The sequence below is a fragment of the Castor canadensis genome, chromosome 9 (genome assembly GCF_047511655.1).
Source record: "Castor canadensis chromosome 9, mCasCan1.hap1v2, whole genome shotgun sequence".
In the NCBI taxonomy this organism is placed as follows: Eukaryota; Metazoa; Chordata; class Mammalia; order Rodentia; family Castoridae; genus Castor; species Castor canadensis.
Genome location: NC_133394.1, coordinates 42,441,860 through 42,563,755, shown reverse-complemented (window position 1 = coordinate 42,563,755; position 121,896 = coordinate 42,441,860). Strand labels below are relative to the sequence as shown.

The 121,896-nt window shown below is 37.6% G+C and overlaps 1 protein-coding gene across 3 annotated transcripts; it reads right to left on the bottom strand.

Moving 5' to 3' along the window:
- Nucleotides 1-712: 712 nt before the first annotated feature.
- On the bottom strand, nucleotides 713-72,032 carry Sec24b (SEC24 homolog B, COPII coat complex component). Of its 3 annotated transcripts, XM_020177137.2 has the most exons (24): nucleotides 71,746-72,032; nucleotides 62,396-63,136; nucleotides 56,516-56,671; nucleotides 47,134-47,238; nucleotides 38,578-38,658; nucleotides 35,760-35,986; nucleotides 27,692-27,876; nucleotides 25,313-25,415; nucleotides 23,272-23,398; nucleotides 22,579-22,688; nucleotides 20,846-20,958; nucleotides 17,039-17,157; nucleotides 16,671-16,726; nucleotides 16,254-16,460; nucleotides 13,439-13,562; nucleotides 12,878-13,036; nucleotides 11,444-11,617; nucleotides 10,543-10,653; nucleotides 8,289-8,464; nucleotides 7,520-7,657; nucleotides 6,653-6,757; nucleotides 5,743-5,835; nucleotides 2,270-2,373; nucleotides 713-1,596 (listed from the first exon to the last, which is right to left on the bottom strand). In XM_020177137.2, the coding sequence occupies exons 1-24, from the start codon at nucleotides 71,870-71,872 to the stop codon at nucleotides 1,482-1,484; spliced, it is 3,756 nt and encodes a 1,251-aa protein (XP_020032726.2). In that variant the 5' UTR covers nucleotides 71,873-72,032; the 3' UTR covers nucleotides 713-1,481. The 3 variants fall into 3 exon arrangements, with proteins under 3 accessions (XP_020032726.2, XP_020032728.2, XP_020032731.2); XM_020177139.2 differs by lacking the exon at nucleotides 47,134-47,238 and having other exon boundaries at nucleotides 71,746-72,031; XM_020177142.2 differs by lacking the exons at nucleotides 47,134-47,238; nucleotides 56,516-56,671 and having other exon boundaries at nucleotides 71,746-72,031.
- Nucleotides 72,033-121,896: the final 49,864 nt, after the last annotated feature.

The following is a 121,896-nucleotide window of genomic DNA, read 5'->3' as shown; positions in this document are numbered from 1 at the left end:
CAGTGACAAATATAGTCCTGGGGGTAGAGGGCAGGGATGGGAGTAGGTGGTAGGTAGGGAGAAAATTTGGCTTTTATTGTCAGCTCTGTCACTAATTGGTAATAATGTCATTTAGGGTGAGTCATTTAACCTCTCATTTCCATCAAGGAATGTGAGAGAGTTCTTTTATTTTTATCTAAAGAAAAGAGATTCCAAAGTGCAAAACCAGTAAAAACCACCACCCACCAACAGCCTTTCTTCTTCTGAAGTTCAACAGGGATTTTCAGTGTGCAAAAAATAAAATTTCACTCCAGAATTTAAAGGATCATTAACAGATTTTATAACAAGTTGTTTGTGAGACTTTTGATCAGAATAAAGTCATTCTCAAAGTTCAAGATTTTAATCTTAAAGTTAATTAAAAAGGATAGTCACATATATTAACAAAATGTCCACATTACGAGTATACAGAAAAAATGCTTAATTTAAGAGAAAGACAATTTAAGATTATACTTAGTACTTAAATGTATTTTGAAAATAGTATCATTTGTTTATAGACTAGAAACAGAGTATCTGATAATGTACACAAAACTAATGAAAATTTATTGATCACATATATTCCTAATTGAAATGCAGTATCATTGTATTTCCCCCAAGAAGTAAATTCAAAATAGCCTGTATTTAAAAAAAAATACCACCAACTCCCCAAAAACAACAAAAAAATCACCAAACCAACTGTCAAGCAAAATACTTTAATTAGTAGGCTGATCATAAATAAATCCACATAAAAGATTTAACAGAAGTACAAAGAGTTTTATGTTTCTTTTGTGGACTCAATTCATAATATGCATTAGTCAACCTCATTCTCTAACTGTGACAAAAAAAGAGTTGTCATCCAACAGTATAGCACAGTTTAAGCAATTCATATATTGTAGTTACATTTTTTACATTTTCTTTACAAATGTAACACTTATATACATTATATATATATTCTCTATAGTTCATGTACTGAAACAGTATTGTCTTTACAGGGAAAATGAATTCACTGAATGAATACGAATCATTCCTTGTTAAAAAGTAATTCATATAAACAAGTAACACGGTACCACTGCCTTTTGGCATCTCTTGTCAGAGTTCAAGTCCAGAAATTTTATATTAAGAAAAAAAAATTATCTAATTTTACATTATGACATGTCATTCCACACAGCTACATAAATTTGCCGGCTTGCAATGAAGAGAGCACTGTATTGCTGCACTACTGGAAATGTGTAGAAACCAACTCAAATACACCTGGTGAAATAGCATCGTCATTACCACTAAAGGAGGCTGAAGAAAATCTGTCACATTCTTTCTTTCCCTCTACCTGCTGCAAAAACTTTAGAGTGCTGTGCATTGTGTCTTGTAACAGCAAATGCCTCCACATCAAATATCCTATGTGCTTCTCTGAAAGATTATGCTTTACCTAGGTTATGCATCTTTTTCTTCTTATTCAATTTTAGTCTACTTCACTTACAAATTTGCTGCTGAACATGAAGCAAAAATTCATAGTAAGAGAATGCAGCTTCTGTCCGGTCTTCAATTAAATGCTGAAAAAATTCTGCTTTGGCAGGACTCTCATCTCTGAAAGAGAGATAAAGGCATTTGTCTAGAGATATGTATTGTGAAGAATAACTAGTAATACATATTTAGGAACACATGATTTAATGTAAAATATTACATTAACTATTACATTATTATTTAATGTATTATTCAGGAATACATACATTATTTAGGAAAATAAAGCACAGGGATTATGAGCCAAGTAATAACATTCTACTCTAGAATATATTTTTTAAATTAATTTATTAGCATATTATAGTTGTACTGGGGGTGATACATGGTAATAGTTACAAAAATGTTTATAATGCATCTTAAGTTATACTCACCCCCTCATCATTCTCTTTATCCCTCCTCTCCCTCCTCTTAGAAGTTTCAAAAGGTGTCATTGTTCCATTTTCATACATGAATACATAGTACTTCTACCATATTTGTCCTCCTCTACCCTTTCCTTATGCCCCCACACACACTGGTACCAACCCCTGGACAGAACTTATTTTACTGTCCTTTTTTTTTTTTTTTAAAGACATTTTTTATTTGTTTATGATGGCTATATAGGGAGTTTCATTGTGACACTTCCATGTATACATGCATTATACTATGTTTGCATTATTTAATGTCTGCTTTGATGACTAGCAATGACACACAGTTTGTACAAGAAAAGACAATTGCATAATGAAGTCACAGAAGTACTTACTTTACCACGTGAAGAACTGGGCTTAATGGTCTGCTGTCTCTAAGCCAGGTTATAAAGGATCTTGCTCTTTCTGATGAAAGTGTGTCTAGCTCTGGAAGATGTGTCTGGAGAAACAGAATTAAGAAATTATTTCTTTTCTCATAGCCTATAGCAGGATTAGAACTAAATCATGCTTCCCAGTACCACTAATCAATTGTTTATACTCTGTCCCCAGTCCCAATAGCAGCAACCACACAAGTGAAATTTAAATTAGTGGCAAATCTGTTTATATTTTTCTGGATAAGTAAAAAAAATTCTGAATACTATATTTTTCTAGACAACATAATAAAATATATGCAATGACTGGTATGCCACTAGTACTATGCTATACTTTTATGTTTCTTCTAAAGGCAGTATTCAAATGAAGGAAGCAACCACTAAGTTTCAAATTCAATAATTGTATCCTATACCTTACTTAAAAAACAAGCATTTGGGAGAACTTCATGTTTAATCCACCCCCCTTTTTTTGGTGAGACTAGGGTTTGAACTCAGGGCTTCACACTTGCAAAGCAGGTTCTCTATCACTTGAGCCAGTCTATTTTGCTCTGGTTATTTGGAGATGAGGGTTTTATGAACTATTTGCCCACTCTGGCCTTGAACAACAATTCTTCTGATCACAGCCTCTCAAGAAGCTTGGATTACAGGGTTAGCCTCCAGCACCCAGCTTCCTGTTCAATTAATAAAATTTGAAGGCATGGAATTTTAAGGAGCAGGGTGGATATATAAATGTATTTAAAAACTATATGCATGATTATGTTAAAAACACTTGAAAGTCTATTTATATATATACGGTAATGGTAAGATTTTTCTTTCTCAAAGCCAACTTAACAGTAAACTAATTCAAAGGTTGTACTATACTAACAAAATTTAAATAGAAAGTTTGGATTAATTATAATTTATTTCAGTATCTAAAAAGTAAAAAAATACATTTTGATATGAATTGTTCAGTTATTTCCTAAGTACACAGAGCTACTGTTTATATACACATGCATACACAAACACATTTTTGAAAATACAAATGGAATCACACTATGGACCATATTCTCTCTTTAGGCTGTATTCTTTCTAATAAACAATAAGATATCATTTACTTAATGCTATAAGAATATGTATGTATATATACATGTTCCTATGAATATATCCATGGCATATGTATTTAGGATTTTAATTTTACAGATATTGTCAAATGGCTCTTCAAAAAAGTTTAAGAATTTTTGCCAATCTGGTAAATGAAAGAAATGCTCTACTATTATTTTACTTTGTTTTTCTTAATTGTGAGTAAAGTTAACATTGTTTCATTTGGTCACTACTATGTTTTTTCTCAAGGAATTGCTTGTTAACCCTTTACTCATTTTTCTTTCTTCTTTTTGGCAGTACTGGGGCTTGAACTCAGGGCCTCCCACTTGCTAGGCAGGTGCTCCTACTGCTTGAGCCATTCTACCAGTCCTCTTTCTTCTCTTGAGGGGCAAGCGGAGGAGACTCTTTCTTAAGATTTGTAAGAGAACTTTTTATACTGGAGGAGTTAGCTTTTTTTTTTTGGTGGTACTGGGGTTTGAACTCAGGGTCTACATCTTGAGCCACACCACCAACCCCCCCCCTTCACTTTTATTGTGATGGGTTTTTTTGAGATAGGGTCTCTTGAACTAATTGCATGGGCTGACTTTGAAATGTGCTCCTCCTGATCTCTGCCTCCTGAGTAGCTTGGATTACAGGTGTGACCCATCAGCACATGGCACCTTTTTTATCTTATGAGTTACAAATAATCTTACAATTTTTATTTGTCTTTATGTAGTTATTACCAAATACAAATATCTTCTATTTATGCTCTCAGATTTATTAATCTTTTAGATAACTGGCTTATAAAGTCTTTACTCATGTTAATGTTATTTAAAAAAAAAAAATCAACTGTCTGCCTGCCTCGCAAGTGCAAGGCACTGAGTTCAAGCCCAGAACCAACAACAAAATAATGACGATGACGATAATAACAGTAATAGTTTCTTCTAGTAACCTGCATCGTTTTTTTGGTGGGGACAATTCTAGGGTTTGACTCAGGGCCTAGAACTTGCTAGGTAGACGCTCTACCACTTGAACCACGCCTCTACACCTTTTTGCCTTTAGTTATTTTTTGGACAGAGCTTTAGGCTTTTTGCCCAGGACAAACAGTGATCCTCCTAACCTCCACTTACTCTGTAGCCAGGATTACAGAAGTGCATCACAACAAGTGGCCTCTTTTTTTAAAATGTCTAAATGTTTACTCCATTTGAAAGGTGTTTTGTAAGAGAAATAAGGTAAATATTCAGCCTCGTTTCTTCCCTCAGGGGTAATCAGCGGTTCCAAGATTATTTTTCTAATATTCTATTTTTCCCACAGTGATATCAACCATAATTTTCACCACATTCTGTTTTGCAGGAATTGAATCTATTTCTGAACTCAAACCTGTTCCACTATTTTATTATGCCAGTATCATAGGTGCATAAATAACTATACCTTTAGGATAAGGATTACTAATTATTCAGGAGAATTTTTCATATACCTTTCCCTTTTGCTGACATTATTCTTCCTTTTCAAATGTTTCCTTAAGATTCTCATTTGCTGAATCTTAAGAGATAAACTTCAGGATTAAATTGTCAAAGTGGAAAAAACAAACAAACAACAGATTTTGATATGGATTACACTGATTTAGTATTGATTTCAGGGAAAAGGACATATTTACAACATCCAAGAATAAAGTGGGCCTTTCTTTTCAATTAATTAAATATACAGAAGTGCTTTCAGAATCACATTTCTTTGGTATTGGTTAACACATGTTCAATAAAGACCTAATGAAAAAATTATGTTTATCATCAACAAGATAATTTACATAAAAGTTGAAGCTGCTGGGAAAGAGTTTGGCAATTCCTCAGCAGGTGAAACGTGAAGGTTGCCACATGACCTAGTAATTTCCCTCTGAGGGGGAATTACTCTCCAAGAGAGCTGAACACAGGTTCACCCCAAAACGTGCACATGAAAGCTTCTACTAGCATTACTCGCAAATTTCCCCAGACAGAAACAACCAAGATGCCCAATGATGGACTATTTTTCAGTCAGAAAGAATAAAGTACTAATACAAGTCACATGTAAATCAACCTTGAAAATGTCACGGAAACCGAAAGAAACTAAGCACAAAAGTCCACATTCTCAGTAATTTCACTCTGCACATCCAGAAGGGTCAAATTCATAGGCAAAACATACATCAGTGTTTGCCAAGGGAGAAAGGGAGGGGAGAACTGGAAGATAAAAGGTTTCTTTTTAGGGGGATAACAGAAATGTTTTTAAATTAGATTGTGCTGATGGATGTAAGACATCTGAACACTGCACACTTTAATTAATAAACTTAAATTTTTTATGTCGATGAAATTACTAAAAACAAATTAGGTTGCGTAAAACCCACTGACCATTTTCTGTGGTATTGATGCAAAATTAGGATAGCCAAGCACATCCTCTATGAAGTTGTTGTCACAGCCTTTTCCAATCCAAATGTAAAAAACCTATAATAAAATATTACAAGTCCATTAATAATGGAGCTTTATATTTTAGTAAAATATTAAAAAACATTAAATATAATGGTTAAGAAAACCCATTATAGTTAATTCACTCAAAATTATGCAGAATTATCTCAAATACAGTGGGAATAAATCTAAAAGTCAGATGGAAACCTGTAACTGGTACATTGGGAACCCACATCAAAGAATCTAGAATGGTTTACATCTTCTTTGCTTAAATTTTAAGGCTTCTCATAAAATATATTTTACTTCTTTTTCACTACGTCCCCAATAGATGTGTAAATGCTAGAATTAGGACAACTGGCTCATTGTATTTCCCATCTATTATTTCAATTACTCTTTCTATATTTCAACATATGGGTTTTTCCCTCTTCTGTGGCTCTCCAAACCCTTTTCCTACTCACAGATACCACTGAGGCTATTTCAACAATTCTGACACCTTTATCATCACATGGCTTCTGAACTCCTAACCATTAATGAGATTTCTGATAATGAATATAAGTTGAACTCTTAAAGTCACTTGAATTTTAGAATTCCTATGGTAAAATTCTTAAAGATAGGAATTCATCTTCTCTTTATCAGGTATGCATAATCCATGATAATAAAATTAGTTAACCTATGGAAATAACGTCCAGCTAGAAACATGCAAAGTGAATGGACCTACTGTGCTGTAACAAGTTACTGCCTCTCAGCCCCTTATCCCCCCTCGCTGCCTGCTCGGTGATGACAGAGCCAGACCCTGCAAGTGTTTTCCCTCCAGCCAGCTGAAACAGTGAGCAGTTTTGTGAGGAGAGGAGCTTACAGAGCCACAGTCCATAAGGAAAGCACCTTCTCTTGTCAGCTTCTCTGCAGACAATTTTTGAAGGGGTGGCTGAGGTACCACCCTGTCATTAACATGTATCGCACCCTGAAAAAAGAAGGTACAATGTTTAAGGAGGCTGACATTACTATCGATACAGTCTGGGAATTAGTGGCCACAAACTCTTCATGAAATATTAAAATATGACACTGAGAATTTTATAGAATACAAAACATATCGATTAAATATTACCACTTTGGCTGTACAATGAACATAGTCAAGTATACTCAAAATTTTAAGGTAAAAACATAAGTATGTAAAATGATCTGTCCCATTTACTGCCCTTTTGGGGTCAGAATATATTAAAAATATGACTGCCAATTCTCCTACACAGCAAGCTACTTTTTTACATTCTCTACTAATATGCCATGCTTGTAATTAACACTAATTTCCAAAGAATACAGTTTTAAAATAAGGAAGAAAAAAGATACATGTTTGCATATTAAAACTATTGCTGGATACCAAATTCAGTTTACTAAATTAGTGATATTATAATCTGATCAGAAACTGCCAATACCTATAAAAAATAAAAACAGAAATCACTCTATATCTTAGCTTTGTAATAAATATTATAACAAAACCCATGAGTTAAGTTACTTCCCACATGAAACTATTTTTGAAAACTCCATAGCCTCTGATTGGCAATATCTGAGTCTTAACATCTAATTGGATCCTTGTCTTTATTTGATGTACTATTATCATAGGGGGAAAAAGAATGGTAGAATGTTGATAATACATTATCTTAGGTGTAAAATTGTGAGACTCAAATATATTCAAATTTAATAATTTCAAATGCACTAAAATGCATACCTCATCTGTCAATCTGTCTATTCTGTATAAGTTGGGATGAATCATTTTCATTAGATGAACAAGTGGCTGAGACTTTATCTGACACATGGCATATACACGATCATCCAGGCGTGTGCTTGTGCCCGTTCTAAATGCTTTCTATAAGGAGAAAGATAACATGTTTCCAAGTAAAACATAAATATAGTGAGCAACTATTAAATATATACCATCAATCATGGAAAAAGAATGTCTTCAAATCAGACAGACCTGGATTCAATTATTCGGTTAATAGGTATGTAGCAAGTTGTGCTATATTGTTATGATAAGAAAAACAGAAAATAATACTCCCCTCTCTAGGCTGTTGTAAGGATTGAATGAGATGCCATATATTATGGTACCTGAGACAATGGAAAGATAAGTATTAGATCCTTTCCTTAGTCTCTTTTTAGAAGCACATATGAAGACTGAGCAAGAGGCATGGCTCAAGTGATAGTGCCCAGCAAGCATGAGGCCTTGAGTTCAAACCCTCAGTGGGGGAAAAAAGTGGCTATGACCACATCATTTCAAATTGCTCACAACATATGAAGAAAAGAGAGCCTATGTTTCATAAGTCATAATATGTTTGTACATCTTCATTTCCCACTTATTTTTTTCCTATTCTTTAGAAGTCGTGGAATGCTGAAGTGCTTAATTCTCTAGTTAAGTATTTAGAAAAACCTCAATTTCATTTCTTCACATATGTATGAGATTAAAAAATACCTTCATTAAGTATAATAACAAATAGAGCTACCTGTTTGAGAAGGGCCAAAATATAGAGAGGGAACAACTTGAGTGAGCTGGGCGCTATCAAAGCAGAGTGCTGTAAGTTTGAGACCGTGGAGCCATACGCGGATAGCGAGTCCACCACAGCATTCACCAAGGCATCTCTCGCATCTGATAGACTTGAGGAGACTGATCGATCCACCGCTAGGAAGCAACCCAAATGAAAAGGTACTTAACTACCAGAGTCCAATGAGCACTCTGATTACACACACACACACACACACACACACACACACACACACACGTATGTATGTATTATTTACGAACAAACAAAACGCATTGCATCTGCTCCCTCATTTTATTTTTTTATTATCATATTATTGTACTGGGGGTACATTGTTACATTTACAAAAGTTCTTACAGTTATGTATTTCGTTGAATTCATTCCCTCCATCATTCTTGTTCCCTCATTTTAAATGTATACTCATTACCCACTTTTTCTTAAGTACATCTGGTAATCAGAACAAGTCTAAATTTTTTAGGACATTTTTTCTTTTAATCTCTTTAAGTCTTTAAAAACACTTGGCCACTATTGATGTTAGAGGATGTATATTACCTATCTACTTCTGAGAAAGCCCTGGAGATGTTTTCAGTACTTAAATGGAAGTCATGTGTAAAGAATAGTTTTGTTCTGTACAACCAATGTAAACTGCACAATCTAAGTTATCTCTTGTGATCCTCTAAAATCCTCTCTTTACAAGATTCTAGGTCAAAATATTAAAAAACGGCAAACTGAACATGAGTTTTCATACAGATATTTAAGAGCAAATACCACTGTGAAACTTATTTTTCTTCAAGAACATATTTTATCAAAATAGATATAACCTATAAATATCCCCACACATTAAAAATAAAATCAAACTGAAAAACAATCAGCCATGGTATTAATAATTCAAAATCTATATATAAAATGATAGTTTACACATTGAGATACTTGGGCTGGGGGCATAGCAAATGGTGCGGTGCCTGCATAAGCACGCACAAAGGCCTGACACTGCAAGGAAAAAGAAAAAAAATAAAAGAAGTCCTTTAGTAAATGCCATTATAATTTTGCTTCAAACCCCCAAGCTTATGTGAGAAGTAGCAAGGCTCACTGCATGTCTAAACTTATCAATAAAGAAAATTTGTTAAAAACAAAACACTCAGTATTGTATTAATTCCTGAAAGGATTTTAAAACTTGCACACAGTAGAATTTATTTTTCTGAGTACAGTTCTATGGTGGTTCTATGTTAGATGCATAGTCATGTAATCACTACCACAATCAAGACACAATCCATTACCCCAAAATACCATCTTGTACCTTTTTGTAGGATCCCTAGTAACATCCTCTCTCTGCACCCAGTCCTGGCAACCACTGTATTATTTTCCCTTTTCCTGAATGTCATATGAATGGAACCATATTGAGTCTAGCTGTTTTCACTTAATATAATGCCTGCAGAGGTCATCCATGTCTGCTTAAGTGCTGTAGCTCATTCCTTGTCATTGTTGAGTTGTAGCTCATTATGGGGATGTATCAGTTGTTCATATGTTTATCTGAAGGCCATTTAGGTTTTTACCCGTTTTTAGTGATCGTGAATCCCCCAACAGATTGTTAAAGTAAAAATTAATAAGAAATGTAAGTCCAGAATGGCCTTTGCTAGCCTCTCACTAGGCCCATGAAGGCTGCAAAAGTTAAATACCAAGCATTTCTTGGTATTTCCCAATTAAACAGAGTAGTAACACTTAAAATATGTCAGAGCAAAACCACTGTATACAATTGTAGGTTTTAAATTGTTTTAAGAAGTACATAGCAGGGAGAGGAAATAAAGGAGAGTGATGGAGGGGGTGAATTCAATTATGATATACTGCACAAAGTTTTGTAAATATCATAATGTATCCCCAGCACAATAATAAAAAAATAAAGAAAGAAGTACATTATTTCTAAGGAAACTCCCGACCAAGAAGTAATTCAAAAAAGAGGAGAGAAAAATGGTAACCATTACATGATATATCTACTTATTAAATGTCATGTTGTACTTCATTAATACATATATATATAACAGAATAAAACTGGAAAAACCTCAAAGAAATATAAGTCTAATACAAGTCTAACTTATCTTGCAATACATGAAAATGCACATACGTTTTTTAAATGAGGGATTTCAAGGCTTAAAAAAATAGCCCCAGTTTCAGCTGCTAGGACAGAAAACTGTAATTTGCCCGCTCCTTCACTTTTACTCACCCATGTTTGCCAGAAGGCAGATGGCAGCTTGCACATCCACTCCTGCATATACATCTGCTAGTGAGCTAACCACGGGCAAACAAAGTGTATGCACTCTAATTCTCCGCTCACCTAGACAAAATGGTGCATAAATGTCATTGTAACATACATTAGATTACACAAGAAATACAGCAAACAGGCCACCATTTTATTTAAATTACTGCTTTGGCTAGATTAAATCATCAACAGGATTTTCAAATGTAAAGCAAAGTTTTACAATTAACATGCTTTAAATTTCTTTGTGTTTTTTTGTATTGGATACTAGGGATAGAACCCAGAGTCTCATGCATGCTAGGCAAGCACTGTACCACTGAATTACATATCCAGCCTAATTAACATGCTTTAAAGAGAATTAAAGGGCTGGTGGAGTGGCTCAGGTGGGAAAGCACCTGCCTTGAAAACACACACACACAAAAAAATTACTACTGTAGATTATAAATACTGACTACATTTTATATATAGTTGAACATTAAATTCTAGTTTTTATTTTAATGTCACTCATTGTAAATTATACCAATCACAGTAAATTATCAGAAAACCCAGACTGTCAAATAAGAAATGAAGGTCTTAACTGCTATAGTTTTTTATTTTAAAGTGCAAGAAATAATGGAAGGAATGGATTTCAACGATTTATCATGAATTGCTTACCAGAAACATATGATCCTAGGAATACAAGTTTTCCACAAATTAAAAAAAAAAAAGTGTATTATTTAAAGATTCAAAAGTTAGAGTTAAAAAAGAAAATAACAGAACATACATTTGATTAACTAATGCAGGTTCCAGTTTTCCCAACTCCACTAAAGAGGACATGAAAAGAAGGGAGAATTCTTGCTGCAGACTATTTCATTTCTGTTAACATTACCTTTGCTTGACGTATATAACAGGGCTGTTTGAAAGCACACTAAGGATGTATCTGTCAAACTTTCTTCAATTGACAACTGCACTGCAAATCCAGCATCAGGATTAATGTTGGCAAGAGACAACAAATCAGTGGAACGGACAAAGAAGTTTCCATGAAAAGTGTGCATTGAAAGACCTAAGAAAGAGAAAACTTGGTATAAAAGATAAAGTAACAGCACTATCTTTACCTCAAGTAAAACCACATGTAAGTCAAGAAGCCTCTGATTTTGAATTAACTAGGGAGAGTAAGGTTACAGTGTAGGCAGAATTTCTAAAATACTAATTCAAAAAAATCAATGCAGGTTATATAAAAGGGAGACCACACACTTAATTGTATTGACACCTAATCTTATTAGTATTTTCTCATATGTGATTTGAACTCAGACATATACCTAATGTACAAAATTAAGTAACTGAGGATTACTGTATAACTCATCTTCAATTTAAAATAAGGGATCAGAATCCCTCCAGCAAACATTCATATTAATCTAAGGAAATACAAATTAAATGATTGTAAACATAAAATCCTAATTTGGCAATGTGCATATTCCTTCCCAATTCTTCTACTGGTCTTTTTCAAATCATTTCCAATATGAGCTTTCAATTAGGTTCTTCCTAAATAAACCAAAACATTATTTTATCCACTTATTTAATTTTAAAAATTGGGCAACAAGAATGTAAGTTAGTGTACAATATAGATAACTAATACTTGTGTTTATAGCAGCACTATTCACAATAGTCAAGCTATGGAATCAGTCTAGGTGCTTATCAACCGATGAATAGATAAAGAAAATGTGGTACATATACACAATGGAGTAGTATTTAGCCTGTGTCATCTGCAGGAATAGGCTGGAAATGGAGATTGTCATATTGTGCAAAACAAGCCAGACTAAGAAAGACAAGTGTCACATATTCTCCCTCATATGCAGGATCTAGATTTAAAACACAAATTTTATGACATGAGTGTAAAATACAGACTGTTTGAGGGTGGGGAGGGGGCAGAAAGGAGAAGATAAAGTGGGGGTAAATACCATCAAAGTACTTCATATGCAGGTATGAAAGTAGAATAATGAATCTTACTAAAAACTGTTTAAAAAGAGGGGAAGGGGGATGAGAAAGATTAACAGATGGGTGAATCTGATCAAAATACATTATGCACATGTATACAAATATCACAATGAAACCCCTCTGTACAATTAATACATGCTAACAAGAAACTAGGTAATGATGATTCAGTAACTATGTATACTTGTATACTTAAACAGAACACTGCTAACTGGATCAAACAGAAAGTCTCCTATGACAAATAGTCATTGTCAAAGGCAGCCCACATGTGAAAGCTAACTGATTTTGATACTAGAATATAACATAACATATACTTTTTACAAGTACATACCTTTAGTACATCTTATTCTCATAACTGCTTCAAATCCAATTTTTCTTGTGAGATATCGTTTTAGGTCTTTTTGTAGCTTTTCTGCTTGTGACGGATTGTGAGTACAGTGGAATGATGGATAATAATAAATGCACCCTGCAGAATACTTGGACATACAAGCTTCAGAAAGAAACACAAAAAGGATTAGCTATAGAAGCAATAACATTCTACTTGTCTAGGAGTAGCACAGATTCCACATCATGAAGAAACCAGAATTATAATGAGAAAGCCCAAGACAAATAATAATGTATACATATGAGAACACGGAAACATTTATAAAATATAACATACAAATAAAGTTTTTGTTGAGCAGAATAGTAAAGGAATCACGCTATATAAACAAAACACTAGTGGCATTTTATACTTGTACATGAATTTATAAAGTTAATCTTCAAGATATTAATCAGCTAACTTACATGCCTCCCCTCCCCCAAGTATTGAGAAGGCTTACTGAAGACTTCAAATTTAATTATATACTAAAAATGTATATATAAGCACATAAACATAATGACATCTTCTTACCTAGAGAAGCAAGATCAGAATACTGTGAACTTAAAAGGAATAAATCCACTGCAGTTTGCTGTCCTGAGCAATCTAAAGCAAGTTTCTTATAAAAATCAGTTGCAGGTCCAAGGTGTTGTACTACCTAAGGCAACAAACCAGAGAGTAAAAGCCAGAAACTTTTAATTATGCACATATTCCCACATTTCTCTTATAATAGGATATCCTCTGCTCCACTATCAGACTAAGGAGTTTTGGCACAGATTTCCTATAAAATAGCAGCAAGTATTTATAAAAAATCACTTTTGTGTCACCACTGCTTGAGAAGTTTTATATAAATCAAATAATTCAATTCTCACAACACATATCCCATGGAATTTATTATTATTAGCATTATTATTATGGTGCTGGGGATCAAACTGAGGACACTGCACAAGCTAGGCAGGTACTCTACCACTGAGCTACATTCCCAGCCTTTGTTACCTATCTCTTATAACTGAGAAAACTGAGGCAAAAACTGATGAAGTAACTTGTTCAAGATTCCACAGTTATTGAGTGGTGGATGCTGGAATAGAAATTCAAGAATCTAGCTCCAGAGTAAGGGCTGTTAAGTGTTACTGTATACCATTACACAACATGAGAGTAAAAGATTAAGAAGGTTTAAGTAATTGAATCCCAGAAGCTAAAATATATAGGTTAACTGTAGCGAGCTTTCTCTCGCTCCCTGGTTATTACTGAACCTAACTGGGCCTAACTGGGGGTGACGAGAGATGCAAAAAGGACACAGGATAGACAGACAGACAGAAAGTTGGGGTCAGGTGTGTTGGGCACTTGGGTGGAGACGTGTAACGGCCTCATTTGCTTCTTATCTCTATTAATAATCTCTTCTCTTTACTCTGCTTCTTTTCTCTAAGACCTTACTCCTTTACAATTCTGTAAAACCTTGCTTCACTATTCTTTAAAACCTCCTTCCTTAGACTCGCTCCGTCCCATGTTTTCTCTTAGCTTTTCTTTACCTTAATCGCTCTTAAAGTCTTTGCCCTCAGACTTGCACTATCCCATGTTCTCTCTAGCTTAGCTTTTCTAAAGCCTATGTATAAAGTTCTCAGTGCAGACTTGCACTGTCCCATGTTCTCTCTTTAGTTTTAGCAATTCCCCTTCAGCAACTCTTTTCCCTTCAGCAATTCTCCCTTCAGCCAAACCCTGCCCCCATCAAAAAGCCTCCCTTCATCCAAATACCTCCCATCATCAAAAACCCTCCCTTCATCCAAAAGCCTTTCTTCACCCAAAAAAAGCTTTGCTTCCTCCTTCAGAGAGTCTTTTACACCCAGCAGTAAACAAGGAGGTAGAGCAACATTTCTCAGGGAGGGGGTGTGACATAACAAGAGAAACCTGCTTTAAACAACTTAGGAAAAGCAGCTGAACTGCAGCTCGCCTTCTCGCTCTGTTCTGTAGCTGGGGCTGTGCCAAATTTCAGCCTACAGATTATGTGACATAAACATTTTAGGAAAAGCAGCTGCTCTGCATCTTATGTCCTCACTGGCTTCTCCTACTCCACTCTCCAAAGTTAACTAGAGTATTCTCACATTTCCTGGAAGATGAATACTTTTTAGCATTTCAGGGATCTCAGAAGGCAAGTTTAAAAAAACAATATATAGGAAGGATGGAGGTATGGCTCAAGTGATTGAGCATCTGCCTAGCAAACATGAAGCCCTGAACTCAAACCCCAATACTGCACCCCAAAATAAATAAAATAAAAACATAGCATATACAAATGATGCCCAATTATGCTTCTTTGTATGTGTTTGTATAGGTAAATGCTAATATCTTGATAGTGTGATTATTTTTTTTTTTTTTTTGCAGTACTGGGGCTTGCACTCAAGGCCTACACCTTGAGTCACCCCACCAGCCCTTTTTTGTGAAGCGTTTTTCCAAGATAGGGTCTTGTGGAATTATTTGCCCAGGCTGGCTTCGAACCACTATCCTTCTGATCTCTGCCTCCTGAGTGGCTAGGATTACAGGCATGAACCACTGATGCCCAGCAATAAAATGATTATTGATGTCATATTCTCTACATTTCAGGTTTTGTACAATGATTAGTATTTCGTTTATAATTAAAAAGTTCATTAGCATGAGCATGTTAAATTAGAATAGCTTAGATTTAATAAATTTCCACTTGTATAATAGAAAAGAACACTGGAGTCAGGAAAACAAGCTATACCCAGCCTTCTGGTAAGTATTTAACCTTTGGCAACTCATTTAATCTGTTTCCTCATTTGTAAAATGAAAGGATTAGACTAAATGACTTTTAGATTTTCATGGCTTACAAAGTAATAAAAAGAACACACTGCCACATAAAAAATAAAAAAGATAATGTAAGTTAATCTCTCTTCCTAGGTTTTAAAAAAGAATTTTTTAAATTGGTTGTTGCCTTTTTAATTAAAAAAATTTTTGATGGTATTGGAGTTTGAACTGGCAGGGCTTTGCAAGGCAGGCGCTCTACTCGTGACTCACGCCTCTAGCCCTTTTTGCTCTGGTTAGTTTGGAGAATGAGTTTCACTATTTAAGTTTCTCACCATTGCTGGGATGATAGGCAATGCCACCATACCCAGCTATTTTCAGTTGAAATGGCTCTTGCAAACTTTTTCTGTCCTGCTGGTCTCATATTGAGATCCTCCCCATCTCAACCTCCCAAGTAGGTGGGATCACAGGCCTGAGCCATAAGCACCCAGCATTATTCTTATTATTATTGAAAAAGTAATAAAAAATGATAATGAACAAATAATCAGTGGTAAAAATACCACTGGACATGACAGAGAAAGTAAACATAAAGTACCTTTGTACTTGATCTTTGATTAGGATCTTCTCTGGACTGCAGAAGTCCTGCACCCAAGGAAGGTAACTGCGTCTGGAATACAGACACCCGGCCACCTGTTGGAGACATTAACTTAAACGCCGCCTGAAGCGCAGGACCCAGGGCACTGTGCGTCTCTCTTGTACTGGTGAACATGTTTGGTAAGGCATCCAGTAAGTCTTTTATAAGCTGGGAAAACAAGATTGAAAGCTGAGTCATTGAGCAGACAAGATAGTATTCTTCTTTAACACATTCCAGAATGTTCCGTGTGTCACTGCATCTCTGGGGCCTATAATCTGAGGACTCAATAGCTATATCAAGTAAACAAGTGTTAATAACTAGTAAGCAGATGAAATTACAGAAACACTTTGGTATTTTGAGAAAATAAATCAATCTTACCTCTTTACTTTCAAATAGATTCACAAGTAAACTATCCGGTGTAGGTAGAAAAACATCTACAGGGAAAACATACGTTTTAATCAACAAATCAATTCAAGAGAATATAATAAGTAGGAAAATTTTAGATCTTATTAGATCATACATATAGTATGTATTATAACATTGCCTTATTAAATATATACTCTACATATTATACATACATGTGTACTATACATGCAGGTGTAAAACTCAGAATCAAGTGCTTCCAATAAAATAATTATTTTAAAACAAACGCTAAAGCACAGAAATTATGCTCACAGCGTGTGACCAAATGTATTGCAGCTCCATTCCAGAGTGTGAGTTAGACTTTAATCCTCCTCAGTGCTTACCATCTATATCAGACACAATCAACATCTGAGGCTGGGACAATCCTTCTTGCAAATTGTAGAAATGAACAGTACTATCAAATGTCATGAATCCTATTCTTGTTCGTGAATCTCCAGGAAGCCTAAAGATAAAAATGGCAATTTTAAATTCAAAGTAACATATTTCAGGAAAGAATGAAAGTATACACATATACTTTACAGAAAAATTATCTCTTATCTAAACCAATATACAACATAGGCAAGTGAGGATGAAATAATTCATTTTCAAATGAAACCACTTGTATATTTAGAATTCATACACTGAAAATTGAACTATATCAGTATTCAAATAATAAACCGTGGCAAGAATTGAGGGGGTAAGAAAAATAGAGGGGTAAATATCAAAATACATTATATATATGCATAGAAATGTTATGAAGAAACCCCTACTATGTACAGTTTAATATACTCCAATGAAAAAGGAACTGAAAAATAAACCAAAACAAAAAATGAAATTATTTAAAAAAGTTAAAGATTTCTTGTGAAACATACTCTTTTAGGTAAAAAAATGCTCATAATTTTAGTTCCAGTATTATAACAGTAGATCCTTTTTAAGCCTTCTAAGGGCAGATTGATGAATACTTTTCAAAGATTGGCTATAATGAAAGTCCCATTTTAATATGTAAAATTTTAAAAACACATTTATGAACATTGAAACATTTGTCTATAACCAATCTTTAAAAATTTCTTAGAACAGCTTTCTTTCTTTTTAAAAAATTTTTTTTGGCAGTACTGGGGTTTGAACTCAGAGCCTTGCACTTGCTAGAAAACCCTCTACCAGGTGAGTCATGTACTCAGTCCTAGAACTCAGTTTTCAAAGTCAAGGCCACAGTATAAAAAAGAAATTACCAGCCAGGCACTGGTAGCTCACTTGTAATCCTAGCTACTTTGGAGATGAGATAAGAAGGACTGTGGTTCCAGGCAAACTAGGCAAAAAAGTTTGAGACCTCATCTCAATGAAAAAAAGCTGGGCATGGTGGCACACACTTGTCATCACAGCAATGAGAGGAAGTGTAAAATAGGAGGATCACAGTCCAGGCCAGTCTGGGCAAAAAAGTGAGACCCTATCTCCAGAACAACCAGAGCAAAAAGGACTGAGGATATGACTCAAGTGGTACAGCATCTGCCTGCTAAGTTTGAGGCCCTGAGTTCAAACCCCAAAACAACCAATAAAAAAAAAAATCATTTCATTGCCTGTCAAGCTTTCCATATTAATATCTTACACAAGTATATTTCAAAATACCACGTTAACTTTAGTTATGTAGTTTCATTGTTTTACAAGATGCCAAACTAGAATGTGCATCAAAGCAAGAAGCATTATTACTAATAAGGATGATCTCATCAGGCTGCTCAAATGCAGTGCATGAAGTAAGTGAAAAGCATTTCAGAGAACATAATATGAGTTTTCAGTTTACTAATACTGGTCACAGTTTATGATGCTTCTACAGACTAATCTCCACCTCTTTGATCACTGTATATGAGGGTCATCAGTTAGGAGTAGATCAAACTATCCTGAATTGAGGTGGAACTGCTTCAGCATCAAACTTTCCTTTCTCAGTGGTCTCCAGAGCCCTTTCCAAAACTTATTATATTGTCGCTATGCTATCACCTTTATGAATTTTGTTTTTACTTCCTAATGCTTCTATTTTTTGCTGTAATCAAATACAATTATTTTTCATGACTATTTCCAATTTCCAATTTTATCCTTTTGTCTTTGCAATCTCTTCAATTTATAAATAGTCACTCATCTTTGTCTGCATAGCTTCGATCTGGGGTCGTAGCCTCCTACCATTCTATCTAATGGTATCATCAGAGGACTGATGCAACAGGGGGATGGAATGGGTGCTTGTTCTGTCCACTCCAGGAACACATCTGGTATTACAGCCCCTCTGGGAGCATTATAGGACCTCCAGTATTAAAGCTGAGTTCAGGAAGACCGTGGTTTGAGGATAGCCCAGGCATAGTCTGACAGACCCTGGATCCAAAATAATCAGAGCAAAATGAACTGGAGACATAGCTCAAGCAGTAGAGCACCTGCTTTGTGGGTGTGAAGCCCTGAGTTCAAACCTCAATCCCACCAAAAAAAAAAAAAAAAGAGAGAGAGAAAGAGATTAGAAATGTGGACTTCTATTGCCGTATTTCTGAAGTGAACACTTATAACTAAGTAAGAGAAAATACTTTAAAGATAAAAACTGAATTATTAACAAATATGAAAAGCAAATCTTTCAGTATCTCTGGATTTTTAGAAACTTAACATCTTAATATTACCAGCTTCATTTATAAGCCAGCACTCGTATGGATTGTCAAGCTCAAAATCCTGCTCAAGAAGATGGGGGAGAAGCCTTTGGAATCACCCATAGTCCTTGATGAGACACAGCATTTTTAAATAACCACGCCACTCCTCTATAGGGTCATGTCTCTTGTTGATATTGGACAACTTTACGGCAATTTCGAAGGATCATTTTTAAAGCTAGTTGAGAAAGTCCTTCATGATTAACACTCATAGAAACACAGGAATGAAGAGCCAGAATAAGCCACCCATCTTACCCTCTTCTTCTATTCCACAGCACAGCTCACTGCCACTGTGCCATTACGCACAGCTCAGTTTAATTTTCTTTTCTTTTCTTGGCAATACTTAGGTTTGAACTTGGGGCCTTGTGCTTGCTAGGCAGGTGCTTTACCACTTGAGCCACACCTCCAGCCCTTTTTGCTTTAGTCATTTTTCAGATAGAGCCCTGTGCTTTATTGCCTTGGAGCTGACATCAGATCATGATCCTCCTATTTATACCTCCTGTGTGGCTGGGATTACAGATATGACTGCCACACCAGGCTTGTTTGTTAAGACGGAATTTCACTAACTTTTTGCCAGGGCTGACACTGAACCATGATGTTCCTGATCTTTGCCCTTTGCCTGGCTCAGAGCTTAGGTTCTGACTTTCTAAAATATTTAGCACAAAATCAGTTCCTTTCTTCCCTTTCTTCAACTCATTCTCTCACTGTACAATTAAAAGCAGCTTAAAAAAAAACAAAACCCTTGCTTGGGCATAAATTATAGCTAGACTTCTCTTCTACATTTTTAAAACTTGTTCTTTATTTAAATCAACATAAAACTATATGTATCTATAGTGTACAACATGATGTTTTGAAATGTATATACACACATATAATATGCATATTGTGGAATGACTAAATCTAGCTAATAAACAATGTAAGTTTCTGTAATTAGAACATCTCAAATCTACTTAGTATTTGTCAAGAATACAATATATTAACTATTGTCACTATTTTGTACAAGACCTCTAGAATGTACTCAGCCTGCCTATCTAAAATTTTGTATTCTTTGACAAACACCTCCCTATCCACCCCGTTCCTCATTACCCCATGTAGTATTTATCTTTCAGTTCCTCGCTTATGTCACTTAACACAATCTTCTTCAGATTCAGCCATCTTTGAGAACAGTCTCCAGATTCCTGATACCCAGACCAACGCAAGCATGTCTGGGCCCCAGGGCTTGAGCTAAGTCAGAGGGATGATCAGACCAGACCTAAATTCCTTACTAAATGTTAAAACTTTTATGATTTTATGAATCAAATACTAAGTCATTAAATCATAACAACTCAAGTAACAGGATCCTTATTCTATGGTAAAAAGTTTATAGATAAGTATTTCCAAATTTAACAAAAACCCCTAAGTCCATAAATTGCCTAAACACTTCACATTTATATATATTTATATACATAAATATACTATGAGTAAAAAAAAAATTCTTACTTGTCTAAGTTTTCTAACAGTGACTGGCACAAAATTGTCAAATATCCAGCTTCCACTGCGTTGTGAGACACATCTAAGACAAACAAGTAAACTGCAGGTTGAGGAGGACGAAGCTGAAAGGAATAAAAATAATGTGACTCATTTAGCAGGGGTGATTTATTCTTTTTATAAACTATTACAACTGGCTATTTGTTGGGTATATTGTACCAGAAATACACAAACAGATTGCTCTTTTATAAGCTTATATGCTAAAGAAAATGGCATTCCTTTCTTTGTTTTTCTTGCAAAGTTTGTTGTGGTTAAGCACAATAAGGCAGCTGGAATAGTTAAGAAGATGCATTAAATATTTTCCAGGTAAAGAATGTTGGCTAAGATATCTTTTAAAGAAAAAGCAGGGGGCTAGAGTGGCTTAAGCACTACAAGCACCTGCTTAGCAAGCGTGAAGCCCTGAGTTCAAACTCCAGTGCCGCCAAAAAAAAAAAAAAAAAAGAAAGTTTACTGTAAAGAAAAAGCAGTCTGCTTTATTATTTAATACTAAACTGTCTAAATACTCAGGTGTACTTTCCACATTCCTAAAAATATTTAATTTTAAAATTTTAGTTTCTTTTTATCTTTTTACAATTTTTTTTTTCGTTTATTCATATGTGCATACAATATTTGGGTCATTTCTCCCCCCTACCCCCCACCCCCTTCCCTCTCCCCACCCCACCCCCTCGCTTCCAGGCAGAAACTGCTTTGTCCTTATCGCTAATTTTGTTGAAGACAGAGTATAAACAATAGTAAGAAGGACAAAGCATTTTTGCTAGTTGAGATAAGGATAGCTGTACAGGAAGATTCCCAGCACTGCTTTCATGTACATATGTGTTACATTTTAAGTTGATTCTTCTCGAACTGACCTTTTGAAAAAGTCCTTTTTGGTTAGAGATATTACTGGCATATTTGTGGGTGAAACTCCAGGGTAGGTGAGGGGAAAGGGAAAAGAGTAGACTGGGGAAATAAATTAAATATATTTCAAAAATGCTGATTTATGTTGAAGCTCGGGAATGGGTAAAGGAGCATTTATTATGTCATTTTCTCTTCTTTGGAGTATGCGTGAAAATTCCTGTCATGGAAAATAATAAAAATATATATGTAGTCTTTTTTGGGGGGTGGGGAGTGGGGGGGGCTGTGGATCAAACCCAGGCCCTCAAACATGTCAGGAAAAGCATTCTTCCTCTGAGCTACACCCTCAGCCCATAAAATAAGTCATAAAGGTAAGAAGTTGAGAGTAAGTGATCAAGAGAAAGTTTACTATAGTTAATATGGAAATAGACATGGCAAATGTAGTTCAACATAGGCCAAATTAAGACACAAGAGACCATAAAAACTACAAAATAAAAGATGGGCCAAGCACCAGGAGGTGACTTCACATCAGTTGTTCCTGTCCACCTTCCTCTAGTAGCAGCACTTTGCATTTTTGCAGACCACCAAGATTAGATGGACACAGAAGAAAAACAATTATACGTATACTAAAAATCAGAAAATATAACAAAGAATATAAGCAGAACATAAGTCAAAGATCTTTTTCTTCATTTTATTTTTTTGTGACACAGTACCATTATGTAGTCCAGGCTGGACTTGCACTTTCAATTCTGCTGTCTCTGCCTCAACATGTGGGTAAGAATTCACTTAACAGAAAACTACAATGACAAATACCATTGTTTCCCAGGACTAATTTAGCACTGAATAATTACCATGTAATCTGAGGAAGCAATGAACTCCACAGTTGAATTCTGAACTTCTGGTCGTTTATGAGGCTCTCCATAAGATCGTGTAAGGGGGTTATACATAAATTCTTCAGGAACTAGGTAAGAGGTAGGAGTTCCGAACAAATTTAGTAACATAAATACAATTAAACAGCTTTGTCATCAATATTTATGAGGTTTACCAACAGTCTGAATATTTAACAATAAAAACAAATCCCTTAACCTTCTTTAAAACTCAAAACAGAAGGATAAAAAACTCATTTTCTGAAATCATGTGGGAAAACCAGGACACAGGTAGCCTTGCTTCTTAGATTTCTGTCCTATTTATTAAATCACATGACACAGAAAAAAATTCAAAGAAACACAAATCTGAAAGAAATTATAATAAAGAGACCCAAGACACAGACTGAGTCTACATAAACATACACAAACGGAAAACAGTCTTACATATGAAGTGCAAGAGTTCACCTGAGTGACCATCCCTGTTTCTTTTATGAATATTCTTTTACTTTGTCCTCACTGTCACTTTCCTCATTGCTAAAATGAAGGTCTGTATTCTCTCCATTGAAAATGGCATGAAAGTTGTTTTTAAAGCAACAAGGAGAGAAACTGAGTAATGACAAAGGTGTAAGGAAACATGGAAAACAACATTAACACTTATTTTAAGGGTCTGGAGCTCACCATCATTAACTCTGTAGCACAAGTTACACTTCCATCTGCGCTGATCAATGAAGGACACGAAAGGGTTGATATATGTTCGACAAGATCGGCACCTCACAATGGTATTTGATGTTATCACTGGTAATTGCTGGGAAAGAAAATAAATACGTTGTAACAATAAAAGGAATCTCAGGGAAAAACAGAAAAGAAACCATAGATGTATTTCCGTGTGGTTTTATATCGAAACGTACTAATTAAATCCAGTGAAGTGCTGAGCAACACAAGCAGCTATCAAGTTTTCTTCCTCTTTTGTCACAAAGTTTAAGACAACACAACAAAGTCACATAAAATCTAAGAAAAGTCACTAGCTGACAAGAAAGCATGGTTGGCCAAGAAAATAAGGTAAGCTAGAGTTCATCAACTAGACTCAAGAGACAACAGTGAGAGCGACCCATACAGCACAGAAGAATGCCTTGTCTGTGCTGACTGTACCAGGTACTAGGCTATCAGGTGCTGACAGACAACAATAGCAGTCCCCATGGGATCTGAGTCAAACACAATGTGCCTTTGAAAAAATACATCTCTATTCAAGGTAGAAAAAAAATTTAAGTATGAAAAAAGATTAAGAGGTCATATATTATTCTATATCTTTGAATTAGCCAGTTACCATTTTAGTGTACTTCTTTTTAGTTTTAAAAATTCTACACATTAACATTATCTTTGGGTTTAATTTTATCCACATATGCTATTTTTATTACACAAGGAACTACATCAGGAAATGTAATTAACTAAAAATGAAAAAATACAAATTTCCTCAGGATTCTATTCCTCATGGGAAAAGATGGTGGGGTGATTTCACCAATGTACAATATAATCCTATTTGGAATTGAAACAATGAATCCCCCCCATACAAGGAATATACCTTAAAAAAAAAATATATAAGGTCTGGCAGTGTGGCTCAAGTGGCAGAACGCGTGCCTAGCAAGCGTAAGGTCCTGAGCTCAAACTCCAGTACAGCAAAAAAAAAAAAAAAATCTAATTCCAGAGTGCATCTGTTTGCAGTGCATATATTTCCAGAAGGTATCATTTATGGAATCTGTAGAAAAACTCTCACCTATAGATACAGAACAGTAACTGTCTTAATTAAAGTTAAAGGTTGTTATTGTATTACAGGTGACTAAACAGTATCTACTGAAGGAATATATGGTACTTATAGCATATTATAATTATTTTATTTTCTATTCCCTTTGATCCTTTCAATATACATCCCAGTAGGGGAAGTAAACTCTATTAGGAAGCTTAATGACCTCTGTGTCTTAGCATCTCACATGAGAGCTTGGCAATAAATATTTTTGGATGACTGAGAACGAAAGCTGTAGCAACAGGAGGGGTAGAAAACAAAAGTAGTAAAAAAGTATGAGAAAGGAAAGCAACTTATGGAGCATGAATAAAACTGTTTTTCTGAAATTAAAAAAAAAGTAGTTTAAATACAACATATCTACAAGAAATGCCCGAAGGATGTGTAAAAATCTAGCAAACTAGGTATTAAACCAAATAAATAATATACAATTTAAGAATGTTTTAATTCAACAGTCTTGAATTCAGACTTTCTCTACTGTTACAAAGGTTATTTAACTTGGAACAATCGGACAATTTTCCCTGCATCATTGTTTAATAAAGGACTCCTAAAGTTTATACATCTGCTAGGGTTGTTCCAACTGCTAATCTTCCAAAAGGAGCCTCAGACGTTATCACTTATAGAAAACTTCTGCTACTGTATCCAGATCTTACTAATTACATGTATTAATTATCCTGCATATAATTGTTTTTACATTTTAATCATCTTGTACTACCAGTGCATAAGTCAGGGCCTACTACCAGATGCTCAGAAAATGTTTGCTGACTTGAATTTCACAGAAATGCTTAGGTTCCAAATAAAACAAGATGAACTTTTTTGATCATCAGCACCGCAAAAAATAAATAAAAGAAAAAAATTCTAGAAGACATAAAACCTTGCACATAAGCACATCAGTACCCAAAATATTTTAAAATGTTACTTTACCGTTAGGTCTCTAAAGGGATGTAACAACAATCCTAAAGGAAGCTTAGCTTTATTCAGTAAAGCCTGTGTCTGTGGAATATTTGTCAAAGTACATCGAAACGAACTGCAAAAAAACACAAACACAGAATACATTAGCTATCAGAATAAATACACTGAGTTAGAACAATTAAGAACATCTGACAAGTGAAAATCATTTTGGCATGTTATTGTAACTTTAAGCAGGAAGGTCCTAATTACTTGCATCAGGCATACATGTAAGAGATGTCAAAAGACCTAAATCAAGGACTCCATGATTTTGTGATGGAAAAGTACAACACACTCAGGAAAAACAATGACTCCATTATGAGTAGCCTGTGGGACATGAACCGCAGGCAGTAGAACACATGAGTGACAGGCATACTTCTTTTGCCTCTAATCATGCTGCTCCTGCCTTCCTGCCCCCTTTTTACCCACTGAGCTCCCAGTCTTCACACAGGACTCATCAAAAAAGTCATCCCTTTTTGGAAGCCTCCTCACCTCCTGACTCCCCACATCACAAGGAATACTTATCTCTCTGAGCTCTGAGGTATGTTTATGCTTCTGTGCTATACATCAGTCTGATTTGCTTTGGTCAGCTGAGTACCTTGTCTGCCTGTTCCCTTGAGGACAGAGATCATCTTGTTCCTGAGTCTTCCTAACACGGTTTCTCTCATAGTGAGCGCTCACAACTTATGAAGTTGTAAGTTAAGGTCAAAGGAGAAAGAATCAATAAAGGAGAAGGTAAAGCACTAACAAGCAGAAGCACTGGGAATGAAGAAAGATGTTTTCAGAGGCAGGGTTAACCTATGTCTCTTAAAGGGGCATAGGGGATCTATTTACTCCAGGCTGAGTGCTGTTCTCTCACTTCATTCAGATGTCTACTCAAATGCTAATTCCTTGGAAAAACCTGTACAGACTCAACCAAAAATAGTCACCCTCTACTCTCATTCCCTACTCCAATTTACTTTTCTTCACAGTAATACTCTGACACTGTATTATATACCTGAGTGCTGGGATTACAGACATGTCCTTTCCTTAGTTACTGATGGGTGGGTGTTGATGGTAGTGTGGTGGAAGAAGGGAAATGCTCAAAGAAGTTTCACTTCCTACATTCTGTATTTGCACTCCATTTAAGATTTTGATCAAAAAGGAGGCGTTTTCAGGTTTCCCTCCAAAAGATAGATCCAAAAGCTGGAAGCCTTAAGAAAACATTGACTCTAAAGAAGAGTACTAATTTTCCTAATGCAAGGAAGAAGATCATGTTCCGAGAATCAGAGTTTACTTTGTGAGAAAAAGAAACTCCAAGAGGACAAGGTCTAACAGAAAGCATGTGAGCACAGAGGTATAACTTATTCTTAGGACAGAAAGGTACTGAGTGCATAAGAGCATAAGAGCAAAGAACACCTCTGTGAGATAAGTACAGAACTGCACCAGGGCTTGGCGGCACCAGATGCAGTCTGACAGATATGTGTCTCTAGCAGGTGAGAAAATTCTCAAAAGTCTAAATTCAGGCTGGATGTACAACTTGGGGGTTAATGAAGTTCACATTCTATACTCAGTGGGGAAAGAAAATCCAGAGAAACTATCTAAACCTATTCTTGGGTTTATGTAAGTGCTGTTTGTCTTTTTTTAAGCAACACCTAAGGAAGGTAATAAACAACAGGCATCTAATCTTACTTAAAAGATTTAAGAAGTTAGTATTGGTAAAAAGGTGAGGAAAAAGATATTTTAAAAATGAAAAATTATAGTTAGGTCTGGGTTCTTAAAACCCTTCATTCAAAGAGAAATAATCTCTTTAGCATTAGGTGATAGAGGAATGGAACAGGGTTGGGATGAAGATGGGAAGAGAGACAGATAATCTAAACTGAATATTACAGCTACTTGTATACAAACTGAAATAGAAACATCTACATAAACAAAAGCTCCAATAGAAATTAATCCATATTATTTTACCTTTTTGTTTGTTTGTTTTTAGTGGGACTGGGGTTTGAACTCAGGGCTTCACACTTGCAAAGCAGGTGCTCTACTGCTTGAGTCATGCCTCCAGTCCATTTTACACTGGTTATTTTGTGAGACAGGGTCTCACAAACTATTTGCCTGAGCTGGCCTTGAACTGAGATCCTCCTGATCTCAGCCTCCAAAGTAGCTAGAATTCCAGGTGTAAACCAGGCTTTTTTTTTTTTTTTGGTGGGCGGTAGGTCATGATAGTGGGGTGTGAACTCAGGGCATTCATGCTTGCTACGCAGATGCTCTACCACTTGAGCCATTCTACTAGCCCACTTTCACTATTTTTGAAATACATACAATATTTTCATCAAAGTACATTACTTAAGAAAGATTCCAAAATAACTGAATACCTACTCTGGGCTACAGTTTAACTTTTTGAGTTCTAAATTCAAGTTAGGTACAGGAGCCCAAACCGGAGTCATGGGTAAAATATTCCTCTCCTGAGTGAGGTTGACAGGTCTCAGGCTTTCCGGTTGGGGAGAACTCTGAAGACTCAATCCTCCTAGACTGGAAGATAGCTGGTTCACACCAGAGTATTGCTGAAAGGGAAATTCAAAATAAGTCAAAACAAAATCTCAATAACAAATGTGAATACAATTTTCTATACTAGATAGAGAATTTCAATATAAAGTAAAATCAGTATAGTAAGAACATTTAAATTTTGCTTAGTAACACAGCAGTCAACTTAAAAGCATACTTGAAAAACCAGCAAAAATACTGAATAAATTTACATCTTATTAGTAAGGTTAAATCTAACAACAAAATGTCAGCAACAATACTGTTTATCATCAAGAACATGGTTTCCTTGAATATATATAGTTCATACTCCAAAGGCAGGATAAGTGCTTAATTACTTTCAAATTTTATCAGCTATCAATTTCCAGACTAATGACTTGATGCCTAAGAAACGCATAGTGATGTTCAGTGAATTTTGCTTTACTTATTTTTTTGGTTCCCTAGGTTATACTTTACTATAACTATGCATTCATGGATTTTTCTTTTTTAAACTGAACAGGTTTAATGAATTACTACCACTACTTATTTGATGTTGAAACATTCAATCGTTGCCTGGTAAGAGTCCATTCAAGGTGACCCCTGTGCAATTTAATTTTGTTATTTACTTGTTTATTGTGCAGTGCTAGGGATTGAACCCAAGGCCTGGGGCATGCTAGCTAAGCAAGTGCTCTACTCCTGAGCTACAACCCCAGCTCCCAGTGACTTTATAATGTGACCCTATTTGGCCTTTCTGGCATGGCATTTTGTACCCTTCTTCCCCTAGAACTAGAACCAGTAATTTATCCAAGAAGGAATTTTTGCTCCTTTTAAATAAAGATGGTATCTAGAAACCAAAATCTTTGGTGATAAGGGTGCTCATTGCTAGTGTGCTGTTACTACTTTCTGGCTTTTAGAATAGGTAGAAATACAACACATACACTGAATGAAAGGAAAAAATGAGTTAGTACTGATTTTCCAATTAGCACAAGGACAATAGTTTTACTTGGATGCTACACCTGCATCTCTCTTGTCATTTGCTGAGTATTTCGACTCTAATGGTAACAGCCTGATAACTGTCCTTCAGTACCCATAGTGGATTAGACCTCGTGGATCTGCAGATGCTCCAATTCCATGTACGGAATGGGACATTTGTACATCACTTACACAGATCCTCCTATATACTTTAAATCATCTATAGATTACTTATAGAACTTAATACAATAAAATGCTATGTACGTAGTTATGCTGTATCATTCAGGGAATAATGACAAGAAAAAAAGTCCATATATGTTCAGTATAAATGCAATTTTTTCCTTAAGTATTTTCAACCCATGGATGGGTGCATTTGTTTTATTCTATAATATATTTCATTTCAAATAACACCCCTAACTATAAATGTAAAATTATGAAATTAAATGCATGGTTTTTGTAGTTCTTTTTTTGTCTTTAGATACATGCCCCCAAGAGGTAAAAAGTACTGGGTTTTAAGTCAGCTAGAACAATATTTTGTCAGTATCAGAATGTACCAAGAAACAGATTCATTTGTTTTGTTCTTAATCTTTAAGGATTGCTCTTTATCTTTTTGGTTTAATATTTTTTTGTTTAAACATAGCATTTATGTTAATTTTAATGTTAAAACTTTTCAATAAAGTATATTCAGAGATATTTTACTTCACTTTTGACCTATGGTTAACTATTTTATTAGTCTTTCATTTATAATAATTTCATGAAAATCACTATTTTTCCACTCATTCTGAAATAAAGAATTCAGGTTATGGTCATCTGGAATAGATGATAAAGCCACTAGGTAAAAACTTAAAGAGAAAATTTAAGACAAACTGATCAGGAGTTCACCACATGAACCATTCATCAATGAACTGCTCATCAATGAGACAATCTCATCACTCATCAGTGAGACAATCAGCTATCATTATGAGATACACATCACCAGAATAGATCATAATTTGGCCTATGTAAATAAACACATGAAGTAATAAACCTGAATATAACCAAGCCATGAGATTTAATTTCCAATCTATAGAAATCGAAACTATTATTTAATTGCAAGTTAAATAACACAAGGAAGCCATGAACCACATTCAGAATGTGAGACATTCTGTACGATAATAGGCCCAGTTTTACCATTCGATCAAAGGTTTGAAAAAAAAAAGAAAGGAGTGAAGGTTTTTCTTTTTTTTGGCAGCACTGGGGTTTGAACTCAGGGCCTCACACTTGCTAGGGAGATGTTCTACCACTTAAGCCACCTTGCCAGCCCTTTTTTGTGGTAGGTTTTTTTGAGATAGGGTCTCAAGAACTATTTGCCTGGGGCTGGCTTCAAACTACAATCCTCCTGATCTCTGCCTCCTGAGTAGTTAGGAGTAGGCATGAGCAACTGGTACCTGGCTAGTGAAGGTTTGTTTTACATTGAGAATTATGATACATAAATATAATTAGTAAGTAATTCTTGGATACTCATTTGTATAAACCGAGTATAAAAAGACATTTCTAAAATAATTGGGGAAATCTGGACATGCACAGTTTTTAATGACACTTGGCAATTATTGGTTTTGTTGGCTATGATATGGTGATATTTTGGTTTTGTGTTTCAAGAAATGTCCCTGACCCTAATTAGCTTCAAAATCCTCAGCAACAAAAGGAAGTGGGGAGATAGATGATGAAACAAGCATAGCAAAATGTTGACGGTAATTGAAGCTGATGAGATCAAGGAAAAAACAACCAGATAATAAAAAGTTTTCCTGCCTCGTAAGTATGAAGCCCTGAGTTCAAACCCCAGTACCACCACCAAAAAATAAAAAAATAAGAAAATTAAAAGTTTTCAGTAGAACTCTAAAGGAAGAAGGGAAAATGATCACATGGGTCAATCACATGAAATGGAAAACCCCAAAACAAATGCAAGTTGATAAAAATTTGGGATATTCGATTAGGGACAAAAGATAAGATTACCTAATAAGTGACAATGAACTAAAGCCTAACCATTTGATATTTCCTATAAATAAAATTTAGATGGATTAAAGATGCAAAACTGAAATCATCAAAGAACTAAAAAGAAATATATGGAATATTTTCTTAATTTAAGGTTGACAATACTTATTAAAGGACACGAGGGTAAGAAGAAACTATAACATGACTATACAAAATTTAAACATTTTTCCAGGCTTGTGGAGTGGCACAAGCAGTAAGAGTGTCTGCCTAGCAAGCATGAGGTCCTGAGTTCAAACCTCAGTGCCACCAATAAAAAAAAGTTTAAACATTTCTCCAAAGAATACCATTAAAATTAAATGTCAAGATGGTAAAAAAAATTATCATAAATATTAGAAAAAGGTTTACCCTTATTACAGATTATAGAGAACAATGATAGAAGAATATGAGCAGGAATTTCAGTAAAAGAACACAATGAGTAATGATTATAAAAAAAATCTCTGCTTATACAAAATAATTCTTGCATGCTTGCTTCAGCAGCACATATACACATGTAATATAATCTGGGTGTACTTAGTTATATAGAGAAGTGGGCAGTCATATACGCTTCCACTTGGTAAGTTACTTCTCCACAACTGATCACCAACCACTGATCAACTTGACTTCTGGGTTACTATTGGGCATTTTAACTTAATATGGTCAACCTGATTCCTATCCCTACTCCTCCCTTTAACCTCCACCCATCGTTGTACCAAAAAACTAGGAGTCGTTCTATATGTATTCCTTTCTCTCATCCACCACATCCAATCCATCAGCATGTCAACTCAGCCTTTCTACCCACCTTCCACTACCACTGCTGAAACCACCTCATTATGAGGCACAACCATCTACTTCCTATATTATGGAAAAGTTTCTGTTTGTCTCCCTGCTTCTATTTTTCTTTTCAATTTTCTTTTTTTGGCAGTACTGTAGTTTGGACTGAGGGCCTTGCCCTTCGTAGACAGGCACTCTACCACTTGAGCCACACCCTCAGCCCTTCCCTAATTGTACTTTCAAACATTCGAATATGTAATCAATTCTTCACATAGCATCCAAAATAATTCTCTAAAATGTAACTTAGATGACATCCCATTATATTACATCTCCAATGTCTGCTCCTTGCACTTGGGGTAAGATGAAAGCTTCTCTATGGTCCTTCTCTAGCTCTCTGATCTAATTTAACCCTACTACCTTTCCCACTGCTAACCGAGTTTCAGTCACACTGTCACTTTATCCCTGGAACACATCAAACTTCCTCTTTGCTCCTTAAGTCCTTGGTCTTAAGGATTTTTCCATGCCAGTCTTGTTTTGTCTTTCAGATCTTAACTGAAGCATAACTTTTATAATGAGGGCTTCTCTGATCACTTACTCCATATTTCTACCCCACAAGTTTTTTCAATTGTCTTATTTATTCTACTTTTAACTATTTGGATTATCTCAGAAATGTACTGTCACCTTGGCCTTGCTTGCCTGGAACAGTGCTGCCACGTAGCAAGAACTCAATAAATGTTCATTAAGTATAGACAAATTCTAATATTATTAAATTAGGTGCTCTATTACTAATTCTATTTACAGAAATGTCACCTAAGGAAATAATGAAAAAAATGAGCAAAGGGGAGTGAGTGTGTGTGTGTGTGTATATGTGTGTGTGTGTATGCTCATGCTTTTTTTGGCATTAATTTATGCCCACAAACTGGAAGAATGGTTGACTATAAGACATATAGCTGTCAAAATAATGAACATACAGCAATACAGAAAGGTTTCTTCTTATACTGTTAATGAAATTAAAAATTACCAAAGCAATATCCATATTTAAACTTATTTTGTTTAAATAAGTCACCTGGATGATTGGTTTCCATACTGGCTTTTCCTTCAAGATGCAAAGCAAGGACAGACTCCAAAGTATTGCTGTTTATTTCTTGACAGAAGGAATACTGGTTGATACTTCCAGCCTTTAATTTATCTATATTTTCTATAATTATCATGCACCAAGGCTTCTTTAAGCTACATAACATTAGTGTCAGGTTTTCCACATATTTAGTAAAAATATGTTTCTACTTTTAATTTTTGTTCTTACATATCTACATTTTTTTTGACTTTCAATCTTTTTTTGTTGTTTTTATGGTACTGAGGTTTGAACTCAGGGCCTCATGCTTGCAAGGCAAGGACTCTACCACATGAGCTACTCCACCAGCCCTACTTTCAATCTTGAAAAAGAAATCTGAAATTTTTTTTTTCCTTCTTCAAAGACCAACTTTTGGTGCTTCCCACTACTTAAATAATATCAAATTAAATCGCTACAAAGAAAGCCCTTATATTTCAGAACAATCCACCAACGTTGAACAACATACAATGTTTAAAGCATTTCAACAGTTTTACAGAAGGCTGCTTAAAGTTAAGGTACGATATCTTTATCCTTCTAACTAGTACTTCAAAAATCAATTGCCTCTTCAAAAATCAGTTTGATATTGTTAATCTTAGATGAAAAGCAACAATCTCTCTAAACACATAGGTAAAAATAAACATGCAGGTCCTAGCAGTCTGCTTAAATCATAGCTCTTCTACTAGCCCTGAAACAGTAGTGTCCAAAAGCTATTTTAAATTCAGACTGTACAAAAATAAAACACTGTTTTGTAATTTCCTTTGGAGGGATAGATTATCTAGATTTGACTTTCTATTGCAAAATCCCCACTAGTTAAGGAGAGAAAAAGAGTGCTTAGTTTTGAATTGCAAGGTATTTGCAGCATCAGAGCCAGGCCTGGTCTTTGAAAGGTGATTTGACTTTTATGACTCAATTTCCTCACTTCCAAAATGAAAGGAAGGTGACTATTCAACTTTAAAAAAAGGTCAAAATTTCAAGTTTTGAAAAGAACATGAAGTAACTGGAACTCACGCTGCTAATGAGGCTTAAATTAGAATATTGGCTCTGGAAAACGTTCAGCAGTAACTACTAAGGTTGAATAGAAAATCTACTCCTAATTTGCCCCAAACTGCAAATTTACCCCCAATGCCCATCAATAATAAAATAAACTGGTATGCTCAAAGAATGGAGTGCTATGCAACACTACCTACTATAAGTACAATGCTGAACAAAACAATCTAGACACAGCAGTACATATGGTATACAGAAAGTTTAACAAATAGGCAAAACTAATCTGTGATATTATTAGTTAAGACAGTGGCTACTCCTTTTTTTTTTTGTGTGCTACTGGAGTTTGAACTCAGGGCTTGGCACTTGCTAGGCAGGTGCTCTAGCACTTGAGTCACACCCCCACCAAGACAGTGGTTACTCTTGTTTGGAGAATTAATGACTAAAAGAGGCCTCAGAGATGCTTCTGGTTGTTGGTTAAGTGAGCGTGCTCAGGGCTGGTGAAGTAGCTCAAGTGGTAAAGTGCTTGCCTAGCAAATATGAGGCCCTGAGTTCGAACCCCAGCACTACCAAAACAAACAAAAAAAAAGTGAGTGTGCTCAATCTGTACAAATTCATCAAAATGTCTGCTGATGTGGGTACTTTTACATGATCTAGATTAGATTTCAATAAAAAGTTTTAAAAGTTAAAGGTGAGAGTGGTCCTTTAACAGCCTACTTTCTCAATGCTTTGGCTTTCTGATACTCATTTCACCTGTGATTAATAAGCCAAGTTACTTTCAGTCTATCTCTTTTATCCAAACTCTTGTAGTCCCTGTACTATACCTTGGATAAAAAGTACTGTGATCAAAAATTAGATTAAAAATTTTGACATATTAAACATTAATTTTTAATTTTTATTCAAAAGATAATCTCTTTAAACTCTTCTGAAGCTTTGAGAGCTGGGAGTGGAGGCTCATTCCTGTAAACCAAGATACTCAGGTGGACATCAGGAGGAATGCAGTTCAAGGCCAGTATGGGCAAAAAATGTTATCAAGACTCCATCTCAACAAACATCTGTGATTACAGATGGTAATCACAGTTGGGCAGGCAACATAGGTAGGAGGATCACAGTCCAACACCAGCCCAGACAAAATCTGAAAAACAATCTAAAGCAAGAAGGGCTGTGGCTGTGGCTCAAGTGATAAAGTACTTGGCTAGCAAGCACAAAGCCCTAAATTCAAACCTCCATCAAGAAAAGGGGGGAAAAAGAAAAGGTTTCACAGCCATATGTCTGTTTTTCAAGTACTCAACTCTACCACAGACAACAACATAAAAGAATGAGCACATAGTTGTAGCTGCGTTCTATAAAGTATTATTTACAAAATAGGCAGTGGGTCAGAGTTGGCCAAAGAGCCACAGTTTGCTAGGTGTTGTCCTAAGTCATTAAAGAACACCATTTATTACTGCTAATTTTTTTTTCCTTGTTTGACACTTCCAAGTATCAATCTTGGAACTTTTTCTGTTTTTCTCTAATCTTCATTCTTAAATTTAGCACAGAACGAAATTTCTATTAAGGACAGTTTAAGTAGAAACACTTTTACTATTTCAATCATTTCCCTGTTATTTATTTTCCTCTCAATAAATAAAAATGTGAAACATTTACTGTTCTGTGTAAGATTAAACTGATTTGATCTTTAAGAGGTGGCTTCAGAAAAAGTCGCATCGGAATGGCCCTGGCAACAGCTGGCAAGCACTTTCACACACATGGAGGCTCTCACCAGGTCACGTTTGTGTCACAGGAGAGCTCTTCAAGTGAAGAACAGGGACTGAAATAAATCCTAGCCACATCTGACTGTGTCATCATCTGAGAATGCCAGCTTAGCTATACAGAATTTTTGAAAATTTAGCATTTAATTTCCTGATTATAAAATTAGTTTTAGTGCACTGCACATTGAAAAGTAAAGATACAATGAAGAGAATAATCACAGATAATCTCTTGATCTAGATTTAACCTCTAAAAATTTGTTCACTAGGAATTTGTTAGAATTGGTTTTACAATTTTCAGAAATACCATGTCTTCACATGACAGAACACATACTTGAGGATACTGCTGGAATCCAGAATACGCCGGGCTACTGGGATGTGTTCCAGAATTGAGTGGTGCTGCTGCATTCTGATAACCAGGCTGAAGAGTGGGATACCCATAGCCAAAAGGCTTAGCCATTTTTGATGGCTGAGAAGCAGTGGCAGGAGCTGGAGCTGGAGCAGGATCAGGTTCAGAGGCAGGATCAGGAGCAGGACTGCTTGCTGATGAAGAATGCATATCTAACAAGGGAAAACATGTTGTTTACAACCAAAACTCAGGATGCTATAAAGACTTGACTACTGGGAAAGTGATAACCTTTGCATATCCCTTTTCTTTTCAAAAATTTTACTATGACAAATTTTGAATATACACATAGTGAAGAGAATAAAATAATGAACCCACAAGTCCAATACCCAGTTCAATAATTATCACTACTTTGCTAGTCATTTTACTATTGTTCCATGTTGTGAATCATTTTATCAACAAATTCTTTAGGTGGTACTTGTAACAAAGAGCTAATATAGTAGGGTTTTTTGTTTGTTTTTTAATTCTCTCAAGACTGGGGCTAAGAAGCAGAAAACAAAGTAAAGCAGTAAGAAGAGTATCAAAGCTGACATGTAGGGCACGTCTGTGATCCTAGCACTAAGGAGACAGAGGCAGGAAGATCATGAGTTGGAGGATGGGCTAAACAGGGGGTTCCAGGCCATCCTGGGCCTCACAGCAAAGCCCTGTCTTAAAAGTCCAGAGTCTACATTACTCTTTTCTCTAATTTGACTGACCTGATCCTACCAACTATGTAAAAAGTCCATGTAAGGACTAGCACACTTCCAAAAGTCAACCTGTAAGTCTGTATTAGTTTCACAATGTGAGTAGAGTATGAAAGATAATGTCTAGAATAGTATCCAGCTCCCAGAACAATATCTAGTATATAACAGAGGCCAAATTAAATTTAATGAATAAATGCTTTTTTTTCATTTAAATTTAAAACTAAAACTAAAATTTTACTAAAACTATGAAAAATAACTGCGGAAAATTTATACATCATATATAAGAACAACAACAAAAAGGAACTATAAAAATTACTGTACAACCATTATCATCAACATTTTGATATACAGCCAACTCCATAACATATAATCATTTTTTCATGTAAAATGATATTCTTCACCATTAATAAGACTTTGAAATATGTTCTGAAAAATTTCTGACTTAATAAACTCTGTGTGTATGGTTTTTTTTTTTAAAGTTTCCTCAGGAATCTCATCATTCTACTGAATCTATTGATCCTAATTTTGAAGACACATTTCTAGACATTCTGCTATCACCTTTGTGCTGGTAACACAAAGATCAGCTTGCTGGCTCCCAGACTTCTTATAAGGATAAGAGCTTTAATGCAGTCCACAGTTCTTAGATTTCCTGCTTGCCCCTTATGGTGATGGGAATATAGGTAGAAGGATCTTTTAACATAATAACAGTCAGCAAATAAGAAATAAAAAATTATAGTCATAAATAAGGAGATCTAAATAGTCTCTCCTTCTTTAGGAAAGGATAGCATTTCACACATTTGTATAATCCTAAAATCTATCCTAGTACCAGACACATAATGGACCTTCAATTCATTCACTATACTGCTTCAGATGTTTACTAATTTCCTTAATTTAGTGTAGCATGAATAGCAAGAAAACTTGCCAAAGGTCACTGACCCACTGTCAAAGGACAGTTCATTATAAGATTAAAATCTGTTGACTAAATACAGAAAAACAAATCAATGTCTGACTCTAAAGCCATGAACTTTTCACTACACCACAAAAGACATTTCAGATTAATTCAGAGCTTGTGAAATGTGAAATAGTTTTATTCATCTTTTTAGTGAATGAAATAATTCTCCTGTAATAGTTTAATAATAGTGATTGCTTCTGAAATGGTTTATAACTTCTTTTACACACACATGCACATATACACCCACTTGTTCCTAGGGAAAAAATGATTAACCACAAAAGGCTCAGTAGGTTATTCAAGTATCCTTCATGAGAGAATTTTGCAGAGAATCGAGAGGATTAAGGTTCTCTATTGATTCATAGTTTGGTAACAGCAGGTAGTGTGTGGTTAAGTAAGTAGAGCATATTTCAACATCAGTGAAGCTTCATTCTACATTTATTATCAAAGTGATAAAAAACAAAGATAAGGACAAAACTATTTGTTCTGTAGGTCCTTAAGTTTGAAACCATTGGGGGTAGTATTAAGTGATTGTTAAACTGTCAGTGCTGAGACAGGAGAATAAGGAAAATCACAGTGTAAGATACTGTGAAATGACTATTAATTAAAAGAGTTTACTGATTTTTCTTTTACTACTCTTCAATAACTAAAGTTATTTCCAGATACAGTTAAAAGTGATGCCTCCAAAATCTACTCCAAGTGGCTATTTACCTAGTAGAGGCACCGAGGAGCCATAGGGGGAGTAAAGAATCAAAGATGCTTTACAGTCAGAGACTAGGTGGAAGGAATTTAAGGACATAAGCATAAGAACAAGAGTTATTTTTTTAAAGGGGAAAGAAAAAAGTTATTCACTATTAAGTGTTTTTTAAAAAGAGGGAAAAGACTAAAAATTTAATAAAAATAAATTTCTTCCCAGAAACAATATTCACAATTGTCATGACAATTAGCACTAATAAATTAAGGCTGAGAAAGGGACAGTCAGAAAACTGCCCCTTTTTTCTGTTAAAAAAAAGTCTGCTAATTACATTGCTTTTTATTGCCAATTATGTTGTTTTGAAAGCAATTGACGGTCAGTAACTTTTAAAGTGAACATGGTCAAATACAAAACAGTTACCTGGATAGCTGCCTCCTTCCAGGGCATCGTAACTGTTGGGCAAAGGTGAAGCACTGCTTGTGGTAGAAGAGCTGTCAACACCTACAAGGAGAACCCAAACACCTAAGTTTAAAACGGCAGTGTAACTTAGAACAGTCAGTGGCAAATCTGAAAAAGATGTTTGGGCTGAACTCGAGAAATTCCTAACTCTAGTAAAAAGTTAAAATGATTGATGCTTAAAACATTAAAACAAACCCACATGGATTTGTTAATAAGAGTAGTGGATGAAAATGGGGATGATGAGTACAATATAATTCAATCAAACATATGTAACTTAGAGAATAGAACTATAAAAAGATTCAGACAAACATAAATTTTAGGTTGATAGAAGTGGTAATACAGTGAAACCTGAAAGATCACAACACCAAGTCTCAAGATATTAAACAACTTGTACAAGGAATTTAAGATAATTACATTGTAATGACTGATAACACAGTACAGCTGCTTAAACATTCATAACAAAGGATTTTGGCTTGGGCTCTTCCTAGCATATTACTAGGCTTTTCTGTGCCTCAGTTTATTCATCTGCACAGTACAGGTTAAATAACACCTGATATATTCAATAAGGGAAGATAAATGAAAGACACAGTAATATAAGTATCAGAGTATGGAAATTGTTATTATTTCTATTTATTCAAAACCTGTAAGATTAGGAGAAAAGCTAAGTGGCAATTTATGATGAAATCTGGACACATACCAACACATATTTCATTAGGAACCTCTAATTACCCCAGGTGGATATGCTAGAGTATATACTGATCTATAAAACAGAAAATGCATATGACCTCTCCCATGAAAAAAGAATAAGATCTATTTCAAAGTGACAAAAATTTCTTAGTACAGAGACTATCTCTGGCTCTTTAACATCAGTATTACAATCAGGGTTTAAATCACATTTTAGGTTGATTTTAAACTGTGATGTGAAAAGAATGGGTAAGCATAACTATCTTTCAGTGGATAGCCATGAGAATTAGGTGTATTAACAAAGAGTTTAATAGATATAGTTATTTGTGTAGGAAGCTTTTATTCTCAGCAAAGAACATGGTTTGAAGGCATAAGACCACAAGCACATCAGATCCTGTCACTTACATGCTACACAATATTGGATAAACTGCAGTCATCAATATTGTCTTCTGCAAAAGGAGAATGTTTTTCTTAATACCCTGTGTTCTTTTTAATGTTCTTCTGAGGCTTAAATGAGATAGTGGATATGAATCCACTTATAAAGTATGAGGGCTATGAAAACAAGTAATGGTTCAAAGACACTAACATTTAATAAGCACCTTTAGAAAGTAATGACTCTTCTTTTTTGTTCTTTACATAAATTTACAAATAAAGCAAAATGCTCATGTAGAGGACCAAGTCTTGCAGTGTCAGCCATGGTGTCACATGTCTATAGTCCCAGTACTCAGAGGCAGAAAGATCATGAGTTTGAGGGCAGCTTGGACTACATAGTGAAACCCTTTCTCAAAAAAAGCTCTGAACTGGAAAGAGACAGGGATGCCCACTTTCTCCACTCCTATTCAATAAAGTTTTGGAATTCCTAGCCAGAGCAATAAGACAAGAGCAAGAAATTAAAGGGATTCAAACAGGGGAGAAAGAAGTCAAACTATCCCTATTTGCAGATGACATGATCCTATACCTACAAGACCCTAAAAACTCTACCAAAAAACTCTTTCAAAAAACTGTTAGAAATCATAAACTCCTTTGGCAATGTAGCAGGATACAAAATTAACGTTCAGAAATCAGTAGCTTTTCTATATACCAACAATGAATGGACTGAGAAAGAAGTCAAGGAAACAATACCATTTACAATAGCCTCAAAAATAATAAAGTACCTTGGAATAAATTTCACAAAGGAAACCAAAGACCTTTTTAATGAAAACTATAAACCACTGAAGAGAGAAATCAAAGAAGACATCAGAAGATGGAAAAATCTCCCATGCTTGTGGATTGGTAGAATCAACATTGTGAAAATGGCAATACTACCAAAAACAATCTACATGTTCAATGCAATCCCCATCAAAATTCCAATGACATTCTTCACAGAGACAGAAAAACCAATCCTAAAGTACATATGGAAACACAAAAGACCTCAAATAGCCAAAACAATTCTGAATAAAAAGTCCAACGCTGAAGGTATCACAATACCCAACTTCAACTATACTGCAGAGCCATAACAATAAAAACAGCATGGTATTGGCACAAAAACTGACAGGAAGACCAATGGATTAGAATAGAAGACTCAGACATAAACCCACACAGCTACAACCAACTTATCTTTGACAAAGAAACCCAAAACACAAGATGGAAAAAAGACAGCCTCTTTAACAAATGTTTCTGGGAAAACTGGATATCCATATGTAGAAGACTGAAACTAGATCCCTGCCTCTCACCCCAGGTTTGAGACTCAAAGTGGATCAAAGACCTTAATACAAGGCCTGAAATTTGAAACAACTACAGGAAGTAGTAGTAGGAAATACACTGGAACAGATAGGCATAGGGAACAACGTCCTAAGCATAACTCAAAAGGCTCAACATCTAAGAGAAAGAATGAACAAATGGGACTGCATCAAACCAAAAAGTTTCTGTAGAGCAAAAGGAACAGTCTCTAGACTCGAAGTTTTGCACAGAATGGGAGAAATCTTTGCCAGCTATTCATCCAATAAGGGACTAATATCCAGAATCTATAGGAAACTTTAAAAATTCAACCCAAAGAATCAATATCCCAATGAAGAAATTGGCACATGAAATAAACAGGGAATTCTCCAAGGAAGAGGTACAGTAAATACATGAAGAAGTGTTCGACTTCCCTGGCTGTAAGAGATGCAAATCAAAACAACACTTAGATTTCATCTCACCCCAGTTAGAATGGCCACAGTCAAGGGAATAACAATAAATGCTGGTGAGGATGCGTCGAAACAGGAATCCTTATACACTGCTGGTGGAGAATGCAAATTAGCACAACCATTATGGAAAGCAGTATGGAGATTCCTCAAAAAGCTAAAGATAGAACTGCTATATGATCCAGTGATACCACTCCTGGGCATCTACCAAAAGGAACCTAAGTAAGGATACAATAGAGACACCAGTACACCAATGTTCATCACAGCACTATTCACAACAGCCAAGCTTTGGAAACAACCAGATGCACTACAATTGATGAATGGATCAAGAATGTGGTAATTATACACAATTTTTACTCAGCCATAAGGAATAATGATGTGGTTTGAAGGCAAATGGATGGAATTGGAAGACATCAAGTTAAGTAAGCCAGGCTCAGAAACACAAAGGCCTCATGTTTTCTCTCACACATGAAGATAGATGCAAAAGAGAAACATATACACAAAAACAAACATGATCATATACAAACTCATATATAGAACATGTTTGTAATACTGGTAATAGTTTAGGGAACTCAGGAAAGCATTTCCATACAACCTTACAATGCAATGCAGTCATACAAAACTTCTCACAATCACTTAATACACCATTTTTTCCTTGTGTATGTATGGTTATATACTTGTTAAACACTGTACAAGTACAGTGACCTGTGAGCCTAGATTTCCCTTCCACATGGCCTATTCCTATACATCATTTAAATTCCTTATCTTTTGCAAAATCTTTCTTATATACTCGTGAAAACTTTCCTCTCCTAGGTAAGGGCAAATTTGTCAACCCCAAATTATTGCACTTTTCAAGTTGTACTATAATCACACATGGTACCTGCTCCCCTATCCTATTAGAAGTATTTGAAGACCAGAAGCTATGCTACTGCATTGATCTTCAGAACTATGATATTCACCAAAATACAGATTGAGTACTCCTTATCCAAAATTCTGGGAACCAGAAGTGTTTCAGACTTCAAACTTTTTCAGATTTTAGAATATTTGCATAAAATGATGCAATATCTTGGGATGGAACCCAAATCTAAATACAAAATTCACTTATGTTTCATTTACACGTTATACACATAGTCTAAAAGTAATTTTATAAAATATTTCTCATGCATCCTGGGTTGGACTGTGACCAACTCAGCACGATAAGGTAGAACTTTTCTTTCTTTTCTTTTTTTTGTGACACTAGGGTTTGAACTCAGGGCCTTGCACTTACTAGACAGGTGCCCTTACCACTTGAGCCACTCCACCAGCTCTTTTTTTTGCAATGGGTATTTTCAAGATATGGTCTTGAGAACTATTTGCCCAGTGTTGGCTTCCAGATGCAATCCTCCTGATCTCTGCCTCCTGAGTAGGTAGGATTATAGGCGTGAGCCACCAGTGCCTGGTTTAGAACTTTTCACTTATGATGTCATGTTGATACTGAAACCATTTTGGATTTTAGAGCATTTTAGATTTCAGATTTTCAGATTAAAGAAGCTCTTACCCTGTACTGTTCTGAATGTAATAGCTGATTTCAGACAAAAAAGAAAAAAAATAGCTGTGATTATTACCTCACTGTTAAACCTTAAATAGCTCCAAACTCCTCAGTCTCTTCATGCCACACAGTGACAAGAATGATGAGACCAAATGAGGAACAAGTATGACTACTGTAAATTGGGAAGATTTTTTTTCCTCCTCACTCTTTTACTGGCTTCTTGGTCACAGCTTCAAAGAAGAAAAGGAAAAGGAGGAAAAAGGGGGAAGGGAACTAAAATCTGAGGAAGGAAGAAAGAGAACAGATCAAAAGAATATGTTAGAATCCTTGAAAATGGGACTACATGAAATTAAAAGGCTTCTGCACAACAAAAGAAATGGTCTCTAAACTGGCAGAGTGGGAGAAAATATTTGATAGCTATACATCAGAGGACTGATAACCAGAGTATACAGGGAGTTCAAAAAAACTAAACTCCCTCAAAATCAATGAACCAATAAAGAAATGGGCAACTGAACTAAACAGAACTTTTTCAAAGGAGGAAATCCCAATGGCCAAAAAACACATGAAGAAATGTTCACCATCCCTGGCCACAAAGAAAGGCAAGTCAAAACCACACTAAGATTCCATCTCACCCATTAGAATAGCTATCATCAAAAACACCACCAACAACAAATGTTGGCAAGGATATGGGGAAAAAGGAACCCTCATACACTGCTGGTGGGAACATAAGCTAGTACAACCACTCTGGAAAACAATATGGAGGCTTCTTAAAAAACTAAACACAGATCTCCTATATGATCCAGCAATCCTACTCCTGGGGATATACCCAAAGGAATGTGACTCAGGTTACTCCAGAGGGACCTGCACACCCATGTTTATTGCAGCACTAGCCAAGTTATGGAAACAGCCAAGATGCTCCACTACTGACGAATGGATTAAGAAAATGTGGTATTTATACACAATGGAATTTTACTCAGCCACGAAGAAGAATGAAATCTTGTCATTTGCAAGTAAATGGATGGAACTGGAGAACATCATCTTAAGCAAAGTTAGCCAGGCTCAGAAGGCCAAAAATCGTATGGTCTCCCTCATATGTGGACTTTAGACCTAAAACAAATGCAGTAATATTGTACATGGGTCACACGCTAAGGGGAGAACACATACAGGAGGAATAGGGATAGGTAGGAAAGCCAAAACTTGGAAGTGTTTGATGTTCCCACTATAGACAAGCAAATATAGTAATCTTGAGCTGACAGAGGTCAGTATGGGAAAGTGACCGGGAATTAGTGAAGAGGTCTGGTAGAGATGAATCAATTTGGGTTGTAATACACATGTACATGGAAGCAATGCTAAGAATCTCTCTGTATAGCTATCCTTATCTCAAATTAGCAAAAACGCTTTGTCTTTCTTGTTATTGCTTATGTCTTCTCTTTAACAAAATTAGAGATAAGGGCAGAACAGGTTCTGCCTGGAAGCGAGGGGGGAGAGAGGAAAGGGGAGAACAGGGGTGAAAGATGGCCTAAACAATGTATGCACATATGAATAAATAAATAAACCAAAAAAAAAAAAAAAAAAAAGAATCCTTGAAAATAGGGAAAAGTATAAGGAGGCATTTAAGCCTTTGAGAAAAGGCTTACGCTATTCTAAGACAAGTAACATAGGTCAATAAAGACCAATATATTCAAATTTGCTGCTCAACTTTAATCAGATAATTTGAATTTTTATTTCCTCACAACTTGCATAAAACATAGAAAAAGTATAAGCAAAATTCCATTAGACCTTGGAAAAGTAGCTCATTCCAAGTCTGCAGATTAAGTACAGATGAGTATGAAACATCTTTCTGAGGTTTAAAGGTACTTAAAGGAAGTACCATTAAAGAAAAAACAAGAGCCAGTTTGATATCAAAGCTGGTATCAATGACTCTTATGTAATAAAACTTCTAACAGTCTATAGCCATACCACTCTCATCTAAAACTCCTACTCATCTAATATAGAAGAACTGTCAGAATTTGAAATCATCAAGGAATACCAAAGCAAATGAACAACAATTAAACGAAGAACAGGACAGTTATACAGTGCCAAAGGATATTACTCATTAATTTTTTTTCTTTTTTCTTTTTCTGGTGTTCATGGGGGTTGAACTCAGGGCTTGTGCTTGGCAAGCACTCTGTATGTGTCACATCCCCAGCCCTTTTTGTTTTACTTGTGGGGATAGGATCTCTCATTTATGCTCAGGTAGGCATGAACCATGGTCCTCCTATTTTATTATGGTTCCTACATAGATGGGATTACAGGCACATGCCACCACATCCAGCTACTCTTAATTTCAATACAGAAAAGTAGTAATTATAATGGAGAAACCTGGCAGATTCTATCTTAATAGAATGATCAAAGTTAATCTCACCAGTATGGCAGCAAATTAACATCAACTGCCTCAGACAGGATGGGCTAAGAATGCAACATCACCTTAGAAATCCCATCAAAAATGCATGATCTTAATCTAATCATGAGGAAATAGCTAAATCCAAACTAAGGATTTAACTGGGCTACATTCTTTTTTTTTGGTGGTGGTACTGGGGTTTGAACTCAGGGCCTCATGCTTGTTAGGCAGGAGCTCTACCACTTGATCCACTCCAATTGGTCTACATTCTTTTGGCCCGTATTCTTGTCAAGGTGAAGAAAGAAAGGCTAAGGAAATTGTTCCAGATTGAAAGCATCTAAACAGAGATGACAACTAAATGCAATGTATACTGCGGACTGGATCTGGACAGTGAAAATATCTATAAAAGATCAGATTGAGCAGGATGCCAGTGGCACATGCCTGTAATCCTAGCTACTCAGGAGGCAGAAATCAGGAGGATCACAGTTCAAGCCAGGGCAAATAGTTCCACAAGACCTTATCTCGAAAAAACCTTCACAAAAAAGGGCTGGTGGAGAGGCTCAAGGGGTAGGCCCTGAGCTCAAACCCCAGTACTGCAAAAAGAAAAAAAGATCAGATTGAGACAACTGAATTGACGAGATCTGACTATGGACTGTGTACCAGATATTACTGAATCAAAGTTCAACTTCCTGAAAACTGTATTGTGGTCATGTAAGACACTGTTCTTATAATTAGGAAATATACACTGAAGGGGTGAAGTTCGAAATATCTTCAATTCATTGTCAAATGTTGCAGAGAACTATATAAAGAGAATTATAAAGCAAATAGAGGGATGTATATATGGGAGTTTCTTTCATTCTTTTTTGCAACTTTTCTGTAAATTTTAAATCATATTAAAATTTAAAAAATTAAAACTTTCTGAAAGGTAAATGGGTACTTTTGTGCCCAAAGTAAAAAAGTTACTTCCTACTTGGTACCATCTATTATCATCTCCCTCAAATCATGCATAAAGATTTCTACATTTTTGGGCAGGGGAGCGGCTCAAGGAGTAAGATCGCCTGCCTAGCAAGCATGAAGCCCTGAGTTCAAATCCTAGGACTGCCTCCCCACAAAAAAAAGGACAATCATGGTCGCTTATAGTAACTCAGTCTTAAATTGTTAAAGTTAATAGAAGAAATAAATTGTTTAACTTTTAGCAGTGTTCTACTTATCAAGGCAGAAAAAGAAATTAAATGGGTTGTACCACACAGCTCTAAGCACAACTTCTTCAGTTAATATAAACTACCACCTCATAAGCAGGAACTATAAATTCTGGACCTTCTAGGTGCACAGCAAGAAAGGCCAAGGACCTCAAAGAACTCTATTTCTCTATCACTACTGTAAAATTCACATAGTTTATTTTTATTAACATAGCATGCAAAGCAGAGAACATTATTCCTAAAAGGTTGCCACAGCAATCATCAGCCAAGAGCTTCAGTCAGACTCAATGCTCTGCACATGACATGGGAGGAAATGGGTTTCTGAAAGAAGAAAATGCTGCCATCATGAAAGATGGATTCTTTTACTAATAAAATGGTAAGGCTATCCAAAGGAGGAAAAACAAAACACACACCTCACTTCAAGTGACCCAACTTTCTGTAATAAAAACCCATAAAGTTCATTATGCTAAATCTTCAAAGACACTTTTTCCCCCAAGGCTCAGACTACAGAAATAAAGAAAATGTGAGTAAAAGATCAAAAACTGGTGTAAAGCTAAAGCAGACCTGCTTCCTCATCCTCCTCCTCCTCTTCCTCATCATCGGAAGTTGATGACAAGGGAGTTGGTGCAGAGCTAGCTTGATTATTAACATATTCACCATACTGCATGCCTGTAAAGTGGAAAGCACAAATACAAGAGTCAAACCAACAGGAAAGATAAGAAATAAAATTTTGACATTGCATTAAAAGTGAGAAAGAACTCTGACATTCCAAAGAACATCCCAGCATGCATAGTAATATTAGCAAATTTATTATCAAAACTACAGTCATTAGAAAATCTCTGCAAAGCAGTTTAGTAAAAGCAGTTTTAATATGAACCAACTAGTTTAAGTATGAAAAAAGTACCATGTATTATACTGATGATATTTAGAAACTGCAATGATATTCTCAGAAAATGCTTCTGAGCTCTATACACATTTACCTTCTTACTACCCAGCTGGCTGGGGCTCTGATGTTCTACCCAGATAGAAATCATGGGCAGGTTAAGGAGAAACTCCTCCAGTTATTCCAGGACCTTGTCATATCTGCAGGCAGCACAGTGGATGACAGTGGGAAATAGCTGTTAGCCATGGGCTTTTGACAGCTAAGGTGGTGGCACAGGGTTGGGGCCTGGGGATCAGATCTGAGGCCCTTAGTGGCTAACGAAGTGACTTGGGGTTTGGGCCAGAGGCCTCTGACAGCTAAGGCAGTAGCCCAGGGTTTAGGGCCCTAAGTGTTACAACTCCTGCTACAGGAGGGATTTCTCCACCAACTGATTCCACACCACAGGTGACCTGAGGCTCTCTGTGTTACAGCTCTCCACTGCTCACCAATATTCTTTGCTGCCAGCTGCTGCCTGCCCCTGCTGCTCTGGTCAGTTTCACCCAGACTACTCAGCTTGCTGGCCTTCCTGCTGTCCTACTGTCAGGGAAGCTTTCTCCCTGCCACTGCTGCTGCTCCTCTTCTTTTTCTTCATGTTTCCAGCTCAGCAAAGGGGGACAAGAATATTAAAAAGGAAGACTTTATTGCCACCTGATGTTGTTAACACCAGGAGAGCAGCAAGGAGTGTATTTCCCAACTGCTCACAAAGTGAGTTGAGCTGCCTGCTTATACAACTAGAAGGGAGAGAGGACAAGAGTGTCTGCATCATTCACAGCAGTCTTCTCATATTTTATCAATCATGGTACAGTCCATTATACCAATGAAGGATTGTGTCTGTACCAATCATAGGTCTTCTGTTAGACTAAAGTGCTCCTTCTTCTATGCCTGGGTGGAGGTGGCAGTGATGGCAACTGATCTGTTCAGCTGAACTCCAGGACAAGCTGCTTACTGGGCAGTGCCTTCTGGAGCTAGACTTATGCTTGGGATGGTAGATGAGGGAAGTCTGTTCTCTGGCTGGCAGTCCTTTGCCCAAGGCAACCAGTGCCCCAAAGAAGGATCTAGCAGCTGTCAACTAGGAAGTTAAGGCTCCCAAGCCCCCAACATCTCAGCACATTTAAAGGAAAATAAAAATTTAAAAGGGTGCTTGGAACAAAGACTGATCAAAAATAATACTTTAACAATATTTAACAGTGCTCTCACAATACTTATCTTCTGTCCCAGTGTCCCAGGGAGAGATGGATCCCCACTATCTGTTTCACTTTGACCTGAGGGCTATGGTGGTATACTTCCTTTGGGACTATATATTCTTAGTGAGCAGTGATCATTTCTACTGAACTGAATTTGTACAGCATACAAAACACATTCAGACACTAGGGACCTTCCATCTGCTAATGCCACCTTGATTGTAGCTCAGTTCCCATAATGGAAAAGAAAGGCAGTTAAAGAACTGTACTCAGCACAGTTCTCAGTTAACCACATTAAAAAAAAAAAAATCCCAAAGCCTTTAACTGTGCTCCTCTAAGTGTGACAATTACAGAGAAGTGGATTTCCTGAGAGGAGATGGTCACTCATGTCAGTGCTATTCTATCACCTTTATATTGGGTGTGAAATAGGCAGTCCTCTAAGATCTGCACCAACAGAAGGCAGATTCTGTGTAAAGGGCACACATCTGGTACTTACTGGTCACTACATAAGACTTCCCTTGATTGGGTATTTTTATTACTTAAATTGGTAAAATTAAGATGTAAAATAGTAACATTCATATAGTTTTCAAGAGGGAAAATAAAGTTAATCTTAAAAATGAAAACATGTGAGTTGGAGGCTCAAGCAGTAGAGTGCCTGCCTTGCAAGCAAGAAGCTTACAAGCCTGAATCTTGGTACTGGTTCAAATCCCAGTACCAAGCCCCGCCCAAAAAAAACTTCATAAAGAATAAATATGCTTGTAAGGAAAATTGTATAACTCTAATTTGAAAAGAAGAAAAACTTAGAAACCTGATGGAGATTTCCAGAAACGCTTCCTAACACTAAAAGCACAATGAAGCCCTGCCTCAGCAAAAGCACAAGATCAGCCTCCATTGCTTTCTTCACCTGTGACCTTTTTTGATTAGTATGGATAAACATAACTCATCACTCTAGTAAGAAAAAAGCTATTAAAGAGTAACAGTTGTGTTTAGAAGAAAACAAAGGTAAAGATGAGTGAACTCTGATCTTCCCACTAAGACAAAGTCATGGAAATGATGCCAGCTTTGCTGAAACATTCTTTAATAAAGAGAAAACAGAAGTTATCTCAAACAAATCTGAGAAAGTAAAATTCAAAGTAAGTTCAGGCATTACAAGAAACAAACTGATACCTTCCAAATTCAGAGAGGCACTTCCTCTAAAACAGCCTAATTAAAATGAAAATGTGACTAATCTTAGATCTTGGGTTAGACAGAAGTTTATGATTAAGCAGATCGGTAGTAAAAGATTTTATAGAAAATAAATTCTTCAATTTAAAACATTTAAAAAGCAGACTTTGTTTTTCTCTTATTGTTTTTATTTTTTATTTTTTTTGTGGTACTGGGATTTGAACCCAGGGCCTACACCTTCAGCCACTCCATCAGTTCTTCTGTGGATTTTTTAAAGATCTGGTCTTGTGAACTATTTGCTCAGACTGATTTCAAACTGTGATTCTCCTGATCTCTGCCTCCTGAGAAGCTAGGATTATAGGCGTGACCCACCGGCATCCAGCTGTTTTTGTTATATTCTGACACAGGGTTTCACTCTTGTAATCCAGGCTGCCATCAAACTTTCCTCCTTTCTCCACCTTCCAGAGTGCTGGAAATACAGGTACTGCCACCATTCCCTACTTTTTAAAATAAAATACTTTCTCTGAATACTACTAGCACTGCACTTTAAAAGACATACATATGTGTATGCATGTAAGATGACAGAAAGCCAGGCACTCATGGTTCACACCTGTAATCCTAGCTACACAGGAGGCAGAGATTAGAGAAGATTGAGGTTCAAAGCCAGTCTGGGCAAGTAGTTCTTGAGACCCTATCTCAAAAATACTCAACACAGCAAGAGCTGGTGGAGTAACTCAAATAGTAGAGTGCCTGCCTAGAAAGTGTGAGGTCCTGGAGGGATGGGGAGGAGGGGGAGGAAGGGGAAGAAGAGGGAGGAGGGAGGAGGGAGAGGAAGAGGGGTATGAGGAGGAAGAGGGAGGGGAAGGAGAAGGAGAAATTCTGTTCATTGTACTGAGCTAAGATAGGCCGATACGCAAAAGAATCAAAAGAGAATTCACTCTTTTCATGACTGGATGAATTTGGCTGGTTGTTGACTCTAATCGAGGGAATCAAAACATAAGACAAACTTACATATTTATTATAAAATAAATAATTTCCTCTCTAGATTTGCTGGATAAAAATATCCATCTGAGAGTAATAAGATGGCCATACAACAATAAAATATTCATATAGCAGCAATTTAACGCACTGAAACAAACTTACAATAAGACAGAGTAGACTAATAGTTATACTGTGGTTATCAATGTACTGTATCAACAGAATGTCAAACACCTTTCTTCTCCAACTGTAAGGTTTTTTGTTGTTATTGCTGTTGCTTTTGCAGTTCTGGGGCTAAGCAGGTGCTCTACTATTCGAGCTATGGCCCCAGACCTTTTTTGCTTTACTTATTTTTCAGGTAGGGTCTTATGTTCTCACTCAGAGCTAGCCAGGTGTGCATCACCACTCCTGGCTTGTTTTGCTGAGATGGGGTCATTAACTTTTTGCCTAGGCTAGCCTCAAACTACCATCTTCCTGATCTCCAGCTCCCAAGTAGCTAGGATTACAGACATGAGCCACTGTGCTTGGCTTTCATTATAACTCTTAATATGCTCAGATTTAGTTTATCTTTTGTTTGTTCAAGTAAACTCTATCGAAAGCTTGGGAATATTAATGACCCTTTAGTTAATCCACAGAGGGATGTTAACAGCTCCAGAATAATAACCATTCCACATTTACATGCCCCACCCTAGGTTGTGTGCAACACATACAGACTGCAATAAATAGGGAGTTACAGCCACAGCAACTATCAGCCACATCATCTCCTCTAGAATACATGAATGGGTATGGTATGAAAGCTTCCCAAAGTGCTTCTTTAAGTGCCAGAACTTTTGCATGACTACATAGGCCAAACAGATAAGGTGAGAGATTATAACACCTTGTCCTAGTGCTCATTCTGGAACTCACTGTAGAAATGTACATGGAATACTTACCACTACTACCACCACCAAAGGAAAAGAGAATGCAATATTCTCATTCATTCTGGTTTAATCAGGACTTCTATGAAGAAACACTTCAGAATCTGACATGATGAAGAGCTCTGTAATTAACAGACCCCAGTATTTAAAAAAGGACACCACCCAAGAAAAGAAAACTTACAAACCATCACTGTGCTAGAGCACTTGTCCAACATGTACAAAACTCTAGGTTGGATTCCAGCTAGGGCAGGGTGTTACTAAAAAGGACATTCAGATTAAACTATTTACTGGTAAAGTACCTCAGGCAAAACTCTCCAGGAGGCCATATCCTTTGGGTCAGCTTAATAAAAGGTATCTTCACTGTTCCCTAGATACAGCTATACTGGGAATAATTCAAACTGGTCTTAAGAGAACAAATCCCGTGTGGAGATTACGTTTCTTATTTCATCAGTTCAGACTTTTCAGCAACTATTACCTTTTCTAAACTGATCTTCAAACTAGGTACACATTCTCAAAGACTTTTAGGATTCCCACAAAACAACAGCTGTACGGGAATCAATTTTCAGATACCAATTTACATTAAGTACTTTCCTTAAAAAGTGTGTGGGTTCACCAAAGCCTTTCTCTCACTTCACAAAATAAACACACAACCTTAACTTACCTAAATCTTACTGTGACACATTGCTCTAAGGTATAAAGTCTCTCTGCTGCTGAAAAGAAAGCTTCCTCCTTTCTTAAATTGATTAACTGAGGCCCAAACCTATAGACTTTTTTTGTTTTCCTTGACAGACACATCTCAGTTATGGGTGAAACATGTTAAAAAGAGGATTGGCTCTCACTGGAATGTCTTCCTTCAGAAATATAAAAAGTGGAGTGGTAGGAGTAACGATAAACTTATTCAAATAAGAATTCTGCCTTCATGAAGATCCAAAACACTTCATGAAGATTCAAAACACTTCAGTTCAGTTCAGGTTCAGTTCCAGGACCGACCATGTACTAGTCATGTGTCACTGGGCAAGTACTAACCTTGCTGTTCTTCAACATAAGTCAACTATAAGTGGAACAGTAACTACCTCAAATGGTTGCTGAAGTAACATATTTCAAATGCTTACACATATGGTACCTGTCACATACTAAATACTAGTGCTAGCCAGTTTCAGCACTGAACTTTTAAAACATGTTTTTGTGTATATTTAATTAAAAACAATTATTATCAGTTATTCTTAATACTCATTCCTACTGCAAGTCAGGGAAAAAAAGCCTAGTACTAGTGTACTTTCGTAATGCTAATTCATTTACTTTTTACTTTTTGGTTTTCTGAGACAATCTTGCTGTGTAGCCCAAGTTGGGCTCCAACTCCTATCCTCCTGCCTCAGCCACCTGAGGGGTGAGATCACAGGTATGCACCACCACACTCAGTTGAGTATTACTAGTTCTTTTTCCTAGGACTACCAGTTAAGTGGCTCACACCTGTAAACCACTTAGCTACTCAGGAGGCAGAGATCAGGAGGATCTCGGTTCGAAGCCAGACTGGGCAAATATTCTCCGGACCCTATCTCCAAAAGCCCTTTACAAAAATAGGCCTGGTGGAGTGGCTCAAGGTGAAGGCCCTGAGTTCAAAACCTAGTACTGCAAAAAAAAAAGGGGCTGGCAAAGTAACTCAAGTGGTAAGAGCACCTGCATAGTAAGCATGAGGCCCTGAGTTCAAGACCCAATGCCACAAAAAAAAAACACACAAAAAAAAGAAATTCACAAGATTCTGAATTATTGATAAAGTAAAATAAAAGGACCACTAGCTTTAGAGACAGAAAATTTGTGCTGGGTCATGGCACCCCTCCTAGCAGTCTGTAGGTCTCTGAGTAGGACCCAAAGTTTAAATTGTCTAACTTTCAGCTTCCTTATTTATAAAAGGAAGATGAGGCACCATGTGCCTCTTTCAAGTGGTAAGCAAGTGAGATAATAAAAGTGAAAGGCATTCATACATTGTAAGCTGCTATCTGAAAGTAATAACACTAACAATGATTCACAACCTGGAAAATTAAATCTAACAAACGACAATTTCTGACATGGGACTTAGAGGATTAAAAAGATTTTTAAAAATAATAATAGTGTAAAGTATTCCAAAATCATTCTTATCTTCTTTATTTGACAAAGTTCCTCATTAATTAATTATATATGTGAAGGTGGAAACTGACCTCAAGTCTATGATATTTTAATAATAAATTATATGCAACCCAGACACAAAGCTGTAGTGGGTAGAGGGAGAGCCCATTCATCTCACTGAAAAATATATTTTCATTAAAAATGAATCAACATGGGTAGTAACACCTGGGTACACAAAAGCAATGTTAGGAATCTCTCTGTATAGCTATCCTTAACTCAACTAGCAAAAACACTTTGTCTTCCTTATTATACTTGTGTCTTTTCTTCAACAAAATTAGTAATAAGGGCAGAACAGGACCTGTCTGGAACTGAGGGTGGGGGGAAAGGGTGGGAGAGGGGGCAAGTTGGAGAAATGACCCAAACAATGTATGCACATGTGAATAAATGAATTAAAAAAAAAAAAAAAAGGAAATACCAAGCCAGGCCCTCATGGTTCATGCCTGTAATCCTAGCTAGTCAGGAGGCAGAGATCAGGAAGACCGTGGTTTGAAGCCAGCCTCAGCAACTAGCTCGAGAGACCCTATCTTAAAAAAAAACTATCACATAAAAGGGTTAGTAGAGTGGCTCAAGGTGTAGGCCTTGAGTTCAAGCCCCAGTGCTGAAAAACAAAAAAAGAAATACCAAATAATACAAAAATTCATGATGTTTGCACTGTTTTGAGCAATTGTAACTATAATGATAGTTTACTCTAAAAAAAATTAATAATTATAGACACAGGGTCACTAACAATAAAAAAAGTTAACATTTCAATTTACAGATTATTGTGGCAGAAAAGTATGACAGAATGATAAAACAGTTTCTAGCTCAAGAATATATTTTTACATTCAGGGAAAAGCTTCAAGGAGAAAAAGGAACCTGTACAATCTTTCATAGTAACCTTGACTCCCATAAACAATTAGGTAATGTACCCCAAATCAACCAAACACAGAGTCCTCAAAGAAGCTAATCTATTGTCCTATTGTCATGGGAGTAACATAGAGATTAATTAAACAATGAAAACAAAGTATAGGGAGTATCCTCAGTGCTTAATAGTAGTTCCTTCTCGCTTTAAAATCTGTTTTACTAGTAAGAAAGAAGAAATGTAATTGAAATTGTTTAGTGACAAAATAGCTCACAAAATAATATTTAATAGTAAGATGGCAGTATGGTATTTAAAGCAAGATGGTCAAAAAAAATACGATAGGAGGAAATCAGCAGGGGCAATGTAAAGGGTTAAAAGAAGCAAGATATGTGAGAAAAGGGAGACAGCCAAACACATAGAAGAAAGACAGGAAAAAGACACCATTTGTTTAGGGCTTTGGCCACTCTTCAGGTTTTTCTATTTATTATCAGCAAAAAATTCCTACCAGATCTTCACTTTGAAGGTGCATGCTTATAAGAACTACATTCTTACTCACACTATACCCACTGGTTTTAGGAACCAGTGAACACTTTGTGTGCCACGGATAGTTTTCCTTTAAAATCAAATAAGAAAATGTATACTATATAAACCAATCAATTGACAGAAAAGCTTCTGTTGACCACGTAAACACTCAAGAGATGTAAGCAAGGGCTGGCGGAGTGTCTTAATTGGTAAAGCATCTAACTAGCAAGCGTAAGGCCTAAGTTCAAATGCTGGTACCACAAAAAAAAAAAAATCTTCATTTTACATTAAAAATTAATTTCTAACCTGACCAAAACAACAACAGAAAGTATATAAGCAGTGAAAGCTGCCTAAAAATTATCATACATTTTCCTTTTCTAAGTTTCAGAACATAATGGAAGGGCTCTTCACACTCAAGGTTGGAAGCTATCATTATTACATAGTGAGTATAATCCTTACTTACAATGTAATAGTAGTTGTTTTGGAAATACAAACTACAGATTCCTGAAAACAGTTCAGTTATCGCTGATCAACTGAAAAACACAGTACATTAACGTGAAACATCGATACTTTGGAATTTTAGCCAGATAGAAAATAAAGAAAATTTCTTAGTGAAAAGACAATGCGGAGAAACAGGATCAAAACAACACATTTTGTCACCTGGCACTTATTTAAGAATATTAAACAAATTAATTACATAGTCTGTAAATGATGCAAAAGTGTGGGTTACAATTTCATTTTCATCCCTCTCATGCCCCAAAATTGTGTCAAAGGTTATTTTCTATTAACAATAATGACAAACACAGAAATCATCAAACAGAACATGAAGAGTCACTAAATAAGATCTTGCTTGCTTTCTCCCTAAAAAACACATGTAACCTTTGAAAAAAACCAGGAAATAAATGTCCTATTATGGAAGGATGGATTAATAACATTAGTAACCCATAATACATCAACACAATGGATTATTAGTCATGAAAATGGTTAAAAAGATTATGTAGATATATGAATAACTATGTAGAATTCAATAAACATAAAAGCAAAATACAAAATGGTATGTACACTATGATTGAAGTTATGTAAAATAATCATAAACTGAAACTGGAAGTTAATATGTAAACAGAAGACAAGCTTGAATTGAGTAAAATTACTTTTTTTCATGTTTTCTATAAATCGTGATTACATAGTTTGAATTTTCAAGTCACTATTGGATATGAAGGTTTGTGTGTATACATAAAATAACAAATTTCTCCAATACCTTTCTGCTGTAATAGCTCTGATGGCTGTGTGACTGAGGCCATGGGCTCAACTGGGTGCTTTGCAACAGGAGGCATTTTTGTTGAGGAGGCTCCTGACAAAGCAGTACATGCTACTGAGCTAGACTTGGGAGGCATAACCGGACAGGACAGAGAATCTGCAATGGAAAACAAACTATTTCATCCACAGCATCAAAGGTGAAATATATTAAAATATACTTACCTACAAAATACAGCTTACTGAAGTTTTTTAGAAACTTCAGTAGCATCACATTATCTGCTGTAGCTAGAAAAGGTAGCCCAAAGAAGTGATTTTCAAACAAAACTGAAAAGCTACCCAACAAATGTTTTAATAATTTTAATGACAATTTTCCTAAAATATTTCACAAGCTTCCTTACCTTCTTAAAACAAAATGAACCCCAAACAGCTTTCTTTAAAAGTTAGCTGACTCTGAAGTAATGTGATCCTTGAATTCCACAAATACTTCTAGTATGAGCTCAGATCTTATTTTGCTTTCTAAACTGCCACTTCTCATTTGCTGGTTCTGACCAGATGCCTTATTTCACAGGTAAGTATGTGTCTCACAACACTATGTTGAACTTCTAGAAGAAAGTACATACCATTTGTACTAGCATTTGAGATATCTCAAATTACCAAATGTCTACAAAGAGGCGAAGTTGTCCATAGTTGAAATACACTAACCTATAGGATAATCTTGAAGCTTCTCCAACCAAGAGATGCTTGAAAAGCCTATCACAAAAGCACAGCAGTGAGCAGTGATGTATAATGAATAAATATACAACTTACATATGTGTACACATGTGCACGCATATTATATGTGTGTATGTACCTACATATACATATATACACACATACATACATATGTATATATGTAAATAAACTTAGGTATAAGACTGAAACAAATGGAGAGCTGTGATAATGGAACCAAAAGTGTTACACAGAACATCCTCATAGTGCACAGATAAAGTAAGCAAGAGAATGGGAAAGGAGGTGGGAGGTAGCCCAAATATGCTGACTGCATCATCACTTTTAGTAACAATACTTTCTTTGTGAAAAGCTGAAAATATCATTATATTTTTGAACATGTTCCTGGTCATGAAAAACTCTCTAGGGCAGAGTTTCTCACGGGTGTGCTCAGCTTTTGTAGGTGGAGGTATGCAGCCTTACCTGAAGCCTAGGGGTAGCTTCTTCAGCCCAGTATCCCAAACAAATGTTATCTTTTGCCACAAGCACTAAACATCTGAAACAGAAGTCATGCTCTGGCCTTCCTGATTCTAGTCTACGGGCTGCTAACACCTCTCAGGAAAGACTCTGTGAACCAAAATTGGAATTTTAGTAAGATCCTAGGAAATTCACGTGCTCAACGTTTGAGGAGAACTTCTCTACAGTATATATAAGTGGGACAGCTAATTTTTAGAATGTGGTTATCTTCCATTCCACTAGTGTCAAATTTTCCTACAATATGGAATCAATGCCCTCCTATAACACTGTCTAAGAGTTGCTGGTTACTTCACATCTTTAAGATGTTTTAGTGTTCCCAGACTTTCAAATTTTTATCAATCTGATGTTAAGAAGTTATCTATTTTAGTTTTAATTTGCTTTTCTCTGATTACTAGGGAGTTTGAATATGTTTTCATTTCATCTTCTGTAAAATGCCTGTTCATGTGTGCTTAGTTGTTGGTCTTTTTGTTGTTGTTGTTTTGCTTGTTTTTACTTTTTGAGATGGGGTCTTGCTGAGTAACTCAGGTTGACCTGGAGCTTTTTTTTTTTTCTTTTGGTGGTACTGGGGTTTGAACTCAGGGCCTCATACTTGCTAGGCAGATGCTCTACCACTAGAGCCACTCTGCCAGTCCTCTTTCCTTTAAAAATGAGGAAAAAATGCTTCTGCCTCTACCAGTTCTGAACTACCTGCCAGGTCTGAGGAGTGAGTAGTGCTAGTAACATGAGTTATAAGTCAAAGGCAAATGCCCTGATTTCTCCTGATTTCTCAGATTCTAAGACCATAGAGAAATGCGAAGAGTGTGAATGTTCTCATCTATGATCCCTCCAATCCAAGTTCCCAGCTTGTCTTTTCATTTTATTCTGTTTTCCATTGATGCAAAGTTTTTGACGAGAAATTACTCAAGTTTATCATGCTTATCCTTCCTTTATAGCTAGCATTATGTGTGTTGTCTTTAAGAAATCCTTTCCTACTCCAAGGCTCTGAAGATAAATCTTCTATATTTTTTCTGAAGAACATCAGTGTTTTACCTTTTGCATTTAAATATTTATTTTACCCACAAAGTATTTTTATACATGGAAAATTCATCCTCCAGATTACAGCCAAAATATCACTTCCTCAGACAAAACTTCCCTAAGCTTCATGACTAACAGGCCAAATGTGCCTGAAGAAAGCGCTCCAAGTACTATAAATTCCTACTTCGAGACACTTGAATAATGGCACCTTTACATTTATTTGTTTATGTGGATGTTACCTTCCTCAAGTGTATTGCGAAGTTTATGAGGATAAAAATCCAGAATCTTTATTAACTATTTTATCTCCCAACACTAGAAGAACCCCTGGCACATAGCTGGTTCTTAAATATTTGTTGGCTATAGACTAGATAGACCAAAAGCCAAAGGGAGTGTGACAGAAGAAACAATATATAAAACTGGCACTAAGCCAAATGAATTAACTGCTGTTTAGCTTATGGGATGTTCAGAGACAGAAATCACAATTCAAGAACAGTTCTTTAGTTAGCTCTTAGTAGTTTCTTATTTCTGTTTAAATTACTGAGAATTCATTTCCTCATACATAATATATTTGAAGATTAGTATCTGGACAACCTCTCAAGAGAATATTCCTTCATTATAACTAAGCATGTCAAGCCAAGCTTAGACTGAGATCAGAAAGATTGCAGTTCCAGGCCAGTCCAGGCAAAAAAGTTCTTGGCACTCCCCCTTAAACAGAAAAAAACCTGGCCCTTGTGGAATACACCTATTATCCAGTGGGAAGGATACGAGGATTATGGTCAGGTCCACTTGGGCAAAGAGAGAGACCTTATCTCCAAAATAACCTAGAAATTTTAAGTCATCTAATTTTAGTCTTCCTTTTCCTTAATATCAATAAATCGCTGAAGTAATCTCAGATACCTGTCCTCTGTCTAAGCAAATACTAGCCTAATTCATCATGCCCTGCTTAGATAACCACAGTCATTTCTTTCCTGTTGGTCTTCCTCCTTCGGTGTTTACCACAATGTTCACAGAAGAAAGATCTGAATCGCAAATCCAATAGTGCCACCACCTTGCTTATAAACTTTTGATGGCTGAAGACTAGACAAAGCATATGCTTTTCCCTCATTAATTCCTCCACCTATCCAATGCCACAGTCCACTGGAAACTGAGAAAATGATACTGCTAAGATAACTGATAAAGCCAAATTCTGCAGGAAGACAAAAGACACATTTATCTTCTAAGCTTGAAGAAGGACATGTAGAAAAGATAATAATGTTCAAGTGTAACTTTAAAAAACCTGAAGGAGTAGGAGTACAAGGGAGCAAAAATCATATTATTCCTATCTCACAATTCTGCAATCTTACAGGCTTCCAAAGTGGAAAATAATATCTTGTATCATACCATTTGTACGTTTTGTGAACAGTTTTGCAATGCAGCTGTCTATTTCTAACTTATGTTTCTTTGCCCTGATAATCATCTCTTGCAGAATATTTATTTTGCTTTTCCTCAAGACACGTCATCTAGAGACAACAGGTTTATTAACTAATCAGTGTCTGTACCTTAGTGTCATTATATAGTAGACTTTTAAACAAAGATTACATAAATATTTTCATGCTAGTAGTTTTTTCAACGCTTCTTGGATAAATCTATACATAGTAAAATGGCATTAAAAAGATGCTATTTTATAATATGCTATCAATATATAATTCTTAGTAAGCAAGAAATATTCAAAATAATTCATTTTAATCCGAATTTTCTTGCAAAATTCTACAACTTGGAAACAAGATTTATCTTGCTAGTTCTTAAAATTATGTGCTTTTTCAAAGCAAAGAAATGCTAAAAACAAATTAAGAAAATACCTTTCTATAAGTAAATCTATAGTTTTAGTATTCATTTGGCTGTCAATGGCATCCAAATACAAGCAACATACAAGCAACTTTGCCTCAAACTAAAAAATAGCTTCTGTACTTTCACCTTGACTATAATTCTGTACTGGATTACTTAATTATACTAGAGATTCACCTACAAGAACAGTTTACAATTTTAAAGGGCCTAATGCAATGACAACTTTTAAACTTTTAAAGCCAAAGTTCAGCCTAGATTACAAACACAGCACCCAAAACATCTTATTTGGAGTAGACGTTTTTAAAAAACAACATGAAGCTCTAGAGCTGAATTATAGTGTACGAACACGCTTTTCTAAAATAAGAAGCAAAAGAGATGACATTTCAAGTCACTTTTATTTCATATTTTGAATACGAATTCATCACCTACCTAAAAAAACAGCATGTATCCATCACATTGTTGATATTTGCTTAACCCACAAGTATAGTCCAGTACTAATAATAAAGTTCTACTTTTAAATAATTCAATTGTCCAGGGAAAGACACCTTTCCACATAATTCTTGAAATATAAATATATAAATATATAAACATATAATCTTTAGATTGTTTATATATAAATATAAATCTTTACAATCTAAAGATATTCAGAAACCTACCATAGCTTACCAACTACTATTCTTTACATTTTCAGTTAGTTCAAAAGCACACTGTATTATATTCAAGTTTGCAAGCTGAATTCAAATGAGAATATCCTATGGAACACCACACTTTAAAAAAAACAAAAAAAAAACCAAGGCCAGGCTCTATAGCTCAAAATTATCATCCTGGCTATGAGTAAGGCAGACATCAGGAGGCTCAAAGTTCCAGGCCAGCCTGGACGAAAAGCTCACAAGAATCCATCTCAACCAATGGTTGAGCACAGTGATATGCACTTGTCATCCCAGCTATGTGGGGAGGCACAAATAGGAGCATCTAGTTCCAGGCCAGCCTGCACATAAAGCAAGACCCCATCTCAAAAATAAGCAACACAAAAACAGCTGGTGGAGTTGTACAGTGCCTGCCTAACAAGTACAAGGACCTGATTTCAACTCTCAGTATCAAAAAAAAACTTATATACATAAATTTTTGGGTGGGGACTGGCATTGGAGTATGAACTCAGAGCCTTGTGCTTGCTAGGCAGGTGTTCTATCACTCGATCCACAACTCCAGTCCCCATAATTTTTTAACAATGCATTTAACTACATCTTGGGTTAGGAAGTCCCTTCTTCATCCTTCATCCTATTTTACCAATGTAAGAATGAGAAACAGCTTTTGTGTACAGGAAATATCTTAGAGAAGTCGGTGTAATGTTGCAGGCCATCCACCAACTTTTCTGTATGAATGGGACTCTGGCTGGAAAAATAGCTGCCCAAGTTGAACTAGTATGAAAAAAAGTACTGGCACAAGCTCAAAGCCAGGTGCATCCTCAAAATGGATCCTTCCAATTTGCCCTATATTCACATTAAGGACAACTATAGCAGAGGCATAAAGTACTTCAAACATTGACTGAGATCCCAATCATGGCAAGAAACCAGGCTACACAGAGCAGATGGTTGGGTGGCTAACTGAGAATGAATGGGGAAGAAGAGTTCAGGAAGATGCTCTAAAATGCCACAATAAAAAAGCAAATACATTGCAATGGTGAGCTAATTTCCCATTTTTCTATTAGGCAATATCATCTTTAACATTCACATAAATAGTAACTTATCTGGAAATGCACTAATTTTCAACCAGGTTTTGGTGAACCTTTTATTCAACCTACCAGCATTTGTTGGGTTGTTGTGGGCTGTAGTCAGGGATCCCATGTGGTTTCGGATGAGATTGTCTTTGCTTGATGGAAGGCCTGGAGCTGCCCATGATGGAGTATTATATCCTGAAAGACTTTGCTGCCGATGGTGCTGCTGTGAAGGTGGAGGTGGAAGCGGTGATGGATGGCTGATAGCTGGATTTTGGCCAGACAATGAATTATCTTTAACTGGCCTGACAGTTGGAGCATTCTGTGAGGTAAACATTTGCCCATATGGATCACCGGCAGGCAGAGAAGGATATGAAACACTAGGATATACAGAATTAGGAACAGTGGACATAGCATAATGACCACAAGTAGAGGGAAATCCCTGAGAAGCAACAGAAGAGTTGGCAGAGTACATTGGACTAGTGTAGTGATTCACAAAAGAGGAGTAGGGATGGGAGGCACTCGTATGCAAAAGGGATGTTGATGATGCAGCACCTTGGAAAGATCCTGCAGTGGATCCCACAATATGAGGGGCAGGAGGACCCCTGCCATACATCTGCTGTGCTCCTGGTTGGTTTGCTGTGCTAGGAGTCACCACATTTTGTGTTGGTACTGTATATAGACCAGAGTAGTAATCATCACACTGGTTATCCAATGGCAATGAGGTCATTTTCCCAGGTCCTTGAGAGTAATGTCCTGAGGGAGGAAGATAGTTTTGATGATGTAATCCATACCCAGATGGCACCTGCATTTGGTTCTGTGCTGGACCTGGGGAAAAAAAAATTCAAATATTTACAGGAATGGATAGAGATAACTAATCTGTAAGCAGTTCTCATCTAAATGTTGAACAAATTAAATTTCTTCTCCATTATCCCAATTTACTACAAAAGAAATACATTGTCTATGTAGCAAGAGAGTACAAATATAGCAAGTATGAAAGAAGTTCAAACTTATTTGGTATTAGGGGTTTTTTTTTTTGACCTAACTATAAAAGTAATAGGATAGGAGTATATAGCTCAGTAGTAGAGCCCGACATGTATATGGCATTGGGTTAATTTCTCAGAACAGGAGCGGGGAGAGACAACTCAAAACAAAATATAGTCATTATTTAAAAAGAAGTTTCAGACAATGAAGACTAGAAGTAAAACTCTTCTTTCTCTGGTACCCGATAATCTAGTTCCCAGATATAGCTAGAGTTAACAGTCTCTTGTGTATCCTTTGTATACCTAAGTATGTATGTATGTATGCATATGTGGTTTATATAAAACATTTTATTTTTTAAAGCACAATAGAACTATTACAATTTTCCAACTTTCTTTTTTTTTTTTACTTAATATATACTGGGTATCATTTTGTGTTAGCATATATAAATCCAAATTTTTGAAAATCTACATAGTATTTCATTGTAGATAACATTATTTACTAAATTCTCATTGATGAATATTTATTTTAGAAGGTGAACTAATTTGTATTTATGAGGTCAATTTCTGTGATCAAGCTATAGGTCAAGTTACCTGGAAGTAAAACTGGAAGTTTAAAGAGTTTGTGCTTTAAAAATTGACTACTGCACCCAGAGTTGCGGGGATTTCCTTGTGTTTTTCAGTTCCCAGCGGCCTCTTCCTTCACCTGCAAACTACATTATTCCATCCTCTGTTTCTACCATCAAATCGCCTTCTCCACAAGACCTGAACCCTCTTGTCTCTCTGAAGTAAAGACTGCTGTGATTATTTCAGGCCTATCCATGTCCAGAATAATCTCCCCATCTCAAGAGCCTTCATTTACAAAGTTACAAAGGTTTTAGGGATTAGGACAGAGACATATTTGGGGGTCCCATTATTCCGCTTAGCACATAGGGAGTCAATGGCAGGTTTATATAACTATATAATGACTTCTACTTCACAGGAAGCAATTTAAAAATGCTACTATTCTAAGGTGTAATTTTGAAGAAAAAATATGGTGTCTTAGAATCAATAAAATAATTTATTGCACCCACCAAACACAATGCTTTACAATCACTGAAAAACTATCAAAGAATTTTACATTCTTAGCTTCAAGTGAGGTAAGTCAAATAAATGTGGGAAATGAATCATTTTTACCTATTATCTACTCACTGGTACCAATCTGAATTGAGAAATACAGAATTTTTAGCAAATGGTCTACATAACTTTCCAGTGGAACAACACAGGTGGTCAGCCTGACTCAGTCTCTCTCTCTGATTTTCTATAAGCATCAATGCCCTCCTCAGCAAGAACAAATAATCACAAAATCTATCCCAAGGATGTATCTGCCTCAATATCTCCCTTTAAAGGCTAGCCTCCCACCAAAGGAAAGCTGACTCTATTCTTGCTTTAAACAAACCTAATATGAAAAACAAAATTTACAAAGTGATCATTTTATGGAACATCTAGCTACCATACAAAAAACTAACAGGATCTCATTAAATCAATGAGTTTCTTTAGGGCACAAGAAATATGATTTGATTTTAAAGTTTTCAAAACCCTCTAACTGGCTTCACTTTATTCCACTTTCACTGACCTCTAGTTCATGACAAATACAGCCAAGGTACTGCTAACACTCCCTATCACACAATTTTCAGTGGCTGTTCCTTGGTACAAATGAAGTCCAAATCTCTTGGAATGATTTCCAAGAACTTTCATCAATAGCCCTAACTAACAAAAAACTACTCTTCCGGCTGGGCTCCAGTGACTCACACCTGTAATCCTAGCTACTCAGGAAGCAGAGATCAGGAAGATCGTAGTTCAAAGCCAGCCTGAGCAAATACTTCTCAAGACACTATCTTGAAAAACCAATCACAAAAAAGGGCTGGTGGAGTGGCTCAGGCTATGGGTCCTTGGGTTCAAATGCCAGTACAGCAAAAAACACAAAACAAACTAAAAACTATTCTTTACTCACTCTCTCATGTACTTCTCCACCTCTCAAAGCACATCCTTTAAATCCTTGCTTCTGATTCATGCATTTCTACCTGACAATTCAAAAATCTATTCAACATTTTAGACACAGCAGATGCTCCACTTGACCTCTTCCCTACAATGGGGTCTTGGGGTGATTCCACCCTCCATTATCTCTCAGATGAAGACATGAATATTGATCACTCCACAGCATAGGATACCTAAGAGCTAGTTTAAGTGTATGCACAGAATAACTGTCAACCACCCTAGCCCAAATCCCTCCCCACTCACCAATTACAGACGCTGGGGAACTGCCCAGGTTCTTCCTCTCCCACAGATTAGAATGAAAAGCCTAGAGGCAGAGTACTCTCTCTGCTACCTTTTCCCTGCTTCCACCATACCTGGCCCAACTGGCCAGATGGTGCCACCAGTGCTTTTGTAATGCTTTCCCTTTCCCTTTAATAAACTATATTACCTCCCTTCCTACAAACACATGACTTGCTTGGATGCCTCCGGGCTGGACACAAAGAATTTGGAAATCTTCTAATCAGAGACCAAGTGACCCTACAACACTGCAAGCTGGCTGGCTGAGATAGATGGCCTATTACAGAAAACTTCCAAGAATGGGTTTGTGGAAGGAGGGCTGAAAAGTGGTAGAAAATAAAGACCAAAATAGTGACTGAGCCTTAAATAAATAAGAGGGTAAAGTCCTGGTACTGGCCAGTCTTCAAAAGCAATAACAAAATGTGATGCCAAGTTCACTTACTCAAATGAGTACCTATTGCATGCAGCTACTGGGAATATGATGAGGAAAAGCTACATAGTCTCTGCCATTCAAAGCTGGTGTTCTGAAGGAAATGAAATGAAGGAGACTCTGGCTGCCAAGTATCTATGAAGACCAGGTACTTTAAAAATAATGCCTTGCTTTCACTGCCCTGAGTTCAAATCCCAGTACCATCAACAAAAAAGTACTTCACTGAATACAATTCTCTCAACAACTCTACAAGGAATGATAATACCTTGATGCTCAGAGCTCTCAGAGAGGTTAAAAAACTTGGGTTGAATCAAAGCCTACCTTGTGGATAATTCTGAGTATGCTTAGCTTAATGCATATGGTGCCTTCTCCAGGCTGAAGAGGACTCCATCTTCTCTGTAACACACTTTAGTGCTGAATGTAAGAGTGCTTAAGTTCTAGGAATGTCCACTGAGAACTGACTCAAAACCTGTTCCACTTCAATGTCTTTAGCATTAAATACTTTGGGGTTTATGTATGAATTAGAAAGAGGAAGTTAGCTGAAATACTATTAGTGACAATGACTGAGGCTTACAAAAACTATTACAGCTATAATCTCGGAAACTTGAGGAGGAGGGTGTGAAAAGACACTGCCAATAACTAAAGCAACAGATATAATAAAAAATAGAGCAAAAAAAAATTAAGATCCTTGAGACATCTATATATCAGCTTAGAAGGAAAGAAATTATACATGCAGACAGCTATACTAATACCATGGCAATATCTTCATGAGAAAACCTGATGCTTCTGGGGAGCTACAAATGCAGACTAGAAACCTGAGACAACGATGCTGCTATGATCAAAAGGGACCTACTTCAGACACACTGGGGAGACCTGTGTCATTTTAAATTTTTCATGTATTCCCAAAGTTGAAAGGTTTCCCATAACTGATGAACCAGATAGGATTGCTGTGAGTGAATGGAATGTTTGCTTACACCTTTCCTTATGAATTCTAGTAACTTCAGACTCTCATCTCTCTTGTATTGTTGACAATTAAATGATAAAACTGCCAGTAGTTAGTACCTTCTTGGAAAAGGTGTATGGAAAGAAGAAGCACATTTTTATTTTAAAATGTGCACTATTTGCTTCCTAAAAATGAAATGAAACACCAGTGGTGTACTGTTGTTACTTCTATCCCCCAAAATCTTTCTATGCTGGGAAGGGGTGTTTGTTTTGGTTTGGCTTTTTGTTTTTTTAAACAGGGTCTCACTATGCAACCAAGGCTGGCCTCAAAGTCCCAAATCCTCCTGCCTATGTAACCTCACCTAACTGTCCAAAAAAAAAAAACTTTTTAAAAGACCATTTTCAAAGGTGGGTGTGGTCGTGCACAACTGTAATCCCACCTACACAAGAGGCACAGGTAGGAGAATGGAGGTTCAAGGACAGGGCCCTAGGCAAAAAGGTGATACCCCCCCCTCACTCCAAAAAATAACTAAAGTTATTGAGTTAGTTCTTGAGACCCTATCTTGAAAATGCTCAACACAAAAAGAGCTTGGTAGAGTGGTTCAAGTGTTAGAACTGCCCAGCACGTGTGAAACCCTGAGTTCCAACCCCAATGCTGTCCAAAAAAAAAAAACTCTTTTCAGTGAAAGTCAATGGAGACTTCATCATTACCAGACCATTATTTCATTCAACCCTCCCTTGTTTGATGACTCAGCTTTGGTGGAAATCTCAAAAGACAGAGTAAAAGATGAAAAATATTCTACTAATAATACATATGAAAATATAAATAACTCTAAAAGTCCATATACCACTCAATGAAAACCTGCAGTGTTGAACTGTAACTCTAAGGAAAGAAGTGTAACAGAAAAGATTTCACAGACTCAATGAAGTCGAACCATATCTCCAATAAGTTGGGGCGAAGGCATGTTAGCAGTTCAAGTGAGAAAACCAGTAAGGGTGATTATAAAGGCTCAGTTTCTGCCTCTCCATTCTCACCAATAGTGTCAAAGTTTCTAAAAAGAAGTCTGTTAATAGAGATCTGGACCTGGAATTAGGGGAAGTGAGTTCGACTTCATTTAACAAATGTTTAGTGAGTACCTGTAACTTCCTGGTACTGTTTCCAGCCCTGAATACACAGCAATGAACAAGAACAGACAAAACTGTTACTTTCACAAAGCTTATACAGGAATTGGTGGAAAATGTACCTACAGAGTCTTTCCAGAAAATAAAGGAATTGGACTAGTTGTTCCAAAAACAACTGGCCTTCCACCTCTATCTTAACCATACACACTGATTTTTTCTATCAGAAATTTGCTACCTACAATTTCCTTTGGAAAAATAAATCTGTTTTAAAAATGTTTGATAATGTTTCTTGTAAAAGAAAAAAACTCACACTACACAGAAGACTTCTGTGATCAGATGTGTGGAGTTTCTTTTCTCACCAAGCAGTGGACACAACTGAAATGCCACTCAATTCTGATGCAACTACGTGACATTAGTCACAACCCACAGACTGCCCACACAGCAAAGACCAATCACAAGTAGTAAACTATCGCCTACATTTTTTTTTTTGGCAGTGCTGAGGACTGACCCCAGAACCTCATGCTTGCTAAGCAGTGCTCTACCATTTGGGCCACTCCACCAGCACTATTACTCTCCTTGATTTTTGATCAAGTGATTATAAATCAAAGGTTCTCTCTAATTTCTCCTTGCCTATGATGAATTTACTAGGATGGTTCTCAGAACTCAAGGAAACATGTTTATCAGTTTACTACAAAGGATACAGATGAGAGGTGGGGGATATAACTCAGAGGCAGAGCTATATATATGCCTGCCCTGGCTGAAACTTGGGTTTGATCTCCAGCACCACAAAATTAAATAAATAACAACATAGACAGATAAAATAAAAACACAAAGGATATAGATGAACAGTAACATTAAACAAAGCAAGGTATGGGAGGAGGGAATGCACTGCCTGCACCTCCATGTGTTCAGCTACCCAGAAGCTCACCAAATCTTACTGTTTAAGAGCTTCTATAGAGTTTAATCTCCAGCCCAGCCCCTCACCACACATACACACACACACACACACACACACACACACACACACACTTTCCCAGAGGTTGATGGGTAGGGACTAAAAGCTCCAACCCTCTAATCTCTCTTGGACTTTCTGGTGACCAGTCCCATCCTAAGGCTACCCAAGGGCCAACCATCCTAAGTCACCTCCCAGCCTAAATTTAGTTGTGCTCAAGGTGCTCATTATGAGTTACAAAAGACACTCTTATCACTTAGGAAATTCCAAGGTTTTAGGACCTTTCTGCCAGGAAACCAGGACAAAAACCATATATGCATATATATATATATATATATGCATATATATATATATATATATATATATATATATTTCTTGTTATACCAAGTATATGAAGTAAGTGACCTCATTCTATCTTCCACGCTGTTTTACACTCATACTTTTGACCTATTTCTTTTTTACCATGTCTGGATTCCATAGATAGATATTAAAAGGCAAAGTGATTTATGAAGGGTTAGAGTAAATCAGAAATCCAAATGGTGGGTTGGCGGGGTGGCTCAAGTGGCAGAGCACCTGCCTACAAACCCGAATAACTGACTAATCAGTATTTTTCTAAAATTAGGAAACAAAGACAGATTTTTATTTCTCTACTTAATCTCTTCCACCAAAACAAAACAAAACCTAATCCTCATTCTTTACCTCCAAATGCCTGAGCATGACATTTTAAGGCCTTTCTGCCACCTGGTTCCTTTTAACCACTCCTTTGATCTTCAATACCCTTTGCTCTTCTCCACTGGTTTCAGTTCTAAGCAAATCCTGCACTTTCTCAGCACTCACTCTCAGACTTTAGCTCATCTTCTGAGAGTGTGCCCTTCCCTCCCATTCCTACCTGTCAGCAGAGCCAACTGTAATATACACCAAAATACAGGCCAAGTTAGGAGAGAGTAGGGATTCTGTCTTACCTACTACTAACTTTGTGTACCTAACTGGTAGCCCGGCAACAGATGTTGAAATGACTGTTGCAGCTTTAAAGGAATGATTATAAACAGTAGAAATCAAGCATTGCCTATATTTAACATCAAAACATTGATTTGTTCTTATAAATTTAACATACTATTTGCCTGGTAAATATCTGGCATCTTTGAGTGTCCACAAAATGTATAAGGCTAAAGTAAATATCTGCCACTTTAAAAACTGTTCATTCAGATGATAATGCATACTCAGGAAATCAAGAAGACACAATCCTCAAATCACCGTTAAACATAGGTTTACAATGTTCTAAAAGACCTGGAACCCATTTCAAAATTATCATGTTCTACCTCCTTCACACGCAAAGGTGTTCAAACCAAACCAAACCAAGAATTCACATTAAAGTTACAAGAACAAAAGTCACTCGCTCACATATATCTTTTCTTATGTTCAAGACAAGTGTTCAACACCAACAACACATTCAAATCCTTTCACAGTAAACAAGGACTATTGGAAGGAAGGTATGCAATATTAACAAGTATAACTGATACAAAAGATTTTAAGGCTAAACCTTCACTTTTGACTATGAAAAACTCAACCTCTGAGTCTCAGGATGAATGATAAACTTTGTTTTGAAAAGCGTCAGTTGTAAAACTGACATGCTGATTAAGTGGATTAAAGTCTAGTAAATTTTGATTAACAAAGTAGATAGGTCAGAAAATCATCGGAAGAGTACTAGTGCAGTTCACAGAACAGACTTTTTTTTTTTCTAAATCCTCAGTTACTTTGGAAGGTTCTCATCTGATATACCATCAAGCCTATAAAAAGAGCCCCCCATACACACTCTTATCCTGGATCACCCCAAGTCGCCAGATGAGGGTCTAGATATCCCAGAAATGAACAATTTTCAGCCGAAAAGTCCGGCACACTCAAAGCCTACGACCTTTGTCTGAAAGCTTTTTTCACGTTGCAGTGGCTGCTGCCCTGGGAAGGTCTGGCCTCCAAACAGAACCAATCAACTCGGGCACATTTTTCTGTTTTTTTGAAAGTGCTGCTGGTTTACATACACATCAAAAATAAATCAGCGCGATCTAAAGGTGTTCGTTTGGACCCGCTGACACCTGCTCCCCTTCAAACACTACAAGCAAACTCCAAACGCCGGGGCGGCCGCCGCAATGACAGATGTGAGGCCGAAGTGGGTCAGGGTTACAGTTACACTCGCGTAACATATTTACACCTTTTGTCTACAAACTTGCGTCCGAACTTAAGTTCCCTGCTGGCAGAGTGCTCGCTGGGCCCCCAAAATCCAGGCGATTTCCCTGGGGCACGAGGGGTACGACCCCCCACCCCGCGCCCTGTTCCCCCAGACCACGCACCCGGCGACCTCGGCCCAGGGGTCGCTTGGGGACCACTCGCCCCTCCCGGGCTGGACAACAGAGGGTCACAACACACGTGGACCTCCATTGCCTCCGCCACCCCCCACCCAAAGATGTAGGGGCCGGGGGTCCCATTACATAAACGGCCCGGCCACCGCCGCCCCACGCCGGGGCTCCTTCTCCGCGCACCGCTCCCCCCCGGCCCGGCCGCGGCCTCCGCCCCGCGCTCCCGGCGCAGCTCCGGGCCCAACGCCCCCGCCGACCCGGCTCGGCCCGGCCCGACCCGCCCCGCCGCGCAGGCCGCCCGGCCGCGCTAGGCCCCGCGCCGCGCCCCGGCCGCCCGCCCGCCTCACCGTTCTGCTGGGGCGGCGCCGGGCCTGGGCCCGCGGGCGCTGCGGCTCCGGAGGCGGTGGCTCCTCCGAGTTTGGGCGGGATCCGGGCGCTGGCGGCCGGGTGAGGGGACCCGGCGGGGGCCGACATGACGGCGCTGCTGGCGGCGGCGGCGGCGACGGCGGCGGCTCCGCTCCGGAGAGGTGGGCGGAGGGAAGGGAAGGCGGGGCCCGAGAGGCAAGAGGAAGAGGAAGGAACGCGGCCGGCGTCACCAAGGGAGTCTCCTCAGACCAGGGCTGAGCGGCCGAGCCCTTGGCCGCCACGGGCGCCGGAGACCCAGGCCCACCCGCCCCCGCCTCGCCCCGCCTCGCCCCGCCCTGTACGCACGACCCCCACCCCACCCGGGGCTGCTCCTCGCACGCGCGGCCTCCTGTCGCCGCAGCGACCCCTGCAGGCGAGAGCCGGTAGGTGAAGGGCCTTGGGACCCGCGCCCACCTGCGGCCCTGGCTGCAAGGACCCAGCTGCTCTTGGGCCCGGCTGGCTTACGCGTAGATTTGAAGCTACGAGGTGATATCTGGAGCCCTGAGCAACACCAGAGTCAACTCACCTCCCTACCACCTTCTTCCCCCCCCCCTCCGCCTACCTCCAGCCTGATTTTGCTTTTTATTCTTGAATTCTTTCTCCTTAACTCCAAAGGAAATATGGCACTCAAGCTTCATGTCTGTTGGTAATGTATAATTCGTGGGCAAAGGAAGGGTAAACATTTCTGTGTGATAAACCAAGACTCTCAGTAAGAATTGTACTATTAAACTATTCCCAGTAACAAAGTATTCAGGAAAGAGAAAGACGAAGATGAAATAAGGAAGAGCTGGAAGACAAATATTCCATTTCTTTTTGCCAAGGGTTGGCTCATCCTGTCGGTTGGGGCATCCAGAAGTTCGAAGCCAGCTTGCCTAATCCACATTGGGGAAATCTTTGAATCGCCAAGTGGGAACTACATTGCCCATGTCGTTTTGACATCCTGGGATCCGGAGTATCCTGGGATACTGGAAATGAAATTGCTTAGAGAACACGGGACTCAGAATGGGATCCAGCAAGATGGTATTTCCGGAACAATGAGAAGTCTTGTTTCCTGGAAAATTATGCAAAGAATAAAGTGTGTTGTACTCCTAGAATAGAGCAAAGTTTTTTCGCTTAGTTGTTGCCATGAATTAATATTGGTGAGTACCTAAATGCACCAAACTACACATAGAATTCTAGTAGTTGGTTGTATACTCTTGGGTGCTAGTATTTTCAGCTGCATGATGCTTCATATACACATATTTCATGATGTTTCCAGCTTCTCCACAGAAACCTAAGCCTCACATGAGCAAAATAATCACTCACCTTCATCAAGGAAATCACACAATTACAGGCTCCGGTACTTCCCCGAGTCCTTTGAGCTTGGATTAAAGGCTGCCATTATGTGAGTAAGGGAATAACTAAGACCTTGGCTTTCTGTCCCTGGAACATGTCCTCCTGGGTGTAAGGAGCTCATTTTCATCAGAAATACATACATGCATATATATAAAATGAAAGCAGAACTGTAGTAGATAATACAGATACATGTGGACTGCAGATGAACACTGACTCTTGAGGGGAGACCCCTAAGAGGAGGATTGGGACGCTATGTTTTCCTAGATTTCTTCCACAATCTTTAGCACCTAAGTTGCTTTCAATTGTCCATTCATTCCCCATAGTGTTTTTCTAACATGTTTATGATACTGTGTGGAGCATACTATACCAAATAGCTTGTGGCATGTTGAGTATGTTAAGCTGAAGAAATCTGAGAAATGGCAGCTGTACTCCGACCTTCCCTTGACCTACACTTGAGGTGCCCACTCTGCATCCCCAGCCCTGCAAACTGGAGTGCTTAAGAGATGTCTAAGTGAACAGGCCTTTCTAGTTTTCCCCAGTTTACCCTTTTTGTTCTCTCACATTTGTCTATGACTCTCAAACTCTTTGTCAGACCTAGTTTGAAAATGCATTTAACCCTCTCTTCAAGTCTTCTTTCCCTTATGAAAGTTCCAATGCCATATAAAATTTATGTGAAATAAATTTATATACCTTTATTTTGCTAGTCTGTCTTTTATTATAGTGCCCCCAGCTGGGAACCTAGAAGGTAGAAGGAAAATATTTTCCCTTCCTACATTTGGAAGACTCTTTTGCATGACAGGTCATGCAACCTTTATGAAAATGTGTTATTTCATTCTATTACTTTAAGTTCTATTACGTCTACGAGTTAAGAAAAGGAAAAAGTATTAGATGGATACTTAACATGTAGTAAGCACTGTGCTAGTCAATTTAAATATATAATGTAATATGTATAAAATATATAACAAATATAGATAATAAATTTAATGTGTAAATATAAAAATAGATTGCATATATATCTTATTTAGTTCTCACAATTAGTCTGTGGACTATTTTTCTTATCCCTATTTCATGGTGAGTAAATTAAGGCTTAGAGAGTTCAAGTAATCATAGAAAAAAATCATGAACCTCCAATTAGCAGAAACAGAGCAAACCAAAGTCTATTTAGCTGCATTACTTTTGCTCTATTACTACAACTATATGGGATTAATTTAAATTTCTCCTCATAACGCTGTGCTAGTTATAATAACCTATTTTGACTGTGAAAGGATTTTCAGTTTTACACGTTTAGAATTCTTCCAGTATTCCTTAGTATGGTGGCTTCAAAAGTGCTTGAAATACTAATTCTCAGGCCCACCCCCAGACCAACCTAATGAGTCAGAAACTCTAGAGATGAGGCCCAATGACAAGGACCCTGTGATGATTAAGTCTTGACTGTTCTTTGGGTGTGTCTGTGAAGGCCTTTCCGGAGATGATTAGATCTTGAGGTCTCTGACCTGATGAATGGTTTAACCCACTGATGGATTCAGAATTGAATAGATTCTGGGAAGTGGTGGAACTGTGGAAGGTGGGCCTAGTTGGAGGAAGGGGGTTGCTGGGGCAGGCCTTTGAAGGGTGTAGCTTGGCTCTGGCCCCTCCGCATTTCTCCTCATTGCTTCCTGACTCCCATGAGGTGAGCCGCTTTCCTCTGCTGTGTTCTTGCATGATGTTTGTGCCTTGCCATGGACCTGAAAGCAATGGAGTCAACAGACCATGCAGTGAGCCTCTGAAACCATGATCTCAAGTAAACCTTTGTTCCTGTCAGGTATTTTGTTTAAGTAATTCTGAAGCACTGCTTTTGCATAGCAAAGTTAAGTCACGCTGGTTCATTCATTTTTACTTTATCAGATGATGGCACCCCCACCCTGCTCCTTTTTTTAAAGATGTCTCTCCAATCTTTTGCAACCCATAAAAGTGATATTTTGTACATTTGTGATTAAAGTTCACAAATGTCAAATCTGATAGTTCCTGTGTCAACATAGACTGATCTTCAGGTTGTCGCAAATGCTATGACCAAGACTGTTTCGTGAGAAACAATGCTATAACTGAAATTAATCCCTATCACATGTGCAGAACAGATACTTATTTTTGTCAAACTGACACATGTGCCACTATTTGACATGTAGTGAATCTTCAGCTTCAGAGTCATATTCTCTTTAGCAGAAGCAGAGGAGTCTCCATCTCTGTTTCAAGCAGTGCTAGTTCTGTTCTTTCTCTGCTGTAGCCTGACCGTCCATATTCCTCCTCCAGGATTTTTATCTATCTCTAGCTTTTAAATCACATGTGACCTTTTAGAGCACCCTTTCTCTTTTAGTGGCATTTTAGTTTTTGGTTTTGGTGGTACTAGAGTTTGAACTCACACTTGCTAGGCAGGTGCTCTACCACTTGAACCACTCCACCTGCCCTTTTCATGGCATTTTCAGTTAGGTGCCCCCTGCCATGTGAAGAAGATGTTTTCCTTCGCCTCCTTGATCTGATATGTTGGGATTACAAAGAAGAATAGGATACAGTCTGTCCTAAAGATATGCAGAATCTTTTACATATATTCGTTCTGAATGACATTGGATTTCTTGACTTTTTTTACTACAAGTTTTTTTTGTTTTTTGTTTTTTGTTTTTTTTGTTTTTTTGTAAGTAGGACTGGAGTTGGAACTCAGGGCTTCCCACTCCTCCAGGCTGTTGCATAATTTTTCTTAGGCTCTTCGTGAATCTTTGTTTCTTCTTTCCATTATGACATTCTATTATCATGGGAAGAAATAATGTCACTGACCTTTAAATTATTTGATCATTTGTGTTGATGTCCTTTATCTGTCATTTAAGTCTCAATTGTCTAAGATACAACCTAGACTCTGAAAGGAAAAAAAAAAGAATGAAACTGTTAAGAAAATAATTATCACACAGCCAAACTCTGCACAAAAGTGAATACATTATAATTCTCTCATAGATCATTTGACAGTTATTTTTGGCATGCTGTAATTTCTATAGTTATCCATCCCACAGCATATTAGAAACAAGGAATTACAAGACAGGGGAAGGAAGTGCTGTTGATACAGGTATGTTAACAAAAGGCAGCCACTATTAGCTGGCAGTGTAAATACAGGGAAGACAAGAAAATTGGGGAGATGGGAAGACTGAAAACTCACAGCAGGCTGGTGTAATTAGCTAAATTGAGCAGCCCTATGTATTCCACTGTTAATATGAGAAACATAGCCCACAAATCTCTGCCATCTGAGAATTTATAACGGGGTATTCTGAAGGGAATGGAAAGAAGGAACTATCATTTACTGAACACCTGCTATATAATTTGATAGCTCTTTAGGGCCTCGCTATATATATCAAAGCTAAAATAGCTATTCATGGCTTTGACCCTCAGTTACAAAGAATAATTAAATTATGCTCTATTGTGTTTCAAAGACAGGAGGGATATACAGACTATTTCTAGAATCTTAGAAACTCTTTTATGTATGAACAGGTTGGGCTTTAAAAGCACTATTGTTTTGGGGTGTTTTAATTTGGTTTGGTTTTTGGTGATTTTTTTTTTTTTTTTGGCAGTACTGGGGTTTGAAATCAGGGCATCACACTGGCTAGGCAGGCACTCTACCATTTGAGCCATTCCACCAGCCCTTAAAACTCTGGTTCATCAGTTCCAAAGCTTACAATGCTAAAGTAAGTAGAATTTATGCTCATAGACCACATATGCACTTCCAAACAAAAGGGGTGAGTCAATCAATCCTTTGAAGCTTTAAAACCAAATTTACTCTTCTTTTTGCTGATGCAACTTGTAGAGTGGTGCCTCCCAAACTTTAATGTGCGTATGAATCACCTGAGGATCTTGTTAAAATGCAGGTTCTGATTGGGTTGTCAGGGATGGTCCAAGAGTCTGCATTTGTTTGTTTGTTTGTTTATCACAGGATCTTGTAAGGTATCCAGGCTAGTCTTGAACTCATGGGTGGGCTCAAGTGATCATCCTGCCTCAGCCTCCCAAGTAGCTGAGAGTAGAGGTACCCACACTGCACAGATTGGATTCTGCATATTTTTTGCAAACTTCCAGGTGATACTCGATGCTGCTGGCCCACGAATTGTACTTTGAGTAGCGAGGTTCCAAAGGGCTTCTCTTCAATTATACTCGAAAGTCAGTTAAAGAGGGAAATGCCCCTCCTTGATGATCCCAAGGGAGCTTCTTTACCAGCTGTAGTCTATCCACACTAGCTGCCACTCATGTTCCTGTCCTGCAGATGAAAAGGCACTTCCTCAGCTTTCTACAGCAACCATAGGCTGTAAGATATTTGAACCAGCCAGACACCTGTGAGTCATGCCTGTATTCGTAGCTATGTAGGAGGCAGAGATCAGGAGGATCATGGTTCAAGACCAGCCTGGGCAAATAGTTGGTGAGACCCAACTATTTTGAAAATACCTAACACTAAAAAGGGCTGACAGAGTGGCTCAAGTGGTAGAATGCCTGCCTAAGTGTGAGGCCCTGAGTTCAAACTCCAGTACCAACAAAAAAAGATGCTTGATCCATCTCCCAGTTCCTAAAGGGTTGTTGGATGCCCAATGGTGACACTGATTCTATCCAACATATTCAGCAGTAGTTCTGTTACCAGAAAAATACCTCAGTTCTTGTGTCCGGCAAGCGGCAAATTCAAGCAAGACACAAAAAATATAGTAAAAGTAATAGTAAGTTTATTTGGAAAGGAATTTAGTATAGCAGAATAGAAGGGCAGAGAAATGAAGAAAAAAGGAGAAACAATTCCTGCTCCCCATGTGGGAAATGAGAGTAAAGACTCAAAATGGTGGTCTCCATCTCTTAGTCTTCTACATGTGGAGAGCCGGGGGAATACACATGGCCAAAGATCATGGATCTAGGTCACTAAGAAAGATGCTAAAATAGGGAGGTGTCATCCAGACCTACTCAAATCACAGGGTCAAAAGGTGTATTTTGGAACTTTCATTTGCTAGACAAATCTTTTGTTCTTTTGGGCCCTCCACCCATCCAAGGAGCCATGGTGCTTGTTAATATCTGAAACAGAGAAAGGCTGATACAGATAGCCATGGAATGCAGATGGTCCTGTTCTTGTAACTTAAAGATCAAAAATTTGATGGGAGGGGTAACTAGCTGCTCCGGCTTTTTTAGGTTTTACTTCCTTCTTCCAGTGTCTGAATCTGGTCCTTTAAATATTTATTAAAATAATATAACTTCCCTGTCTCCTCATGTATCTATCTGCCTCATCCAACACTCATGACTAATTGCTACCTAACATTTCCATTTTGTCGATTACTTTCCTGCTGGCTGACTATTGTTTGCTATAGAAAGTGGTGAATTAGTCAGCTTGGCATCCTGAACAAAATACCCTAACTAGGTGACTTAAACAATACAAATGTATTTTCCTAAAATTCTGGAGGCTGGAAGTCTGAGATCGGGGTGCTGGGTTCTGGGTAGGGTGAGGGATAGATAGATGAGGAGGAAGGGAATTATATTATTTTAAATAAATATTAAAGGGACCAGACTGAGACATTGCAACTGGGGCAGGCTAGAAGTAGGGAAAGTTCAGGACTCATATGTGTATGTAGGTTGCCCATGTCTGGCTCAGGGATGGCGCAGACCATCCTCACCTGACTGGGAATACCCACGACACTCCCCACTCATTGATTATTGGATGGGAATCACCTGGTTCCTCCCTTCCCCTAGATTAGCATAAATTTTAAAAGTACCTGAGAAAGAAAAGCACACTCTTTCATCTTCCAGACTCCACCTGTGCCCACAATGTTTCCTCTTGTATTTCCCTTCCCTAAATTTTAATAAACTCCATTTACACCCACATGTCCTATGATGGATTCTTCCCATTTCAAAGTCTTCTGAAGCTAGCTCCCTTTCACCATCTTTTAGATGTTAAGTTACAAGAACAGAGAAACCATAGAGGGGCTATTTACATTTGCCTTCCCCTTTGAGATGGTAGGAAGCTGCAGGACTCCTTAAATGGATAAAGAGACAGAAAGAATGAAAGGCATGCCTGACAAAGGAAAGTCCTAAACTTATCTATTGTCCCTGTGTTTTGGGTAGGCATAGAACACATCTATCCCCATATTTTTCGGGTTTTTTTTTTTTTTTGTGGTACTGGGGTTTGAACTCAGGGCCTCACACTTGCTAGACAGAAGCTCTACCACTTGAACCACTCCACCAGCCCTATCTTCAAGTTTTATTTATTTATTTATTTATTTTTGCAGTACTGGGGTTTGAACTCGGGACTCAGGAACTTCACCTTGAGCCACCACACCAGCACTTTTTTGTGAAGGTTTTTTTCAAGATAGGGTCTCACAAACTATTTGCCCAGGCTGGCTTCGAACTGCAATTCTCCTTTGCCCCCTGAGTAGCTAGGATTACAGACATGAGCCACTGGTGCCCAGCTCCATGTTTTAAAATAATAAGCAGCACCCATCTTGGGTACATAGAACTGTTGTCTAATGGTTAGGGGCTGCTAGATGACATGACCACATGCATTCCCTCAGCTCAGAAAGCATGAAGACTACAGATTAAAAACCATCATTTTGAATCCTTGCTCCCATTTCCTATGTAGGGAACAGGAAATGTTTCTTCCTTTTTTCCCACTTCTCCCCTACTTTATCCTTTTTTACAAAAATAAATCCACCTTGTAAGATTCCTTGTTGTAAGACACCTTGAAATGCTTTTCATGGGTGAATCTCAAGTGCCTGTGATTTTGTATGGAATTTGGGAAGCTATGGGAACCTACTAGCCCCTCATCTGGTGACAGAGTCTCTCTTTCTGACTTATAGACATCTACCTCCTTGCTTTGTCTTTATAGGGGGAGAGGAGATCAAACAAACAGGCAAGCAGGAAAGAAGTTTCTTCACTTTTTTTGCAATGTGGTCTCACTATGTTGCACAGTCTAACCTCAAATTCTTAATCCTCCTCCCTCAGCCTCTTGAGTAGGTGGGACTGCAGCACTGGGCTTCATGTTTCTCTAATGGCATCAGTTCTATTGGATCATGTCTCTCCCCTTATAGCCTCACTTAACCTTAATCACTTCCTGAAAGGTCCTATCTCCAGTGCAGTCACATGGGGGGCTAGGGCTTAAGCATATGAATTTGGAGGTAGAGGGGATACTGATCTATAGCAAATGACATTTCACAGATGGCATGAGACTCTTCATTCTCTGCATATTTGCTTCTACTTTCAAATGGGTTATCTAATTCTAATGTATATTTATTATTTTCAATTATAAAAAAAACTCTGCTTTTATCAACTTCTTCAAATCACTCTTCTTACACTTTTTGCTCTCTTATTGCTCTCTTACTGACATAGATATTGGGATTAATATTGGCAAAACACATTTTACAAACATAAAATCATAGTAGGTCCCCAATTGAATAAGAAGCTGACTTAGGCCATGCCACCACTATGCCAGGGCACAGTGTATGCTGCTGTTCATTAGACGATGTACCAAGCAGGATGTCAATCCCCTCAGGCCTCAGGTGGGACTGAGTAGGTGGGACATGAAAGGGTTGGGAAGTACTGTCCACGATCTCCAGTGCCATCTGCTGGAATAAGGCAGAAGTGACATACTATTGCTCTGGCAAGATTTATTTTTGTTTATACAACCATGTAAGTTGAACCATAAGAAAGGATGCTTCTGAATTGTAGAAGATTTTACTAAATTTTTTCTTTTTACTAGTTAGAAGGATAAGCATCGATTACATGAAAAAATGTGAAGCAGTTCTTTCTCTTTTTTAAAAAAGTGCCAGATTTAAAAATGTTAAGCCCAGTGTGGTAACACCTGTAATTGCAGCACTTAGGAGGCTGAAGAAGGAGGTTTACAAGTTCAAGGCCAGCCTGGTCTACATAGTAAGTCCCTATCTCAAAAAAAAGTAAAAGAGTTGAGACTCTACATTTTTAAAAGGACTATTGATAAGCTAAAGCACCAACTGTGATGGCAAGAAGTTTATAAAAAAATCATCTTAAAGTGGATCAAAGACTTAAAAGTAAGACTGGACACTGTAAAACTATAGTAGAAGAGGAGAGCATAGGATACTGGTCTGAGCAAAGATTTCTTGGATATGATCCCCAAAGCAGAGTAAACAAATGAAAAATTAAAAAATGAGGACTGGGTGTGGCGGTTCATGCCTGTAATCCCAGCTATGTGAGAGGTGGGGATTGGAAGGTTTGAGGTCCAAGGTCAGTCCTGGGCAAAAGTAACTGAAGTAGCTGGGCGCTAGTGGTCACTCAGGAGGCAGAGATCAAAAGGTTTGCGCTTTCAAGCCAGTCTGGGCAAATAGTTCTCAAGCCCATTTTGTGAAAAACCCACCTAAAAGAGGGAGAGTGGTTCAAGTGGTATGGTGCCTGCCTAGCAAGCTTCCAGGTCCTGGATTCAGACACTAGTATTGCCAAGAAAGATGAATGAAACAAATTTAAAATAAGTTAAAAATGAGATTGCACAGGGCTCAGCCTATCTGAGACCTTTTCTATACCAGAGCTTTTCTTCTTTGCTTAATAAACCTCTTCTCTATTGCTTAAAAAATTAAATTGCACAAAACTACAAAGTTTCTGCACGCAAATAAATAATAGAGTCAAGAGCTGACCCATGGATCGGGAGAAAATATTTGTGAACCATGCATCTCATAAGGGGTTAATATTCAAAATATATAGGAAATTCAAACAACTCAATAACAAGAGCACAACCCAGTCAAAAGTGGGGAGTGGGTCCACCTAGACATTTTTCAAGGACATGCAAATGGCCAACAGATACATGAAAAATGCGTATCATCACTAATCAGGGGAATGCAAATTAAAACCACAATGACATATTACCACGCACCTATTAGAATGGCTATGACCAAAAAGACAAAAGATCAGTGTTGGTAATGACCTAGAGAAAAGGAAACCCTCATGCAGTGTTGGTACAGCCATTATGGGAACAGTGTGGAGGTCCTCAGAAAACTAAAACTATCACATGATGGTTGCCAGAGGCTGGGGGAAGGATGTGAGGAAATGTTAAGATGTTTATCAGAGGATATTGTTTCAGTTACACAGGAGGAATAAGTTTAGATCTATTGCACAGAGTTGTGCCTATGATAAACAGCAATGCATTGTATACCTGAAAGAGTAGATCTTTAATGTTTTCAACATATGTGAGATGTTGTATTTGTTAATTAGCTTGATTTAATCCTTCCACAATGGAAACATATAATTGAAACATCACATTGTATTCTATAAATATATTCAGTTATTTTTTTGTCAAATAAGAATAAAATTGAAAAACTAGGCTTGTGACATGAGAAACATTAAGGAATTAGAAGAGTCGGGTAAAAGAACATTAAACCAAAAGAAAATGATATACATCTAAAATATTACAAAGTTGTCTGTCTACTGAGTAAGTCTGTTGCTTTGACATGGCAGAACAAGGACACAGGAGTTGAATTTGGAGATGGACATAGAATGCTTACATCTTATGGATGTCCTTATGCTAGGAATTCTGGAAAGGTATTCCCACATTGGAAGGCAGTTTCACTACATGCTTTACAAACTTTCCCCCAATTACAGATCCAATACCTCATGTTTCTTTTAGCCATTTGGATTCCATTTACTCTGATATATTTAGTAGTTACAAAAACTTCTATTAATGCCCTCAGTATTTTTTAAGGATTTGTCTAACTTTAATGCCGGTAAAACTTAAATATCCTTCCTTTTCTCTACACTTTGTTCACAGACTGAAGTTTGACTTTCTCTACTTTGTTGCTTAATTATCTCTTTCAAAAGATTTTTCCTTATAAAACCTTTCTTCGCCAATGAAGGTTTTTTGCACAGTACTTGGATTTATACTTAGGGCCTCATACTTGCCAGGCAGATGCTATACCACTTGAGCTATTCCACCAGCTCTTCTTCACTAGTGAAAAGTAGAAATCTATAAAGTCTTGTACACAGTTGTAAAAGACTGAAACAAAACCTCATTATATTCTAGTAAATACATAATATTAAAGTCTTAAGATACCTGACAGTTGGGATGGGAGACAGTTTTTTTTTTTTAAGTCAATCACAACTATTTATTTCTGATTGTCGAAAGTTAATGTTAAACAAAAAGTCAATGTTATCAACTGTCTCAAGAAAAATATTTTAGGAGAGAATCCAGAAAGTTTAGTTATTTCATCTATTGTTGGTGCATCTTAGCACAAGTGGTTATAAAGTTATATATCCATTACTTTATGTTATAAAAACTTCCACACACTCCCATAGGGCAGAAAAATAAATGCACAAGTCCTCACAATGAACTAAATAAGCCCAAAACTTCTATCATCCGTGCATGTATTTCTAAATATGTTGTTCATTATTATTTTTGCTTTGCAAAACAGCTTTTAAAAACTGACACATAATAATTCCACATATTTATGGGGTACAGTGTGATAATTTGATGCATGTATATAATATGTACTGATCAAACTGCAAGAGGGTTATTTTAAGCAATAATTTCTCCCATGAGAGAGAAACAAACACTGTTATTCCCTAGGAATTCTCTGTGAGACAATTTCTCATGAGAAAAACATCCAGAAGGAAAGAAATAATTGTTCTAGGGGGTGCCAAGAAGAGAGAAGCTGGAGGCCTCCAGCTGTCCTCCATGTGTTTAGCAGTCAGGAGAAGATAAAAAGCTCCTTACTATTACACCATGTGGAAAGAAGGTAGACATGGTGAAGGGAGAACATGGAGGAAAGGGGGTTGAAAGAGGAGGAGAAGGACTTTAGCAGCTGTCATGAGTAGGGAACTTAGGAGAGAGGAAAGATACAGAGAAGTACTGTGTGAAGATGTACTTATACCTTTAAGGAAATTCAAAATAAAGATCTATATTATTTATCAAAATTAGCCTCTCATTTCCCCTTTGAGCGAGACTCCACAGAAATGAAATTTCACAGAACCTCAGTTGTAGACTGCACACGCTTAATTCAGAAGCCATCTCTAGGCCTGGATCTAGGTGATTTCTGACATATAAGGGCAGTGTGTCTACTTTCCCAGGCTTCTTTTTTTTTACTGTTTTCACTTAGGTTTTCATGGAGCTCTAGTGGAGTCGTAAGTTGTATAGCTGAAACCACATCATATAACCCATGAACTTCCTCTACAACTCAGGGTAGGGAAAGTCACTGGTTCTGGTGTTTTAGTTTTCCTTTTAACTGAAGCTTGGAAAATACATCTTTGAGACACCCACACTCTGGGCTTAGGTAACATTTCTTTTCTACCTGTGTTTTGTGTTTTACATGGCTGTTGTAATCAGCCAGACTAAAGCAGCAAAAAACTATAGTGGCTATAAATATATGAGTTCTTTATAGACACAAAATATAGACATTTTAATATTTAATATGCATGCTGTAAATCCACAATAGGCATAGTCATAATTTTGTTATGTGATGATTAGGCATGAATGATAAGAAATGTTGACAAATCACTATAATTAATGTTGCCTACTTATTGACTTTCCAAATAAGGTAAAAGATTGAGGTAGACATAATAATTGTTTCCATTTTTGGAGCACTTGCCATGTGCCAGACATTCCTTTATGCACATTGATATATTATTTCCATAAAAAGTAGACACTTAAAAATAATTTTTCAGATGACAAAGTTGGGATTCAAAGAGACTGAGACTCTTCCCCAAGATCACACATTGTCCTCCCAGTCTGGTAAGTACAGTGAGAAATGGGAGGAGTCCTACAGGAAGATGGGGGTTGCCAGAAACACTACAGAATCCAGGGATAAAGTCCACTCAGGGGCTAACCATGTTCACAACAGAGTTTTCTTGTGTGTCCTAGTTGGGCACGAAAGCACAAGAGATTTCAAACAGGCTGTGCCTGGTATTTTCCATTCCTTCCCTTGCCAAGAAGCTCCAATGAACAGATTATCAGCAATTTAAAACAAAAGAAAACCTTAGCCAGTTTTACCAAACTAATGGTGCCCAATGTCATTTTGTTTCATTAAGAAAAGAACCTGGGGAGTGGCTCAAGTGGTAGAGCACCTGCCTAGTCGGTGTGAGGCCCTGAGTTCAAACCTCAGTACCATCAAAAAGAAAAAAAAGGAGAAAAAGAATCAGAAAATGTAAATCTAGTTAGGTTACTAAAAATACTTTGTCATTAACATACAAAATTAACAAAAGACTTTTAAAAATTAAAATGTCTAAAATTTCTAAAAATTAAAAAATGAGCTTATAAAAATATTTAAGGCTTTCAAATGCAACAGTCCTTTTCTATTTAATGATTAAGTTTTAAAAATAGATCAGAAGGAGATTCCAAGATGGCGGCTAGAGGGAGGAAGCAGAAAGTGTGCTTCCTAAAGTAAAATCTTGGAGAGACGCTGGAGACACACCTTACAGGAAAAACCACCGAGAAGAGGCAAAACTTTGACTCCTCCACATCCCCAGCCCACGCATAGCATCCCCAATCCACGTTAAATGGAGAAACCAGGAGGGTTCCTGTGCCGCCACCAGACAGCAGCACCCAGACAGCTTGGGAAAATGCAGACCACAAGGTGAGCTAAGCATCATGCAGTACTCCTACAGACAACCTTGGAGGAGATCAGCATAGCCCAATGGATAGACTGACCACCAACCAGGGAAAAAAGAAAAAAAAAACTGAATAATAAGTAATAACAACAAAAAAGACAGGTAGCAAAGAGACAGAGCACCCTGAGCGCCAAAGAAGGGGGGAGGGGCAATCCCTCATGGAACTGTAAATAAATAAGATGGCCAGAGAAGGCAGGAGTGGTGGCACCCGCCCAGCAACCAGGAGCAGGAAAGCTTGAAAAGTGGTGGTGGGAGGAAAACTCCACAGGAGAGGAGGGAAGACCCACTTCCCACGTGAGCTGCAAATAAACATGCAGGTCTGAGAAAGCGTGTGCAGTGTCACCTCCCTCATGTGCTTGGAAAGGGGAAAGCTTGTAGCAGTGGAGGTCATGCCCAGGAGAACAAAGCCTGAGGGGCTAGGTGAATGTTAAGCTCACTCCTGAGATCTGCATAAATAAAGCCTCCAGCAACAGCAGGCTGACAGCAGCGGGCAGGTGAGCCACAGCTGCAGATAGCCATTCACAGAACTGTCTCCAGACTCTCTTTTTTTCTCTCTCCCTACCTTTGATGAGACAACAACTAAACTACACCTGCATGCTGAAAAACTTGCTGAAACTGTATTGCATTTGAATTTGTGACATTTTGTGGTGTTTTTGTTTTGTTTTGTTTTATTTGTTTTTTTTCCCCTTTTATGAGACAATGACAGAACTACTTCTGAGACACCATCTCCAGGATTGGAGGCTGAGGGCCTAACACCAAAATTACTAAGACTGAAATTGTATTGCTTTGAACTTGGGACACTTTGTGCTGTTTTGTTTTATTTTCTTCTGCTTTGTTTTATTTGGTTTTTTTCCCCTTTGATGAGACAATGACAGAACTATTTATGAGACACCATCTCTAGGATTGGAGGCTGAGGGACTAACACCAAAATTATTAAGACTGAAACTTTATTGCATTTGAACTTGGAGATTTTTTTTTCAATCCTTTCTCTGTCTCTCTAATGCCTGTTTAGCTTACTGTTGATCAGTACACTATCTTTCCCTGTTTATACCTTTGAACCTTTTTTGTTTGTTTGTTTGTTTGTTTGTTTCCTTTTTCTTTAACTTCTTTGCTTTCCCTCTCCTCTCACCCTTCCATTCTAAATATCACCATTGCTATTATTACAAGCTAGAAAATATTTAATTGAACACAGTACAGGGACAACAACAACACTAAGGAGAATGATGGGAAGACAGAAAAAACAGGGAAACCAATTTCCCCACAGCAAACAATTAGTACAGGAGCCAGAGAGAAATGAAGAAAAGAGATACTCAGATCCAGACTCCAACAAAATGAAGATAAACTATGCCAAAAAACCCAATGAAGCCCACAAGAATAATCTAAAAGAAGAAATCCTACAGATAATCAATGAGAATTTTATAGAGATGATTCTGGATATGGTCAACCAAAATGTACAGGAGACACTCAAGAAATTCCAAGACAACAAAAATAGAGAATTTGAGAAAGCACAAGAAGAAATAAAAAAAACCATAGAAGCACTGTTAAACACCAAAGTGAAACAAAGAACACAATTAATAAAGAGATAAATGAACTCAGGGCAAAAATAGACAACATTAAAGAGGAAGGAACTCAGGATATAGAAAACCTCAGAAAAAAGAATGAATCAGAATTGCAAAACAAAACAGAAGACCAATCCAGCAGAATAGAACAAACAGAAGACAGAATCTCAGAACTTGAAGATGAAATGGTAATTAAAGGAAAAACCAAAGAACTATTAGTTAAACAACTCAAGACCTGTGAAAAGAAAATGCAAGAACTCACTGACTCCATCAAAAGACCAAACCTGAGAATTATGGGCATTGAAGAAGGAGAAGAGGTGCAAGCAAAGGGAATGCATACTATATTCAACAAAATAATAACAGAAAATTTCCCAAATCTAGAGAAAGATATTCCCATATAGATGCAAGAAGCCTCCAGGACACCAAACAGACCAGATCAAAATAGAACTACCCCATGACATATCATCATTAAAACAACAAGTTCAGAAACCAGGGAAAGAATATTGAAGGCTGTAAGAGAGAAAAAACAAGTAACATACAAAGGTAAACCCATCAAAATCACAGACTTCTCAACAGAAACATTAAAAGCAAGAAGAGCTTGGGGTGAGATCTTCCAGGCACTGAATGAAAATAACTTCAACCCTAGGATACTCTACCCAGCAAAACTATCATTCAAAATAGATGGAGCAACAAAAGTCTTCCATGATAAGCAGAAACTAAAACAATATGTGACCACAAAGCCACCACTACAAAGGATTCTTCAAGGGATTCTGCACACAGAAAGTGAAACCCAACATAACCATGAAAGGGCAGGCAGCACCAATCTACAGGAAAAGAAAGAGCAAGAAAATAGACTAACCTCACCTTAGGTACACAAAATCAGACCTTGAAACAACTAAGACAACTAAATGACAGGAATCACCACATACCTATCAGTACTAACACTTGATGTTAATGGACTTGATTCCCCCATCAAAAGGCACCATTTGATGAAGGAAGATCCAACAATTTTTTGCTTACAGGAGACCCATCTCACTGACAGAAATAAGCATAGGCTTAGGATGAAAGGCTGGAAGAAGATTCACCAAGCCAACGGCCCCCCAAAATAGGCAGGAGTAGCAATACTTATCTCTGACAAATTAGGCTTCAAACCTACATTGATCAAATGAGATAAAGAAGGACATTCCATACTAATAAAAGGGGAAATACACCAAAAGGAAATAATAATTATCAACCTGTATGTACCCAATGTCAATGCACCCAATTTCATCAAACATACCCTGAAGGACCTAAAAGCAACCACACAGTGGTTGTGGGAGACTTGAACACCTTATTATCATCAATAGATAGGTCATCCAAACAAAAAATCAATAAAGAAATCCAAGATCTAAAATATACAATAGATCAAATGGACCTACTTGATGTCTACAGAACATTTCATCCAACTTCTACACAATATACATTCTTCTCAGCAGCCCATGGAACCTTCTCCAAAATAGAACATATCCTAGGGCACAAAGCAAGCCTCAGCAAATATAAGAAAATAGAAATTATACATTCTATCTGATCACAATGCAATAAAAGTAGAACTCAACAACACAAGTAAAGACAAAAAACTTGCAAACAGCTGGAAACTGAATAACTCATTGCTTAATGAACAATGGGTCACTGATGAAATAAAAGAGGAAATTAAAAAGTTCCTGGAAGTCAATGAAAATGAAAACACAACATACTGGAACCTATGGGACACAGCAAAGGCAGTCCTGAGAGGAAAGTTTATGGCCATGAGTGCATGTATTTAAAAGACTGAAAGATCTCAAATCAATGACCTAATGATACATCTCAAACTCCTAGAAAAACAAGAATAAGCAAATCCGAAAACAAATAGAAGTGAAGAAATAATAAAAATAAGAGCTGAAATCAATTAAATAGAAACCAAAAAAACCAACAAAGAACTAATGAAACAAAAAGTTGCTTCTTTGAAATAATAAACAAGATCGATAGACCCCTGGCAAACCTGACTAAAATGAGGAGAGAAAAAACCCAAATTAGTAGAATCAGGAATGCAAAAGGGGAGATAACAACAAATACCACAGAGGTCCAGGAAATCATCAGAGACTAGTTCAAGAACCTATATTCAAATAAATTTGAAAATCTTAAAGAAACGGACAGATTTCTAGATACATATGATCATCCAAAATTGAACCAAGAGGATATTAATCACCTGAATAGATCTATAACACAAAATGAAATTGAAGCATAAATCAAGAGTCTCCTCAAAAAGAAAAGTCCAGGACCTGATGGAATCTCTGCTGAATTCTATCAGACCTTTAAAGAAGAACTGATACCAACCTTCCTTAAACTGTTCCATGAAATAGAAAAGGAAGGAAAACTGCCAAACACATTATATGAGTCAGTATTACACTTATCCCAAAGCCAGGCAAAGACACCTCCAAAAAGGAGAACTACAGGCCAATCTCCTTTTTTTTTATTGTTTTATTATTCATATGTGCATACAAGGCTTGGGTCATTTCTCCCCCCTGCCCCCACCCCCTCCCTTACCACCCACTCCGCCTCCTCCCTCTCCCCCCACCCCCTCAATACCCAGCAGAAACTATTTTGCCTTTATTTCTAATTTTGTTGAAGACAGAATATAAGCAATAATAGGAAGGAACAAGGGTTTTTGCTAGTTGAGATAAGGATAGCTATACAGGGAGTTGACTCACATTAATTTCCTGTGCATGTGTGTTACCTTCTAGGTTAATTCTTTTTGATCTAACCTTTTCTCTAGTTCCTGGTCCCCTTTTCCTATTGGCCTCAGTTGCTTTAAGGTATCTGCTTTAGTTTCTCTGCATTAAGGGCAACAAATGCTAGCTAGTTTTTTAGGTGTCTTACCTATCCTCACCCCTCCCTTGTGTGCTCTCGCTTTTATTGTGTGCTCAAAGTCCAATCCCATTGTTGTGTTTGCCCTTGATCTAATGTCCACATATGAGGGAGAACATACGATTTTTGGTCTTTTGGGCCAGGCTAACCTCACTCAGAATGATGTTCTCCAAGTCCATCCATTTACCAGCAAATGATAACATTTCATTCTTCTTCATGGCTGCATAAAATTCCATTGTGTGTAGATACCACATTTTCTTAATCCATTTGTCAGTGGTGGGGCATCTTGGCTGTTTCCATAACTTGGCTATTGTGAATAGTGCCGCAATAAACATGGGTGTGCAGGTGCCTCTGGAGTAACCTGTGTCACAGTCTTTTGGGTATATCCCCAAGACTGGTATTGCTGGATCAAATGATAGATCAATGTTTAGCTTTTTAAGTAGCCTCCAAATTTTTTTCCAGAGTAGTTGTACTAGTTTATATTCCCACCAACAGTGTAAGAGGGTCCCTTTTTCCTCGCATCCTCGCCAACACCTGTTGTTCATGGTGTTGCTAATGATGGCTGTTCTATCAGGGGTGAGGTGGAATCTTAGCATGGTTTTAATTTGCATTTCCTTTATTGCTAGAGATGGTGAGCATTTTTTCATGTGTTTTTTGGCCATTTGAATTTCTTCTTTTGAGAAAGTTCTGTTTAGTTCACTTGCCCATTTCTTTATTGGTTCATTAGTTTTGGGAGAATTTAGTTTTTTAAGTTCCCTATATATTCTGGTTATCAGTCTTTTGTCTGATGTGTAGCTGGCAAATATTTTCTCCCACTCTGTGGGTGTTCTCTTCAGTTTAGAGACCATTTCTTTTGATGAACAGAAGCTTTTTAGTTTTATGAAGTCCCATTTATCTATGCTATCTCTTAATTGCTGTGCTGTTGGGGTTTCATTGAGAAAGTTTTTACCTAAACCTACTAACTCCAGAGTAGTTCCTACTCTTTCCTGGATCAAGGAAATTAATATCAGACCCCAAACTCTAAAGTTGATACTGGAAAGAGTAGGAAATTCTCTGGAATTAATAGGTATAGGCAAGAACATATTGCTGGTAAATGGATGGAATTGAACAACATCATTCTGAGTGAGGTTAGCCTGGCCCAAAAGACCAAAAATCGTATGTTCTCCCTCATATGTGGACATTAGATCAAGGGCAAACACAACAAGGGGATTGGACTTTGATCACATGATAAAAGCGAGAGCACACAAGGGAGGTATGAGGATAGGTAAGACACCTAAAATACTGGATAGCATTTGTTGCCCTCAACGCAGAGAAACTAAAGCAGATACTTTGGGGCAATTGAGGCCAATAGGAGAAGGGGACCAGGAACTAGAGAAAAGGTTAGTTCAAGAAGAATTAACCTAGAAGGTAACACACATGCACAGGAAATTAATGTGAGTCAACTCTCTGTATAGCTATGCTTATCTCAACTAGCAAAAACCCTTGGTCCTTGCTATTATTGCTCATACTCTCTCTCCAACAAAATTAGTGATAAGGGCAAAATAGTTTCTGCCAGGTAGCAAGGGGGTAGGGGGAGAAGGAGTAGGCGGGGGGGGGGTTAAGGAAGGAGATGGGGGAGGAGGGAGAAATGACCCAAACATTGTATGCACATATGAATAAAATAAAAATTAAAAAAAAAAAAACATATCAGAAAACCTTACTTTCTTCTTCAGTCTTCCTTTTTCCTTCTTGGTGCTCTAAAATGTCAGTGGGCTTCCATCGCCATCTGGTGGACGATATGTGATGTGCTCTGACTTGAAAAGTGGGGGAAGGTGGAGGAGCTTGTCTTTTACATAGGCAATTGATCTGAAAGGAATGCATGGAATCAAAAAACTAAATGGATAAAATAGTTTACTTATAAATTCAAATGAGGAGCTGTTTTTAGGTGTTGGATTCAGAACCAAAGTAACTAAAATGTTTTTTAGTTCTGCTGGTATCCTTCTACTCATAGTCCATAGCATCTGACTCTTTTATAAACAATCCCAGCATCATAGAATGATCAGAGGACAAGTAAGGTCTATATTACATCCAGTTATCCTTATTTATATAACCCCACTTGTCCTATACCTAAAATTTCAACGTTAAGAATTTACTTTTTCCAGTAAGATTGTCCCATTTCTTTTTATTTTAAAATGCAGGTAGTTCTGTATGTATTGTTACCTTAAAGTGTCAGAGGGGATGTAGTTTGGGGAAGTGTGCACTGGACAATTTGTTGGTAGTACTGGTCCCCTGGTTTCCCCATCATTTCACCTTCCACATGTGGCTGGATTGCACTTAGTGGTTAGGTTAGACCATGGGTCTAGTATTGGTCAGTGAATTATGAGTTAATATTTTAAAATCCCTTTATTCTAGGTAAGTACTTAGCATTTGAAATAAGCCAGCAGAATAGCTCTCATAATAACCAGCATTGTGTGTGGGGGTTAATTTCCTTAGTCTTTTCTTCTTTAGTAGAACATTAAGTACATTAAATGAGACATTAAGTATACAGCTGGCTTGGTATACCGTCCTCCCTTACAGGCATAACTTTTAGTCATGCTTTTGCTGTGTGACCCATCATCAATTGGACCAGGAGTGAGGCACCTGACACAAACAACTATGATTTCTAAAAAGGTGAATCAGGGCTAGGGGGTGTGGCTCAAGTGGTAGAGTACCTGCCTAGCAAACATGAGGCCCTGAGTTCAAGCCCCAGTACCACCACAAAGAGAAAATCAGAGTCTTCACTCTCAATTCAGGATTGAGGATAAAACAACCCAATTTCAGTTTGGATGAGCTGTTAATTCGGTCATGCTCAACCTGACAGGATGCTTGTAGACAGAATTGCCCTCCTCTGCCTTGAAATTTTGTATTGTTACCAGAGAAACAAAAGAGGAAAAGGATAAAAGACTGGATGAACCATTGTTGTGAGTAGAGGACTTGTAATGAGAGAAACACAGGGCATAGCTGCCAGTGATCAAGGTCAGCTCCAGAGTCTTGGCTCCAGTCCTACTCCTGAGAGTAAGAAATACTTTCTCCTTTCTATTTAAAGTAGGTTGGTAGAATTTCTGTTTCTTATAGCCAAATGAGCATAAACCAGTGCCTCAAAGTACTTGCATGTCTCCTGATAAAGTTATAAAAGGAAGTCTCTTCAGAGCCAACTACATGAATAATTTTACTACATGATAATCACTTTTTATGAGTTTGGTGACATTTAATACAACAAATATTCAGTAAATGCCTACTCTGCAATGCACAGTGCTTATCAAGCAAACGAATGCGAAAATTAGTAGGAGCTAACACTTTGTTTGGGAAAGAAAACAACATACAAAAATAATGATAGATATTAATTTCCATGACAAAAGTATAAATAGAGTGCTTTGGGACAAAGACAAGAGAGTGATTTATTCACATTTTTAAACATTGTATTTAGCAAATGTTGAAATGCTAACTGCTGAGAAATATCTTGTGATCTGAAGATACAATGCGGAATAAAACATAATCTCTTCCTTTAAGGAGTTTAAATTTTAACACAAAGGTAAACCTGAGTACATTTGCTAGCACAGGATGTGTGAGGTTGTGTGTTGAGGCCTTGGGTGGTGTGCCAAGGCACCCAGAAGAGGAGATATTTGGGTTGGTGTGGAAAGACTCAAGTACAAGATAGGGAGGCTTCTAGCAGCATTGATCCTTAGCACTTTGGTTCTGTTCCTCTCCACTTTTCTGTTTTCCCTCCTGCTCAGTCATCTTGGTCCTGACCTCCTTCCCTTTCCCTTCCTTTCTCTTTTCTATCTTCCCCTTCCCTGCCCACCTCTTCTCTTCATTTTCATTTCTCTCTGTATCTTCTTTTTTTTCTTTTTGGCAATAGCGGGTTTGAACTCAGGGTGTAATGCTTACTAGGCAGGTGCTCTACCACTTGAGCCACACCATCAGCCTCTTTTTGTGTTGGGTGTTTTTGAGATAGGGTCTCATGGACTGTTTGTCCAGGCTGGCTTTTAATCCTCCTGATCGCTGCCTCCCAAGTAGCTAGGATTACAGGCTTGAGCCACTGGTGCCCAACTTCTTTCTCATTCTTTGCTTGGAGTGTTAGTTTTGTTTTGTTTACTCTTTAAATCATTTTTAATTAACATGTATTAATTATACATATTATGGGATTCTATGTGGCATTTCAACACAAGCATACAGCATGCTGTGATCAAATCCAGCTTCCTTTTATTGCTTCTCTAGTAGTAATATTCTACATTCAGATTGACACTTTTTAAAAAATTCCATATATGAGAAAGAATACAGGATACTTGTCTTTCTGTGTCTAGCTTATTTCACTTAACATAGTGTCTTCCAGTTCCACCCATTTTAATACAAATGACAGGATTTCATTCTTCTTTACAATTGAATAATATTTCTTTATCCATTCATTCAAGATATGATTCCATATCTCAGCTATTGTGAATAATTCTGCAATAAACATGGGCATGCAGGTATGTCTTTGGTAGGCTGATTTCATTTTCTTTGGATATATACTACTCAGAAGTGGGATGGCTGGAACACACAGTAGACTTATTTTTCATTTTTTGAGGTACCTCCATTCTGTTCTTAGAGTGATTTTAAGAAACCAATACATGTCTTGAGACCTGAGTGGTGGTCAGTGAGTCCTGGGGATCTCCTGTGGTCTGGGTTTTTCATCAAGTTCCTCTGTCCCCTAGTTGTAGATTGTCTGGCTCTCACAGTCCAGAAGGTTCCATTGCCACTAACAGGCTGAGTGTTCCTGTGGGGGTCACATCTGTCATCAAAGGCCTGAATCTCAGCTTCCCTGCATTAAGTGCTCCCTCTGAAATTTTAAATTTCCTTCCCATGCATTCTCTATAGGTTTTTGGTGGAAGTTGCCATCTGTAACTGCTGGAGTCCTCTTTTATTTAGTTTAGTACTTCATTATTTTTTACTAATTAATTATACATATTAAACTTCTCTGTTTAAATAACAAGTATGGTTTTTTTTGTCTTGGTATTGGCCCCTAGCTGATATAATGAAGCAAAGGGAAGATTTGAGAATGATCCCATAAAAAGCTCAACTCATAATATTAAAGAGTTAAATAAGACCACCAAAATAAATAAATAAATAAATAAATAAAAATTTAAAACACGAGTTAAATAAGGGGGAGGCAGGCAAGAAGGTTAATAAACAGTAATGTGGATGAGTGAATTTGATCAAAGCACATTATATGTGTACTATAAATATCACAATGCAGCACTTTTATACAATTAACTTATGCTAATGAAAATTAAATTTAAGAAAATAAAGAATTAAGTAATTTGACTTCATGAAAATTAAAGAGTTCTGTTCTTTTAATGATACTATTAAGAAAATGAAAAGGCAATTCAGTCTGGTAGAAAACATGTGTTGGGCCTGGTGTATGGTGGTTTACATCTGTAATCCCAACTACTTGGAAGGTGGAGAGCAGGAGGATCACAGTTCAAAGCCAGCCTGTCAAAAAGTTAGCAAGCCTCTGTCTCAAAAATAAGCCAGTTGTGGTGTTGTGTACCTGTCATTCCAGCTACGTGGTAGGTGAAGGTAGGAAGATCGTACAGTCCAAGGCTGACCTGGGCAAAATCTTGAGACTTTATCTGAAAAATAGCTAAAAGAAAAAAGGAAACGGGTCCCAGAGGCTCAAGCCTGTAATCCTAGCTACTCAGGAGGCAGAGATCAGCAAAAAGGGTTGGGTTTGTGGCTCAAGTGAGGTCCTGAGTTCAAAAACCCAAACCCCATACCACCAATAAAACCCCAAAAAACAAAAATAAAAATGAAAAACTTTTTTTATTCATTTATTCATACATGTATACATTGTTTGGGCCATTTCTTCCCCCTGCTCCCTGCCCCCTCCTTCTTCCCCCAACGCCCCCTCGATTCCAGGCAGAACCTGTTCTGCCCTTTTCTCCAATTTTGTTGAAGAGTAGACATAAGCATAATAAGAAAGACACAGCATTTTTGCTAGTTGAGATAAGGTAGCTATACAGAGACATTCCTAGCATTGCTTCATTGCACAAGTGTATTACAACCCGAATTGATTCATCTCTACCTGACCTCTTCACTACTTCCCGGTCACCTTCCCATAGTGACCTCTGACATTTTAAGGTTACTGTATTAGCTCCTCTGCAGTGGGGACATCAGACACTTTCAAGTTTGAGTTTCCTATTCCTCCCGTATGTGTTCTCCCCTTAGCATATGACCCAAGTCCAATAACATTATTGCCTTTGCCCTAGATCTAAAGTCCACATATGAGGAAGAACATATGGGTTTTGGTCTTCTGAGCCTGGCTAACCTCACTCAGGATGATGTTTTCCAGTTCCATCCATTTACTTGTGAATGATAATATTTCATTCTTCTTCATGGCTGAGTAAAACTCCATTGTGTATAAATACCACGTTTTCTTAATCCATTTGTCACTAGTGGGGCATCTTGGCTGTTTCTGTAACTTGGCTATTGTGAATAGTGCTGCAATAAACATGGGTATGCAGGTGCCTCTGCAGCAACCTGAGTCTCATTCCTTTAGTTATATCCCTAGGAGTGGGATTGCTGCATCATATGGCAGATCTATGTTTAGTTTTTTAAGAAACCTCCATATTGTTTTCCAGAGTGGTTGTACTAGCTTGCATTCCCACCAGCAGTGTACGAGGGTTTCTTTTTCCCCACATTCTCACCAACACCTGATGTTGGTGGTGTTTTTGATTATGGCTATTCTAACAGGAGTGAGGTGGAATCTTACTGTGGTTTTGATTTGCATTTCCTTTATGGCCAGAGATGGTGAGCATTTTTTTCATATGTAAAAATGAAAAACTTTTGCATGAGGCACTGGCACCTGAACTTTTACTTTTTATTTAATGTCATTCTAAAGAAAAATGAACAATTTAAATTTTTTTTGTGGTACTGGGACTTGAACTCAGGGTCTTCACCTAAAGCCACTCTACCAGCCCTTTTTGTGATGGGTGTTTTCGAGATAGGGTCTTGCAAACTATTTGCCTGGGCTGGCTTCAAACTGTGATCCTCCCAATCTCTGCCTCCTGAGTAGCTTGAATTACAGGTATCAGCCTGTAATTTTAATTTTTAGCATGAATTTTACCATTCATTTTTATGATGTGCGATGCCAGTTTGAATGTAAATATGAGAGCATTTCACTTATGTAGAACCATGAAAATTACCCAATGTATACTTCTTAGATTGCACATGCATTTTGTTTTCAACAGAACAGAGGAAATAGCGCCACTATTTTTTCACTTCTTGATACATGCACATTCTACCAGCACTCTACTTTGAGCTTTCTGAAGAGTAAGAGAGGATTGCAAGGAAAAGAAATTGAATTCCCAGCATTTCCCTCTCCTATGATGTTTTGTCATTGGCTCATACTGGGAATTAACATGAATAAGGAAAGATGGGGTCTTTCCTTATTTTGCTTATCTTTATCTTAGAATGCCTTTGTTGCCTTTTGGTTTCAAAGCAAGTTCCTGTTCCTTCAAATGAAAAGTATGTCTTTTTGGGATTGTTAGCCAGCCCCCCAGTCATAATCAAACATGCTGACTTCAGCTTACCTTTTTTTTGTTTGTTTGTTTTATTATTCATATGTGCATACAAGGCTTGGGTCATTTCTCTACCCTGCCCCCATCCCCTCCCTTACCACCCACTCTGCCCCCTCCCTCTCCCCCACACCCCCTCAATACCCAGCAGAAACTATTTTGCCCTTATCTCTAATTTTATTGAAGAGAGAGTATAAGCCATAATAGGAAGGAACAAGGGTTTTTGCTGATTGAGACAAGGATAGCTATACAGCAAGTTGACTCACATTAATTTCCTGTGCGTGTGTGTTACCTTCTAGGTTAATTCTTTTTGATCTCACCTTTTCTCTAGTTCCTGGTCCCCTTTTCCTATTGGCCTCAGTTGCTTTTAAGGTATCTGCTTTAGTTTCTCTGTGTTAAGAGCAACAAATGCTAGCTAATTTTTTAGGTGTCTTACCTATCCTCACCCCTCCATTGTGTGCTCTCGCTTTTATCATGTGCTCAAAGTCCAATCCCATTGTTGTGTTTGCCCTTGATCTAATGTCCACATATGAGGGAGAACATACAATTTTTCGTCTTTTGGGCCAGGCTAACCTCACTCAGAATGATGTTCTCCAATTCCATCCATTTACCAGCAAATGATAACATTTCGTTCTTCTTCATGACTGCATAAAATTCCATTGTGTATAGATACCACATTTTCTTAATCCACTCGTCAGTGGTGGGGCATCTTGGCTGTTTCCATAACTTGGCTATTGTGAATAGTGCCGCAATAAACATGGATGTGCAGGTGCCTCTGGAGTAACCTGTGTCACAGTCTTTTGGGTATATCCCCAAGAGTGATATTGCTAGATCAAATGGTAGATCAATGTTTAGCTTTTTATGTAGCCTCCAAATTTTTTTCCAGAGTAGTTGTACTAGTTTATATTCCCACCAACAGTGTAAGAGGGTCCCTTTTTCCCCGCATCCTCGCCAACACCTGTTGGTGGTGGTGTTGCTAATGATGGCTATTCTAACAGGGGTGAGGTGGAATCTTAGCGTGGTTTTAATTTGCATTTCCTTTATTGCTAGAGATGGTGAGCATTTTTTCATGTGTTTTTTGGCCATTTGAATTTCTTCTTTTGAGAAAGTTCTGTTTAGTTCACTTGCCTATTTCTTTATTGGTTCATTGGTTTTGGGAGAATTTAGTTTTTTAAGTTCCCCATATATTCTGGTTATCAGTCCTTTGTCTGATGTGTAGCTGGCAAATATTTTCTCCCACTCTGTGGGTGTTCTCTTCAGTTTAGAGACCATTTCTTTTGATGAACAGAAGCTTTTTAGTTTTATGAAGTCCCATTTATCTATGCTATCTCTTAGTTGCTGTGCTGCTGGGGTTTTGTTGAGAAAGTTTTTACCTAAACCTACTAACTCCAGAGTAGTTCCTACTCTTTCCTGTATCAACTTTAGAGTTTGGGGTCTGATATTAAGATCCTTGATCCATTTTGAGTTAGTCTTGGTATAGGGTGATATACATGGATCTAGTTTCAGTTTTTTGCAGATTGCTAACCAGTTTTCCCAGCAGTTTTTGTTGAAGAGGCTGCTATTTCTCCATTGTATATTTTTAGCAACTTTGTCAAAGACAAGTTGGTTATAGTTGTGTGGCTTCATATCTGGGTCCTCTATTCTGTTCCACTATCTTCATGTCTGTTTTTGTGCCAGTACCATGCTGTTTTTATTGTTACTGCTTTGTAATATAGTTTGAAGTCAGGTATTGTGATACCTCCAGCACTGTTCTTTTGACTGAGTATTGCCTTGGCTATTCGTGGCTTCTTGTGTTTCCATATAAATTTCACGGTAGATTTTTCAATCTCTTTAATGAATATCATTAGAATTTTGATGGGAATTGCATTAAACATGTAGACTGCCTTTGGGAGTACAGACATTTTTACTATGTTGATTCTACCAATCCATGAGCATGGGAGATCTCTCCACTTTCTATAGTCTTCCTCAATCTCTTTCTTCAGAAGTTTATAGTTTTCCTTGTAGAGGTCGTTCACATCTTTTGTTAGGGTTACACCTAGGTATTTGATTTTGTTTGAGGCTATTGTAAATGGAATTGTTTTGGTACATTCTTTTTCAGTTTGCTCATTGTTAGTGTATAGAAATGCTAATGATTTTTCTATGTTGATTTTATATCCTGCTACCTTGCTATAGCTATTGATGATGTCTAGAAGCTTCTGAGTCGAGTTTTTTGGGTCTTTAAGGTATAGGATCATGTCGTCTGCAAACAGGGATATTTTGACAGTTTCTTTACCTATTTGTATTCCTTTTATTCCTTCATCTTGCCTAATTGCTCTGGCTAGGAATTCCAGTACTATGTTGAATAGGAGTGGAGACAGTGGGCATCCTTGTCTGGTTACTAATTTTAGAGAGAATGGTTTCAGTTTTTCTCTGTTAAGTATAATGCTGGCTGTAAGTTTGTCATATATAGCTTTTATAATGTTGAGGTACTTTCCTTCTATTCTTAGTTTTCTTAGAGCTTTTATCATGAAATGGTGTTGGATCTTATCAAAGGCTTTTTCTGCATCTATTGAGATGATCAAGTGGTTTTTTTCTTTGCTTCTGTGAATGTGGTTTATTACGTTTATTGATTTTCATATGTTGAACCACCCCTGCATCCCTGGGATGAAGCCTACTTGATCGTGGTGGATAATCTTTTTGATGTGTTGCTGAATTCCGTTTGCCATTATTTTGTTGAGGATTTTTGCATCAATGTTCATTAAGGAGATTGCCCTATAGTTCTCCTTTTTGGAGGTGTCTTTTCCTGGTTTTGGGATAAGTGTAATACTGGCTTCATAAAATGTGTTTGGCAGTTTTCCTTTCCTTTCTATTTTGTGGAACAGTTTAAGGAGGGTTGGTATCAGTTCTTCTTTAAAGGTCTGATAGAATACAGCAGAGAATCCATCAGGTCTTGGACTTTTCTTTTTAGGGAGACTCTTGATTGCTGCTTCAATTTCATTTTGTGTTATAGATCTTTTTCAGGTGATTAATTTCCTCTTGGTTCAGTTTTGGATGATCATATGTATCTAGAAATCTGTCCATTTCTTTAAGATTTTCAAATTTATTTGAATATAGGTTCTCGAGCTAGTCTCTGATGATTTCCTTGACTTCCATGGTGTTTGTTGTTATCTCCCCTTTTGCATTCCTGATTCTACTAATGTGGGTTTTTTCTCTCCTCATTTTAGTCAGGTTTGCCAGGGGTCTATTGATCTTGTTTATTTTTTCAAAGAACCAACTTTTTGTTTCATTAATTCTTTGTTGGTTTTTTTGGTTTCTATTTTGTTGATTTCAGCTCTTATTTTTATTATTTCTCTCCTTCTATTTGTTTTAGGATTTGCTTGTTCTTGTTTTTCTAGGAGTTTGAGATGCATCATTAGGTCATTGATTTGGGATCTTTCAGTCTTTTTAATATATGCACTCATGACTATAAACTTTCCTCTCAGGACTGCCTTTGCTGTGTCCTGCAGGTTCCGGTAGGTTGTGTTTTCATTTTCATTGACTTCCAGGAACTTTTTAATTTCCTCTTTTATTTCATCAGTGACCCATTGTTCATTAAGCAATGAGTTATTCAGTTTCCAGCTGTTTGCAAGTTTTTTGTCTTTACTTGTGTTGTTGAGTTCTACTTTTACTGCATTGTGATCAGATAGTATGTATGGTATGATTTCTATTTTCTTATATTTGCTGAGGCTTGCTTTGCACCCTAGTTTATGATCTATTTTGGAGAAGGTTCCATGGGCTGCTGAGAAGAATGTATATTGTGTAGAAGTTGGATGAAATGTTCTGTAGACATCAAGTAGGTCCATTTGATCTATTGTATATTTTAGATCTTGGATTTCTTTATTGATTTTTTGTTTGGATGACCTATCTATTGATGATAATGGGGTGTTAAAGTCTCCCACAACCACTGTGTTGGTGTTAACATATGCTTTTAGGTCTTTCAGGGTATGTTTGATGAAATTGGGTGCATTGACATTGGGTACATACAGGTTGATGATTATTATTTCCTTTTGGTCTATTTCCCCTTTTATTAGTATGAAATGTCCTTCTTTATCTCATTTGATCAATGTAGGTTTGAAGTCTAATTTGTCAGAGATAAGTATTGCTACTCCTGCCTGTTTTTGGGGGCCATTGGCTTGATAAATCTTCTTCCAGTCTTTCATCCTAAGCCTGTGCTTATTTCTATCAGTGAGATGGGTCTCCTGTAAGCCACAAATTGTTGGATCATCCTTTTTAATCCATTTCGTCAAGCAGTGCCTTTTGATGGGTGAATTAAGTCCATTAACATTTAGTGTTAGTACTGATAGGTATGTGGTGATTCCTGTCATTTAGTTGTCTTAGTTGTTTGAAGGTTTGATTGTGTGTACCTAAGTTGAGGTTACTCTCTACTTTCTTGCTTTTTCTTTTCCTGTAATTTGGTGCTGCCTGTCTTTTCATGGTTAAGTTGGGTTTCACTTTCTGTGTGCAGAATCCCTTGAAGAATCTTTTGTAGTGGTGACTTTGTGGTCACATATTGTTTTAGTTTCTGCTTATCATTGAAGACTTTTATTGCTCCATCTATTTTGAATGATAGTTTTGCTGGGTAGAGTATCCTGGGGTTGAAGTTATTTTCATTCAGTGCCCGGAAGATCTCACCCCACGTTCTTCTTGCTTTTAATGTTTCTGTTGAGAAGTCTGCTGTGATTTTGATGGGTTTACCTTTGTATGTTGCTTGTTTTTTCTCTCTTACAGCCTTCAATATTCTTTCCTTAGTTTCTGAACTTGTTGTTTTAATGATGATATGTCATGGGGTAGTTCTATTTTGATCTGGTCTGTTTGGTGTCCCGGAAGCCTCTTGCATCTGTATGGGAATATCTTTCTCTAGATTTGGGAAATTTTCCGTTATTATTTTGTTGAATAGATTATGCATTCCTTTTGCTTGCACCTCTTCTCCTTCTTCGATGCCCATGATTTTCAAGTTTGGTCTTTTGATGGAGTCAGTGAGTTCTTGCATTTTCTTTTCACAGGTCTTGAGTTGTTTAATTAATAGTTCTTTGGTTTTTTTCTTTAATTACCATTTCATCTTCAAGTTCTGAGATTCTGTCTTCTGTTTGTTCTATTCTGCTGGATTGGTCTTCTGTTTTGATTTGCAGTTCTGTTTCATTCTTTTTTTTTGAGGTTTTCATATCCTGGGTGGTTTCCTCTTTAATGTTGTCTAATTTTTTCCTGAGTTCATTTATCTGTTTATTAATCGTGTTCTTTGTTTCACTTTGGTGTTCATACAGTGCTTCTATGGTTTCCTTTATATCTTCTTTTGCTTTTTCAAATTCTCTATTTTTTTTGTCTTGGAATTTCTTGAGTGTCTCCTGTACATTTTGGTTGACCCTATCCAGTATCATCTCTATAAAATTCTCATTGAGTACCTGTGGTATGTCTTCTTTTAAATTATTCTTGTGGGCTTCATTGGGTTCTTTGGCACAGTTTATCTTCATTTTTTTGGAGTCTCGATCTTAGTATCTGTTTTCTTCATTCCCCTCTGGTTCCTGTACTAATTTTTTGCTGTGGGGAAACTGGTTTCCCTGTTTTTTCTGTCTTCCCGTCATTGTCCTTGGTGTTGTTACTGTCCCTGTACTGTGTGCAATTAAGTATTTTCTAGCTTGTAATAATAACAATGGTAATATTTAGAATGGAAGGGTGAGCTGAGATGGAAAGCAAGAAGTTAAAGAAAAAGGAAAAACAAATAAACAGACAAGAAGGAGAAAACAGAACAAGGTTTCAGACAAGAAAGTTTCAAAGGTATAAACAGGGAGCGTTAGTGTACTAATTGACAGTAAGCTGAACAGACATTAGAGAGACAGAGAGAGGATTGAAAATCAAAAATAAAAAGAATAAAGATAATAATAAAAATAAAAAATAAGTGAATGAAAGAAATATATATATAAATAAAATAAAACAAAATGAAAAATAGAAAATAAAAAAATAAAAAAAATAAAAATACCTCCAAGTTCAAATGCAATGAAGTTTCAGTCTTAACAATTTTGGTGTCTGTCTCAGTGTCCAATCCTGGAGATAGTGCCTCAGATGTTGTTCTGTAGTTGTCTCATCAAAGGGGACAAATAAAGTAGAACAAAACTGCACAAAAAAAAAAAAAGCCCACCAAGTGTCCCAAGTTCAAATGCAATACAGTTTCAGTAAGGTTTTCAGCATGCAGGTGTAGTTCGGTTGTTCTCTCATCAAAGGTAGGGAGACAAAGAAAAAAAAAGAGTCTGGAGACAGTTCTGAGAATGGTATCTGCAGCTGTGGCTTGCCTGCCCGCTGCTGTCAGCCTGCTGTTGCTGGAGGCGTTATTTATGCAGATCTCTGGGATGAGCTTAGCACTCACCTGGCCCAGCAGGCTTTGTTTACTCAGAGTTCTCCTGTGCACGAGCCTCTGCTACAAGCTTTCCCCTTTCCAAACACACTGGGGGAGGTGACACTGCACCCACTTTCTCAGGCCTGCATGTTTGTTTACAGCTCACATGGGAAGTAGGTCTTCCCCCCCTCTCCTGTGGAGTTTTCCTCCCACTGCCACTTTTACAAGTTTTTCCACTCCTGATTACTGGGCAGTGCTGCTGCTCCTGTCAGCTGCCATGTTTGTTTACAGTTCACGTGGGAGGTGGGTCTTCCCTCCTCTCCTTGGAGTTTTCCTCCCTCTGCCACTCTCACCAGCTTTCCCACTCCTGGTTGCTGGGCATGCACCCCCACTCCCACTGGCCCAGCTTGTTTATTTACAGTTCCAGGAAGGATTCCCTTCCCCCAATCTTCAGCGCTCAGTGCACCCCACCCTCTTTCCCACGTGTCTTTATTGTTCTTATTGCTTATTACTCAGTTTCTCTTTTTTCCCTGGGTGGAGGTTGGTCTGTCCAGGGGGCTATGCTGCTCTGGCCCAGGGTTGTCTGTGGGAGTTCTGCGGTACCGCTAAGCTCACCTTGTCTGCGTCTTCCCAAGCTGTCTGTGCGCAGGCGACTGGTGGCCTGGGGGCCCTCCTGGTTTCTCCATTTAACGTGAAGTGGAGATGCTCTGCACCAGCTGGAGGTGTGGAGGGGTCAAAGTTTTGCCTCTTCTCGGTGGTTTTGCCTGCAAGGTGTGTCTCCAGCTTCTCTCCAAGATTTCACTATAGGAGACACACTTTCTGCTTCCTCCCTCTAGCCGCCATCTTGGAATCTCTTCAGCTTACCTTGAGTGTTTCTGAAACACCTCCCACCATCACCATCATCCTTGTTCAAGCTACCATCCTCCATCACTTGGATGACAGAAACAATCTATTGACTCATCTTTCTTATCACTTCTTGTGACACATTCTACACATCCTAGTTAGAGTGACTGTCTCTATACCAATCTGTTAAAGCTTTGAGAATACAAACCAACTGCAATATGACCTATAGGTCCCCTGGACATTTTACCTTCATTTTTTTTCCTCTCAAATTTCGGTTTGCAGCATGCTCCATGAAAGCTCTCCATTTCTGGACAGTGGTATTGCAGGTCTGTTACAGCCCAATTCTCTTTTAACTCTTTCATAGAGAATTCTTCCCCACCTCTATCCAGCCTCTTCTTTTTTTTTTTTTTTTGTGGTACTGGGACTTGAACTCAGAGCTTACACCTTAAGCCACTCCACCAGCCCTTTTTTGTGATGGGCTTTTTTAAAGATAGGGTCTCCTGAACTATTTGCCCAAGCTATCTTTGAACCTTGATCCTACTAATAGCTGCCTCCTGAGTAGCTAGGACTATAGACATGAGCCACTGGCTCCTGGGAAGCCCCTTCTTCATCAGATTAAATTTCACTTATTCTTCAGATTAAAGTTCAAATTGCCCTTCCTTAAGTGAACTGTGTCTTACCTCTCTGACAAATTCAAGGGTTCTAATTATTCTTTCTCATTGAACCATCTAGCAATCCATGTGGCACACATAGCAATTTTGTATTTATTTTGTGCTCATCTGATTAGTATCTATCTTTCCCAGTGTACATATAAAAGAAAGAGAAGAAATACATTTTCTATAGACTTTTTTGGGGTAACATTTGTTGTTAGTGGTGATTGATCATTTATTCATAATATTACTGTATAAAGTACTCAAGGTGAGTACAGGTTAATATGTTTGTCTATGACTAGTGGGCTGGCTAACAGTCTCAACGAGGCACACATTTCATAAATGAACAAGAACTTGCTTTGAAGCCAAAAGAAAACAATGGGATTTTAAGAAACACACATAAGAAAGGAGCCTTACCACATCTTCCTTATTCATGAAAGGCACGACATGTCTTTTTGTTTACTATTATTTTGCCCCATTTCCCACACTTAGAGCTGTTCCTGATACATACTAGGAGCTCAACAATTAATCATTAAATGAATGACAGCCAAGCTGATTAGACTTTTCCTTTTAAATTCTGAAGAATTGCTGATTTCAATGAGCACCCAAGTAGATGGCAAATAAACATGTCACCACCATATCTGAACTCACTTTCCTTTTTCCTCTGTCCTGCAACTTTACCTTAGTCTCTTTCAAAACCTCAATTACAGGTGGGGTACAGTCCTGTGGTCCTTTGAGGTAGAGAGATAAAAGGATTCACATGCTTGTGCTTTAGTACACTTAAGCATTTCTGTCTTTTCATGGCACTCACCCGTGGGATCCTTTACTATCTGCCTCTGTTATAGTCATTGCTGAAATTCTTCCTCCCTTCTCTTTTTAGGCCACTCTCATGGTATTTCCAACATCTGGTATGGTTTAGAGGGACCCTTGTCTGGAAATGGCTCTTTCCAGACCATGATATAAACTTCTAGTAAAAGAAAATGAAGGAATATATAGCAAGAAGAAACATTTCAGAAGGAAGTTGCCCTGGAAGTGGGCTGCCATGGTAAAAGGACACATTTACCTGTCATTTAGTACCAGTAGCCTGATCTCTCTTGCCCAATCAGGAACTTTCCAATGCAGTGTGTGGTTTGCTTTTCCAGCACTCAGCAGACTGTGTGGATTACAGTATGTGAATTGGCGCTTGTTATACAGCAAGTGCAAACAGCTGGGTTTCTTGCTGTTCATCCAGTGCCAACATCTTATTCCTCCTAAGACTCTTTAACTGCTTTTGCAGTTGGTAACATCGGTGACTGGGAACTCAAACATTTTTATCTAGTGGTTTGTTAACTTAATACTATTTTCCAGATGTTTTCTGGGCTGTTCTTCAGATGTTGATTTGTGGTGGCGTTGATATTTTCTTTCTATAGCATCTTATTATTTTTGAGCAGTGATATTTAATTTAGGTGGGGGAAATGTCTTTTCCAAACTCCTTGTTTCTGATGACACACATTTAATCTGTGTCTCATGTTAATTCCACAAACTACAGGAGTTGGCCCAATTATAGACAGGACTAGACAAAAGCAGCTTAAAAAGAGCCGACACACCAGCCTTCCAGTTTTATCAAGACTACCAGATCCACCAATAGACCATAGGCCCATGACACATTCCTCAGGCCTCCTCTTTATTCATAAGAACACAACTGGAACTCATGGATGCTGAGAAATGTGGACTTAGGCCACACAGTTAGCTGTTGAGAACTAGGACTAGGTCTCCTAGGTACAGTGGAGAGGAAACATTTTTTTTCATGCTTCTGACCTGGAGGCATATGTGTGAATTCATTGATCCCTTCCAGTGGCCCAAGAATTCATCCACTGGCAAAGATGTCTCTTGACAGTGTTTTGAAGAGGTGGGACGAAATCCTACTGCCAGTCTCCAAGAGTCAGCACTCTGTTCCCCAGTGGCCAGCATGGCCCATTGCCAGCCCTCCTTTCCTGATTGCCCTGCTGAGATTTTGCCAGGGTGGAAAGGCTCCTGCAAAGCCACATTACCAGGATCTGTTTCCTCACTTCTATTCTTCGGTCCTTTCTTTCTCTCCGTAAGGTCTCCTTAAGACCCAATGGACCACTTATATGTTCTCCATCCATAATATGTGTGTGTGGGGGGGGGTCAAATTCAGTGTGCTGTGAGTTTTCAGAGTTTGACAGCAGTTTATAAATAACTCAGGGTTACCGTTGCTGATAATGGGAAGTATATATGGAATATACCAGCATTAAAATATGTATTTTTTGAGAATGAACAATGACAGCATGCATATCAAACCCCCAAAAACTTAACAGCAATCCTCATAAAACCATAGGTAGGTTTACATTATATTACACAAGTTTTAAACTCTGGAGAGGGGCCAAAAACATCACCTGCTTCAGGTCTTCATGGAGACACATGAAAAGCTAGAGTATTACAATTGGCTAGCAAAACACTTTAAGATTTGATTGTAACCTATAGACTGTCAACTTGTGGGTAAATGGTAAAGTACTTTGTGGTCACCTTATGTCTACTTTAATTGATGATTTTTCTCTGCAGCTAGCTTTACAGGAGAAGAAACACAGCTGTGGCACTGTAAATCCACAAAGGGAAATAACAGTGTCCTGTAACTAACAAGAAGACCCCCAGAATAGCTCCTCTAATAGCCTGCTTGCTTCCTTTACTGGAATCCATCCTTATGGGCTCAGTGATGATTCATGGAGGGCAGTGACATGGGATTCAGAGGCACCTGAGGGCTCAGCATGCTTGAGCCCATAGCGTGCTGTTGAAAACTGGCTGGGTAAATTGACAATAGCCAATAAAACCTAGAATATGAGCTTTGAAATCCCAGTCACAGTTCATTCATCTGAGAATCTACCTGATTAATCTGATTTGATTATGTTAATTCTGTTACTATTTGCCATCCTTTCAGCCTATGTGTACTTATTTTTGTCTCTATCATTGTCCTAAAACGTCTATCAATCCAGAGCACATACCTGGTTGATAGGCTGTGGCTGTCCAGCCTGGTGTCATACTTAAGGGGCTGCTGTGCCCCTGTGCACCCTGCACTGCACCTGTGCCGTACCAGGACTTCTTGTCCCACACACAGGTCTCAACAGCTCCAACTCTTCCACATTTCACTTCCCTACCCTCTTGGCTTTTGATGGTGATGTTTCTTTGTTGTGTGCATCCTCACCTTACTCTTTCAGATCAGTGCTCTTCTGGCTTTCAGTTTGCTTTTTCTCTCATCCATGTTTTCATGCCTTGTCTTGGCTTGAAGCATTCACAGCTGCAGGGTGACAAAGCCATTGTACCGTTGGCCTTGTATCCTCCTCTTGGGATGGTCTTACCACTCATCTGTTCCAGTGAGGCCCAGATTCTGTTTCAGAAGGGAGAGTAGTGAGAAGCATTTTAGTTTTTAAAAGTTAATTTTATTTTTGAATTAGTATATATTAATAATACAATGTGATAATTCCATACATACATATAGCGTACTTTGAAAAAGTTTACTCCCTCTATTATATTTCTATTCCTCTCCTCCCTCCCTTTTTCAAACAGTGTTTGATGGGTTTCATTATGTTATCTTCATAAATTTATATGAAGATAAATTTCCTCACCCTTCAATATCCTTTCCTTTTCCCCTCCCCTCTCAAACTGAACCTACCTAGACAGTCCCCCATATTCATTCACATCTCATCATTATTGTCATCATCACTTTAGATCTAGGTTCCACAAATGAGCAAAAATATGTGGTATCTGGCCTTTTGAGAAGCATTTTTAAAAGAACTTTTTCTATTCAGGAGGTTGAAATAAACAGAGTTTTGATATGTAAGGAAGGGGGATGAGAAGGTGGGTAAACTCACCTGTTCATATTTTTTAGCTATTTAAAAAAATAATTTTCTCAAGTGCTCCAAAGGAATATAAGTTGATGGCATCAACATACTTTATTAAAGTTGTCAGTAATCATCAGGTGCCTGTATTCCATTTGCCTATTAAACTTTCAGCTTCTTGAGGGCAGAGACTGAATGTTATTTCTCTTATCTCCTTTGCTAAATAGGCACTCAGTTTTTATAAAGTGGCAAACTAACAGATCCACCAAACCAAGCCCTGCAGTGTTAGGAGGCATGAGCTGATGATTTGGTACTGAGGTTATAACTCATTTAGAGGACAATTCGCATAGCTGGTAGATCCGATAAATCATTCTGTGTGGCCTTTATCCTCTTTTCCTCCCACTCATTTTATTTAGGTGAAATTCCATTGAAATAAATATCAAGGAATGACTTCATTGAGAGAACCTTTACTTAGTAAAGCTGATGTGTGTGTATGTGTGTGTGCTTATGGCAGGGTGGCAGCACATGGCTGGGGCAAAAATTGGTGATGGGGGCTGGTGGCTTGGCTCAAGTGGTAAGTGCCTGCCTAGCAAGCACAAGGCCCCAAATTCAAACCCTAGCACCACACACACACACACACACACACAGTGACAATGCCATGAAAAGGCAATATTTAGCCTTTACAGGGGGCCTGTTTTTGCCAGGCAATTTACCCCTTCCTTTTTAGAGGCTTTGGTAGGTAAGGGCCTTAGTGGTATAATTTTCTGTCTACCGCTGTCCTACAACAGTTCAGCTATCCACTGTCTCAGATCTGGATTATGTTAATTGTTCCCTAATTTACTCTTCTGCCTTTAGTTTTCCTTCTAGTCCATCCAATGCATTCTTGTGAGATTAATTTTCCCCAAGCACAGGGCTGATGACATCAACCATTTAATGAGAAATGTTTACTCTCATTTGTTTAAATTCCCACTTTCCTTGGTTCAGCATTTAATGCCAAGTGTGAATGAGCTTGCTCTAGTCTGCACTTCCTACTTGTGTCCCAGGAGCCTCTTCTCTTTGTGCTCATTCTTTTCCTGCTCAGTGGGACCATTCACTGTGTCCCCAGCATCTTCAGAGCTTCTGGTTGTAGGCTGTTCCAAAGTTGGCTACCCTATCCTTCATCATCTCTAAATCCTTCCCATCTTTCAAGACCCAGTTTAAAAGGTGCCTTGTCCATAGAACTTCCCTGAAGATCCTTCTAGAAGTGTTATCTGCAGCCTCTGTTTTTCCTCAGTATGTAGTGTTTTATATTTCTTAGAACCCCTAGCATTTTCTACCTTTTGTATGCTCATGTGCGTACTTGAACTGAGTGGGAAAGTGCTCTCGGCCCAACACCTGGATTTTAATCCCAGATTTGGTCATTTATATGGTCTTGGTTATTAGTCCTCCTAAGACTTGGGTTATTTATTGGTAAATTGATGATAATTGTAATTACTTCATAGGATTTTTTGTGAAGATTAAATGATATAAAGAATGTAATACACTCAATCAGTTTTGGACCCACAGTAAGTGGCCAAAATTATAAATTTCTTCTTCTTCTTCTTCATCTTCTTCCTCTTCTTCTTCCTCTTCCTCTTCCTCCTCCTTTTCTCTTCCTCTCTCTTCTCCTCCTCCTCCTCTGGCCAAGGGATTAATGTCCACAACGTATAAAGAGCTCAAAAGTAAACCCTAAAAGAACAAATAATCTAATTAATAAATGAGTCAATGGATTGAACAGACCCTTCTCATATTGAGTACAAAAGGCTAACAAATACATGAAAACTAACATCCTTAGCCATAAAGAAATGAAAATCAAAAGGTCACTGAGAATCCATCTCACCCAAGTCAAAATGGCAATTATCCCAGTAACAAACAGCAGCAAATGCTGGTGAGATGCACAGGAAAAGGAACCCCCATACACTATTGGTGGGAATGTAAATTAGTACAACAACTACGGAAAACAGTATGGAGACTCCTCAAGAAGCTAAACTAGATCTGCCATGAGATCCTTCTGTACCAGTCTCAGGCATATGCCTGAAGGAATGCAAGTCAACACACAATAGAGACCCTTGCACACCAACATTTACTGCAGCACTATCCACAATAGCTAAGTTATGAAATCAATCTAGGTATCCATCAACAGATGAATAAATAAAGAAAATGTCATATATATTTTAATTCTAAAGTATTATTCAGGCACAAAGAATGATGAAAATGTCATTATTTCCATGGAAATAATGTCATTTCCAGGAAAATGGACAGAACTGGAGATCATTATGTTAAATAAAACCAGCCAGACTCAGAAAGACAAATGCCACATGTTTTCTGATGTATGGAGAAGCTAGAGCTGAAAAAAAATGGGAAAGAACATAAGTGGGGGACTATTTGGGAGGAGACCAGTGGCACATGGGAGGGGGGAAAAGAGAGGGCGAGTGGGGGAGAATATGATTGAAATACATTGTATGCATGCATGAAAAGGTCATAAAAACCATTTAAAATTAATTATAAGAAAGATAAAAAATGTTGAAGGAGGCAGATAAGAAAGGCTAATAGAGAGAGTGAATACTGATCTAAGTGCATTATATGTATGTGTAGAACTCACAATGAAATCTCACATTGTGCAATTATATGCACTAATAAAAGAAGACTTCCATGTTAAAGAGGTTGAATCGGTCTGAAGTACAGACATTCACAGCTGAAATACAACTGTGAAACCCCTTTGAACAATGAAAATGGCCTTAGCAATGAAGGACAGGACTGCAAAACAGGTCTTGTGAGGGGTGGGTTGTTGTGGGAGGGAGAAGGTAAATGGAGGGGACAAAGGAGGGTGAATATGGCTGATGTACTTTATATTCTTTATGGACTAGGACAATGAAACCTGTTGTAATTGTTTTAATTCATGGGGAAGGAGAGAGGGGGCAAATCTAATACAGGGGCATTGTAAGCACACATGGAAATGTCACAATGAATCCCTCCTAAACAACGAATATATGCCAACAAAAATGTTTAAAAAAAGAGTTCTATGTTAAAAAATGAATAAGATTGCCATTAAAAAGAAAGAATAGCAAAGTGATGTGATAAACAGAAACCAAGTAAACTCTATTTGTATTCTAAAACAAAATAAATTAGTCTGGGAGGAAAAGTGGCGGGAGTATTAGAACGATATTAAATTGCATTTCGAAGGCTGCTATTCATGTTTCTCCATGAGTGTGTAAAAGCCTTTCTCCCACTCGGGTTTTCATTGAATGGCTGAGAAATCCAACCTTGCTGTGGCAAAAAAGAAAATGAGAATTCTGGTATTAGCATAGCTCTTTTCCCCTTGCTAATTATATTTACGTATCAACTCCTGGGATAGCATGCATTATTTTCTGCTTTGTGTCTTGATTTTATCACAACAGAATTATCTCTAGTAGGCATTTTCCCATGTGTAATGGAAAGTGGGTGGGAAGGAATGACTTATTGTGAGAGTTATTATTACTGGCAATACAGGCGACGCTCTGCTTTCCTTATAGGGTCTGTTATTGGGAAAAACTAATATGATGTTTTAATTTTATAGCATGGACTACATGGTGTGTCTTCACACACTTAAAAATACTTCTCTCTTATTTTTATATACTAACTGTGAGTCTGAATATCATTATCTTAGGTGAACTCTATGTAATTTTATGTATTTGCTCACTAGAACAATATGAAGAAATAGAATCATTAGTAATATCCATTTCATTTCTCAAAACAAGTCAACTTTTGTTGGGCACCAGTGGCTCACGCCTGTAATCCTACCTACTCAGGTAGAGATAAGAAAGATTGCAGTTCAAAGCCAGTCCCTGGCAAATAGTTCACAAGACCCTATCTTGAAAAAACCCATCACAAAAAAGGGCTAGTGGAGTGGCTCAAGTGATATAGCAAGCATGAAGCTCTTAATTCAACCTCAGTGCTACAAAAAAAAAAAAAAAAGCACCAAAAACCAAGCCAACTTTGGACTTTGAAATGATTCTTCACTGAAAGTATCACAACCGTCCACTAGGTGTTGCTGTTGTATCCTGAATTAGCAAAAAGCAAGTTTTGTTTTGTGTTTTTTTTTTTTAAGTGATAATAATTCTACCCACAAATTCATTATCATGATTGTTCAAATCATTATTGGGATGACAAGGAAGAAGATAAGTACTTAGTTCTGTATAATTTTGAAGAAGTCATTTGCAACTTTTGTTTCAGATAGGGACAAATATCTTGGGAGAGAAACTAACAAGTTAATATTAATATATATATATTTTTTTTTAAGGAAAACAACCAAAAGGAATATATAAGAATAGATATTTTAGGAATGCCAAAAGAATTAAATAAAGAATGTAAATAGACTTTACATAATGCTGTTTTAACAATCTGAAAAACTTATGGCAATTTGGTAAAATTCTGAACCAATCAATCAACCCAAGTCTTGGAAGAAAGAGAAAACTTTAATTTTGATTCTGGCTCAAGATTCAATCCCATTCATTTTATTTCTAGGCCTACAGAGTAGCAGTAGTTGCCAAAATATCAAGCAGAAACTAAGTTTTATGAATCATGCTTTCATTTACCTTTTAGTACTGAGTTGTCAAAAATTCTGATTTGTTGGTTATGACAATACCCAAGACACAAGTTCAAGAAGGCAGGAGGCCATAAGATCATGCCCATCACGACAGCACTGCAGTTGTTAAATAAACGTAAAGTGAAACAGTGTGGAGTCTTTCTCTTTTCCATTTGTTTTCATTTCGTGCAGCCCATGGGGAATGAGTGCTGTCCACGTTGCAGACTGCGGCACCTTTGCCCTCCTGGACAGTGAAGCCCATAGGAGAGCATCTCTGCTGCCCTGGACCTTCCCTCTTATGGAACAAATTTGCAAGGCTGTGGCAGTGATTCATAGTTTAGGAAAGACACACCTTCCAGAAGTAAAGACAAAGAAAGAAGGATATTATATGCTTGGTTTTGGCTATTTTTTACCCTTCTGGTTTTCAGTAAAATTGTGACTTACAATCATTTGGTTATGGCAACCCATTAATTCACCAAACAGAAGCTCCATTGCAGTCAAAGACTTCTTTTTTATAAACTTAAAAGAAAATGATTCTCTGTGTTCTTATACTTTCTCTGTAATATGCTCTGCTATTTTGCTAATGCCAACGGTCTATCTAAAAAAAAATTAAGAGTAGGTAGGTAAATGGGTAGGTAAATAGTGATTAGTTTTTCATCAAAAATAAGTAAATAAAGACAAAATTAGGTTGTATTTTTTTTCCTGTTCATGTTTGTAACATGCACTAAAAATTACTATTGTACTTAGGAAGCATTTGTAAGATTGAGGTTGACCTTGATGATGCTGAAATATTTGAACTTTCTGGTTGTATTATATGGTAGGCACCTCATACTACATACCATTTGTATATTTAATACAAAATGCCATTTATATATTTAATGTTCATATATTTCTTTACCATCTGTCCCTCCCACTGGACTACAAACATCACAGCACTGTTTGTATAAACAGTGTCTATAGAAGTACATGGTTAAAATCTTTTGTAGACGAACTAGCAATAAACAAATAAAGATTAACATTGCTAAATTTATTTATTTATTTTTTTTCATTTTTCTTTTATTATTCATATGTGCATACAAGGCTTGGTTTATTTCTCCCCCCTGCCCCCACCCCCTCCCTTACCACCCACTCCACCCCCTCCCGCTACATTGCTAAATTTAAAGAAATAAGATATCAGTCAAGGCTAAACTCAATCTTAGTTAAAAAAAAAAAAACCCAAACAAACTTGTGAAACCTGGTCAGCCAGAATATTCCTAAAACTGAGTACAGAAGTCTTTTGGTAGGAGAAACATTTAAGATACTAAGAAATTTACCATCTTAGCTGTTTGCTAAATTTATTTGATCCTTAATCTCTCTTCTATGATACAGTTCTCAGCACCTTGTTTTTTTAACTCTGCTGTTTCTTAGCTATAAACAACACTTGGATAACAGCTGTGTAATACTTTCCAGTTTCCATTGGTCAGGAAAAGATATGCCAGGTCCAGGAGAACACCAAGTGCCTTAATTAATGTCAACAAGCATTGCCGTGCACTGTTTGTATTTGGTTGTGTGCTGGTACTCTACCCACACAATGATGCTTTATTCTCTTGTGCCTTTACTAATGCTGAGTCTTTTACCTTGAATGCCTTTCCCCTCCTTATTTACTTGTGAAACCTTTACACATGCTTTAAGCCTCATCTCAGACAGGGCCCCCAGTGGCTTGTGCCTATAATCCTAGCTACTCATGAGGCAGAGATCAGGAGGATCATAGTTTGAAGCCAGCCTGAGTAAATAGTTCGAGAGATCCTATCTCGAAAAAACCCACCATAGAAAAAACAGCTGGTGGGTGGCTCAAGTGGTAAGAGTGCCTGCTTAGCAAGCTTTTAGCCCTGAATTCAAACTCCAGTGCTTCCAAAAAAAAACTAAAACAAAAAAGACTCATCTCAGGCATTACCTGCCCTATAAATAAATCCTGAAACAAAAGGCTGGTGGGGTTCCCTAGGTCACTGCATAGCTCTATCAGAGAATTTAGTACATTTTGTTTTAGTACACATTAACATCATCTGTTTAAGTGTTCATATCCCACACTAGACTACAAACTTCTCAAAAGGAAGCAATTTGAAAAGAACTGCCTCCTATTTCCATATCAAATATCCAAACCTACCTATATCTATACCCAAATACTCTGCCTTGCTTACTAGTGCAACGGATGGACAGCCATTGATTCATCTAAGGCAACTCTATTTGGTTACTTCCCTTATACTAAATTTATAGTTTGTTTAGGTACAGAATTCTAGTTTGGAAATAGTTTTCTTCCAGGCATTGATCTGTAGTTCTCTTCGTTTTCTTCTCCTTCGCTACCTCCTCTCCCTCCTTCTCCTTTTTCTGTTCTTTTTCTTCTCCCCCTACACCCCCTCCTCCTGAGTGCTGGGATTATAGGCATGCATCACCATGCCTAGTTTTTTATTGACTTTTTGTTTGCAGTATTGCTGAGAAACCCAAGGCATTCCTAACATTCATTAAAAAAAAACAAAACCCTACAGTATAGAAAACTTTAAATTTGTTCAAAGGGAGAATGATATAATGGATCCCCACCAGTCAAGCTGTAGTTGATAACACTACATCTACAGCCCACATTCTGCATAACTTTCAATTATTTTGAATCAAAATCCAGAATATTCAGTATTTATCTCTAAAAGAGATAAAGGATATATTTCTGATGCTTTGTATGTAGATTGTTTTCTTCTCCCTGAAAGGTTTTAGGAATTATTTTTCCAAAGTTCTGAAATATTACAATAATATGCCCACTTGTGCCTATTTCTGCAGTCCCTTTTTATCTGTTATTTCATGTTTTCGGTTTTTAAGAGGTGCTCTTAAATCATTTCCTCAATGATTTCTTCTCATTACTCAGATGTAGAACCTCTTGCAATGTTTCCATGATTTATCATTTGGGCTTTTTGTTCTACTTTTCTGAGGGACTCTTTCAACTTTCAACTTCTGACCCACCTATCAAAATTTTTGATTCTCTATTTTATTTTTAATGGTCTAGAGTTCTTTTCAACATTCTCTGGATACTTTCCTTTGATGATGTCTTGCTTTTGCTTTGTGGATGGAATACAGTCTCTTTCTTTTTGATCACTTAATGATACTTTTTTTTCAGTTCTTTTTTTCTCTCCTTCAAAGTTGCTGTTTTCTCTTGCTTGTGTTGGTTCCATCTTCTGGGCTCAAGTCTTTCTTCACTGATCCTGTAATCCCTTTTTACTCTCTGCTCATGACCAAGAAGGCATAAGATTGAAAAGCTGACCCACTGAGCTTCACCAAAGGGGAATGTGGACCATTTGTAGGGAAACTCTGAGGTTAGCATATTTGGGTCCTGCTCTTGGGCAGGTCAGATTCTGCAGAAAAGCCTTTTTCAATTTGCTTTCTACAGGGTAAACATCTGGCTGCCAGCTTTCTGGGAATTGTGTTGGGGGAGCAGGCTAAAGACGTCTGCATTCAACACTAGACTAGTGATCACTAGACGTCCAGCTGGCCCCATGGCAACCCTCCTGTGTTTTATCTAGGTTAGAAGAAGGGATTGAATTTGTTTCTCATAGAGCTTTCACCCACTCTTCCTTATTTAGAAACCTTTCACACCCAGTTTCAGATTTTTCTGGTGTTGCCAATCTCTGAATGTTTTGAGGACTGTGGTGCAAATTATGTTGGTTGTGAATTTTCCTGGATGCCAGTTAGGGATTTGGGTTTCTTGGGGTGCTTTCTGACTTTGAGATTTGGTTGCTGCTGTTTCCTCTACTATTTTCCTCACACTTGCAGGCTGAATCAAACATTTATTATACTCTCATAAGGTTTGGAAGGAAGAAAAACAGGTTTGCATGTTAACATGATCTTAACCTGAAACAGTGTCCACTCCCATGCCTCTTCTTTATTTGCTTTCTTGAGACAGAGTCTCACTTTGAAGTCCAGGTCAGCCTTGAATTCATGATCATCCTGCCTCAGCCTCCTGAGTGCTGGGATTATAGGCTACCACATTTCCTCCTTTGTCAGAAGTGGGATTTGAACCAATGCCTCCACAGAGATTGCAACCTGAACGCCATGCTTAGCTCACTGGGTCATTCTGACATATTCGCTCACATCTTTAAGCTTTCATATCCATGACTGTGTCTTCATGGTGGGCTTATTGGTGGGATTTCTGGTAGCCAATATGGCACTAGGGCTTCCGAACTTCTTGGCTTTGCAGTGAGGAGAATCAGCTGCCAGCAGGATCTGATCAGAGCTGGTAAGGATATCTTTGATCTCCCTCTTAGAAACCTCATCCTCACATTTTTGGTAATAGGGCATAATTTGCAGATGGAATGGCAGATTTCTTAAATCTGGGCTAAATGATCACAATCCTTCCTTCACAAAGGCACAGTGTCCATGCCAGTGAACCACACTGTGCAGACTGGGCAGCTTGCTTGGTTAAGTCACCTCTAGGAGCGACCTGACCACCTTGTTGAAGCTGATGGCCCATTTGTAGTGCACCAAGGTAGTGACTGTTTCTTGTGTTCTAAAACCTCCACAGACTGGATAGGGTTGTTAGATGGCAGGGCTATGGGTGTAGACAAGAGCTTCTCACTGTGTAATTCTGCACTAAAAAAGAAAGGTCCCATAAAAATAGAATTACTACATGATCCAGTTATTTCATTTCTCAGTATATATCCAAAGGAAGTAAAATCAACATATCAAAGAGATACCTGCACTCCTGGCTTTTTTTATGTGGGAGGTGGTACTAGAGTTTGAACTCAAGGCCTTGTGCTTGCTAAATAAGTGCTACACCACTTGAGCCATGCTCTCAGCCCCTGAGGGCGTGTGTGTGTGTGTGTGTGTGTGTGTGTGTGTGTGTATGTATGTAATGAAAGCCATAGTAAAGTTTATTAGGAAAGGAATTTAATATAATAGTAAATGTAGGGAGAAACATTTCCTGCTCTCCTTGCAGGAAATGGGGGTAAAGACTCCTGCACTCCTGCTTTTATTGCAGCATTATTTACAATAGTCAAGACATGGAGCCAAGCTATGGTCCATCAATGAATGAATGGCTAAAATGTGGTAAGCAAAATAACCATACAAAGAATCAATGAAACAAAGAGCAGGTTCTTTAAAAAAAAAAAACAAAAACAAAAAGCAAAAAACACCAAGATTGGCAAAGCCCTAGCAAATTTGAGTAAAATAAGGAAGCAAAAGACCCAAATTAGTAAAATTGGAAACAAATAGGGAGATAACAAACACCAAGGAAATCCAAGGAATCATCAGAGATTTCTTTGAAAACCTATATTCAAATAAATTAGGAAATCTAGAAGAAATGGACAAATTTCTAGATATATACGACCATCCAAAACTGAACCAAAAGGATATTAACCACCTAAACAGATCTGTAACACGTAATGAAATTGAAGCAGCAATCAAGAGTCTCCCAAAAAAGAAACATCCAGGACCTGATGGATTCTTTGCTGAATTCTACCAGACCATTAAAGAAGAACTAATACCAACCCTCCTTCAACTTTTCCATGAAATAGAAATGGAAGGAACATTGCCTAACTCATTTCATGAAGCCAGCGTTACACTTATCCCAAACTGGACAAGGACACATACAAAAAGGAGAGCTACAGGCCAATCTCCTTAAAGAACATTGATGCAGAAATCCTCAATAAAATAATGGCAAACAGAATCCAACAACATATTGGAAAGATCATCCACCATGACCAAGTCGGCTTCATCCCAGGGATTCAGGAGTGGTTCAACATATGCAAATCTATAAATGTAATACAGCACATTAATAAAAGCAAAGACAACAACCACTTGATCATCTCAATAGGTGCAGAAAAAGCCTTTGATAAGATTCAACACCACTTCATGATAAAAACACTGATGAAACTAGGAATAGAAGGAATGTACCTCGACATTTTAAAGGCTATATATGACAAACCTATAACCAACATCATACTTAATGGGAAAAAACTGAAACCATTTCCCTTAAAGTCAGGAATGAGTCCACTCTCTCCACTCCTATTCAACATAGTCTTGGAATTCCTAGCCAGAGGAATATGCAGGAAGAAGAAACAAAAGGAATACAAATAGGTAAAGAAGAAGTCAAACTATCCTTATTTGCAGATGACATGATCTTATACCTAAAAGACCCAAAAAACTCCACAGAAAAACTCCTAGACACCATAAACAGCTTCAGAAAAGTAGCAGGATACAAAATCAACTTATAAAAATCAATAGCCTTGCAACTAAGAGATAGCATAGATAAATGGGATCTCATAAAACTAAAAAGCTTCTGCTTAACAAATGAAATGGTCTCTAAACTGAAGAGAACACCCACAGAGTGGGAGAAAATATTTGCCAGCTACACATCAGACAAAGGACTGATAACCAGAATATATAGGGAACTTAAAAAACTAAATTCTCCCAAAATTAATGAACCAATAAAGAAATGGGCAAGTGAACTAAACAGAACTTTCTCAAAAGAAGAAATTCAAATGGCCAAAAAACACATGAAAAAATTCTCACCATCTCTAGCAATAAAGGAAATGCAAATTAAAACCACACTAGGATTCCACCTCACCCTTGTTAGAATAGCCATCATTAGCAACACCACTAACAACAGGTGTTGGCAAGGATGCGGGGGAAAAAGGGACCTTCATACACTGTTGGTGGGAACGTAAACTACTACAACTACTCTGGAAAAAAATTTGGAGGCTACTTAAAAAGCTAAACATTGATCTACCATATGATCCAGCAATACCACTCTTGGGGATATACCCAAAAGACTGTGACACAGGTTACTCCAGAGGCACCTGCACACCCATGTTTATTGTGGCACTATTCACAATAGCCAAGTTATGGAAACAGCCAAGATGCCCCACTACTGATGAATGGATCAAGAAAATGTGGTATTTATACACAATGGAATTTTATGCAGCCATGAAGAAGAACGAAATGTTATCATTTGCTGGTAAATGGATGGAATTGGAGAACATCATTCTAAGTGAGGTTAGCCTGGCCCAAAAGACCAAAAATCATATGTTCTCCCTCATATGTGGACATTAGATCAAGGGCAAACACAACAAGGGGATTGGACTTTGATCACATGATGAGGCGAGAGCACACAAGGGAGGTACGAGGATAGGTAAGACACCTAAGAAACTAGACGGCATTTGTTGCCCTCAACACAGAGAAACTAAAGCAGATACTTTGGGGCAATTGAGGCCAATAGGAGAGAGGGATCAGGAACTAAAGAAAAGGTTAGATCAAGAAGAATTAACTTAGAAGGTAACACACATGCACAAGAAATCAATGCAAGTCAACTCCCTATATAGCTATCCTTATCTCAATTGGCAAAAACCCTTGTTCCTTCCTATTATTGCTTATACTCTCTCTTCAACAAAATTAGAGATAAGGGCAGAATAGTTTCTGCCAGGTAGCGAGGGGGTGGGGGGGAAGGGGAGAGGTAAAAACAAACAAACAACAAAGTTTCAAAGATATAAACAGGGAGAGATAGTGTACTAATCAACAGTAAGCTAAACAGGCATTAGAGAGACAGAGAGAGGATTGAAAAATAAACAAAATAAAATAAAATAAATCTCCAAGTTCAAATACAATAAAGTTTCAGTCTTAATAATTTTAGTTTTAGTCCCTCAGCCTCCAATCCTGAAGATTGTGTCTCAGAAGTAGTTCTGTCATTGTCTCATCAAAGGGAAAAAAAAAACAAAAAGAAAAAACAAAACACCACAAAGTGTCCCAAGTTCAAATGCAATACAGTTTCAGTAAGTTTTTCAGCATGCAGGTGTAGTTTGGTTGTTTTCTCATCAAAGGTAGGGAGAGAGAAAAAAAAGAGTCAGGAGACAGTTCTGTGAATGGTATGTGTGGCTGTGGCTCACCT

Bases quoted from the DNA above. Each gene is read 5' to 3' on its own strand.
- Sec24b (XM_020177137.2), bottom strand. From the start codon at position 71,872: ATGTCGGCCCCCGCCGGGTCCCCTCACCCGGCCGCCAGCGCCCGGATC. The intron at 47,239-56,515 runs GTATTGGAGAAA...TCCACTTTACAG, and splicing joins AGAGCTATTACAGCAGAAAG to GCATGCAGTATGGTGAATAT. The intron at 8,465-10,542 runs GTGAGTAAAAGT...GTTGCTTCCTAG, and splicing joins CTGCCTTCTGGCAAACATGG to CGGTGGATCGATCAGTCTCC.